At 34.6% G+C, this 144,179-nt stretch overlaps 4 protein-coding genes and 1 long non-coding RNA gene across 6 annotated transcripts in view; 2 read left to right on the top strand and 3 right to left on the bottom strand.

Moving 5' to 3' along the window:
- The first annotated feature begins 12,128 nt into the window (after positions 1-12,128).
- Positions 12,129-49,297, top strand: LOC121410290 (protein phosphatase 1H-like). Its single transcript, XM_041602282.1, has 9 exons — positions 12,129-12,332; positions 21,709-21,985; positions 26,601-26,727; positions 30,105-30,371; positions 35,351-35,463; positions 36,083-36,286; positions 40,620-40,791; positions 46,498-46,649; positions 47,130-49,297. The coding sequence occupies exons 2-9, from the start codon at positions 21,741-21,743 to the stop codon at positions 47,326-47,328; spliced, it is 1,479 nt and encodes a 492-aa protein (XP_041458216.1). The 5' UTR covers positions 12,129-12,332; positions 21,709-21,740; the 3' UTR covers positions 47,329-49,297.
- A 9,812-nt stretch (positions 49,298-59,109) lies between these two features.
- LOC121410289 (striatin-interacting protein 1 homolog) lies at positions 59,110-87,082 on the bottom strand. 2 transcript variants are annotated; one of them, XM_041602280.1, is made up of 21 exons: positions 86,937-87,082; positions 81,343-81,412; positions 80,351-80,425; positions 79,703-79,834; positions 74,767-74,887; positions 74,360-74,428; positions 73,058-73,164; positions 72,338-72,465; positions 71,690-71,872; positions 66,557-66,732; positions 65,913-65,978; positions 65,483-65,546; positions 64,437-64,508; positions 63,881-63,955; positions 63,671-63,768; positions 63,212-63,338; positions 62,997-63,097; positions 62,514-62,580; positions 61,624-61,728; positions 60,432-60,636; positions 59,110-59,441 (listed from the first exon to the last, which is right to left on the bottom strand). In XM_041602280.1, the coding sequence occupies exons 1-21, from the start codon at positions 87,030-87,032 to the stop codon at positions 59,170-59,172; spliced, it is 2,409 nt and encodes an 802-aa protein (XP_041458214.1). In that variant the 5' UTR covers positions 87,033-87,082; the 3' UTR covers positions 59,110-59,169. The 2 variants fall into 2 exon arrangements, with proteins under 2 accessions (XP_041458214.1, XP_041458215.1); XM_041602281.1 differs by having other exon boundaries at positions 66,557-66,717.
- A 14,162-nt stretch (positions 87,083-101,244) lies between these two features.
- Positions 101,245-114,921, bottom strand: LOC121410287 (proteasome subunit alpha type-2-like). Its single transcript, XM_041602277.1, has 5 exons — positions 114,801-114,921; positions 108,634-108,843; positions 107,929-108,051; positions 106,274-106,493; positions 101,245-103,297 (listed from the first exon to the last, which is right to left on the bottom strand). The coding sequence occupies exons 1-5, from the start codon at positions 114,836-114,838 to the stop codon at positions 103,181-103,183; spliced, it is 708 nt and encodes a 235-aa protein (XP_041458211.1). The 5' UTR covers positions 114,839-114,921; the 3' UTR covers positions 101,245-103,180.
- Positions 114,922-114,945: 24 nt separating this feature from the next.
- LOC121410288 (39S ribosomal protein L32, mitochondrial-like) lies at positions 114,946-134,298 on the top strand. The gene is made up of 3 exons (XM_041602279.1): positions 114,946-115,075; positions 129,513-129,759; positions 131,336-134,298. Exons 1-3 carry the CDS (start codon positions 114,964-114,966, stop codon positions 131,556-131,558), a joined length of 582 nt encoding a protein of 193 aa, XP_041458213.1. The 5' UTR covers positions 114,946-114,963; the 3' UTR covers positions 131,559-134,298.
- Positions 134,299-141,702: 7,404 nt separating this feature from the next.
- LOC121410286 overlaps positions 141,703-144,179 on the bottom strand; it is a 7,049-nt gene continuing 4,572 nt past the window's right edge. The window contains exon 2 of the long non-coding RNA XR_005969312.1: positions 141,703-144,179. This exon is cut by the window's right edge and continues 843 nt beyond it. This is a non-coding gene — a long non-coding RNA (uncharacterized LOC121410286).

The following is a 144,179-nucleotide window of genomic DNA, read 5'->3' as shown; positions in this document are numbered from 1 at the left end:
CATAACCAAGGTCAAAGGTCATTTAAAGTCAATAAACTTAGATCATGTTGGGGGAATCAATATTAAATCTTAACCTACGGTTAAGTTTTTGAAATGTCATCATAATTTTAAAAAATATATGGACTTAGTTCATGAAACATACACATAAGTGTAATGAAGTATTATTGAAATCCTTCCCGAGTTCCAGGTCACATGACCGAGGTTAAAGGTCATTTAGCGTCAATGAACTTTGGGCATGTTAGGGGTATTTGTTGAATATCCATCGTAACTTTAGATTTTAATGGACCTAGTCTAGTTCATAAAACTTGGATAGACATAAGGGTAATCCAGTATTAACATCCTGCCCAAGTTTCAGATTACATGACTAAAGTAACAGGTCATATAGGGTCAATGAACTTTGGCCATGTTTGACTGTTTGTCGATTTCTATCATAACTTGAAAAGTTATAAATCTGGTTCATTAAACTTGGACATAAGATTAATCAAGTATCACTGAACATCCTTTGTGAGTTTCAGGTCACATAAACAAGGTCAAAAGTCATTTAGGGTCATTGAACTTAGAATATGTTAGGGGAATCAAAACAAAATCTTAACCAAGGTTCAATATTTTAAATGTCATAACTCTAAAAGAATATGGATCTAGTTAATGAAGCTTGGACATAAGAGTAATCAAGTATTACTTAACATCCTACCCGAGTTTCAGGTCACATGACCAAAGTCAAAGGTCATTTAGGGTCAATAAACTTTGGCTATGTTGGGGGTATTTGTTGAATTACCATCGTAACTTTGAAAGTTTATGGATCTAATTGAAGAAACATAGACATAAGAGTAATCAAGTATAAATTATTGTTTTGCACACATCTTAGATCATGGGATCATGGTCAAAGGTCATTTTGGGTCAATGGACATAGTATTTTATTATCATATGAATGTTTTCTTTTTTGAATGACTTTTCAAGCTGTTATGAAAGTCAGCACTGCTGCTATATCGAATTGCATAATAATGCAGGCAAGACTGCCAGAGGCATTCCACTTGTTGTAGATTGAATTCTTTTTAACAAGCATCTGAATGCATAGTTTATTATTTGTCAGAATTTCATAGGGTGTAGGAAATTCAGTACCACTATGTTGAAACACAAGAAAATGTGGGATTTCTCGTAAACACAAGAATGAGTCACCAGTTCTGTCCATAATACAAGTTTGTAACTTATGAAAAGCTTTATTGAAAATATGCAGTTGAGCTGAAAAGATTATCAAGACATTATGTATGTTTGGCATTGTTTGCCAAAGAATCTGATAATCTGTTGTATGCATTACAGTGATGAATAAAAAGCAGAGGTCTTTTAAGCTCTACACTTGCACAAGATTATGTTTACATTAAATTACAAAGAAGTCCCCGAATTTCGATGCCCAAATGAATGGTTCAATAATTCATGTTGCAGGTTGTGCCACTATTGCTTGCATTATTAGTCTAAGATTGACACTTGTCTTATATCCTGCCTGCTTGATGAAATAGCAGTACTTTTACCAAAGTTTAAAGGCATAGGTGATTACATGCTATCATAGGTCCTATCAAACTTAAAAGAAGTATTTTTGATTCATGTATATAATATTGTTCATATGGATTTTTAGAAAACACTGAGGAAGAGAAAGAAAAAAATCAAATTTGTGCAGACACTTTCAAGAAATCTGTGACTGAAAAATCATTCATCATAATACTTATTCTCCCGGAATAAACAATCATCTTAATTTCATCCCATACACAACATATGTTACGTATGGGATGAAATTAAGATGGTTGTTTAGTCACTTTATATTGCATCTTTTTTAAGCTCGAAGCATTGTTTCTAGGCTTTCTTTTTCAAGTAAAATCAATTTTAACCTATGCCTTTAGCCAGTTTTGCGACTGATGGCTGAGTTTATACACATACATCATGTAAATGTCCCTTGTATTTATACATGTGTTGACATATTAATGAAGAAAATGGGTTTACTATTATTGTCTTGAGCCTCTAATAAAGTTCACCATGTATTTGTACTGTAATAAGATCTTTGAAATCTGAATTGCAATTATTTTCTTTCATATATGTTACAACTCTCTCTCATTCTTGGTTATACCCCCCCCCCTTGTCTGTCATGTTCTGTTTTTACACCCCCATAGTTCGTTAGATTATTATCATATATATATATATATCATTCTCTGTGATTAAAGTAACCCTTTTGATTATTCTATCTATCCCTGTATTAAGGTAAAGTATTTTGATGGTCATTTATTACTAAAATGGGTTACGGTGTATAAAACCTTGCACCATAAAGTACTTTGTAGTATGTGCTCTCCTGAATGCAAGGTTTTTCAGGAAAAGTGCTAAACTTTTTCTTCCATATTTTCATGCCCCCGCAGATGAAGTTCGGAGGGGGCATTAAGCATTGCCCCTGTCCGTCCTTCCGTCTCCCCACTTGGTTTCTGCGCAATTACTCGAAAAATATTAACTGGATTTTTTCAAATTTGGGTGTGTAGGTAGATGACACCAAAATACAGGCTAAGTTCAAATTTGGAGTCCACAGTTCAAAGGTCACAGCTCATTATATATGCGAGTTGGTTCAATGGTCTAAATTTGTTCATTATATGTATGCATATTGGTTTCTGCACAATATTAAGTTCAATCATATAATAAGAAATTTCTGATCGCGTTAAGGGGGGGGGGGGCATCTGTGTCCTTTGGACATGTCAAATTTCTAGTTTTATATTATTATTTAGTTTAAAAAATTACAGATGAAAAAGTCCTGTACTGGGTTCTGCAAACTCTTTAACTTATAAAGTTGCCCATGCTTGATTTTCAGAAGGGTTTTTGTCTCACCTGCGAAGCAAAGTGAGACTATAGGCGCCGCTTTTCCGACGGCGGCGGCGGCGGCGTCAACATCAAATCTTAACCTGAGGTTAAGTTTTTGAAATGACGTCATAACTTAGGTAGTATATGGACCTAGTTAATAAAACTTGGCCATAAGGTTAATCAAGTATTACTGAACATCCTATTAGAGTTTCATGTCACATGACCAAGGTCAAAGGTCATTTAGGGTCAATGAACTTAGACCATGTTGGAGGAATCAACATCGAAATCTTAACCTGAGGTTAAGTTTTTGAAATGTCATCATAACTTAGAAAATATATGGACCTAGTTCATGAAACTTGGACATTAGGTTAATCAAGTATCACTGAACATCCTACATGAGTTTCACGTCACATGACCAAGGTCAAAGGTCATTTAGGGTCAATGACCTTTGGCCGAATTGGGGATATCTGTTGAAATCCCATCATAACTTTGAAAGTTTATGGATCTGATTCATGAAACTTTGACATAATAGTAATCAAGCATCACTGAAAATTTTTGTGCAAGTTTCAGGTCTCATGATTAAGGTCAAAGGTCATTTAGGGTCAATGAACTTTTGCCGAATCGGGGATATCTGTTGAATTACCATCATAACTTTGAAAGTTTATTGGTCTAGTTCATTAAACTTGGACATTAGAGTAATCAAGTATCACTGAACATCCTGTGCGCGTTTCAGGTCACATGACTAAGGTCAAAGGTCAATGAACTTTGGCCGAATTGGGTGTATCTGTTGAATTACCATCATAACTTTGAAAGTTTATGGATCTGATTCATGAAACTTGTACATAAGAGTAATCAAGTATCACTGAATATCCTGTTCGAGTTTCAGGTCACATGATCAAGGTCAAAGGTCATGTAAGGTCAATGAACTTTGGCCATGTTGGGGTTTTTTGTTGAATAACCATCATATCTTTGTAAGTTTATTGGTCTAGTTCATAAAAAGTGGACATAAGAGTAACCATGTATCACTGAACATCTTGTGCGAGTTAGAGTAGTATTCAAAGTCAGCACTGCTGCTATATTGAACCGCGTGATGCAGGTGAGACGGCCAGAGGCATTCCACTTGTTGTAACTTAGCACTAGTATGTCATGTGTGGTTCCCCGCTTATCTGATATGGCTCTTTAAAAACACCAGCATGTCTGCCATCCATGACATCCACACCCTCTTGGTTTGCTGGTTACAAATTTGTTTAAAAAATGGAATCAAAGTATTCAAGGAAGGCTGGGAGAATGGAGAAAAAGACAAGCTAAAATAACAAACTAAGTGTTGTTAGGCATACATTTGGTGCAATTTTATTGAACAAACTGATATTAGTTCCACTCAGTAGATACAAGTGAATATTTGATATGGTTGAGTAATTGAGTTTGAAATACAAAACATATTGTAGATTGGCCTAGTGAGAAAGCTACAAAATGTCACAAGAGTGCTTTATCATTTCTTATTTGGAGACTTCATCATTGTTGCTACCAAAGATAACTAAGTAGACTAACTGATGGCTAATAGTGAAATGAAGATGAGTGAGAGTATTATAAACTTGTTGTGGTAAGAGCATCCTTAAGCAGCGCAGTGTTATTACAGACTTAAACCTATTTCACCCCATGAAGAACAGCTAAAAAGGACCACCTGATACATGCATAATAATATATTTCCCTTCCTTGCATGATCTTTACAGGCCTTTTCTAAAATTTAAATGGTGAAGCTAAATGGATAATCAATTGTTTCTCATGTTTGATTTCTTTCATTACAGTGATATACATGTACAATTTCATAGTGTATTAAAGAAAATTAAGATTTCCAAAATAATGGTCATATTATTGAACACACAGTTATTGCGCTAAGAAGGGAAATTTCTTTATCCATACACTGCTTCAGACACCATAAAGACATTGAGATTGTGCTCACATGTTTCATGAACAATAATGACTTTCTTTTGACCTTTTCTTGAAAAAAAGAGGGAGTATTTATTTGCCCCCCCCCCCCCTCTCTCTCTCTACCATATTTATTCCTGTCTCACAAGTTTTCTTTGGGCTTTGTGTCTAGAAAGAACTGCCTTGTTCAGATTACTTTCTTGTCTCAATATATATTCCACAATTAAACATATCTTCAATATTATGTAAATCATGTTTGAATTTATTTAGAAGCATGCATCCAAACAAAACAATTGACCATATATGAATAACTTCTACTTTTCAAAGGACATTTAGGAAGATGCATAATCATTAGTATTGAATAAAATGTAATTACTACAATTTGTTATTATCACACTACATGATGCCAAACTCTACAACCTCACAAAATCATATGATATTATAGTATAATATATGTTGGAATCATATGCTGATTACAAAGAGGAAAGTGATAATCAGGACTCTTTTTTTCTTGAACTATCGTCAGTAGTAGAGACTGATCACTCTAATTCAATGTGAGTGTGTTGAAAATGTGATTGAAAATCCAGACGATCAGAATCAGTTGTTTCTTCTGACCCTGAATCTGATCCTGACCCTGATATAGAACCGCCATCACCAGATCCAGAGAAGACATCTGCTGACCTCAAGATGGGTAATATTCTGCTACCTTGATTCATGTATGTAGTATGATCATGACCAACATGGGGAAGATAACCAGCCAGCCGTGTGAAAGGCATAGCAGACCCTAGAAGAAGAGTACAATGAAATATTAATATTTATTATTAGTTTATATCCAGATACAGATGTACAATTGCAAGAGGCAACCCAAGACAGAATAGTAGGGATGTGTTCCACTTCCTTGGGGCTAAATTAGTAGGCCTAGGTTGATAACAACCGATTAATGTTTTTCAAGTTCAAATTCAACTACTAAAATAGTTGTAAATCATTTTATCACCGGATTGTGACTTTATATAGACCTATATTGTAAAATTCTCTTCAATTTCATTCATTTGATTAATTTAGTAAACCATGCACTGAACACGATACTAGAATCCCTTAAAGGGGAATGAAACCTTTGGAACAAATAGGCTTGTGTAGAAACAGAAAAATCAAAGAATAAGAATAAAGAAAGTTTGAGAAAATCGGACAAATAGTGAGAAAGTTATGAGCATTTGAATATTGTAATCACTAATGCTATGGAGATCCTCACATTGGCAATGCGACAAGGATGTGTGATGTCACTGATGAACAACTTTCCCTTTGGTGGACTATAAAATACCCTCAAAATGTCTCTTTTTGCTTTTTGTTATGATGATACAAACTTTAACCATGATGTATTCTTAAAAATATGTATTACATGCCCTCATGTAGACAAAACACATGATTTATGGATAGATGTGACAAAAGAGGCAATTCTAGTGAAATATATACTATAGTAATGGGGAGAGTTGTTCACAAGTGACATCACACATCTTTGTCGCATTGCCAATTCGCTATCTCCATAGCATTAGTTATCGCAATATTCAAATGCTCATAACTTTCTCATTATTTGTCTGATTTTATTCAAACTTTCGTTGATCTGTTTCTTTGATTTTTCTGTTTTCACACAAGCGATCTTGTTCCAAAGGTTTCATTCTCCTTTAAATAAAAGAGAACGCAAATAGATGTATAGAATAACGATGAAGTTATATTAAAAAAAACCCACTTACCTTCATGCAGAGAAAGGGAGAAAATAATCATCAATAAACCGAAGTGATATTTCATGATGATTCCTTGTATAAAGAATGCAAACTAGGGCAAAGATGGGTTACCTGCTAACTGCCTATTTTGATCATAAATGACCTACCTATAATGGCAATTACCAACTTTATATTATTTCTCTTCTTGGTATAACAAACAAAAATGAGGAAAAGATCAACACCGGAATTGCGTGGTTTATCATGAAAACGAATTTTTCTTTTTCACCATTTCCTACATTTTCAGTACAGGAAATTTAGGAGACTGGCTATGCATCCAAAACATTGAATCTCCCCCACTTTTCTTTGTCTCTATCACTTGCTTATATGGCAGTTCAATGGACCCACCCCCCCCCCCCCCCCCCAAAAAAAAAAATAAAATAAAATGATGATGATAATAAATAAATGAATAAATAAATAAAAAGATGAATAGATAAAGATTTTGAAAAATCACGACCTAAAAGGAGAAAAGATGACATGGGTAGAATATGAAATCATTTTCTGAATGTAAGGATCGACAATATCTATCACAAAATTAGATTTATGTAGACCTACTAAAATCGTGTAAAATCCTGCTAGCTCGCTCCGCTTACATGCGCTCCTTTTTAGAAATCTTGCCCCAATGTGCATAGACCAAAGGCATGAAAGCGTCGTGGTGTAAAGGTTTGGACTCTCTCCTGGCAATCAGAGGGTCGTGTGTTCGAATGTGCACCCCGGCCTATTTGGCATTTAGGCGTCAATCCAAACTGTGCCACTCCCCACCCGGATGTTAGGCCTAATACAGGTAGGATACGAAAGCAGATATGTAGTATGCCTATAGCAATATTGACTCTTGGGACTGTTGGAATGCTCCCAAGAAAATGGAGAAAGTTTACAGAGACGTCGATCCTGGGGGGGGGGGGGGCGATCGCCCCACCAATGAAAATATTGAGGGCAAACATATCGTTTTGCCCCCCCCCCCCCAATAATTCCGCATGTGCAAAAATGAAATAAGATTATAATGTTAAACAGAAATCAGCAAGCGAGATTGAGATACAAAACTCGTTCTTTATTTAAAATCGTGCTCAAAATGTCCGCTTTTCAGATTGGAATACAAAATTTTCAGCTCGCGCTTCGCGCTCGCATCATTTCGGTGGCAAAACCCCATACTTTTCATGATTAAATAGGTAAATAGAATGTCCCGTTTTCAGTTCTGAACATCAAAAGAACTCCCGCTTCGATTTGCAATAATCTTTTGTTGGATATATATATCTTGTTCTTGATCAAAAACTTCCATTTAACTCAATTTTTTTCAGATCGAAATATCTAAATTTTCGCTTCGCGCTCGCATTAATTTGTTGATGTCTTTGTTGATGAGATATGTGTCTCTTTCTCATGAGTCACACACACTCACACAATCTGAAAAATGAATAGCCCCCCCCCCCCCGCTCAATCTGAAAAATGGATCGACGCCCGCTGAGCGGGCATGTCAGGATCTAATGACCGGGTGATAATAATTGCAATATGTAAAGCGCTTAGAAACAAAGTGTAATAAGCGCTATATAAATAACTATTATTGTTATGCCAAGTCTTGCCCCTCAATGTTCTGGCTCGACTGGTCTCGGACTCTTAATTGATCTGTCTGCATGCCCGCTTCCCCCCCCCCTCTCTGATCTCTCCTTTCTTTCTTTCTTTCTTTCTTTCTTTCTTTCTTTCTTTCTTTCTCTCTCTCCTCCTCTCTTTCTCTTACAAATCATTATTGATTTTATGTCTCCTTACTTGTAATATACCAATTATTAGTTGCGACGATCTACTTATATTCTGAATGTTCACATTGGTTAGTGTGGAATGTTCTTTTGAATTGAATTGATAACTTTCATCAGTCATTATTATAGGGCCTACCCAAATCTTGGTATTGAGGTTGGGAGAAATAAGAAAAAATGTAACATGACGGTGAAAATTTAAAAGAAATAGAAGAAAGTCACGAATGTTTGAAAAACATGAGACAACCAAATAGTTTTAATTTGCAACCTTGCAAGAAAATTGTGACAAAATAAGAAAAGCTTTCCCCGTTTGTGATGTCGATATAAATACTCGGGGAAATATAGTTGTCTCTTAAGCACCATTTTTGTAGTCACTATTCTGTAGTCCTCGTTGAAAAATACGATTCTTACTAAGAGTTTTGACGGTTAAGTTTGAAATGGATTAAATTTTAATCATTTTTTTGTAAATAGTTGTTCCCCAACCCTTCGATGCATCTAGGTCTATATATTTCTTTGTTTGATTTTGTTTCTAAACTATCCTTTAATTATCTTCTCAACCAAATCTGCTCTTTCTTTTCTTTTTTCTTTTTTTCTTGTCAAATTTTCATCGGGGAAATGTTCACCGGCCCTCCATTGAAAAAAATCCTGGATACGCCCATCTGGTCATGATGCAATGAATGTCGTGTGTCGGCCGGCAGCTTTCTTCAAAGTTGCAGACTAGATTGATTATTATACAGCGCCCTTTAAACTTCTGACGCATTTTTTTATAAAGAAAATAATTCTAGCTCGCATGCATGCACGCCTCCGTATTTTATCAAAACAAAATAAATGAATTGCAAACTTAGCATCGAAGCGGGATGTCAAGTTTATCTTGACAAAAAGTTGATTCAGCAAATTTTTAAAAATAAAAATCTAAGAGATTTTAAAGTTATCATAATTTTTTGTCAGACGTCATTATGCAAGCAGCTTTCCCATTTATCGCGTAAAATAAAGTTGATCACGGAAACGTCATTTTCTAAGTATATACCTATATCAACAGACAAACCACTCGTGAAAGATCTATATCATGAAATATTCTAAAATTAAATATTTCATTACATAGGCCTTTGGGACAGCTGCTCGTGTACGTACAATAATGATAATAAAAAATCTAAAAAGTCTAATAAATTTCTTAATCTTTCATAGATTTTCCTGAAAATTCACCAGCATTTTGTAATATCCTTTCCTGGAATTTTAACAACAAACTTTTCTTTATCTTTCATTGGATTTTCCTCAACCTTCACCAATATTTTTTTTTATCAAACAAGATTTTCGTCTTACTATTCCACTCAACAGTTTTAGGGTGGGTGACGGCCCGAGGGCTAGTCTGCTGGGCAAACCCTTCACTCGAGTTTAAGGGTCTGAATGTGCAGCCTACTCATGTCTTGTGTACTGAAGGAGCCCTCTCGCTCTTTTGTACGTGCTAGTCTTTGCGTGGAGGCACACTTGTTGATCAAAGTTCCAATCAGGATCTGTGCCTGCTGACTATACTTCCGACCCTCATAGAATTGCGCTTGCAAATTACACCCCCCCCCTTTTTTTGAGCAGCCGATCGGCCCGCCATCCCCATCCGTTACTATAGTAATGAGTACCTGCATCCGCACCCCACACTGTAAAAACTGCGGTGTTAAAACTGACACCAATTGGTGTTAATAGAGGACCACACCCTGATGTGTTAAAATTACACCCTAGAGATTAAACATAACACCAAAGAGTGTAAATGTAACAACAAAAGGTGTTGTAATAGCACCTCTAGGTGTTAAACTAACACTAACTGGTGTGGTCCTATGATGTACATCGGTTAACACCGCAGTTGCTGCTGTGCACAAAACATGCATCCTCAGGGGGGCATGTCTGCCCAGTCATTGCTTTACTCGTGCATGCACCACGCCAGATCCAATATTACCCCCTTAGCTAAACGAGTTTTTCTCTCATGTGAAAAACAATCAACCCTCTAAACAAGTTTTTTTTTTCGCAGGCTTCATTAACACCGATAATTGGCCCCTATAAAAGGTTGTCACCTTTTATAAAACAAGTTTTGTCTACTTACTATAACAATTAGCTTAAATAGATATGATTGTATATGCTCCCCCCACTTTGCAGTTGAGTTTGGCAAACACTTTTCGGAAACGAGGAGGAAAAAGCCCCTGGGAAAAGCTATGAAAAGAAATTATAGTAATATATATCTCAAGGACGTTTGGTTTGTCTTTGAAATTAAAAAAAACTTTGAAAAAAAAAATATCCCATACGTTTGACCCCACGATAAGACCATTGACCAGTCTTTCAAAACCACTTTTTTGTGGGGGAATCGTGTTTTTGATACCCGTAACGAGTGCACCCGCGGCCCACTTTTGAGTTCCAGCGAGCTTTATAAGCTCTCAGCTCGCGTTCTTAAACCCCCATCATCAAGATCGACCGCTGAAAGACCTTTGAATTTGGTTGATCTTTCAGAGGTCTCTCAATAATGAACCTATGGTCTCGGGAATGGTCCTGGTGAGTCCTGACCAATCTTTCAGTGGTCTTCGCGGGAGTCTTCGTGGTCTCTAGGCTCCAATTAAAACTTTTTTGAAACGCCACAACAGTCTTACAACGTCTTTACAACGGTCTTTACAGTCTTTGAGGTCTTGAGTCCTGACCAATCTTTCAGTGGTCTTCGCGGGAGTCTTCGTGGTCTTCATAGGCTCCAAAACTTTTTTGAAAGGGTTCAAAACAGTCTTACAACGGTCTTTACAGGAAAATGGTCTCAGTGGTCTTTCAGAAGTATTTCGATGGGCTTTCAAAGGTCTTAATAGTCTTTCAGTTATCTTTCGACAGTCTCTCAAGATTTTTGCGGAGATCATGACTGTAAGACTCATGAGAGATCATTGAAAGATCATTCAAAGATCACTGAAAGACCATGCAGGCAAACTCCATGGAAAGAACTCTGAAAGATCACTTGTTGTATTGTAGATCGAGACTAAATAAAGTCTTGCTACTTCAGAAAAAAGTAATGAGAATAATATGCAATATGTCCTTTAAAGCTCATCATACGGATGAATTGTTTCGTCAGAAACGTATCCTTAAAGTCAATGACCTGTACCGCTTGCAACTATTCCAATTCATGTATCAGCTAGATAGAAATAGTGTACCTAATGTCCTACAAAAGAAATTTATGAGAAACAATACTTTACATTCATATAATACGAGACAATCAAATGACCATCACTTACCTAAAAGTAGATCAGTATTTTCTAGCAAAACTGTATTTTTCACAGGACCAAAACTCTGATTCTCTGGACAGAGAAATGAAAGAGGCAGCTAATCTTAACCGATTTAAATTACTCATCAGAAAATTTCTACGGTAGTATTGATTATTTTAAAGTCAATATTTAATTTCGTATATAGTGTATATACATTTGTGTTACAGTGTTTATATATAATTGTATAAAATTTTGCTGATTATTTTACTCTATCTGTATCATATTACCCTTGTATAAAGTTTTGATAGGGGGTCTACATACAAGCACTGCTTTTTAGTAGGCCCCTCCACTTTTTTTAATTTCATTGCTACGTTTCAGTCCTGCATGTGTTATGCATTTTTTTTTCATTGTAAACATGATTTATTACGAAATGTACTTTGGTGATTGTGGAATATAAATATATCAATAAATAAATCTCTGAAAGACCATGTCTATACTTATCGGACTAGTCTAATAGACCAGTGAGACAAGAAATATCCATCAGTCTTTCAGAGTTCTTTGAGGGGTCTATTATGAGCCATTATAAAGAGATGACATATTTCAGTGAGTCTTGAAGACCGCTGTATTAAAGGGTACAAGACTTTACAAATTGGGCAATTCGCAAATTTTTAATCTTTTAGTTTCAGTGGTGGCCTTTCAACAACGGCTTCCGCATGGGACCGGGGGACTACGATCTCTCGCTCTCTTAATTCGGCCACTGGTTTGGAGATGCTGAATGAAAAGGACACAAGTCAGCCAATATTAGAAAATGACTACATAGGAGTAGAAACAGTTTGTTGACAGTAAGTATTAGTCTAAATGTAGTTTATATCAGAATTCAGATTCGAATTGTTATTTACTGTAGTCTGTACAGCATATGGCATATTTGGTTGCATTTTCTATCAAATAGTGACTATTCAAGAAACGGACGACGCCAAAATCCACGGGCAAAATCCGTCGCGCAATGAGATGTTTATCATTTTCTTGCACGACCACCATGACCACACGTTAGAGCGCTGGGAATTCGGCTCATGTGCAATTCGAATTACTGTATCACAGAAATATGACATCCCCATTGAAAATGTGTACATAAGACATTGCACACGCCGGTGATAGGAATGGTTTTTCGTGCGCGCCACCTTCTGAGTCGAAGCTCTTAAGACTTTAGACGTGGGTTCGAATCCCAGCCATGGCGTAATTTCCGTCAGCAAGAAATTCATCCATGTTGTGCTGCACTCAACCCAGGTTATGTGAATGGGTACCTGGCAGGAATTTATTCCTTGAGGCTTGAAATGCCACCGCGCTCAGGCAGGCTGCGGGGTAGACCAAAAGCTTCAGTCTCTGTATTTTGGTTGTTCCGCTGAACTGCGTTGGCTCACTCACCAAATGGGGATTGTAGTAAAATGTCAGAAATTGTTGAATAAATCCCCAGAAACGACGGTTATTCCTGTCTAGCTGCGGGGCTATTAAGCCGGGGGCGGGGTATATCAAGTCCTTTAAAAGTGCTTATTAGGGACGTTATGCACTATACAAGAACTGTGTTATAATCATTTATTGTATTATTATTAATATTATTAGTTTAAGTTAAGTTTGTCTGTATTTATCCATATTGGAAATTTGTTTTGTTCACAATTGCACAATTTCAAATCAATAAACCAGGCCAGGCCAGGGGCGGTATTCTGAAAATCATGTTAACTTTCGTGTTAAATATTGTGTTACCTATCTGATTGTGTTTCCTATCTGATTTAACACGCCACTAACATACTCCAAATTCGTATTCTGAAAACTGTGTTATCTCATTTCATGTTGACTTCAGCTGATCAGCTCCTCCCACTCTGCATCTTTTTGATCCAACCAAATGGGCTGTTAAAAACAAATCACACAAAATTTTAAAGGAAAAGGGGAGTGCGCAAACGGTGACACAAAGCCTGCATTGTGATAGCCTTGAGGACATTGTGATGATATTTTTTGATATTTTGATGTAGATCTATACTGGTACTTCATCACAAATAGGGACAGTGATTTTCCGCGATCGCGGAAAACGGACGGAATTCACGGAAAAGGCCTTTTGAAACGGAAAGTGGCATTTCAAACGGAAATTCACAGAAAACGTATTTTCCCTCAAAATACACAGAAAAGCAACAGAAATTACTCCAAAATAACAAAATGAGAGTATTAAATGGCCACAAAACCCCAGAAAACACGATCTCACTTCGCTACAATAATGACAATTCACACATCGTGACTGCTCTCGACATCATCACACGCGATAGTACCCCGCGCTTGTACCCGGCCTGCCCGAGTTGAGCTTCATATCGCTCAACTGCATGGTCGTGTGTTGCTGCCCTCTACGTTTGAAGATGTAACAGCACGATATCGTGGTCTTAAAATCCAAGATGGCGGATTGGCGAAAGCCGTTGTCAGATGATAACGACGTCCAAAAAACCCCAAAAATTATCGATGAAATTAAATTTCACTGCAAAATAATGCTACTTTTGTGAAAGGTGAGGATGTATGCATGCTAAATGTGATTGAAAAATTCTTAAATGCACCCGCATAGATCCGATTAGAACGGATTTTATTGTGTTGTTGGTCCAGTAAGTAACAGATACAAATTTTGGCTAGTGCGAGTGTACGCACTGTGATTTTGCTATTCAATGTGTAAACGGAATTGTCACTTTTCCTTGTGTACAAAGTGTATGGGGAAACGGAATTTCCGTTTTCTGACATGCTGAAACGGAATTTGAGATTTTCTGAAACGGAAAAGGCCATTTTTTGAAACGGAAAATCACTGTCCCTACACAAAGCTTTGAAACCCCTGTCATAGGCATATAAGAGAGGCATGTAAAGATGGATTTCCCAAGGAAATCCATAAGAAATCTGTAAATTTGTTTCATTCTATTTATCTATACGCCTTATGCGTATGAAGGTGCAAAAAATCTGTTAATAAAAAGGGGGAAAATGAGAGGTTTCATACCAGACCGATCTCGTGTAGATCCCTCGATCCATTTGTCAACAAAGCAAATACAATACTCAATAGGCTTGACCCTTGAACCACTTCGTTATGACGTATCTTCGATTAGCGATGTTAAAGAACTATTTATAGATGAAAATTATTGAACAAATGAAATTTGATAATGATAATAATTATGTATAATCACATATTAGATTTTATTATTTGTTAAATAATAATCTATAAATTGTACTTCAAGCTTTTGGTCTAGGTATGACTATGAACACTCAAGGGTCAGTAGACATTACATGCCACCGCGCATAGAGAAATCAAGCTTTAGAAGTCATGTGTTCATGATGCCAGAAGTGGCGTCGCAGCACGCGTGACCCACTGGCTAGAAATACACTGCCAAACGCTGTTCTCGGTGCGAGGTTTAACCTCACATTTGTGTGAGTGGACTATGAACAGGATTTGTTATGATTGAGCCCAAGCATTGCGGTGAAGCAGCTCAATGGTGATAAGTTAAAAAAAGATTGGAAACAGCATGGCTTGCGCAGCAAAAAGTTGATGATAAAGTATAAGTCCAGAGCGAGTGCAGCGAGAGAGAAAAATAATAAGTCATGTCTTCATGAATATTCAATGAGCAAACTGATGTCATATCCCCACTTGTTCTTTGGTATTTTATTAGGTGGTCTGTCTATGACAGATCACCTCTTAATTTCGTCAGAATTTTCTTTATTTATTTATTTTTACGGATTTTTCTTGTCGCCAAGTTATCTCAAAATGGACTTGCTCAATTTCATTGAATTTCATGTCATCTATAGGATCTGTCATGGACACGTGCAGTGAAGCTTTTCAAGGTCATCAGGTCATCATGACGTCATCTAGGCGCCATTTTGTAAAATCACATTATCAATCACATCTCCATTATCAATTATCAAAAATCAATCAAATTTACATCACATCAACTTCAGGTCAAGGGTCATCAGGTCATGTCATCAAAGGTCACCTGGAGGTCACGACGCGCGCGTCAAAATTTAAAAATGCTCAAAATCACTTTTTGACCAAACGAGAGTACGTTTTAGGTCATTCTAAGCATTTCAAGAATTTGCGCGCGCGCACGCATGCGTGCGCGTTTCCGCGCGTAACACCTTAACGCAACGCAGAAACACCGTTTTTTTTACATCATTGCATTGATAATAAAATTCTGAACAATTCGATACCTTGATCAACCTACGACCATTAATGACGAAATTAACACCCGTTAAAGTCTGCAGCACGTTTGCGCGCGAGCTCTCACTATAGGCCATATATGGGCAAAAACATGCCTATTGAAAATTCACTGTAGCTCTTTAAATAGTCCGTTGACCCCCAATTTTTTTTTCATATATCGATAGAGTATGAGTTGTAGATTTGATTTCATGTCACCATTGTCCCTAAATTATATCGTGACGTCATCAAAATGGCGCCTAAACTAAAAATTTCATTTTTTCAAAAATGACGTCATCAAATTTATGCAAATTTGGTTGTAACTTCTCAAATATAGATCATTTTTCGCCCAGATTTCGATATGTTGTAGTTTAGAATGTACTTTTTCTCATTAGTGTCATGAATTTTCATTTTGAGAAACGCATCATTGCGTAAAACAGCGATGAAAAGAGGCATGTCATTTTTCCTCATTTTGCGTGTAATCTCTATGGGACCTGACTTTTTATCAAAACTAGATTCGACATTCCGCTATTTCGTGAGCCATATCTCCATTTTTTCTCGTCAGTTTTCTTTAAGCTTTTAGTATGTTGTAGCTGAGATTCTAAGCTTCCGCAAGTGTGCCCTTCATTTTTTGATTAGATGCCGGGATCATGCCCGTATTTCACTTGCAAAATTGGACTTGTAATTCTCAAAATTGCTTGCGTGTATTCTCTATGGGGAATATCGTGGCTTTGACTGCTTTCTAAAGGGCGCGGGTTCGAGTCCTGGGGTGAACAAGATGATTTTTTTTTCAGTTTTTTTTTTCTTTTTGCAACATCTTACATGATCCTTTATGATATTTAAAAGGTATAAAAGTTAAAATTTAGCAAGATAAAACAGATTATAATTGCTTTTTTCATATCACATGTGTTTTGCGTGTAATCTCTATGGGACATGACTTTTTCTCAAAACTAGATTCGACATTCCTCTATTTCGTGAGCCATATCTCCATTTTTTCTTGTCAGTTTTCTTTAGGCTTTTAGTATGTTGTAGCTGAGATTCTAAGCTTTCGCAGGTGTGCCCTTCATTTTTTGATCAGATGCCGGGATCATGCCCGTATTTCACTTGCAAAATTGGACTTGTAATTCTCAAAATTGCTTGCGTGTATTCTCTATGGGGAATATCGTGGCTTTGACTGCTTTCTAAAGGGCGCGGGTTCGAGTCCTGGGGTGAACAAGATGATTTTTTTTTTCAGTTTTTTTTTTCTTTTTGCAACATCTTACATGATCCTTTATGATATTTAAAAGGTATAAAAGTTAAAATTTAGCAAGATAAAACAGATTATAATTGCTTTTTTCATATCACATGTGTTTTGCGTGTAATCTCTATGGGACATGACTTTTTCTCAAAACTAGATTCGACATTCCTCTATTTCGTGAGCCATATCTCCATTTTTTCTTGTCAGTTTTCTTTAGGCTTTTAGTATGTTGTAGCTGAGATTCTAAGCTTTCGCAGGTGTGCCCTTCATTTTTTGATCAGATGCCGGGATCATGCCCGTATTTCACTTGCAAAATTGGACTTGTAATTCTCAAAATTGCTTACGTGTATTCTCTATTGGGAATATCGTGGCTTTGACTGCTTTCTAAACGGCGCGGGTTCGAGTCCTGGGGTGAACAAGATGATTTTTTTTTTCAGTTTTTTTTTCTTTTTGCCACTTCTTACATGATCCTTTATGATATTTAAAAGGTATAAATGTTTAAATTTAGCAAGATAAAACAGATTATAATTGATTTTTTTCATATCACATGTGTTTTGCGTGTAATCTGTATGGGACATGACTTTTTCTCAAAACTAGATTCGACATTCCTCCATTTCGTGAGCCATATCTCCATTGTTTCTTGTCAGTTTTCCCTGAGCTTTTAGTATGTTGTAGCCGAGATTCTAAGCTTTCGAAAATGTGCTCTTCATTTTTGATCAGATGCCGGGATCATGCTCGTATTTCGCTTGCAAAATTGGAATTCTCAAAATTGCTTACTTCTCTATGGGGAATATCGTGGCTCAATGGATAACGCATTTGAATCGCTTTCACAGGGGCGCAGGTTCGAGTCCTGTGGTAAACAAGATTTTTTTTCATTTTTTTTCTTTTTACCACCTCGTCCATGATCCTTCGTGATAATTTAATGGTATAAAATTTAAAATTCGCAAGATAAAACAGATTATAATTACTTTGTTTCATATCACATGTATTGTCATACATGAAAGAGACCCTTTTAACAGTGCTTTATCATCTCCCGTCTTTCACAAGTATTCCATCCATAATGAATATTCCGTCGTCATCATGAAGATCATATTGATCTGCATGAATATATGTCTGTCTATCTACCTACTCTGTATATGTATCTGTCTATCTCTCTGTCTAATATAACATATTTATCTGTTTAGATATGTATATCTATCTATCGTTCTATATATCCATCAATCTATCTGCCTGTCTCTATCTATCTTTCCATATGTATGTCTGTCTGGCTATCTATCTATATCAATTTATTTGTCTCTATCTATTTATCTATCTATATGTCTGTCTGTCTATCTATGTTTTATTAATATAACCACCTATCATTTATCTCTCAATCGATCACTTGATCCATCCATCGCTCCATCCACCACTCCATCCATCTATATATATAATCATCTATCTTGTATGTATCTGATTGAAGCTGTATGTTTGACGATTGTCATCATCACATCAATAATCACATTTAGCAATGGTCAAAACTTATTCTTAGGATGTCTACGATCAAGATTATCAATGATATCTATATGATTTATTTCATACATCAGCCGACACGGAATGACAAATCATGACAGACCACCTAATTCGTCCGCATGACGAATTAAATTCTAGTTGAAATTAGGTTTATTCAATTTTTTCCTTCAAGAGCCAAAAATATTGGAATAACAACTGATACATCAGATATTCATTGCTGCAACTTATTTTATTACAAGCGAGTCATATTTTTCACACATACATGCAAAACTGGAAAAATTGTGATTTCACATAAGAATAATGAAAGTGGGGATGTGATATCATCAGCCCGTCTAATTAATATTCATGACGGTGTGCACAAATGTTTTAACAACAAACTCAAATCAATAACTTCGCTGTTTGTTATCGGATTTTGATGAAGAATTTTGCTCTGTGAATTTTACTCTATTTATTTAGTTATAAATATTTTCATCCCGCAGCGTCCCTTTAAAGGGATACTCCGGGCTGAAAATAATTATACATAGAGTAAAATTCACCAAGCAAAATGCTGATAATTCCATCAAAATCTGAAATTTAATTTTAGAATTTAGCAATGATTTGTGAAAACAGTACTGTGCACGTCATCATAATATTCATTGGATGGGCTGAATAAGTCATGTCCCCACTTTCCTTTTTCTTATATGTTATTACATGAAATCATAAATAAATATTTCATATTTGGTTTGTCTACCTTATTAGTGCATGCTAAAGAGTTCAATATACCATAATATGAGTGTCCGTAGTCATACGCACAAGAGAAATTTAAAATTTATGCTTACAAATGATATTTTATATTGAACGACAATTAGCATGTACTACATGTATGTCTTATATAAGACGGGAACACTTCTGACCTGAAATTGTTTCAAAATATATCTGAACTTACCTGAACTATGTTCAAAATGTTTCGTGGATGGCTTTAGGAGGTGACGTCACAATATGATTCAATTAATTGCGCTAAGTTAAAAAAATGAAGGTGTATACGCTTGTGGCCTGCTGGCAAGCTGCGCACTGTAACTTCCCTAGAAATGCACACTTGTGGGATTTTGCTTTTCGCTTTCAATATTTTTTGCTCTTTTTTCATAGATTAATGCTGGAAAATACTCAGTGTTTTTTCATATTTTCGCTGAATTCCGAAGTGTTGTAAAACACAAATAGCGAATATTTATTTATTGTAATGAAATAATATCGCAGAATAATTGTTTTCTTCAAGGTATCAATCGATACATCACCCTATGAGGTTTTGTACACAAGCTACTGTGCAGAAATTGCTGGTATATGTATGCCACGATCATAGCCATATTCTGGATTACGTAAAATAAAAAGAGGGCAATTGACGAATCAGAAGCCTTCTCTCATCCATTCCATAAAGTTGCATTAATGAATATCTTATGCATAAATCAGTTGTCAATCCATATTTTTTTGTCTCGTCTGCATAGCAGAGCAAGACTATCATAGGCGCCGCTTTTTCAACGACAGCGTCATCGACATGAAATCTTAACCAAGTTTTTGAAATGTCATAATTTAGAAAGTATGGAACTAATTCATGAAACTTGGATAGGGTAATCAAGTATTACTGAACATCCTGCCTGACTGTCAGGTCATTTGAGGTCAATGGACTTAGACCATGTTAGGGGGATCAACATCAAAATCTCTATCAAGGTTAAGTTTTTGAAGTTTCGTCATAACTTCAAAAGTTTATAGATCTACACATGTAGTTCATGAAACTTGGATATTCTGCCTTAGTTTCAAGTCACATGACCAAGATCAAAGGTCATTTAGGATCAACAAACTTTGGTCATGTTTGGGTAATTGTTGAATCCCCATCATAACTTTGAAAATTTATGGATCTAGTTCATGAAACTTTCTCATAAGAGCTGTCGAGTACAGTATCACTGAATATCATGTGCAAGTTTTAAGTCATATGACCAAGGTCACAGGTCATATACACTGTATGGTCAACAAAATTTGGCCATGTTGGGAATATTTGTAGAATTGCTATCATAACCTTGAAAGTTTATGGATCTAGACATACGAGTAATCAAGTATCATTTGGATTTACATGAAGTTCATAAAACTTTGTCATAAGAACAATCAAGTATCACTAAATATCCTGTGTAGGTTTCAAGTTACATGACCAAGAACAAAGTTCATATAGGGTCAACAAACTTTGGCCATGTTGCACTTGTTATCATAACCTTGAAAGTTTGTGGATCTAGTTCATAAAACTTTAGACATAAGAGTAATCAAGTATTTGAACATTCTTGGTGAGTTTCAGGTCACATGACCAAGATCAAAGGTCAATGAACATTGGCATGTTGGGAGTATAGTTGAATTGCCATCATAACATTGAAAGTTTATGTATCTAGTTCATGAAACAAGGATTAAAGGTAATCAAGTATCCCTTATTGTTTTGCACGAAGTCTAAGGTCACATGATAAAGGTCTATTCAAGAAAAGATCATTTATGGTACATGTAGTGTTTTGCTATCATTTTGAATGAAGTTTTTTTTAAATAATTCAACATTTTTTTTGAAAGTCAGCACTGCTGCTATACTGAATCACGTATTGCAGGCAAGACTGCCAGAGGCATTCTACTTGTTTAATTTATAGAGCAAAAAATGTGAATAAAATAAATACAAAAGAACAAGTGGGGGTATGACATCAGATTGCTTATTAAATATTCATGAAGAAGTGCATAGAACTGTTACACCAAAATAATGCAAATCTTTAAAATTTCATACAGCACTGAGCAGCGCTTCCAGCACATGTTTGTTTATCACTATATTGCACTTAATATAGCAACATCATTGAAAACTTGTTGCAGCGAAACAGTGATTTCATGTGAAAGTCTTTAAAATTAAGGTCAATTGCACTATTGCAGGTCTCATCACTTGATATATTTTTTATTTACTACTTTTCCATGGACTTTTCGTTTATATTTTTTAAATTATTGCAAACAGTACACTGTATGTCAAATTTTTGTCTCCTTGTTTCTACCTTTAAAGTTTTATGGAGATCATATTTAGTCAAGAAATGCTCATTCTGCACTTATGTGCAAGGGTAAATTGAATGTTGTAGGTTTTGGGAATTGTTTTAAAATATATTTCATCTCTGTTCTCCGATCAAGCTTTTGAAATAGCTTCACCGGATCTTGCAATGGCAAAGTGAGACAATGTTATACTTGAATTACATGTAGCTAACTTTGGGTTTCTATCAATATTTTTCTGCAGCCAATCTATGAAAGGAAGCGCTTTGACGGAGGATGCATCGTTTTAGACAGGCCGTGAGTAATGTCATGGCTAATGTAGCCACTATACAACACTCTGGCATTAATAGAGAGAAGACTACAGAAGGAGACCCAGAGAAGGAAGAAAAATATGAATATTCTAGAGCAGAATTCCTCCAGCTCAGTAGTGAAGAGGTTGCCATAGCAACAGACATTATCATTCGACCTATAATGGTTCCTAGAGATCTATCTAAACTACCATGGTACAGTGGTTATGCAGAGTAAGTATGTCAATGTGCGTTAATTTGGGAGAGGGGGAGACGAAGGGGATAAGACAAATAATACACACTCTTTTGTATCTACATGTATATAGAGTTGACAGAACAAACCTGTGTATGCATCAAAAAGCATATATGACTGGGGACAAATGCATTATGTCTATATGAAAGTTCTTAAAAATGTGGAAATTCCCTATCAAACTCCTAAGTTAATAAATTATTGTATTGTCTGGCATATAACCTGTCCAGACATGCAACATGTTTGCCAAATACAATAGTATGAAAGATACAAAAGGTTGATTTTTTTTCAACATTGAAAATTTTATGGCATTTAAGTTTGCTTAAATCATTTGATGACAATTTCCATTTGAAGTTAATCCTTAAACCCATTTGGTATAATTATGGTGGTGGTATAAATTTAAAAATTCTTGTACAAAACCCTCTTACCACATACATGTACATGTAGGGCCTACATGTCCTCTACATAAACCATGTAGCCCCTGTACTCACCAGATGACAGTTCATGTGCATGTAGGCCTACCTCTAATTCATTGTTCACTTGTGTGTGAAATTTATGTGTGTATTTTCTTATAATATGCTTTTCATATATATACAAAATCACAAATTCTGCCAAAGACATCATAAAGCTGCTGTTCCCTTCATGAGGTGATCTGTCAGTCAACAAATCAACTATTATGCCATGGTCACATTTGTTCTACGGCGAGTCGAAAACAGCCGTTTAAATTTTTTTGTCCAACTACATATAGGTGGTTTGAATCAAAATTGATAAAACGGCTGCTTTCGACTAGCCGTACGGCCGCCGTAGAACAAATGTGACCATGGCATTAGTTTAGTACAAATTTTCTTTTTTATTTTTTGTTTATTATTTTTATTTTTCTGTCCTTTTCTTGTTAGCACAAAATCTCCAAATCTACATCATCAATTTTCCTTAAAATATCATCAGTTATGGGAACTTCTCATGTCACGTGTAAATCATAATTGATTATTATGTCATTAGCATGGAACCAGTTAATAATCTTAGTTAACACTTCATTTCTATTATTAACAAGTAAAACTTACAATTGAAAGCAACTAAATTTGTACCGTCAGCAAAAATGATAAAAATTTATGAAAGGATTGAGAAACATTAGACTCCACACTGGACCCTTTCATGTTGAGAAACAATATCATAAACAACGTAGTGAAAACAGTCAGATAATTAATCCTTAAATCATACAAGGGCAATGCCAGATTTACCAAAAGGAGCGAGTTTACTAAGTAAAATACTGTGGTTGATAACATCAAAGGCTTTGCTTAATTCGAGAAATATACCAAGTGAATTTAGATTGTTAGTTATTAAGGATGTGGTCATTTTAAAGGTCATTAAGTGCAAGCTCGCATGAAAATTTGAAAGAGTATTTTCATCATTGTGCTCTAAATGAGCATGATGTGATAATCATAAAATCATATTGTATACTTATAATCGTAAAGCGAGCATTAATTTCATACAAATATGTCTTAAATTTGAAACAATATGGTTCATTGAACTTGGAGATATAAGCTTTCTTTCAGCGCTCATCAGATTACATCTCAATCTATGTTTAGATTATGTTGAAAAAAGTATGTAGTCCAATAACAGCTTCATCAATTTCCTTTCTTTAGATTTTGGGATGGCAACTTGCGGGGCCCATACTTTCATTAAAAAGATGAAGGTTTAAGAAAATTAGCTTGATATGTTTATCATTTATATCTTTAGTCAAACATACAAATTATTCTAATAAAAGGGAAATTAATCAAAGCATTTGTTTAAATCCATGATCTCATCTTGAAAGTTCTGTATTTCCATATTATTCTTTTCATATAAAGAAAAAATAAATTGTGTAAAAGAAAACATGTTAGAAAATACAAAAACTCTTGAGCTTCATCCATGCTCTCTTTGATTTGAATAGATAACAAATCTTATTTGCTGAACCTGACTACACATACTAGTATAAAAAAAAATGGATGGAGAGGTTTCCTGATGTGTACATGTAAATGAACAAATGCTTGTATATTTGTGATTATTATTATCTGACCCATCATGTTGTATACAATGTGCTATATAACATAACATTTGAAGAGTACCATGTAACTGTTCAAAAAAAGTTCAAAGAAGATTTTCTTACTTTTTTAATATTTGAACATTCAATTTCATGAATGTTGAGGATAGTCTTAAAGGAGAATGAAACCTTTGAAATAAGTAGGGTTTTGTCGAAACAGGAAAATCAAAGAACAAGATCAAAGAAAGTTTGAGAAAAATCGGACAAATAACAAGAAAGTTATGAGCATTTGAATATTGCAATCACTAATGCTGTGGAGATCCTCCCATTGGCAATACGACAAGGATGTGTGATGTCACATGTGAACAACTTTCCCTTTGATGGACTATAAAATACCCTCAAAATGTCTCTTTCTGCTTTATCTTGTGGTGATACAAACTCTTTATCCATGATGTATTCTTTAAAAATCTGTATTACATGCCCTCCTATAGAAAGAACACATGATCTACTGATAGATGTGATAAAAGAGGCAATTTAAGTGAAATATGTACTAAAGTAATGGGGAGAGTTGTTCATCAGTGACATCACACATCTTTGTCTAATTGCCAATTTGAGGATCTCCATAGCATTAGTGATCGCAAAAGGCACTGCTCATAACTTTCTCATTATTTGTCCGATTTTTCTCTAACTTTCGTTGATCTGTTTCTTTGATTTTTCAATTTTGAAATAAGCTATCTTGTTTCAAAGGTTTCATTTTCCTTTAACTCTACTTCTCAGTTCATTTACTAAATTGGATAATTCAATGAATAAATAATAAGCTACCTTTTTTTTACCCATGTTGTATTGTAATGCCGATTATTATCCATAATAAATAGGATTGAAGACAAAGGACATACATCATACATGTATCTTTCAATCAAAATTTAATTCTATACTTTTCTAGTCTTGAATTGAACAGTATGTGACGGGTTTATATGCAATATGCACTACATAGATGAGTGTTGCTTTGCTATAAAGATTCATGAAAAAAAGCAAAGGGCTATAAAGTTGACAAGAAACTGATATCTATTTTAATGAAGTCAACGATATACCAATTTTGTCTCGCCTGCATAGCAGAACAAGACTACATGTTCAAGCGCCACTTTCCGACGGCTGCGGCGACGGTGTCAACATCAAATCTTAACTGAAGGTTAAGTTTTTTAAATGACAGCATAAAGTATATAGACTAGTTCATGAAACTTGGACATAAGGTTAGTCAAGTATTACTGAACAGGTCACATGACTGAGGTCAAAGGTCATTTAGGGGCAATGGACTTAGACCATGTTGGAGGAATCAATATCAAAATCTTAACCAAAGGTTAAGTTTTGGAATGCCATCATAACTTATAAAAGTATATGGACCTAGTTCATGAAACTTGTGCATTACGATAATGAAGTATTACTGAATATTCTGCCCAAGTTTAAGGTCACATGACCAAGGTCAAAGGTCATTTAAGGTCAATGAACTTTGGCCATTTTTGGGAGTATTTGTTGAATTACCATCATACATGTAACTATAAAAGTGTATGAATCTAGTTCATACGTAAATCTTGGACAGTAATCTTAATCTTACTCTAAATCTTAAGAGTAATCAGGTATTGTAGAACATCCTGTGCGAAAGTGTATTAATATAGTGTGTGGACATGAGGGTAATATCAAGTATCACAGACAAGTCTTAGGTCACATGATCAAGGTCAAATGTCATTTAGGGTCAATGAACATAGTATTATATTATATGAATCATGTTTTTGTGAATGATTACTTTTTATTAGTTTTCAAAGTCAGCACTAATGCAGGTGAGACTGCCAGAGGCGCTCCACTTATATAAATGTAAGACTTCCTAATAACAGACATCTGTCTGATCTGTAGATCATGTTTTTTAGTGAAATTAAGAAGATAATTGAAATCATCACATAGCAGCTATGCCATGTCACTGATGCATGGGATGCAGCTCTTAACACACCTGTGCACAGCACTTTACATAGGCCTACAATAAATGAAAATATTTTTGGTTCTGAATACATGTGAGTAGCTTTTCAAATTGTATGATTTACACATGCAAGAGACTCATTGCACCACTTTTACAAAAGTCAATGAGGCAACAATATGGTTCGTCCAAAATTATTTGTAAAAATTTGCATTACTGGTTGAAATCCTCACTATATTGCATATTAAATGAAAGCGTATTTTCTCATCTCTCAGAAAAATGGGAAGTAAGTCATGGTCATTGAAACAGTAATTGCTACATGTATGCTTCAATGATCACAGTAATATCTGGAAATATGCATTATTGCACATTATTATTCATAATCATTCATGTGTGACCGATCACAATTTGCGACTAGATTCAAAACAAAGGCTGTCCTTTCTTTCATATGATCATAATTCATTTTATTTCATGTTGACTAAGTTAGGAATATTGGGGTTTCAACATAGTTCATCTTCTCATTTTGCATTGCCGTATGTAGTATACAAATAATTGTTGTAGACACTTTACATCAATTTCATGTTGTGCTAAGTGAAATGTTCTTGTCTTTCAGAGTTGTGAATGCTGGGAAGAGTAAACTAAATGAAGACCAAGCAGCTGCCAGACATATGTTTATCAATAATAAACACAGTCTAGAGAAAACACTTGATACAAGCCCTGGTAATGGTCTTTTAATCAAGGTAGGCAATTTGCACTAATGGCCATTGTACAATATTAATAATAAATTTGACATGATGTAGGTTTAGTATACAAGTATGCTGTCATCGTGTCATAATTCATGAGGTCATTGTAATGCTTTATGAACGATTTGGATAATAATTGTTGTTTTGTTATTATTGATGTTATCAATGTCAGAAAAAAAGTGGTAGTAATAGTACCACTACTAGTAGTAAAAGTAGTGGTAGTGGTAGAATTAGTATTAGTAGTAGTAGACAGCTGGCAGCCGTCTGTTTCGAGGAGTTTTTTAACATTTTTTTTTTACTTCTCGTACACAGACGGCTCGCTATCGTGCAGCCACCATTAGGGGACTTGCAATGCAAAATCCCCCGTCGGGGCTCTTCAATTTTTGTCTTTAATGAATAAAAATTTTGAAAATTAACGCGACCAAAATGCAACTTTATATTCCCTCTTGGCATTAATTGCCAAAAAACGGAGAAAAATGAAGTTAAAAGGAACAAAAACAGTGACTTACCTTGGCTGTCGCGCAAATTCACTTCCCCGTTTTATCCAATCTTAAGTACATAAACATATGGCCATTGAGTCCCCTGTACAGATCGCGCTAGAACTTCGGTCTCTGTATTTGGTGAGTGAAGCCAACGGAGTTCAGCTGAACAACAAAACAGAAACCGAAGCTTTTGGTCTATAGTAGTAGTAGTACTATTACTTGTACTACTAGTAGTGGTAGTGGTGGTATTGTTATTTTCAAATATACATGTACTGTATGGTTACAGATGGAATGTTTCATGATTGAGTGAATATTTGAAGAAAAATTAACCGCTTTTTGAAATGGTAGTAGGTTTTTTTTACATTACTTATTTAGTGTCTATTTACATTTCTTCATTTTAACACCTGGTTGTATGAATAAAATGACAGGAGTTGCACATCTACATGTAAGTATCTTTTCGATACTGTGAAAAAAAATAGAATTGTGAATCGATTTTATAGGAAACTGGGCTCGATCAATATTTCTTCAAAATTTTATAAGGCTGTTTTGACTTACATGCATTACATGAACAACACAGTGAAAAAAATTGAAGTATTGTGTTATTGCCTTTGCTGCAAGTAATATGTACAGTATGTGTTTCTACATCAAATATTTTTTTTCATTGTAGTTGTATGTAGACATGAAATCTCATTTAGATTATATTGAATGATATGAATCACAGTTCCAAACACTTCACACCTTCTTAGTCATTGGGTCAACAAACTATTCTTGTCCTAATAATCTACATGTATAGTGCAAGTAACTCTTGTGTCATCATTGCTATAAACATACCTGTACAGAAAACTTAGTATAGGTGCAGCACCAGGATATTTTTTCTTTTTCGTGGGGGAGGTGGGGAGGGCAAGATGCCCACAGGTGACATATTTTTTTCCCAATTGCATAATATAGGTAATGCACAGCCAAGAGACCACTCTTTTTTCTCTTTGTTCCATTTCTTTACTTTTTTTTGGGGGGGGGGGGTATGGGGACATTTCTTATATGCCTTTTCTTATATCATTTTATTTTCTCAGTGTTTGGAAATATACACAGTAGTCTGTCTGTGTGTTTATGCTTCCATTGCAGAGACAGAATCAGCGTTTTCAAATGTTTCAGAACGCCGATCGCAAACGTGGTTCTTTCAGTGTTGTTTATGCTTACTTAAATCGTGATGTGCAGAAAGTTAGGTCAAATTGGGCGCGCCTTTTTTAAATTTTTTTTATGGTTGACTAATATCATTTATACTTCTACTTAACATAGACATAGATTATCCTCCATGGTGAGGCTAGTAGTAAGACAAAATAATGAATATTAAAGTATACTGTAAATAAGAAAATAATGAGACATCTACATGTATAATTTGTTAATGCTACTTGGGCTACTGCTACTGGGCCTCATCATGTTCCATGTTCCATTTTTTTGCATATCCCTCAACATTAATCTTGATGGCAAGTAGTAATAGTGATAGTAATTAACTTCATAATTACACATGCAAATGTACATTGGTCATTATGAGAACCAGAGAGATAAGAGTAATTCCGTGGAGAACCGTGTGGCTATATTTGCCTGCGGATTTTCATCTCACCGGAAACATGTACCAAATGACGTCATTTAGATACTTTTATGATTGTGGTTCTGTTTTTAATACCCAGAAACCCTGATTCTGGTCAAACAACATTTAGAAACGTACCTTTTATGTTTCGCCCACCAGAGGTGAAGGCAAGACTTAGGAATCCAAATGTCGTCCGTCCATCTTAAACATTATGACACATAACTCCGCAACCTTTAGTTAATTTTCAGCCAAACTTGGTTGGTAGATGTACTGAGGGGACCTGCATGTAATGCTGCAGTTGGAGGTCACATGGTAAGGTCAAAGGTCATTTTCAGGTCAATGTTCAAGTTTACGTGCAAGACTCATTTTCCACCAAACATGGATGGTGGATGTACTAAGTGGACCTGCATGTTATGCTGCAGTTGGAGGTCACTTGGTAGGTCAAAAGGCATTTTCAGGTCAACGTTAAAGTTTACCAACAAGACTCTCTTATGCATGTACATGTAACTCCTCAACCGTAAGTCAATTTCAACCAAGCTTAGATGGTAGATGCACTTAGGGAACCTGCATGTTATGCTGTAGTGAGGTCACATGATAAGGTCAGAGGTTATTTTCAGGTCAACGTTAAAGTTTACATGCAAGATGACTAACGTTATTCGATCCCAATTCTTTTACAGTGAACTTGTGATACAATTCTGTTGCGTGCCCTCGCAAATCCTGATATTTCCTGGTTACTTTCACAAATGGGCGAGACACAACATCGCTTATGCCTTGTTGTAAGTTTACGATTGGCATTCTGAAACATTGTTTAAATGAAAGTAAGCGTGGACGCAACCGTGTTTTGTACTATTACCCCGTATAAAAACGCTGATTTTGGCCTGAAAAGTGGAAGCATGAACACGCCCTTTAACAACATGGCCTATATGCATTAACCAAGTAAATAATGAAAGAAATATTTGTGGGTAACTTGTTATTTGTATGAGGTGCATCATTATCAAAGTTATATAATTTGTGGTTATCATGCATTACATATTCCATGAGGAATGAGACCAGAGGTTTAGATACTGGCATATGAAATGCAATTCAACCTATTTATGCACTCATGTCTGGGAAGAATTCACATAAAATTGGATGGTACATCAATAGCATACTACATGTAGGCCTACCTTAATGTACTTTATACTCAATATTATTCATCATTATATTTATTGTTCTTTTATAATATTTTGATAAAGATATAGTTTCCTGCTCATGAACGAATAATGAACCTAGTTTGTCACTTTGTCTCTTTTCTTCTCGCTCAGGATTCTGATCAGATTCCGCTGACATATTTTGCAATCTTTGATGGTCATGCTGGATCAGGAGTATCAGTAATGGCATCTCGTGTTCTTCATACACGTATCTTAGCTAAACTAGAGTCAGTATATGATCTTCTTGCTAATAGCTCAATAGAACAGAGACAGTTTACAAGGTCAGGTGATCAGAGACCCAATAAATGGCCATTTACAGAGAAGGAAATGTCTGTAGAAAGCTTAGTGGTTGGAGCCTTGGAGTCTGCTTTTGTTGAAATGGTGAGTAAACAACTAATGAGGGATGAATGATCTTGCTTGTATTTTTGGAGTGTGTTCTGTCATTGAACTTGTGTGCTCTTTCAAAGAACAATTTCTTTTTTAAGCCTTCAATGAAAACATAATGTAGCATTTGTGTTCATGAAATCTGAATAACTTCAGAATCAATTTTAATATTCTCACTCAACATCACTTGAAAAATAATAATTTCACTTATTTTCTAACCTTTCATTGCAGTTCATGATGTTTACTTTTGAATAAATGTCTGTGGACTAATCAGGGAAGAGTATATTAGATTAATTGCACATGAAGAATTATGCTGCTATAATATGTAATGGAAGTATGGAACAAAGTACTAGTAGCGCAGGACAAGCATTCACTTTTTGCAAATACTTGTATGTTATACAGTATTACAGTATGCTGATGTGATCAACTTTTACTTTTTTTTAATTGATAAGATTGTATGTTTGTGTGTGGAGGATAGAGGGAATATTAGACTATCTAGTTTAATAGAGATTAAACCTGTGTATGGTACTATAAAGAGAGTTTTGTTATTTTATATAAAATATGGAGCAGAATTTATGATGCTATCTCATGAGTCAACCCAGTTGTAAGAAAGATGGTGCACCTGTCTCTGGGAAAAGAAATGCATTATTTGAAAATCAATTATCACAATTTACAAATAATTGGATTTTAGGAATATTGTGAACTCTTCAAGTTCAAAGTTGGTAATTATGATCGCTTTAAATCATAATCTTTGCATTTTGATCTCTTATCTTTCTGGTTCTGTAAAGTGCGAACCCCATGTCATTTAGAAATATTTGTATCTATCATCGGCTGTTTTCCTATGTGTAGTTCGGATGTTTTATGGGCTCTAAAAGCTGTTAAGTTACGCCATTAATTTTTTTCCCTTGTATCATTGTGAACATATCAATTGATTTGAGATTTGATTTGATTGAAATAATTGTTATTTAATGTTAAAGGGATGGTCTGGGCTGAAAGTATAGCTTAATAAATAGAGTAGAATTCACTCAGCAAAATGTTGAAAATTTCATCAAAATCGGATAACAAATAACAAAGATATGGAATTTCAAAGTTTAGCAATATTTTGTGAAAACAGTTGTCATGAATATTCATTAGGTGGGCTGATGATGTCACATCTCCACTTGTTCTTTTGTATTTTATTATATGAAATTAAGTTTATTAAAAAATTTTCCTCCAAGAACTAGAAAAATTGGATTGACAACTGATGTAGTGCATTAGATATTTATTGCTGCAACTTATTTCATTATAAGGGAGACATATCATTTACACAAGTATGAAATAATGAAAAAATTATCATTTTATGTTAGTAACGTACGAAAACGGAAAGTGGAGATGTGACATCATCAGCCCACCTAATGAATATTCATGATGACTGTTTTCACAAAATATTGCTAAACTTTAAACTTCAATAACTTTATTATTTGTTATCCGATTTTGATGAAATTTTCGGCATTTTGCACAGTGAATTCTACTCTATGTATGAAGATATAAATTTTCCGCCCGGACCATCCCCTTAAACAAAATAAACATATTATCCATCTGAACTTAATACTGATATAAAATATATTTTGACTAAGAAATGCAGTATGAAATATAAACTTTAAAAAGCATCCATGTAGGTTGTAAAACAGAGGTTTCTAGCAGTTTGAAGTGACTGTGTGTGAATGTGCTGTGATTTTTTTACTGTTGAGTTAGATTTATAAGCCTACATGTAAGTACTGTCATGTCTTTCGCTTCAATACATACAATGCAAGAAAGTGTAGTAACCACAGAAGATTGGGTATTGAGTATCTAGGGAATAGTGGTTTGTTTGGTTTGGGTCATGTTACTATGCATAATGCATGTACTGCTACACTGCATGCTATTCTTCATCCAATGCTCTACGTTGCCTACATGTACATCAGTTTAAGAGGTATTTTGACATCCTAAATTAAGTTACAGTTATCTTGAGATAACTCCTTTTCAACTTAAGAATTTATTATCAGATGAAATGAAGGCTTATAAATAGCTCTATGATTAAACACAAGTAAATAAAGTGGTGGACTTCATCCAGGATTTTGAAATAGAGGGAGTGCAAAGAGCCAGTTTTGAAATAGAATCATGGAGCTAACAGATAATAGCTCTATGATAGAATGGACATACATGTAAATATGACATTTAAAGAGAAAGTCTGTAAAACAAGGCTTACATGTAATTGTCAGTATAGGCCTATCATTGAGGATCTAGATCTGGTACAGTTACATAAACTAAACTTTGTGAAATATTGAAATCTACGCTGAAGAAATGTTCAGACTGAAGATCCCCAACACAGATAAGCACACATGGGACAGTGTAAATTATTGCTTTGAACGTCGGGCCCGACGCTTTACCCGAATCCTGTGCTTATTTGCTGATTTCTCAGCAAAAACACAATTTCTTCCAGAATCCTTTGGCACATAGGCCTACATTTTATTTATACAAACAGACACTTTGGTGGTTATTCCATTGGATTCTGTACGAACTCATTTTGATATCGTTACTTAAACTAGCATTTACCTTTAATCTAGATAATACAATGTAGCTGTACTGTCTTCAATGAGGGATTCTCAAAATATAGAGGGGGTTTATAAGGGAAGGTGGGGGTAAGTTTAGCAATTTTTTTTCATGTTAGAACTTATATGACTCATAATCTTGTAGAAATAAGTACCAGGGGCGGTATTCTGAGGTCATTTCATCTTTAAAATATTTTATTTTATCTCTTAAAATGAAATTGGTATTCTGAGATGACATTTTATTTATAAGATAAAACTTTCAATTTTATCTTTCGTATAAATTTTATCTTGCGTAACAATAGATGAAACACAACAGAACAGTGCTTGCGTAGACATAAGCATCGCGTATCTTGGTATTGCAACGCGGATGATGTGCTTGCGCTCTTGTTACTTTGAGGAAAAAAAATGAAATGAATTTAAAAGAGGGTAGGGGCTATTTTATCTCCGCGACGTTGATTTCACCAATATTTCTAGGTGAATTAACCCCAAATTTTGACATGAAAACGAAGAAAAATATACATTTATTGAGAATAACACCTTAACGTTATTCCTATACAATCAGAAAGTATTCCATAGGATATATTTTGACTAATGTTGTCTTTGAAATGATGCTTGAAAAGAAGCGATGGAGACTTCGAAAAAAGATGAGAGTATTGTCCTTTTTGTTAAAAAGAAATCTCTGTAAAGACGCGCAAGCGTATAGTGCAAGCATATTTCAAGTCAATAAATTGACGCAATTTGTCTTCTTTGACACACCTCCTGGCGGAATGGATTTCAATTGGTTGAGTGACACGAGAGAGCTATAAAAGCACGTTTCTAATTGGATATTGATTAAAAAGTAGGTGTGTCTTACAGAGATAAAATGAAGAAAAAATTGTTTTCAGAATACCAATTCGGAGAGATTTTAAGGGTATTTTATCTCACTGATTTTAACGGAGATAAAATATTTTATTTTATCTGAGATAAAATGAATCTCAGAATACCACCCCTTGCCTTTAATTTCTATTCATGGGAAACAATTATTGTCTCACCCGTAGGCACCGCTTTTCCGATGGCGGCAGCGGCGATGGCAGCGCTATCAACATTGCAATCTTAAACCAAGTTAAGTTTTTGAAATGTCATCATAACTTAGAAAGTATATAGACCTAGTTCATGAAACTTGGGACATAAGGGTAATCAAGTATTACTGACCATTCTGCCTTAGTTCCAGGTCACATGACCAAGGTCAAATGTCATTTACATGTAGGGTCAATGATCTTAGACCTCGTCGGGGGACTCATATCGAAATCTTAACTAAGGCTAAGTTTGTGAAATGTCATAACTTAAAAAGTATATGGACCTAGTTCATAAAACTTAGACATAAGGGTAATAGTGTTTCACTGAAGATCCTGCCTGAGTTACAGATCACATGATTAAGGTCAAAGGTATTTTATGGTCAACGGACTTTAGCCATGTTGGGGCTATTTGAGGAAGTATCATCATAAAAATTTTGAAATTTTGAAAATTGAAATTTTATGAATCTAGTTTATGAAACTTGGACGTAAGAGCAATCAATTATCCCTGAATACCCTGTGCGCGTTTCAGGAACATGGCGAAGATCAAAGGTCATTTAAAGGCCACTGAACTCTGGCCGTGTTGGGAGTTAATGTTGAATTGGCATCATAACTTAAAAAGTTTATGGATCTAGCTCATAAAACATCGAGGTACATGTAAGGGCAATCAAGTATGAATGGTTGTTTTGCACATGTCTTAGGTCACATGATCATGGTCAAAGGTAATTTTTGGTCAGTGAACATAATATTTTAGTCAGAACTTGATGTGATATTTTCACATTGATCAACACATTTCCTTTCACATCTATCATGTATAAGACTGACAAGAATGAAGATTCATACCTGGACTAACAATATTGTTCTTATGCCTTGTTATATGTAATGATGCATGTGGCTAAACATTTTCAAAAAAATGTCACTTTTTTTTAAATACTTTTTTGACTGGAATTTGTGTTTTCCCTCTAAAAAATCATTTTTTGTTTCAACGTTGAAAACAATGTGGTGGGGTTACTAGGGGTTATGCAATGGGTCATCAATATGACTCATTCATTATAATCCTGGGGGTGATGGCTCAACTTACCCCTATGCTCAACTGACCCCACTTGTTTTTACGTGTAGGCCTACATACGTCTATACAATCATGTGGTTTGTTTTCAATTGAACTTCATTATTGAAAATATTCCAAGCATGTTCTTTAAGTAGCGTGTGTTGATAATATAGCACAAATCATAGTCATACATGTATGTCTCTAGCATCATCTTCCAAAATATCTGTACTCGTTGGCTAACAGGATTAGTGCTACAAGATACAATGTAATTTTACTTAATAATTAAGTTTCTGTTGTTTATTACAGGATGAGCAAGTAAGGAAAGAGAAGTTAGACTATCACATACCAGGTGGTTGTACTGTTCTAGTAGCTATCTTTCTCTTGGGGAAGCTCTATGTAGCTAATGCAGGAGACTCAAGGTAAACATTGACAGGATATCAGTCACATATTTATTCAGATCTCTCTATTATGGTTACACAAAGAAACATTAAAGTTTGTTCACTGTCTGTTAACTGCAGATAGCAATTTTTTTCATATCTTTTAAAGTATTTCTTTGAAAGAGACCAAACATGCATGGCCACTACTATAAAGTTGGTCTCAGATTTCACATGTAACTCTTTAGACAGGTTTGATTTAACACTGTATTTCAATTTTTCAACACGTATTACTATTTGAAAATCATACTATTTTTATAAAATGGGAGTTTTTCAAATATCATTGCATATAAACATGACATTCACTGAATGATAAAGTAACATTAGAGTCCAATTATTATGGATTTAACCCCTCTGAAGTCTCAAGTATATGAATTCATAATGTGATATTATCAAAATGATAAAAAAAGGTTAGAAAATTTTATGAATGTACAACTTTATGAATGCAGATAGAGACCTAATTTCTTGTAGCTACATTTAGTAGCAACATGTACATATGTCTATTTGTTAATGCAATATGAAAATTAATGAATTTATTTTAAGAATTCTGAATCTTTTGTAACCTTTATCCGTTTATTTATTATTAATTCCTGATCATACCTAGAGCTATCATCTGTCGTGAAAATGAAGTACTACCAATGTCAACAGACTTCACACCTCTTAGTGAAAGACAGAGATTACAGATGGTAGCAAGTACCAACCCACAGCTTCTTGGTTCAGAGTTCTGTTGTCTGGAGTTTCAAAAACGGGTCCAGAGGAAAGACCTTGGCAAGAAACTCATGTATAGAGATCAAAACATGACTGGATGGTGAGTATCATATTCCATTATCACTTGCTGTCAAACTTAGTCTAAATCTGCTTTCATTAATTCACCCTCAAAATCTATTAATCAGAATATTGTGGACTCAGCAATTAAAATTGTTTCAAATGTTTTCCAAAATCGCTTGCACTCATTTACATTGTAGGTGCAGCAAGGAAATAGTCTGGATTATCATCATGATAACAGCAAGTGATAAAACCTGCAAGATTTGATTAGCGATGAAATTGTTTGCTTGCATTGCAGTGCTTTTGTGCACAAGAAACAATACCACAAATTCTGTATCATTTGAGAATCTGGTTTATTAATTCAAATTCAAGTGCACCTACAGTGTGGACTAAATTCTTTTGATAGCAGCACTGAAAATTCTGGAATATTCTGGTCCTTGACCGATCATTAACTGAAATAGAATGTATAATCAAGTCCTACTCCATTACTTTATTCAGCTCAGCACTGAAAAAAAATTCAGGATTCTCCATCATTCCAGAGAAGAGCTTGTAAATCATATTTCCTTGTCACATAACTGATAGGTTATACACTTTCTTGTCAGTCATGCATAGTGCATGTAGATTAGTCACTAATAAGGGCCATTAAAATCTGATGTCTTTGAAATCATTAAATTTGGGCTTGAACTCAATTGCTTATAATTATTTGTCACAAAATCTGATTTTCAGAGAATTGTATAAGTACCATTCTTAGCTTATGTTGTATTATTAGTTTGATATACATTACCTGTCTGCAAAGCAGAATGACAATGTACTTATTTTTAATACCGTTCACAAATTGATAATAAACCTAAGTGAAGATGATATTTTTCACTGACAATAAGTATCAAAAATTATATGGGGATATTTCATAATTTCTTCAATCAAATATGTGATGTTTGTTTGGATGTATATTTGTTAATTACTGGAATATATATTTGACAGTGTTACTGTAATGAATGAGATGTACTCTGGCATGCTCATTATAACCTTGCCTGGAGGGTGCTTATTATTAGCTGGCTAATTGGGTAACCTTGTTGTGTCTAGTATTATGAGTCAAGAATGAATTATGTTTGATCCATCAAGCCTCATGCCCTTTACCCCATGTCAAGATCATTTAATCTCTCAATTGATACTTGAGCACTCTACATTTTGTGCTTCAGTGTGAGAGAGATTGTTAAGGGAAATCCTCCCTTAGATTCATGAATAAAGCTCTCAAATTTCTTTTTTTTTTAGTTATTGATAAAAGTAAAACACTGAATCGTGCATGTTTTACATTGGTATAAAATAAATTAATAACATTGTCATAAATTAGAGATTGCACATAGCATCATTGATAAATGAAATAAACATTAAAATATGCATTAATTGATGAAATTACCAGACTAATGAAAAAATTTCCTCTTAGAAATGTGATAGGTCTAAGATAGTTAAATTACACAATTTGCCAAGAATATAAATTTAACATTGTAGAATTTTCATCTAACTTGATGAAGTCTATTTCCAAAAGTCTGAATTTCTACTATTTTTTTACATATACAAAAGTATAAGACATTATCTATTCTATCACTTTTCAGTTAATCAATTTATTGTTTGTTTTTTCTCTGTGTGACTTCAAATCACAAGCATTCTGTTTTTATTTGCATCAAACTTTCCTTTAAATAACTACGACATTACAAACATTTATTGTGTAATGGCTAAATATATTTTGATATTTTATGTTTGTATTTTATTTTGTATATTTTTATGGTAATAACTGTGAATTCAATATGATATAAGTAGGCCTATTTATCATTAATCAGGGTGTTTCTTAAAGCTTTTAAAGTTCTGTCTGACTTTAAACATGACTGGTGACCATTTAAAAAAAACTTAATCAGATTCACGATAGCTGGTATTATCTAAGGTAAATTCTGATCTGTTTAGATTCAGATTCTTTTTGTTTAATTCTATTTTGTCAAAAATATACTCCTATTTTAAAATGGATAAAAATAGGGTTATTTCACTTATAAAAGGAATGATCACTTGTCACTCTTAAACTTATGTAGAGCTGATGAATAGCTTTAATAGACATGCCCTTTAATAGAAATCCTAAGCAAGAAAGAAAGTAATATTAGTCCAGGATAGGCCCCACAGAAAATTGACAACATGATTGATAGCAAGACGTATCATTTCTTTTGTCATGCATGAGATAAATACTGTATTATGAAATTCAAAATGGCCCCTATAGACCCTAACAGTTTTATCTACAATGTGAATTGGGACATACAATTTTGTAAGAATTTGGATTTGCTTGACTATGACATCTATATTATCCTGTTGTATGAGTAAAATGTTATTTGAAAACATTTTTTTTAGTCATCGCATTTCTTCTTCCATAATAGGTGATAAATACTGTATTTTTACATTAAAAATAACCTCCCTAACTAAATGTAACATACGAACAGGGAAACTAATATTCACAAGAGTGAGAATCATAAAATGCATATAACCATGATAACTGTGATGTACGAGTAAAGATATTGTCTTAAACATTATTTCTAACTAAATACATCACATGTTGGTCGTGGGCATGGTGGAGGTAATAAATGCTGTACTTTGAAATCCAAAATGGCTGCCACAGGTCCTAAAAGTATTGTGTACATTGTAACATGGGACATATAATTTTGACAGAATTTGGCTTTTCTTGACTCGAAATATTGCATATAATTGTGAATTGTGATGTAAGGGTGAATTATTGTCTAAAACCACGGTTTCTAATGAGATATATCATAATGTTGTATGATTAAGATGATAAATGCTGCATTTTTAAATTGAAAATGGCCACCATAGGCACTTATCGTACAATATACAATTTGGATGGAGACAAATAATGTTCACAAAAAGGGCATATGACAGCCATTTTGAATGTTGAAATACAGTATTTATCACCTAAATTACATAAGATATGATATATTTTGTTATAAATCATGTTTTCAGACATCATTTTACTAATACATCACCACTTGACCAAGCAAAGCGAAATTCTGTTGAAATGATTTGTTCCCATTCATATTGTTCATAATACCGTAAGGGACTGTAGCAGCCATTTTGACTTTAAAATAACCGTATTTATCACCTAAATGGCAGAATAAATGATCTTAATAGAAATTATGCTTTCAGACGATATTTTACTCATAGATCACTATTACGTGCAAATATGGTGCTCACTCCTGTGAATATTGGTTTCCCACTTTGCATTATACATAATACAGTTAATGTCGATGGCGGCCATTTTAAAAGTCAAAATACAGTATTTAACACAAACTTGAAACATGAATGATATATTTCGTTAGAAAATACGTTTTTAGACAGTATTCAATTAATTTATCACAATATATATGCATTTTAGCGCTCACTCTTGTGATTTCTTTTCTCCCATTTCTCATTGTGCATAATACTTTTAGGGCCTTTGGCAGCCATTTTGAATATAAAAATACATCATTCACCACATACATGGCATATTAATAATATATTTCGTTAATAATTATGTTTATAGTCAGTATTCCAGCTGTTTAATCTTCATAATAAGCATTTTAGTGATCACTCTTGTGAATTTTTGGGCCCCCATTGCCATTGTATTGGGCTAGTGGCGGCTATTTTAGATATAAAAATACAGCAATGTTTCCACATAATATATCTCATTAGTAATGATAATTTGCATATATTACTTCATTCATATATCGCGATTCTTGCAGTTTAGTGCTCATTTTTGTGAAAATTAGTTTTACCTATTCGTATTGTACATGATAGTGTATACAATGGCCTATGGCGGCCATTTTGAATATCAGGAAAATATTTTTTTTGTCAAAAATTATTTTTTAAGATTGTATTTCACTCCTGCCATACAATTTCATGCATTTCACAGCCAACTGGCGGACAATTTTATGAGTTTCATGGGTAATTTGCATATTTTGGCAGCCATATTGGATTTTGCCAATTTGCGGAAAATGCTCAAGGTTACACGAGTGGCATCATTCAGATTCGTAATCAGCACCCTTGAATTGACAAGAAACCATCAAAAAATATTGTATATATAAAAAACAAGGTTATGCCTCTTCTATCCTGGACTAATATCCACTCAAAAGTGAGAATTGTGGGTGCAGTTTATTTTGTTTCTCCAATTACCCACTTGTGATTTTATTGCTGTAGTAGTAATAGTAGTAGTACTTGATGATGATGATGATTTAGCACGTCCTTCCTTTCTTTTTTCATCAATATGTTTAAAATGTCAAAATTGCCACTATATTGTTGAATTGCATATCATTTTTGTTTGGTTGATATCTTGTGTGTATTCCTGGCAGGGCATATAAGGAAGTGACAGAAGAAGACATCAAGTTTCCACTCATTTATGGTGAAGGAAAGAAAGCCAGAGTACTAGCAACCATAGGTGTAACAAGAGGGTTTGGTGATCATGAATTGAAAGTTCATGGTACAGATGTATATATCAAACCATTCCTATCACCGGTACCAGAGGTAAGCTATTTATAATTGATACAGCACATTCCATTCATTTGTATTGATATGAATTGATAATCAAGTTCACAGTTAGCTCATAATAAAATTTCTTCAATGACCTATCCCATTTTTCATCACAATGATCATTAACACTTTCAAATGCAAATATTGCATAAGCTTTCCTGACATACCATCCTGTGGTAGTCAAATTCTTTGAAAGAAAGTTGTGGTTCCTGTGACACATTAATGGCAATTGAAAAATAAACCAGCACATCAATGATATGCTGATCATCCGGCATCTCGAAGTTTCACACTACAGTCCGACCTCTCTTATCCGGCCTCCCCTTATCCGGATCTCTCTATTATCCGGACGCACACTTGCCAAGATTTTTTCTTTTAAATCTAGTACAGGTACGTGAGGAAATGAGATTTCAATCTAAACTCAATCCTATACATAAACTCATTCTGATTACATATATTTCCCAACATAGTCACCCTGCACCAAACATATTTTTCATGAAAATATCTCACCCAAATCACCAAAAGAACTTTAGAAATGATAATTTCCAGTAAATCAGGGTGCAGCGCAAACATTTCATCACGTTTCTCTTTTTGCTTCGCGGGAAAAACAACACATGACTTGCTAGCTAACTTTAGGCCTCAATACGGACAGCGCCATCTATCATGTTTCAGCCTACAGTCAGTGGAACAATGGCTGACATTGCGAAGCTGCGATACCTGCCGCGATGATCTAATTTTAAAACTTGGTTTCATCGAGTCATTCACTTTCTTTCGAAGTATGCTCGATGTATACCTCAGTCATTTTAGCAGGTAAATTATCCAAGAGTTTTGGCCATCGATCGATTTCATTTCAATAAAAAACACTGCCTATAATTTGCACTGACTCTGCAGTGAATGTTGTCTTTACCATACATCGTACGCCCACTACAATAGTGCAGTGTAGCTACCGCCGGTGGCCTGCATGGGGAGGCAGCCGGCAGCGCAGCTGCGTGTATTTAATATTGGGTCTTCCAGATCCGGATAAATCCCTTATCCGGATTGGTGCTGGTCCCAACGTGTCTGGATAAGAGAGGTCGGACTGTATATTCAATTTTTGCCCAGTTGACACTGTAGTGAATTATATTGGTGACATAAATTGAGGAAGTGTGTATTAAAAATCTGATTAAATGTTTTGTTGAAATTAGACACTTGTACATATGAATAAAAGTAAGACAATTCAATTGCATTGCACAACTCAAGTTCAAAGATTTTGTGCCATGAAATTAATAGGATTTCAAGTGTGGCTTCAGCGGTATTACTCTCACCCTTTGAAGTGTATATAAATATATTTTTAGGAAGAAATATTTAATTCAATGATTCTTGTTTTTATTAGTACTGTTCTGGCAGCGCATATAGGGTGAATGCCTTTTTTATCATGTTGACTTTTTAAAAAATGCACTGTATAAATGATGATACAGGGCCAGTAGAGCTTGGAGGAAGGTTTTTGTCTCACTTTGAACTTTGGTCGATTTGGGGGTATCTATTGAATTGCAATCAAAACTTTAAAAGTTTTTGGATCTGATTCATGAAACTTGGACATAATAGTAGTCAAGTATCACTGAACATCTTGTGCAAGTTTCAGGTCACATGATCAAGGTCAAAGGTCATTTAGGGTCAATGAACTTTGGCCATAATGGGGGTATCTGTTGAATTACCACATAACTTGGCAAGTTTATTGATCTGACTTTTGAAACTTGGACATAAGAGTAATAAAGTATCACTGAATATCCTGTGCAAGTTTCAGGTCACATGATCAAGGTCAAAGGTCATGTGAGGTCAATGAAAAAAAAATCTCATGTCATACAATTTGCATTACAGGACGGAGTTTTACGACCATGACGGCGGGCCCAAAAGTCTCTCCAAAAATGAACTACCGTTCTAAATAAGCGTACACGTCCTCAAACGAAAGGTCGGGAATGTAAAGCCGACGACCAATCGAAGGACCCGTATAACAATAAAACATTCCTGTACTTGTTTAGGGGTTTATTTCAGGGAATATTTGCCAAGAGTATCGTTTTGTTTCCAATACTTGTTAAGGGTAGGGTTTCACACGCCAATACTTAAGGGGTGCATTTTCAGAATATGGAAATTACGTGTTTAGGGTGCTTTTCAAGACCCCATGGTCGCGCATGGTATCCACTCGTGAATGGAAGTGGCCCCCTCGGGATGAAGAGTCATGTTCAACAGATCTTTTTTTGGTTGTTGCATTTATTATCTATTTGAATTTTCCTTGAGGCTGGGTACACCTGAGCACAATGTGCCTAATTGGCCTTTTGAAATCAGGGTTCCCACGGTCATGGAAAATCCTGGAAAAATTTGTGGTCCTGGAAAGTCAGGGAATTTGGAAAATTTGTGAAAAGTCATGGAAGTCATGGAATTACATTTACCTCATGGCTATGGCAGGTTTCCGTTTTGTCATGTCTCGCAAAGTTCTCTCATACTTAATTATCATACTCTGCTATTATAATTGGTGTTCATAATTTCAATTTTTCCCAGTTTCTTGACATCCCAAATTATACAAAACTCCTGGGACATAGTTTGCCAATCAGTCAATGTATTTTTAATATGTCACATTTTGTAACCAGTTTTGTGTTCTTAGTTGCTTTTAGAGAATTTAAATTTCAAGTTTTTTTACAATTTTACTCGTCATAGCAATTAGTTGGCATATTAAGTCACAACTGATCAAGCACTACCAGCATGGCTATCAGAACACAATACATTTAAGGGTCTGAATCTCTTAGTTACACAAGATGTTTCAATTGCTATTTTAGCGTCAAATAATGTGTCCTCTCTGGAAAAGTTACTTGAAAATCAAATGAAGTGAAGTTTAATGAAATACCAAAATATGCATCAAACGTCCAATTTTCAAGATATCCTCATTATTTTTGGAGCATATAGAGAAATACACTTGTTAATTTAGCTGGTGTCCTCAAGTTGTATCACAAATGGCCTCATTTTTGTCTCACCTGCATAGCAGAGTGAGACTATAGGCGCCGCTTTTCCGACGGCGGCGGTGTCAACATCAAATCTTAACCTGAGGTTAAGTTTTTGAAATGACATCATAACTTAGACAGTATATGGACCTAGTTCATGAAACTTGGCCATAAGGTTAATCAAGTATTACTGAACATCCTGTATGAGTTTCACGTCACATGACCAAGGTCAAAGGTCATTTAGGGTCAATGAACTTTGGCCACTTTGGGGGTGTCTGTTGAATTACAATCAAAACTTAAAAGTTTTTGGATCTGATTCATGAAACTTGGACATAATAGTAATCAAGTATCACTGAACATCCTGTGCAACTTTCAGGTCACATGATCAAGGTCAAAGGTCATTTAGGGTCAATGAACTTTGGCCAAATTGGGGGTATTTGTTGAATTACCATCCTAACTTTAAAAGTATGTTGGTCTAGTTCATAAAACTTGGACATAAGAGTAATCAAGTATCACTGAACATCCTGTGCGCATTTTAGGTCACATGACCAAGGTCAAAGGTCAATGAACTTTGGCATAATGGGGGTATCTGTTGAATTACCATCACAACTTCGCAAGTTTATTGATCTGACTTTTGAAACTTGGACATAAGAGTAATCAAGTATCACTGAATATCCTGTGCAAGTTTCAGGTCACATGATCAAGGTCAAAGGTCATGTGAGGTCAATGAACTTTGGCCACATTGGGGGTATTTGTTGAATTACCATCCTACATGTATCTCTGGAAAGTGTATTGGTCTAGTTCATAAAACATGGAAATATGAGTAACCAAGTACATGTATCACTGAACATCTTGTGCGAGTTATAGTAGTTTTCAAAGTCAGCACTGCTGCTATGTTGAATCGCGTGATGCAGGTGAGACGGTCAGAGGCATTCCACTTGTTTGTAATATAGAGTGAAATGCAGCACTATGTTGAGAATTTCAGGATGAGGATGTCTTTGATAGCCTTTTTTTCATGTCACCTTATTGTAAAACTTAAATGTCACTCTTTTGTAATAATTCGCTTATGTGTAACATATATGTTATATGTTTCATCTTCTTATAATTCAGGGTTCCCCCCGAAATTTGAAAACAGAATTCCATGACTCTTATGTGGAAGTTTTGTAGTAAAGGTGAATTCAGGATCCTAATTTCAATATGCCTGGAAAATTTGACATTTACATCTATTGTATAGTTCACTTTTGTGACAAGATCTGCATGCTATGCTCTGAAAATTTGGAAATAGTTCATGGAAATCTGTCAGTTCAAGAAATTACATGAGTTTGTGTTCAAGACAATTTTGAATCTTGATGTATCATGTTGGTGAAACGAAAATGGTACTGTACCCTGGTCAGAAACAGACCATATACCAATGATAATACTGTGAGGGGAGGTTATGGAGGCCATCATAATGTGTCTGATTTTGGAAACCGTGCCAGAAAGCAAGTCATGGAAAGCAGCAATTTAGTCATGGAATTCTGTTTTCAAATTTCTGTGGGGACCCTGGAAATAGAAATAAACAGCATGAAAGACAGTGGCTAAATGTTAACCTGTGAAAATTAAAGTGAACAATAAGATAGAGATGCTTAAAAGCAGCAATTAATAGAAGGACACATGTATGAGTAATTCTTCTTTTAATAATGTGCAGCAATAAAATACAGTTTTGGTTGTGGTTCAGATGAGGGCTGGTAGATGATTTTGATAAATCACAATTAGCCAGTAGTTCTATTAAAAAAGCATGTTCATGAAAACAAAAGATTTAACATGCTAATGTAAATATAGTAATAAGTCATGCACATTAACAGAACAAAGGATAATCTTTCTGATGATATGATAACCGGTCAAGGGTAAAGTGATTTATAAGGAATATAGAGGTGAAAAGCAGCAAGTATATTAACAGTAATTTGAAATATGTAAAAAATGATGAAAACACAATATGCGAACCATATTTATATTTTGTACATTGACTTATTTGAGCTATTGTCCAATACCAATGATTGAGAATACTACTCTTCAGAGGAAGCAATAAAAAGAATGTTTTAAAAGGAATGTATGAAAAATAATCAAATCATGAATTGTGTCTATGAATTTGAAAATCACCTTGATGGTTTATCTCAAGTTACCTTTTACTGTTCATGCGCAGTTTACAACTATGAATCGGCTTATCCAGCTTAAATGTCATATGAAATGAGCAGTGAGAGTGAAATTAAGCAAGAAAACCTCAAACCGAATTGTAGAAAATGGATTGAAAATAATGATAAATTTTCAATACATGTAACTTTTTCATTATTTTTGGTTAAACAGTTGTATGCATATTATCACAAATATTCGAGTGAATCTATGTTGTCACCCCGATTTTTCTTTTGCATATTATTATTTGGAATTACCGGTAGTATCATATAATTTTCTGCATTTGAATATTAAAACAATATTTTACTCCTCATCTAGATATCTTCATTGCTGTAACGTATTTTGTTATAAGGGGATATCTTCATATATATGTATTGGAAGCATATAATAAAGGAATAAATGAAGAAACAAAATAAGGACTTGACGTCAGTCTCTTGTTGCTGCATATATATGTATGATACATCCAACTGTTTCACCAAAGTATAAACCAATAACCATCACCAATATACCCAACTTTTGTTGTTTAAATTGATGATATTGTCTACAAATGATAATTTTTCAGGTGAAAGTGTACAACCTTTTTGACCGAGATAATTCTGAAGATGATGTACTCATTATGGCTTCAGATGGATTGTGGGATGTGTTGTCTAATGACAGAGTAGCAGAGGTTGTGTCAGAAGTTCTCAAAAGCTTTCCTCCTAATGATTATAAGAAGTAAGTTGTTTATTCATGTGACAGATTTTTAGTTTCAATATTTTTTTTAAGTATTTCTATAAATATTGAAGTACATGAGAAATACATAAGTATTTGTGGAGTGATTATATATGTTCAGTTTTCTTTGTTTTTCTTTATTTTTCTTTATTTAGCAAGTTCCTGATGAAATCAGCCCTTTATTTTCATGTACAGTGTATTTATTTTTTCAAACACATTCATTCATGGCAAAATCTTTTGTCAAGATGATACATTCACCATTTCATCTTTTACCTTGGTCAGACCATCTGATAAATTGCAATGAAGTGAAGTGTTGTAGTTGACTTGTTAAATTAATAAAAATATACAATCTTCATTACTTCCCAGACACAAAAGTACTTGACTTCTGGGTTATAAATGAACTCCTTCAATAATATAATTTGTAGAAGTTTGTAAGCTTGCTAAAAAGTACGGTATTCACAATTATTTGTTTATTTATGTCAGGTATGCATCAGCAGCTCAAGAGCTTATCATGGCAGCAAGAGGAGTATTAAGATTAAATGGATGGAGGACATTAAAAGAAAATAAATCAGGCTCAGGTGATGACATCACAGTATTTGTGATTCCACTCAATAAGCATACTAGTATGGACAGACAAAGCAGTATGACAGAATCACATGATGCCAGCCCTATGAGCAGTTAACATTATCAGCAATATAAAGACTATTATTAGCTGGCTGTGTATGTTTATATGGAGAGAATGATATTGATGGTGCTATGAAGAGATACCACAAAGGAGAACCAATGAAACATCACCATTTACTTGTAGATGTGGAAGAATTCTTTGATATATGGATATGCCAGCCTTGGTTATGACAGGGATACGATCATTCTCAAATAATTTTCTTTCATGAAGAGATAGTTTGAGTCAAGTCGAATTATGATAATCCCAAACTAAATGGTAAGGTAATTTTTACTTACAAATAGAAAGAAGAAAATGCAGAACTGAAATTCTGTCATTCACAATAGTTTTCTTGCCATTTGCATGTAGAAGCTTTCATTGAAGTATTTAGGATATATTCCCTCAATAGTATTTTGTTTTATATAGTATTTATTCAGATTTGGGCTGGTTTGCATTGCAACATAATTCCTTGATGTTTGGTTAGCAGCTTGGTGGAGAATAGCAATGTGATGCTAAATGATGTCAGTACTGCAGTGGAATCGATCCCTAGACCTTTTGGTTCAGTCTTGAACATGTCGTCCTAAAACTGTCACAAATCTGAAAGATATGCAATTGTTACATACAAAGGTTTAGGTAAAAGAATAAGAATTTTTAATGATTTGTAATATATATACAATTTAATTTATTGTGTTGATTGACAAAAGGGGTGATGCACAAACATTTTGCAATCAATTCAATTTAATTGATAGATCACTTTTTACTTAAGAAAATCATCTTTTGTTGTAAAAAGCCAACTAAAAGTCAATTGAAAATAAATCACAAGACTTTTGGGGACCTAGGGTTGACTTGAAATTTATTGAATGTCTTTCGCAATGCTCCCTTATCGGGTTTCTTACTTGATGTATCAATCTGTCATTTTGATGGCTACATGTATATATCTCAAACAACCCTGATGAAGCAGTATGTTGACACAAGTTAGATAAAGGATGTCTTAGCTGATGGATGCCCTATCAGTATGGAATAGTTTGAAGCATTGCTGAAGAATTAAATGAATGATGTAAGTAGACCTTCCTTCAGTTGTTATCTAATCCATTTGATGATAAATGCTTAGGATGACAGTATTGAATGGATTGCATAGTAAGCATTGGTAGAAGTGATTCAGTATGCATTATGTTCCATGTGTATAGACTTTTGAGATATTGTATTATTTGTAGAAATGTGTGTTTTATATGATTATGTACATGAAATTCAAGCCAAAAGAGATCTATTTAATCTGTAAGAGGTACTTCTTCAATTGTACTGATCATGTTTTAATTGTGGTATAAAAATGCTATGAATATTTTTATTGAATCAGTACTTTAAAAAATGAAATATAATTTTATCAAATCGATAAAAGAATCATCTTCCATTGCAATTGATCAGATGTTTTACAGGCAGTCATGTATATAATAATAGCATGTTTGAAAAAAAAATTCTACCGAATAATTATGGTTGTTCACTGTGATATTTGGTGAAATGTATCCTTGCCTGTTTTTTTTTGTGGAAATTTATTTGTTAATTGTAATTTACATGTAACTTATAGTGTGTGGGAGAACTGTGTGATACGACTTAACTTCAGTACACCAATATTACAATGTCATAGATGTATGTATGTAAACTATTTATTCACTGGATAGTGAATGGCTTTAAAGTGTTTGTATGTTTCAATAGAAAATGATGTGATTGTACATTGTGTAGCATCACTGATGGTACTCAGCACATGTAATTCATAGTGAAAGGAACCAAAAGTGAAAATGAAATTGAGTGAAATTTACAACCAAATTTGAATTATGTATTATTTTCACAGGCATCACATGTTTATTTTGTGGTCTAGAAAAGGTTTATATAAGGGAAATTACAAACTACTAGTATAACTCTCTTTAATGATGCACAATAACATAATTTCTTTGCCATTCACTATTGTCTCGCCCACCAGAGGTGAAGGCGAGACTCAAGGATCCAAATGTCGTCCGTCCGTCACAAACATTATGACACATAACTCCGTAAGTCACTTTTTAATCCAACATGGTTGGTAGATGGACTTGGGGGACCTGCATGTTATGCTACAGTCGGAGGTCACATGTTAAGGTCAAAAATCATTTTCAGGTCAACATTAAAGTTTACATGCATAACTCTGCAACCGTAAGTCACTTTTCAAAAAAACTAAGGTGGTAGATGTACTTTGGGGACCTGCATGTTATACTACAGTTGGAGGTCACATGGCAAGGTCAAAGGTCATTTTGAGGTCAATATTAAAGTTTACATGCAAGACTTATACGAGAAATGTTATTCCATCCCAGTTATTTCACAGTGAACTTTTGATACAGTTCTGTTGCGTGCCCTTGCAAATCACAATATTTCTGGTCATTTTCACAAGTGGGCAAGACACAACATCGCTTATGCCTTGTTTGTAACTTTGATGTTTCTATTTGATTTCAACTTGCTCTCATGGAAGTAACATTTTGAATTTTAAATTCTGGATTTGAGGTTTTTTTTTTGTACATGGAATGACATGAAGTGAACTTCATTCATTTTAGTTGCATTCTATGTGGTGCATTGAATTAGACATCTGTGATAGTATGAATATATGTAATGTATCTTTCTATTGCCAACTCTTTTTATAACCTGCCAACTATTATTCTTCCTTCAGTGTATGTATCATTCGGATGTAGGAATTTAATATTTGATGTGTGTATAGTGTTATGTGTTTATCATGAGAATGTGTTCAAACCAGATTAACAAACAAATCTATAATGAAGTCACTTCAGATGGAGTATTCTTATTTCCCTAGAATTTATATCATTCAGATCTCACTATAAAACATAACGAGAGGAATATTTTTAATAAGCAAAAGTAATTTGTATGAATAAGTTTTTCCCTTGAATTGAAATTGCTGCATGTTTATGTTGTTTACATGTATGTAAATTGAACATAGCTTTATAGCAATATAACCAGAGATTGAACTGTTTTTAGATTAAATATTTGTGAATATGTCAACCCAGTATCTAAGTTTATTATTGTGAAATTATTCATCTTATGACTGTTATCACCTTACCTGTAATTCTTTGAAATAACATAAAGAAATACATTATCATCATTCAATTTTATTGAGTCTGATAATTTCCTGATCATGCAGAGACGAATGTGATAAAATTATAACTGTATTTCTCATTTAGTTATTCAGATCATTATTGTAAATCTATTATTTGATTTCACCTTGTAATTCATTAGTCAAAGCCTTGAAAAGGGAATGTCACGAGTCAATAAATATTTCAAAATTTTCACAAGGATTAATAAAATTGAAACAAATTGAATTATTACTTTAGCCTTTGAGATGTGAATGTAATTACAATCAGCTGATACAAGATGCGACTCTTTATGGTTCATTTACTTGAATTGGTAACAGGTTGATATTTCAATGTAATGTATGAGAATGTGCATAAGGAATATAGTATGCAATACATATTTAATAGTGTGGTCTTGTAACTGCACAGTGGGGTCAGTGACACTATCCCATAACTATAAATGTGAAAAAAGATATATTGTTAGATATTAGATTCCATTCCAATTAATCACTGCAAGAAATGAAGGAAAACAGATGAGATCATGAAGTTGATAATTGTTCAGAACATGTGCAAGTCCATCATAATCTTATGAATGCTTTCTTTTGTTCCTAAAAGTTTATTTTTATCAGCATACAATTTGGTCTTTGTCTGCAAGGGGCGTACAGGCTGCTCTAATTGTTGAGTGCAGTATGACATGGAGTCTGAGGAGCATTCTTGATAGAAATATTGATAATAATGATGAATTTTTTTTTCTTTACAGTGCATATGATGTAATGTACATTTTACTGAGTTTACTTCGTCAAATTGGGGTACACTTATCAATTAGTTAGTTTTTTAATTTATCTTATGTATCAGTTACTTTAAGTGAATGAGGATGATTATTTCTTTTTATGCTTTGTAGATTATGTTCATGATTTAACATAGTTGATGTTGACTTTTGGATTAAGTTTTACAAATTGATATGCTATTATTCTTTCACTTCATGATTCCACTTCAGAGCAGCCAACCAGTATGTTTTTGGCTTATAAAGTACATTCTTACAACCAAATTATGAAAATGTTTTTCTTTGAAAAATACAATAAAAAGAGAAAAGTTTACAAAATCATAATCTATTGAGAAAAATTATCTCTATATGCCTCTATTTCATATAACTTACACAAATATGGTTATTGGATGAATAAAATTTCAGGTAACTTTCAATCATTTTGTTAAAACCAAGGTGTGATATACACATGTTTCAGTGTTGTTGTTTTTTTTTTCATCTTTTTTATTTTCAAATGTTGGCAGGCCTGCTATCTGCTTAGCAGTGTGCATTTTATTATGAACTACAATTTTTTTTATTTTTTTTTTTTGGGGGGGCGGGGGAATACATTTTTTTTTATCACAGAGTACAATTGGCAATTGGCAGGTCTGTATGTGATGCAGAAACATGTCTATTATATTAATATTTTTTTCAGTAATTGGCAAGTGGGTTTCTTTTCATACTGCCAGATCTTTCCATGGGATTCAGTGAGGGATTTGCTGGAAAGGTTTCTTTAAAGGTTTCTCTAAAATTGTGAATGAGTGAAGTAATGAATCATAATTTAGTAAAGAGTGAAGTTTAAAGTATGAAACAATTTCAAAAGGATTTAGAGACAAGTCTCATAGATTGGGATTTCACTTTTGTTGAAGGTCGAGTCCACCTCAGAAAATGGTGATTTGAATCAATATAGGAAAATCAAACAAGCATAAAGCTGAACATTTCATCAAAACTGGATGTAAAATAAGACATCTATGGTATTTTGAACTTTTTTTTTTCCACAGAACAGTTATATGCAAAACTTACTGATATATACAAGTGTCGATGATGTCCTTCACTATTTCTTGTTTTTAGTTTGAATTATAAAATATTTCAATTTTTACAAAATTGACAATAATGAACAGCTTGACTGAACCACAAAATGTCAAAACAGTGGTAATTTCATATGTGCAGGGAGGAATGACACTTTGTTTCATATATCAAGGAGGACAAAATCAAAATACCAGTATTTCATATATTATAATGAAATACAAAAGAAATAGTGACTGGGTGATGTTGTCAGTCACCCCATTTTCATATTGACCAGGATGTACATATAACTGTTATGTGAAATTAAGCAAACTTCAAAATGTCATTGCTTCATGGACACTGGATTTTTAATTGCAGTTATAACTTATTTTGGCACAAATTGAATTTTAAGTCAATTTGAAGATTAGCTTATTGTCTAATGGTATATTATTTGGGAGAAAATATTCTTCATGACATTAATGTGTTAACAAGGACTTTTGTTGAATTTTCAATTTGTCAGGTGTAACTTTTTTTTTTACTTTCTGGGTATATAGTTCTTAGCAGTAATTTTATTCAGAACCACATTTTCAACTCTGAAAATTAGGAGGAAGCCCTCATTAAAGGACAAGTCCACCCCAACAAAAAGTGGATTTGAATAAAAAGAGAAAAATTCAACAAGCATAACACTGAAAATTTCATCAAAATCGGATGTAAAATAAGAAAGTTATGACATTTTAAAGTTTCACAAAACAGTTATATGCACATCTTGGTTGGTATGCAAATGAGGGAACTGATGACATCACTCACTATTTCTTTTGTATTTTAATATATGAAATATTAGATATTTTGATTTTCTCGTCATTGTCATGTGAAATGAAGTTTCATTCCTCCCTGAACACGTGGAATTCCATTATTTTAACATTTTCTGCTTCAAGCAAGGTCCTAATCATCAAATTCGTAAAAATTGAAATATTGTATAATTCAAACAATAAAAAACAAAAGAAATAGTGAGTGAGTGACATCATCGACTCTTTCATTTGGATGTAACTGGCTCGTTCATATAACTATTTTGTTAAAAATAAGCGAAACTTTGAAAATGTCATAACTTTCTTAATTTACATCCGATTTTGATGAAATTTTCAGCATTGTGCTTGTCTGATTTTTCTCTATTGATTCAAATCAACATTTTTCTGAGGTGGACTTGACCTTTAATTAAAGAAAGAAAAAGTCATAACAGATGTCATCAGTAAAGAAAGTATGATTTCATTATGAATGGACACCTGTCACTGAGTCTATGAATAATACTAAAAATTATCCAGTATCATGTGTTAGCATGTATATCAATGTTGGCCAGTAAGTGACCATCACTGCTTTGTAAGAGAGTATTCTGATTTATGTTGAATAAAAATCAACCTTTGTTGTTTCCCCAAAGTTCTGTTGAAAAAAATGTATTAATCAAGATGAATGTGATATCTTTAATTGAATAAAAATATCATAAATGACATAAGTGTTCTCTTTTTCTTTGCTGGTGTTATGATATGAAAGATGAAGTACAAAAGTCATCAGAAAGCAATCTGATTTTAATCCTTACCCTAAATTATTTCTGATTTTTATCTTGACCATACGTATCATACAAATAAATATGGGTTATTTCTGGGAGAAAATGTAATTAAACAGGAAAAGTGTTAAATATTTAACCAAAATTGACACTTATTGTCTTGAAGACATTAATAAGTTGCACATGACTCTCTACACACTGATGACCCTTTTTATGATAAATCAGATTCTCAATCATTCTCATCAGCTTAAGTTGAAATTTGATCTTTGTAGATTAAATTATTCTTGTATCACACATTTGAAAGCGTTTTAATAGCCAAGATTTGATGAGTATTATAGAAAGTTCACTAATATGATATTAAATTAGAAAATTTTGGCTATCTCATAAAAAAGGATCACTAGTTGTGCTTACAGTCATGCATAACTTCAAACCAGCTTTTTGAAACTGCCCCCCTGATCGATTTGGGGTTGGTAATAAATCAAAGTGAAGGCAGAGATCAATTGGCATGACAAACATGAGTATGGTATGTATACATATAGATCACATGAGGCATGATCTCTTTTATTTTAAATTACATCAAACTATGTACAATTACAAACATACATACATAAGCTATACATTAAAATATTAAAGTACATATTACATGTAAAGAGCGAATCCAACCACTTGTCAAAATCTACAGAAAATAGTCGTCATTGTGACGAGTCGGTATTACTACATTGAATTTCATTTTACCAAGGAAGGAATTTAAAGAGCCTGACTACATGTAGTATATAATCTTTAATATTTTTTTCCTCCAGGGAAAAAGGCGGCACATAGGATTCTTGATGAAATAAAAGTAGTTGATTTTATGAGTGATTTTTGCCTATAGATTGTCAGTTGTCCATAAGATTTTGCAATATACCATACTAAAACACAATTGTACATGTGCTGAAAAAAAATGTTGACATAAATATAAAAGAGCCCTTTCATACACTCAATTGAACCAATTAATTCAATATAACAATGTTAATGGAATATGAAGGAAATGAATGATATTCACAAATTACATAAAGATCAGGTGGATAAATCTTCTCTGTACGTAACAAATTTTGAAGACTTTCCAAAAAGGAATTTACCATGAATGAATCACTCAACTTCATGTTAGTCTAAATACCTTGCATGAGCTGACCTTCCAAATGTCAAATATTTATCAAAGTCAGAGTAACTTCGGGGGAGGGGGGGGGGGGCATTTCATTAAGCTGTTCATAAGTTAAGAGTAAATTTAAGAACGACTGGTGATCCTATCTAATATGGTAAAGGATATTCACCATTAAATATTTATTGGTGATTATTTAGCATGTAAGAAAAGTTCACCAGTCGTTTTTAAAGTCACTCTTAACTTACTAAAAACTTTAAGAAACACCCACCAGACAATGCCAGACAAATATTTCTCCGACGTCAAACAAAAAATACTCCCAAGAGATCTCTGATATTCAGATACAGTATACTAACAAAAGAACATCTTGACTTTACCAAATATCAAACATATGAGGCTTTTCAAAGAGAATATGTTTATACATTGTACAATGCATTTGAATTTAACAAATTTAGCTGTGAAATCAAAATTGTGCATGAGTTTGATGAACATGTATCACACTCAAATCCTTAGAGCTGAAAAGAAGCTTTGCTTAATACTTTGCTTTAAAGCATGTGAGAATGAGGTAAACCTCATGGTTCCTTTTCAGGATTTTCTCCTTGTGAAACTGCAAAAGGAATACAATTTTGGGTTAAGACAAGTACAATTCCTACGTTTTTGTGGGTTATCTAGAAACAAATTCAAACAGAATTCAGATTATGAACTAAATGATGAAGTAAAGATTTAATGTTACCTCCTAAACAAAAAGTCAAATAATGTATTTATTGTTATTTTTTTATTGTTTCATTGACTAAATCTATGGTATAGTGGTTCCATAAGTTCAATCATATCTATGAAAAAATAACGGATACATGGAGCATGGCTGTGGTAAACAAAAAATCATAAAAATTATATAAAAATACAAATATATATAATGAACAATGTTTTGTAATGCTGCAAAATGCAAAACACCAGTATTCAGCAACATTCTTTTGAAATTAACAATGAGTTTCAATAAAAAAAAAATCGATCAACGGCACATATCCACAAATCCAAAAGTTTAAATTTCAGAGTAATTACATATATCTGACATCTAATATCAAAATTGAATTCTACCATAGTCTAGACTTGGTACATTTTGATTTTGTTGCCATATTCTCAACCCATAATACAATTCAAATATCATATACAGTGCATCCCAGAAAAAACGAAACCGAGATTATGCGATGATTTATCATAACTTAATCACAAATACAATAAACAAATGACCTACCAATGTAAAGCTTAGAATCTCTTCTTTCATCTGATATTACTTAGATTATTCCTCATTCACGCATGAGTGAGCAAAAACAATTTGAAGAAAGGATACCAAAAACTCATTTGGCGGGGGGGGTATCTGAATTTCAAAATGAAAATCACATGCCTAAAAAGTTCAATATCTGCTCTTTTATTTGATACCTTAATCACAAAAATGGTCAAGAAGTAAACAATCTTATGTTCCCTTGAAACAATGCTTGTATTTCCATAATTTCATTAAATAAACGTGTTTTCACTGGTTTCCCACAGAAGCTATCGCATGGTTAACATGGCTGATCGTCAACAAAACGGAGTGTCAAGTGAGTTTGAACAGAGTCTGCAGAACCTCTTCATTTTATGAACTTATTGGAATTCAAGTTTTATTTCGTGACCATTTTCTGTAATTGAGGTATCAAATTAAAGAGCAGATATTGAACTTTTAAAAATGTGGTTTTCTTTTTGAAACCCAGATAGAGCCCGCAAAATGACTTTTTGGTATCCCCTCTTCAAATTGTTTTTGCTCATTCATGCGTCAATGAGAAAGAATCTAAGTTATTTCAGATGAAAGAGGAGATTCTAAGCTTTATAATGGTAGGTCATTTGTATATTGTATTTGTGATTAAGTTATGATAAATCACCGATAAATCTCGGTTTTGTTTTTTGTGGGACGCACTGTATAACAAGTTCTCAATGATATTCTTTAAATCTATATTAGATTATTATATTGCAAGGGGCACTTCTGTATTATGTTCATTCATGAAAAAGAAAAAGGTGTAATGCTATCAAATCATCACGGCTTGCATCGTTCATGAAGAGAAGTAATATGGGCACAGATGTACAAAATATTTGATTATTTTATGGCATGACCAAAGGTTTTCTACCATGGATGAGAGCAGTTTCACTGAATTTAAATAATACTGTGTTAGCCAGTGGATTGTGAACAGATGATACTCTTAGTTTGTGCTAGATTCAAGATAAATGAAGATTTTCTTATGAGTAGGAAATGCAACTTTTATTTTGTGTGTGTACCCCTCTTTTCCACTCTCCTTATCTGAATATAGAGGTCAATATAGAGACAGGGTGACCTATGTTTTCACTTTATATCACCCCTGATCACAAGTATTGCACAGATGATCCTTAGATAGGGAATCTCCAGAGTGTTTCATCATGACAGTGATTTTCACTGACAAATTTGCATTGAACCAATCAGATGCAAGGATTTCAGTAGCTTATAACAGTTGTCAGTGAAAATATCTGGCTATTCATTTTATGAAATGCTCCTCTGGTGTCCAGCCACACTCTGTTCCCAAATAACAGAGCATGTCCAAAGGACTGTTTCATTTAACAGTTTGTAAAGTTAAGCATGACTTCATAACAATTGGAATATATCAGATTCTCAATCACTTCAATTTGCCTCATCTAAAGTTGAAATAAATCTTGGTACTTCAGAATTCTTGTTATTAACAACCAATTTAATGTGAAGTCTATTACTTGTCAAAATCTGATTAGGTTTATAGGGCATTCAGTCCCACTTTGTTAATACAATATTGTAAATTTGGCACAAGAACCAGTTGTTCTCAAAGTTATGCTTCATTTAAAGAAAGAAATCTGTAAGAACCCTTAGGTCTAGAAAGACAGAGATGCCAACTTTTGGAAATCAGAATTAGGGAGGATTTGCAACCGCCACCAAATTATGTGCGCGTAGCGTACATCTCGAGCGCGGAGCGCTCGACCCTTGCAGCTGGGGTCCAGGGCCCGCCTTAGGGCCCTGGAAGCTCTGGGTTTCTAGATGCTCTCTGGTGCAATCTGACCCTTATTTTGGGGCATTTCACATCTTTTGAAATAAACATTGTTCTCACTTTTTTAACATTAAAAATATCAAATATGCATTTTCACATGTAAATAAAAAATGAGGGGATCGACAAAAGAAGTACCTGTTCAACAACAATAATAAGGAGGAATTATCACTATCGGCTAAAGGCAGGTAATGTTCCACTATAAATCCAGTAAAGAAAAGCTCAGCGCTGGTCCCTTGCTTGGTGAAATAAAGACAACAGGGTACTAGTGGAGCTCGAAGATCTTGTCATCGCAATGTCCGGGTCCGTAGGCCTATGCCGTTTGCAACCGAACTGTGCTTCCGAATTATCATCACGACCTCCCTGCTAAACTGAAATGTCCACGCTGCAAATTGCGCAAAATGCATGGTAAATTCCTCTTTCCGACTTCCGAACACACAGGTACTGGAGACTGTATTCAGTCTTATACTTCTGAGACCATTTCTTGGTCTTCTTTTGTCGATTTCCCGCCATTTCGTGTCAATATCAACCCATCAATACACCGAAATCACACACCGATATTCCATCGCACGACTCGACAAATCCAGTGGCCGTGAGCGCACACGCCTCGCGAAGCTAGCCGGGCCTACCAGCCTGGTGCACAGTGGATTCCCGTTGGGCATATCACATGCACCAGCTTTTCGCTGCTCCTTATTTGTCTACTTTTCACACAGAATTTAGTAGCAGCGAACGTAATGGAGTTACTACATGCTAAAGTTAGCAGACGATACATGTCCTTCCAAACCAATTGGATCAATGCAAAAAAAAAAATTGAAATTTCGGGAGGATAAGGATGGTAATCGTAAGGGCGGGAGTTGGGATGAATTTTCGGGAGCCTCCCGATGAAATCGGGAGGGTTGGCATCTCTGGAAAGATGTGGTCTCTGGCCTTTTGTCATGTACCCGTTTTTTTTTTCTGTATGGACTACAAACTTTGAATCGTTGCTACATTGGTAACCACATGTTCAACAACCTATAAAACTCAGTTAAAAAATTAGGGCTAACATTGTGTCCTGATTTCTAGTCTTTGAACACAGCAAAGCAGCTCTAATCTTAAGATTCAGTCTCACTGTTTTGCCACACAAAACCTTGCCTATGGTCTAGAATTCCGGTACCTGATCTTTCTATTAGACCAGTCTTGAATCTCTATATACAGACCTGGTCTCTCAGAAGCAAGTCCCAGTTGATTTGTGTTGAGAAGACTTCTCTATCTAACCAAACTTCATAGTACCGTTGAAATTCTTCACTCAATTCCACCTTCTGACTAAGTACACTCTGTAAGTTATTATCAACAGGAGCAAGTTCTGGATGAAGACATGTTGAGTTGTTGTGTTCATATCTTCTAGAGTTGAATCTATCCACACATGCTCTTAATGCACATTCCTCTGCTTGAAAGTCCCATGGTCTAGCATCCATGTCTGTAATTCAAGAAGGGTTCAAGAAAAAAAAGCAAATAGAGAATATGAATTCAAGATATGTAAAAATAAAAAATTCAGTATGTGTACACCATACCAGATAAATCCAGTAGACAATTAGTCCATTTTCAACTTCATAATCAAATTATATTCTATTCTGTGATCAAGATATGAATAGCTTATGAAATGACTTGCATTGCACTTTGTTAATTTACTGAAAGATGAACATGAAAGCCTTTGTAATTTGTGCTGTCAATAAAATGCCATTATTTATATTTGAGTTCTTTTTGAGTCCTACCATTGCAGTAGATTCCATTGGCAAGATATGAATGTTCTTTGTTACCCCACCCCTACCTGTCCATCCAGGCGATGGACATGTACATGTACTTAAAGGTACATTGTATGTAAAATCCATGTGGTTTGCTCAATATGGCCAGAAAAACAAAAACACAGAGTACATGGAAAAAATAATACACCGGGAGTGGAGGTGACATTTGCAGATCAATGACTTGCCTTAGAACATATTGCTACTGTGAGGATTTGAAAACTGACTATGTTAGTTCACAATAGATTAATCCCCCAACCAAACATACAAGAACACATTCTTTCATTTGATTCTTTATTAAAAATCATACATATTTTTATTTATTCTATTTAAAACTGTTTATTACTACAAGGGTATCTATAGCAGCTGAAAAGCCAAACTGCATAACACTTGAAAAAAATTAACTACATAAAAATACATTCAACATCAAATCAAAAAGCTCAACTTACATGAATTCTACATCATATATATATATAAGAAACATCAAATCACTTAGGAAGCTTGTTTATCATGTTGGGGATGCATTTATTACATTAAGACGTGCATCCCCATCATGTTAAACCGAATTTGGAAAGAAAAATGCGGCCAAATAACATTTAAAAAAATTAACTTTCAAGAAAATTTGAAATGCTGTTTTATTTAACTGATAATAAAATGATATGACTTACCATTGCCATATGCCCAGTCATCATTGAGTCTATGACGAACCTTCTGATAAATAGCTGACATAGTCTTCATATTACTCTTCCTCCATTGACGACCAAGATATTTAGTCTGTACTTTCAGAAGCTTTAATACATACAGCTGCATCATTGCTTGCTTAACCTTCAGGGCACGCTTCAAAATGGGAGCTGATTTGAAGACGACCAACATCTTGAAATTGAAAGAAAAACCAAAAATAAGTAATTTGTTTGTAAAAAAAGTAAATAAAAATCTTAGTTGATTTACATCTATTTGGTTCTTTGCTTTGCCAAGTTGTCCGACAGTGTACATAGTGAGAAAGATAACTTTAAAATTAGCACTACATAATAAAATACAAGGGTCATCATTGTAATCTGAAATGAAAAACTATAATTCCACATATTCCATAATAAAGAAGAAAATATTTTGATCACCATATCTGTTACCTGGATAAACAGATAATTTCAGGACAATAGACTCAAAATTGCCATTAATAGTAATGCAAAGCAATACACGTTAGAAAAGTGTTTTTAGAACAATTCTTCCTAAATTCATCAAACACATTTTGCAATTGGTTACATCCAGATTAAGCATAATTTCCAGTCACAGTAACGATCATAAAATGACTTCAACCTGAATCCAACAAAATGAACACCCAAGTTGCACAATGTTCATAGTCTTTTAATGGTGCAATTATTCAGAGGTACAATTTTTTAGAAATAGAATGTTTTTAAGGGGGACAATGCTTTTTAAAAACATTTACATTGCCAAATAATTCTGGAAAACGAACAATTGCTGAATAATAAGCAAAATACCCAAGGCATTCTATAGACTGGACAGGGTTTTTCAAACTTAAATAATATGCATACCCAACTGTGTTAACATGTGTTGGCAATTGCAGGCATATCCAGGTCTCAGTCTAGATAGCATTTTACATATAAAATTTGGTTAATGTAAACTTTGTTTAAATTACTAAAACCATATTTATGAGGGTATGCTGATAAATAACCCTTAGATTTTAAAGACTTTCCCTTGAATTTATTGGTCACTATGACTGCATGGATTTCAAAAATTGATTGAATTGTAGAAGAAATTCCCCTGATGTTAGCATTATGCTAAAATTGGCAAAATGCTGAATTAAGCAGAATAGTGAATGCCTTAATGCTATTGCCTTCTTACCATGGTTCTTGAATGTTTCCATTTGGTGAGCTTGTTGAGTATTCTGAGCAGATTAATACATGAGAAGAGATTCCTCCAACAGTAAGGCTGGCTATCTCCTGCTTCCTATAAACACAATCAAAATACTTCAATTAACTATTGTTCAAAGATGTTTATGGCATAGCATGTTAATTTTGTTTTGTATGCACACATTAAACTGGCATCTGCAAACACTTGTTTACACCATAAAATCTCACCTTTTTTGACATTTTCAATATAGCAAAGTAATTTGATGAACAAGAGTGTCACTAAGGCGAGCACATTAATATGCCCGCCTGTAACGCAGAAAATGGAGTTATTGGTCAAGCAAGAGAAGTGGAAGGTGGCGACTTTAACTTTGACTATCTGACCTAAAAAAAATCAATAGAATTCCTGAGAGCTATGCTAGTATCATACACACCAAATTATATGAGCCTATACATGTAGGTTAATTTAAACTAAAGTTATTGCGTTTACTGCAGAAGGGTAAGATGAAAACATGTCACTGTGACCTTGACCCTTGACCTTTTGACCTAGAAATCAATAGGCTTCCTGGGATCCATACTAGTATCATACCCACCAATTTATATGAGCTTAGGTTAAGTTAAACTGAAGTTATCACGTTTACAAGGAAAAGTAAATGGATGGACGGACACCAATTATGATACAATAATACGTCCCGTCTGGACAGGCTTTTTATAAAAATCAGTTGATGTGAAAAAAACATCATTATAACAATGTAATTTACCAGCATTGTAAAAAAAAATATCATGAATCATTTACATTAGCTTTGTTCTTTTTGTCAGGATATAGCTAGGGAATGAAACTAGAGAACTATTACTATTATCATTGGTATCAAAGCTTCTACTTACTAGACTCTCTGCTGTAAGCTCAGGCTGATCACCAATAACACATGAAGGGAAGTCTATCACGTGGATACTGTCAAGCATAAAACACATCAAAATCAATCAATGACATTTTCATCTTTTTTCATGCAACAATTTGTGGATATTGATTGGGTGTGCCAAGAGGAAGTGATGAAATGTCACCTTTACCCACTAAGTAGGATTTTTTATATCCTGCAACCACAGATCATTCATTTTTTTTTCTAAACTGTTTCAGAGATCTATTGGAACTGATAAGGCTGTTTATTATTTGGTAAATTACAAACTCATAAAATATTTGAGTGAGAGGCCCATAAAAGGATATTTACATCAAAGTACCACTACACAAGTGGAAATAAAAGCAATTAGAAAAAAATAAAGAAACGCTATCTAAGCTATTAGTAGATTGAAGTTTATCATCCATCATGGACTGATTAATAAACCTGAAAACTAAAATACAATGACACTCACCTGTTCTTAGCACCCACATAGGAGAGGATGTTTTGATTGAAGAACTTGAGCACTAGAGGGATGCAGTTAGCAAATACCAGGTGTTGGCTCATGAACTCAAACTGAAACAAACAAAGAGAAAACAGTGATTGGAAAAAATATCTTGTTTAAAGCATTATGAATTTAGAAGGGGTATATTTTATCATGGATTGAGATCATTAAAGACGATTCATTACCTGATAGACATGGTTAAGCTTGAAATGCTTGAGAAGGATGAGTAAGAGAGCTGAGATAGCCTTCACGATAATCTCTTTATGTCTGTTGACATCAACTCCTAGTTTCATGCTCTGTAGAACAGTGATTCTGAAATCAGAACAGATGGAAAATACTCAATTATCAGTATCTAATTAGTCCTTATAAAAGAAAAGTAACATGTATTCCCTTTAATAACTACTGGTGTGCCTATACACAAATGTAAAGTTTGGAAATTATTAACTTACACTTATCCCTTACATGCAGTTATTGACATCAAATAAAGGACCTATAGATCCAAGAACAAAGGATAACTAGCTACCAAATAGTAATATTTCATGTCAAAACCCAATGTAGCTCATAAGGAGAATGACCTATGAATTCCCATCTCTTGGAAATTTAGATATGTTAACGTTGAAAGAATCTCAGCTATAACTACTTACGGCATTTCTTCTGGTAAAACATCAGCTAGGATATTTATAGATTCAGTTTTGGCTTTAGATGTTGGAGCAGCAGCAAGAAGAATCTTCAGGAGCGATATCTGTAATGTATTACACAAAAGAATACCAGGGGAAATCAATATTTTTTGCTTCTGTTTATTGCAAATCATATTTTTATAAAGCAATACAGGAATACAAGTAGTGGTGTCTTACCATATACTGGGGTAGATTAGGTAGCATGGATTGATAGAGGGATTCAACAGAAGATGATACATAATCTCCTTCTCCCTGCAAATATGAACAAAATAAAAATGAGATAAACAGGTATGTCCCAATTATGGATCGCCTCTGGCAGTCTCACCTGCATTACAATTTCAAGGTAAATCTACTTAACCTTCTCTTTTTTTTCATTTCAAAGTAATCTTTATTTCTCCAGCCCCTTCAGGGTTTTGTAACATGAAACTTGCAATGGCCAATCAAACTTGCATGCTGCCACAGGTCGAACAAACCCAATCAGTCATTGACTGTATTACATGGTTAAAAGTGTCTAGAAAAAACAAAAGGATACACCCAACTCATATATCATACCAATTAATTACCAATTTCATAGCTCATCTTTTTCCTTGAATTTAGTAACATGTCAGTTTTCATTATATCATAATATTTTTACGGAATAATAAACAAAACCCTTTTTTCCCTTCATCTTATAAATTTATCTGTAGCAAATATTTTGAATATATAATTACACATTAACTTAGAGCAAACTTACCTTGGAAAGTGGATTTTTGTTGATTTCTTCCTCCCTCTTGACTTGTAATTCAGACAGAGACACATATACATGCTAAAAAGAAAAAAAAATCAATCAATCAAAATAAAATTAGTCTGAAATTTGAAGTTGTTGATATTTTCAGTTGGTAAAAAATAATGTATAATTACAAAATATTATTACCTATACAAAGCATTTCAGCAGATAAATAAATATCAAAGTTCGCTCGCTACTGTTAATCCAAGACCAACGGGGTAAGCATTTGCCATATTGCTCTTCTCAGGCTTCACCCATAGGAATCTGTACAAAAACAGAGGGCAACATTGGCTATATTTCTGCTAGTGCGCTTGCGCAGTAGTAGCCGATTATGATCACTAATATCAGTATTTGAGAAATCTGGCTGGAACCATTTTGTGAACCAATGCATTGTATATAATTTGCAGCCAGTGCATACGCATTCACAGCTGATCAAACTCAAGCATGGGATTTTATGAGTATGAGTGTTTCATGCATGATGCAAGGTAATAAGTAACGTCACAATTGCTTAGCAAGGATTACTTCGTGAAGTTATTGAATAACCTGACATCAGAAGTAGTGATAAGTAAACAGTCATGTCAATTGTTTTAAATAGCAGCTTGAATAAAGTATTATCCAGCCGTATAGGTAAGAGTAATAATATTGACTGGCTCTCCTTTTGGTAAAAATCAAACATTGCCCTCAAAAGAACCATAATGCCCTTGTCTAAAGACTCGGGCCAATATGATTCTGTTGCGGGCAATATATTTTATGTTTCCCTCAAGGCCAGTCAATATTCCATAAATGTAGAGTTATTACATATCTATCAGTGAGAATATAATCAGGATATCCATGGAAAGATTAGAATACTCTTGAATCCTTATTAAATATTAAAGTTATAAACGTTTGTTGTAGCTTTATTTAAGAGTCAAATAATGTCTGAAATGATAACTAAGGAAATAATATTAAGAACTTTGCAATCAACGATACACCATGATGGCGAGTAGAGAAAGGCAATTCTTTAGATAACTTACTTTTTTAAGAATCTGAACCCCTTCATGGATGGGTTGGGGAAGACCAGCCAGGGTTGTTGTGTCACTGCAATAAGAAAACATATTTACCAATCACAAAACTTGTTTTTCAGCAACAGATAAATAAACAGAAATAAAGACAAATATATAGGTAATTTCCTCCATATATGCCATTAAATGAAAGCCAAGAAATGTTGGAGATCCATACACTATCTGCCTACAAATAGAAGCAATATAGCAGGGCATGAATCTGAGCAGAAGATTGGCCAACATTTTTAATGGAATTACTTTTTTACCGTAATTAGTCAACACAAACAATATCATTACCAATATTGGTAATAAAGTCATTGCACATGATAGAAGAATATACATTTGTACTTTTGTTTTATTTTTATATTTGCACCATGCATTTCTTTGTCAATTTGTGACTTACCTTTGAACTTGATACCCTACAAACTTGTTCCTAGTGTGATCCAAGAAATTATCAAGGTCTCTTTGCCTATCAATAAAAAGAATATGAATGGTTAAATTGAATTGTGTTCTACATACACAATTTGACAATTAGATGCATTTCTAAAAAGAAAGTTTATTGGAGTCCTCCATTAGATCAGCGACACTTTATGATTTCTTTATGTTTTTTTGCTCTTTAACTGTTGGTCTACAGAATGCCTTCTACAAATCTTTGAGGGTACATTTTTTTACTTGCTCTTTTGCAACATGGATATTACTTTTGATTTGTACATTGAATGAACAAATTGCACTTGGTTATCAAAGTAATCCTCAATATTTTTAGTAGAAATATTGAGCCTATGTGTCTGGAAAGAAAGAATACTAAATGTAGAGTCTTGTAAAAGATTCTTCAAATCTAAATGTAATGGAGGATACTGGGAAGAACTGATACAGCCCCCCCCCCCATTCTCACCCCTATAAACTTAATGTATTTTTACACTGACTTTGACACCCTATACACTAGAACCTCCCCCCCCTCCCTCCCCCATCCCCTTCCTTTAATTAAACAAATCCAGATCCACCAATATATCACTGATCTATGATTCATTCCAGTACAATTTGATTCACCTGACTTTAGGTGTCCATGGTAGAATTCTAGGTTCTCTTGGTGTATCAGGTGGTCTTCCATTCCCATCATCATCTTCTTCACTTCCATTACTACCATCTTCTTTCCCATCATCTTTATCCTGATTAGATGGATCCTCAGGCATAGGTTCATCTATTCCATTCTGCTTCACCAAACCCTGTGGAACACAAAACATCCATCTTCATCTTCATTATCAAGACGAGATATTCATATTCACCATGGTAACCAATTTTCTTAAACTAAAGACTCTCATGTGTACACCATTCTGCTTGATTTGTGAAAGTGTTCAAATTACTTTTCATCAACAATGGTATCATACAGGTCCCCCAAAACTATACGCTAAAAAGTTTTTGGTTGTTCTTTTTTCTATTAAAGTAAAGCCTATAATATACTTCTATTCAAAACCCACATTGATCAATCTTTGCGACATGATAAGAAATATCATATTCCTATCAGATTTCAAACTCAAGAGACTTTAGTATGTATTTGTAGCTTGAAATGTATTAACAAACTAAAAAAGTTGAAATATCAGCAAAGCACTCATTGAGAGCAATGTGTGATTTGAGATGAAACAATGTGTGCTTGATAGTGAGTTTATCTAGGTGTTTCTCATCCCAGTTAAACCAAAGTCATGTGAAGGTCAAATTAGCAACAACAAACACATAATTCAACAGTTTATATATTCTTTTATAAGTGAGGCTGAATAAATCAATTACATATACAAGTACATTGTCTAGCAAACTTAAATATGAAATCATTGTGATAACCAGTCATTTTAGTAAGTCAATAATGTCAAATGATGGGAAGACCTAATTAATTACTTCATAAAGCAATTAATGATACAATAATATATTGTGTTGATTTGTATATGAGATTATTTTCTCTTAAGATTTGAAGTAGAAATTGTTAAAGAATTTGAAAATGACAAATGTAAACATTTCAAATTTAATTCAAGGAGACTCCACACTTTTAAGGCTTGAAAAGGATAAGATACCCATATTATTCAAAACCATTTGTAGCCACAACTAACAAAGAGTTTTAAAATCCATAAACTAAGTTTCAGATTAGGCTTTTAGAATTAACATTCTATTATTATAAAGTAAATGTCATGCATTACATGCAATGTTAACGGGCAGAGCTGTGTTTTCTGAAGTGCATTCTAATGTTTAATACATGCACTGATAACCTCTCTTTACATATCATAACCAAGATATTGATACTGCGTTCAAATGGCCTGCAGAGAAATCTTCTAGTTTAAATGACATTAAATTTTCTTCATTCTTAGAATGCAGCTACTATAGCTTTCAAGAAAATTGAAATCCACCATATAAAAAATTTAATACTGAAATGAAAGTGCAAGAGCGAAATCCGATAATTTGATTTATTTTTTCACATTAAGGAGATGCCTGCATAAGATTCCATTTAAATTTGTTTTTGATAAAAGTGAATAATTTTTATCCCTCCACTAAGGATGAAAAAGGAATCACCATGAAATATTTCTTACTACAAAATCAAGCTCCAATGTTTCACTTGCCTGATTGGACTATAAAAACATATGAAATATACATGAAGGGGTACACATATTGAATGTTTTTTCTCTTTTTTAAAGAATTCAATAATGTTATGGTATATCTCTTCCTGCTGTTACTAGAAATGGGAATAAACGATCATGTATTCTAATGCATTCAGCTATTTAATAAAACTCACAAAGATACAAACAATCCATAGCTTCTTTCATTTGATATTGATTCCAAAAGTAATCATTAAAAATAAAAGCATGCAACAAATTTAGACTCAAATAAAATTGAGCAGGAGGCTGAACAAATACTGACATTTGACACATAAATTTACTGCCAACATAATGATGCAAATATTGGAAACAATTGAATGAATGTATACAGAAACATTACATTACTGTAGTAACTACTCAACACTCCACGTACACGAGAAGCAAATGATGTCAAGGGTGGGTCACGGTGATGGATGATGGGTAACCGGCAGCGGCAGCAGAATCAGGTCAGGTCAAGGGTGAAAGGTCAGGGCAATTAGTTGATATCCACAATAAACAAAGGTGTGTGTGTGTGGGGGTGTGTTTTTAATTTGTTGGAGAAAAAAACAGAGGAAACCATTGAGGAAAGTGAAGTGGAAAAGGATAATGGCAATATCATTCATATTGTTAAACAATAAATGTTTGCATGACTGACTGTTAAAATTTAACTTTAATCAGCTCACAGAAAAGGAGACATTGAAATTGGTTGAATAAAAGATTTATCTTGGCCAAATTTTGTTGATAAGTTTTCAATGTTGCTACTTAATATCTTTTTCACCTCATAGTTGACAATTTATGAAACAAATAACCAAAGTTAGGATTTCACTGTTGTAACAATCTAATCTAATCGGAATAGTATAGGTGTGCTTCAATTTGATAAGTGTTAATTTTCAACCCAAATGACCATGCAAGTCAGTATTACTACACCTATGGGGTAAAGAAATAGAACAAAAACAAAGAGGTTAGGCAAGAAATAAAATAAAACCCATTAAACCACAAAGATCATTTCTTTTCAGCATCTGTAAAAAGCAAGTCAAAGATAGAATTGAAGGCAAGAAAAACAAAAAGAGGCTTTTGCAGCAACACTCTGCATTCATGTTTTCTACAGCCTTCAAGTTTTCTCCTCTACCTTTGCCGTGCAATGAAAATCTGCAATTAGTTACCACATATATTGTAAGATGATAAAGCATTCATGCAATAAAGACCAAGCCCATTTGACTGGTAATAACAATGTTACAAAATTTGTTTTCAAGTGTGTCTCCTAGAGTTTTATCCCATCATTCAATGCATTATCTTCAGCACTGATAAAATAAGAAAAAGTATATAACCTAAGAACTTTCCAAACAACTTGAGAAAATGGAAATAATAAGTTCATTTTCATTGTTATATAAAGAACTCAGTCAAAATGGATTGATCATATATCCCTTGAGCACCAAGAAAGCCCACTAATACTCTATGACATGTGATGAATGCTCTAAAAGTGAAAACAGCTATATATTCCAAGTCAAACACATTCTAACTTTAAATGAATAAAAACATTTATAAGCTGTATATAAAAAAAATTATAAAATGTATGTCAACATTAACATTTTCAAGGAAAATTAATCCTTTCAAAACATTGAATAGGAATATTAACATAAAAGAATAGAATCAAAACACAGGTACAGATTAAAGGAAAAATGAGAAATCTTAATATAAAAAAAAGTTATCAAAACTCCCACATTGGAACATGGTATGAAAAAGGCAAAAGAACAGCACTTTAATAGACTGCTGCAGCTTCATTATATCTTGGCAATAATACACCAATATAAAATATGATTTAAAACAAACGACAAGATAAGAAATTCATTTGCTAAAATTTGGCAAATGTACCAAAAAAGTATACATTATATCACACACAAAACCACAATATGAGTGGTAATATGTTAAATTACAGATGTGCAGTTACTCTTTTAATCCATGCTGAATTTTACTCGAACTTTTACTCTGTTTTACATAAATCTCATGATGGTATTATTTCTGAAAAGTAACAATGCTGCAGAGTTCAAGAATTATGACTGGATTAATGCAGATAAGATGATGGGGAATATTCAAAGTGTATACAGTGACGATTTGAAAATAAATAAGAGAATCAGATGAACTGGGAATGATTAATTGGGGCAAAGTAAAAATAACACACAACAATTGTTACTGAATAAGGATAATAGATACATTGAGAAAGGGTTTATATGGGGAAAGGGGGGGGGGGGGCATCATCATACTTTATCATCAAAGGAAATCTTCCATCTTTAATTTTAAAATTTGTGTATCACATACAAGCATACATGTAAGATAATTCTCAATAATTTTAAAGGACAAGTCCACCCCAACAAAAACCTGATTTGAATAGAAAGAGAAAAATTAAACAAGCATAACACTGAAAATTTCATCAAAATCGGATGTAAAATAAGAAAGTTATGACATTTTAAAGTTTCGGTTAATTTCACAAAACAGTTTATACGTACGTCCTGGCATGCAAATGAGGAGACTGATGACGTCATCCACTCACTATTTCTTTTGTATTTTATTATATAAAATATGAAATATTTTGATTTTCTCATCATTATCATGTGAAACAAAGTTTCATTCCTCCCTGAACACATGTAATTTCATTATTTTAACATTTTGTGGTTCGAGCAAGGGGGTCCTAATTGTCGAATTCGTAAAAATTGAAATACTGTATTATTCAAACAATAAAAATCAAAATGAATATTAAGTGAGTGACATCATCAACTCTCTCATTTGCACATCACTGAGTTGAGCATAAAACTGTTTTGTAAAAAATAACCGAAACTTTAAAATGTCATAACTTTCTAATTTTACATCCAATTATGATGAAGTTTTCAGTGTAGTTCATGTTTGATTTTTCTCTATTTATTCAAATCAACTTTTTTCCTGGGTGGACTTGACCTTTAAACAATATAGTTTATCACGGTCTCTATCCCCATAAGTAATCCACTTTTGATGAAAATTGAGTGCATATTATTGATAAATATTAGACTACATGTATATGTCAGATAGTTTAACCTTAAAAGAGAGAAACTATGAGAACATACGTTCTATTTTTCCATAGAAGCCTGTAAATAAAAAATCCTGTAAACATATTTTCTCTGAAACTAAAGGAGAATGAAACCCTTGACACCAACTGAATTGTATATAAAACTACAAAATCAAAGAAATAGATAAATGAAAGTTTCAGAAAAAATCGAATGAATAATAAGAAAGTTTTAAGCATTTGAATAGTGATGCTACATAGATCCTCCCTTTGGCAATGCAGCCAAGATCTGTGAATTTACCAATGTATTCTTTGATTTGCTTTTTGTTTCTGCACAAGAAAACTTGTGTTTCATTCTATTTCAAGATGGATTTATCTCTTGTACAGGTCTTCATAAAATGGAGAGTCTTTATAAATTTATCAATATAATTGGAAACAATAAAATATCACTAGTGGTAACTCTTTGTTTTACTTTTTATTTTAATAGAGTGAATCAGGCATAAGGAAAATTGTGATCATGTATAACAATACCCTTCTTGCTTGTCTGGATGACCTCCGCTGAGGGTCAAAAACTTCAGCTGCTGCCATCGGAGGAGATGATGCCCTCATCGTCTTTGCAACACACATTGTATCTTCTCTGACAGGGGGTAGACCTGCTGCTTTTCTTGCTGTTTGTTTCATCTGTGAGTAGTCTGACAAACCACCTAGGGAAAACTGTAGACAAAAAGCCATTCACAGCAATAAAGGAGCAATGTACTTTTTGGCCCTAAAATGCCAGATATTGTCAGTGAGAAGCAAACATTAGTAATATTCTTTGCTCTTGCAGGTTGTTCTATCAGTGTCTAGTGGCTTGTCATTTTAGATAAACAAAAAAAGTACACACTTATTTAGTGTGATCCACGGAATAATTTTTACCATTGATATTCCCTTATTATAAAACAAATCAAATTGACTCAAAAGAAAGCGGAAGATTCTTATTCCTTTGATTAAATCTCATGCAGTTTCATAGGTAATTATCAGACAAACAAAAATATAATTGGCAATTTAATATCATTTACAATTTTTTGTTCCCATAGATCTATAAATTCAGGAAACATATAAGCATTTGTATGATATTTTTCTTCACATATATGAGCAATGTTGATAGAGATAAGGTTAACATAAGATACACATTCTTACCATAATAGCTTTCCAGAGCAGCAGGAGAATCTTCTTTATTGGGAAATGTGGAGCATGTCCACTGCAGAACTTAGTTACCATGTTGAAGAGGATGACACAAAGAGAGTCATCATTCTTTACTGCTTGACCTGAAAGGATTCCATAAAATGCGCATCATCATAATCATGCACATAATATTTATGTGTTGAGATCCCTCACACTATTTTTTTTTGACAGGTGTTATGGATCAGTTTTACTATTAGATAAAACTGACTAGCACTAATTGAGCAGCTGCCATTTGTACTTTGTTGGAACACCAGGAGGGTGTTTCATATAGCTGTCCATAACTAGTTATACTGACTTTACACACAACTGGAACATCTTCTTAGGTGCTACATAAATCATAGGGATATCATTTTTAGTTCAAGAAAGGGAAACCAGTCCTGTGTAAAATCATTCATAAATCACCAAAAGCTTTATAAAACACCCACCAGAAGTGAAAGAATTCACAGAATATTTACTCCTGATCAACTTTGGACAAATATCAAACTTACAATCATATGCTTGATAACAAGAATTTTAATCTATAAAGATCAGATTTCAATTTACAGTAAGTGATAAAGTTAAAAAGAATTGAGAATCTGATTAAACACCCAAGAAAAGTTCACTCTCTTTGTTCTACATACAAACAACTTCTTGAAACCACATCCATGACAGAAGACAGAAATTTAAGGCACTTACCTATTTCTATTTTGAAGATGTTTATATATGCTTTCATTTCATCTGTATCCTCAGAATGCTCTGTCCGAAGAGTTTCAACCATGATGTACAGCACACTAAGTACCACTCTATCAACAAACAAATTAATACAATGGATTTTTATTTGCTAAATGCTTCTACCGTGTGAGTAAAAAAAAACTTGACACCACACAAAGCCTGGATTTAAGAAAAAATATGTCATGAATGCATAATCATTATACACGGTTGAAAAGAGCATCTACTCCTAAATAATTTGATAAAATATTTGTTTTATGTCTTCCCGCTTGGATAGTCAGTAGGTACTCTTTGCAGTAATGTAAACTTTGACTTGCACCAAATGAATGAATCCAGATTCCTATGATGTCAAAATCCTTGAGAAGTTTGTAAACACATTTGCTAATCCATTTTCAATCAAATTAATTTGAGAATTGATACTAAAATGTTTATTAAACAATTATAATGAAAATTGCTGAAAAAATTATTTAAATATATTTCAATGCAATCATCATTATGACATCACTGACATCTAAATTCATTCATTGAAATCGTGCCTTAATTTGGCACAAATCAAAATTTACATCACTGTAAAGAATACCTTCTGGTCATCTAAGTGTTAACACATACCACATAAATATGGTATAAAATTATTTTGGAGGACATACTCTTCAGGCCATCTATAACAATTATGTGTTCATGAAGTATTTTTTTCGTCCTTTTTTTTTACTCACACAGTATAATAATCCTAGAAAAGAATACTGTATCTAATTGAGGGACATTTTCATCTGTGGATAGGGTATGGCATACAAAAATCAAGAAATAAGTATTCACAGACCCTATATCTACGTGTGTCTTATGTGATGTCATATACCAAGTCTTGAACATTTACAACATGCTTTGACACCCAACAAGTCCTTAAACATGAGGGAGGGTGTATGAGCTCTAAAAAAGGGAGGTTAACATGTTAGTTTCATGTGTTGTGCAAAACAATGATGTCTTATTGGAACCAAGTCTCTATCAAATGGGTCTTTTACAGTTAGATATGCCCCTGTTTAATTGTAATTTATAGAAACAATTTCTGCCAAAGCAGTTGAGGTACTTCATGAAATTAACCTTTTGAGAAGAATAGGTGACATCTGTATTCTTGAGAACATTTAATGTAATGTATGTATAAATCGAATCAATGAACATTACTAAAATATGCATCCTCATAGAGAAATAGTATTCTATACTATATCACAAAACTATGGAGAATGTAATAGCTAATATCAAGAAAAAAAATCTTACCTGAGATCTGTACTGTCAACTATTGATACAGCAGGTTTACGGAGAGCAGTTGACGCTGCAACAGAGTTCCTTTAAAGAGAATACAAAAATCTTTCTTAATTTTAGCCTGTTGTACATGATTTTTCCAGTTAAATAAAATTTTTTAAATGTATCTGGGAGATAAAGCTGAACAGATGCTTAAAAAAATGTAGAGTTAAATAAATTCATTATATATACTCAAACTCGACTTCCACAATACTTGGATATGCCACCATCATTTGATAAAAAATGTTATTGCTATAAACAAGTTACCATTCTCATTTACACGTCACTTGCAATGGTTTTGTATGACATTATTTATTTCCTTTGCAAATTCAAAAATCAAATTACATGTAAAATGTCTTTATTTACATATACCGTACACTTACTCTGCCTCCATGCACAATAATTCTACAAATGTGGTAAAGATGCCACATCGATAGAGAAGAAAACAATTGTGACGACACCATTTCACCTGGTCCTCCTCTGATGAACATTCACTGAACACACCTTCAACAAAAATAGAAGTAATACTTTAATGAAATATTGTATTGGTACTAGAAATTAAAACATTCACTGATACTAATACTGTATAAGCTGTTATTTTTCATGGGGGTTTTATTTCCGTGGATTTCGCGAATCGCCGATCAGCCATAAATTTAACGACACGCGAAATATTGCCACATTTATTAATCAGTGCCAATATTCCCAACAGCAAAGCTTTGCTATTAACATCCTGTGTAGTGAAAAATTCAGATGTGCACCTAAGAAAACAAGGTTTAGAAAGTACAGTTAGTGATTCAAAAAGTAAGCTAGAATTTCACTTTTTTTATTTCTCAAACAAAATCAGAGCCTAAACTATTTTCTCACATAATTCTATCGATATTTATTCACTCACTGTAATATTAAAATGTATTTTCCATGAAATCATTTTATTTTGTTGTCATCTCATTCACTATATACACATGTATTGGCAGCTATTTGCATACTCATCAAAATTCATAAGTCATATGACCAGAGCTTTTAGAGGTGTAAGATTCTGTTAACAAAGTTCAACATTTTTGCACTGAAACCAACTTTTTAAAAAGTGAATCTAACAAAACACAACTTCAAGAGATTACTCTTACAGATCAAACTGTGACATGATGAATTTTCAGATCTAAAGGTACAAAAAAGTGAAATCAAAGCCACTTTTTTCCACATTTTGTAAATGTTTTTACAGGGACAAATTTATGTACAATACACAAATCAGTATGAAGACTTTGAGGAGTATAGTTTCAAGACTATATAGAGTATCTGAAAGGGAGCCCCCTGTCTACACCGGAGAGACAGGACGATGTCTGGACGATATCGTAAGAAGGGACGGGATCATGTGGTAACATGTAAGATACGATAGTCTTTATAATACTGATAATAATAATTAGAAGACTAGAATTTAATTCGTCATGCGGACGAATTAGGTGGTCTGTCATGATTTGTCATTCAGTGTCGGCTGATGTATGAAATAAATCATTTAGATATCATTGATAATCTTGATCGTAGACATCCTAAGAATAAGTTTTGACCATTACTAAATGTGATTATTGATGTGGTGATGACAATCGTCAGACATACATCTTCAAACAGATACATACAAGATAGATGATTATACCTCACGGATCAACACGGCAATGCCGGCATGATCCGGGGAGGTCCGGGATAGTTTTGCCCCAGATGACTGTGAACACGGCATCAACACGGCAGCTTCACACGGATCTACACGGATCATGCCAGCAGAGCACGTCGTCAACACGGATCAATACGTCAGCAACACGGACCTACACGTCAGCTACACGGACCACCACGTCAGCAACACGGACCTACACGTCAGCAATACGGATGAACACGTCAAATGCGTTATCCATTGTGCTAGCATATTTCCCATAGAGATTACACGTAAGCAAATTTGAGAATTACAATTCCAATTTTGCAAGCGAAATACGGGCATGATCCCGGCATCTGATCAAAAAATGGAGGGCATATTTTCGAAAGCTTAGAATCTCGGCTACAACATACTAAAAATTCAGGGAAAACTGACAAGAAACAATGGAGATATAGCTCACGAAATAGAGGAATGTCGAATCTAGTTTTGAGAAAAGGTCATGTCCCATAGAGATTACACGCAAAATACATGTGATATGAAAAAAGTAATTATAATCTGTTTTATCTTGCTAAATTTAAACTTTTATACCTTTAAATTATCATAAAGGATCATGTAAGAAGTGGCAAAAAGAAAAAAAAGTGAAAAAAAAAATTCATCTTGTTCACCCCAGGACTCGAACCCGCGCCCTTTAGAAAGCAGTCAAAGCCACGATATTCCCCATAGAGAATACACGTAAGCAATTTTGAGAATTACAAGTCCAATTTTGCAAGCGAAATACAGGCATGATCCTGGCATCTGATAAAAAAATGGTGGGCACACTTGCGAAAGCTTAGAATCTCAGCTACAACATACTAAAAGCTTAAAGAAAACTGACAAGAAAAAATGGAGATATGGCTCACGAAATAGAGGAATGTCGAATCTAGTTTTGAGAAAAGGTCATGTCCCATAGAGATTACACGCAAAATACATGTGATATGAAAAAAAGTAATTATAATCTGTTTTATCTTGCTAAATTTAAACTTTTATACCTTTAAATTATCATAAAGGATCATGTAAGAAGTGGCAAAAAGAAAAAAAGTGAAAAAAAATTCATCTTGTTCACCCCAGGACTCGAACCCGCGCCCTTTAAGAAGCAGTCAAAGCCACGATATTCCCCATAGAGAATACACGTAAGCAATTTTGAGAATTACAAGTCCAATTTTGCAAGTGAAATACGGGCATGATCTCGGCATCTGATCAAAAAATGAAGGGCACACTTGCGAAAGCTTAGAATCTCAGCTACAACATACTAAAAGCTTAAAGAAAACTGACAAGAAAAAATGGAGATATGGCTCACGAAATAGAGGAATGTCGAATCTGGTTTTGAGAAAAAGTCATGTCCCATAGAGATTACACGCAAAATTAGGAAAAATGACATGCCTCTTTTCATCGCTGTTTTACGCAATGATGCGTTTCTCAAAACGAATATTCATGTTGACTGAGGAGAAAGAGTACATTCTAAACTACAACATATCGAAATCTGGGCGAAAAACGATCTATATTCGAGAAGTTACAACCAAATTTGCATAAATTTGATGACGTCATTTTTGAAAAAATGAAATTTTTAGTTTAGGCGCCATTTTGATGACGTCACAATATAATTTAGGGACAATGGTGACATGAAATTAAATCTACAACTCATACTCTATCGATATATGAAAAAAAAATTGGGGGTCAACGGATTATTTAAAGAGCTACAGTGAATTTTCAATAGGCATGTTTTTGCCCATATATGGCCTATAGTGAGAGCTCGCGCGCACACGTGCTGCAAACTTTAACGGGTGTTAATTTCGTTATTAATGGTCGTAGAAGGTTGATCAAGGTATCAAATTGTTCAGAATTTTATTATCAATGAAATGATGTAAAAAAAAACGGTGTTTCTGCTTTGCGTTAAGGCGTTACGCGCGGAAACGCATGTGTGCGCGCGTGCAAAATTTTTGAAATGCTTAAAATGACCTGAAACGTACTCTCGTTCGGTCAAAAAGTGATTTTGAGCATTTTGAAATTTTGACGCGCGCGTACGCGCGCGTCGTGACCTCCAGGTGACCTTTGATGACATGACCTAATGACCTTTGACCTGAAGTTGATGTGATGTTAATTTGACTGATTTTTGATAATTGATAATGGAGATATGATTGATAATGTGATTTTACAAAATGGCGCCTAGATGACGTCATCATGACCTGATGACCTTGAAAAGCTTATTTTGACGTGTCCATGACAGATCCTATAGATGACATGAAATTCAATGAAATTGACCAAGTCCATTTTGAGATAACTTGGCGACAAGAAAATCCGTAAAAATAAAGAAAGAAAGAAAGAAATAAAAAGAAAATTCTGACGAAATTAAGAGGTGATCTGTCAAAGACAGACCACCTAAAAAAAAAAAAAACTACAAATAAAATAAAATTAAAATATAAGGAGAAAAAAAAAGAAAAAAAAGAAAAGAAGGAGTGGAACGATTTTAAAGGACATGTCGAAGAAAAGAAAGAAAATAATAGTAGGCCTAAAGAGTTGGCAGTAATAGTCAAATATGACTGGTCGCAATAAATATCCAACAAACAACACCAAAGTTTTGCACTAGTTTTGCTTCTTTGAAATGCTGTGGAAGTGTTTCATACATCTTCCGATCACAAATATAACAACCTGCGAATATGTTGGGACCCCCTCAATTCGCACAAAAAATTCTGTACGCGAAAATAACAGCTTGTACAGTAAACAATCCTCCCTTGCTCTTATTTTAAGTCATAATCAATTCTTACATGTTTGAAAGTAAACATACATGCACACATTTGATAAAACTTTAATCAAGAGTATCAAAAGTACTGTCACAGTTTGGAGTTAACATTTGGAATCCTAATACCCTCTTTATTTTAACACCATATCCTTTTAAATTTGTAGACGACCTTTCACCAACCAATGCATATGTTACAAAGATAGTTTGGGAAATAATCATTAGATCACTTTCCTACTACTGTAAGTGCCTATATACAGTTGAGGCCAGACGTTTTAACATACACCCAGGAAATTCAAAGCAAAGCTGACACTTGCCAAACATCATAAAATTTACTGTAACTTACTCTTACTATATGAGATATTTGTGCTATCATGACGAATTTGATATCAAACAAATGAGTATGTCATGCCCTTCTTCACATTGCTTTTTCACCAGGAGCTGAAAAATATTTAGGTGTCATTTTTTCCCCAAAACTCTTCATATTTTAGACAAATCAAAAATAAAAACTTGACAAAACCATTTCATATTCGTGCTAGTTACTTCTCAACACAAACATTTCAGATTACACTTTTTTGTTCAGTGATGACCTATCATGATAGAAAATGTAATATAAATAAATCATAGCTTTGACATTTTAAAATGTTAGGCAAGTGAACAAATTTCACCGAATTCCATAAGTGTAAATGTACAAAATGTACTGTATGTAAACTTTTGGCCTCAATTGTATATAGTACATGTATTGATTTCCCTAGCTGTAAATAACCAACCTTTGTTACCATCATTCAGAGTGGAAATTCCCAGTACAACAAATATATTTCTTTGGCTTTGGTTTGTTTCTCCAGAGTAACTATTAATATCCTTTATACCATCTCTTTTGATGCAGAAATGTGATAGCGTAGAATATTACCTTGAGCAAGATAAAGAACAGCTCTGGCTGTTTTCATCCTCTGTTCTCTCTTGGCACATTCTAAGCTATTCTGTAGCCGTAATATGTGCATCACATGACGACTCTCGTCTAGCTGACTCCACTTCTCATCAACTAAACATACACACAAAATCAATCAGAAAAAAAGAAAAATCTATGAGGATTCTTATCTATTATTAATTTATATGTCTTGTGAAGTATCACTGGATATGAAATTAAATGTTTAACTACATGGCTTGCTGATTTATTGATGTTATTTTATTGCCCTTACTGTATAAATGATGATGAACTACCATCTACCTCATGCCAAATCTTTTTACAGGTGAGAAAAAAAACACTTTGGAGAAATTGAAATAAAACAGTTATAATAATCCAAACCCTTTTTCTGAACACAAAGCAATAGGTATCCAATGAAAACAAAATATCTAGAGTGGGTCATTATTAGCTGTGATATATCTACTTATATGTGACAGGGCCTTTTATTATTAACTTTTACTAAGATGTGACTGCACAACAGGTCTGATTCACCCAAAATTGGGCAGATCTGGTTTCCAAAATTAAAAAGCAGAAAAAATATGGGTCTTATTTTCAATTCTGAGGAAAACACAGAGGAAAATACAATAAACCTACCATAAGAGTGGAAATCCTCTTCAAAACATTTCTGTCCCAAAGAAAACTCTGGTTCTTCAGTGTAACTGTATAATTCTGTAGGAGGCAAATTAGATACATGCAGTCAAATTCTAAAAGCAGTATTTGTGCTAAATTTGGTACTTTCAAAAGTGGAAAACTTTGAAATGCCCTTTATAAATGGATACAAAATCATTTATCCATGAACAAATTATTCCATTGAATACATTGTCATTTTCAGATCTTTGTTTAATAAATGAATTGTAATGCAAAATGCTTAAATGATTATGTTTGTTAATTTTATATATTCAAGAACTGATATGCCACTCATTGAATTTTTCTTTTGTATTTCAAACAATTCTCAAATTTTGCATCATGTTAGATGAATAAGATGAGAACCTTTCCTTCATTAAGTTTCCTGAATTTCTGCTTTCATTGAATTTATCAACTGGCAGAGATGCTATGTATTATACATTGATAAAACATCAATATCTCAACTTTCTCAACTGGACCGTTACTACATTGGTATATCACACTGACCACAATTACTAACCATCAATAATTATAGTTTTAATTTGGTATACAATTCAATAGGATATGTCATACAATAACAAGTGTATCATCAATTGTTTTATACTTTTATTAGGAATATGAAGATAGTCATAAGAAGTTCTATCTTAGTTCCAAGCAAAATAGTGCAATCTAAATTGCACAAACCTCAACAGAATTTCCCTGATATTGTTGGTTTTAAAACAATTAGTATCATGAACAATCTTTTGATGTGTAATATTCCTATAAAATGTATAAAAGATACTTTTTTTTGAAAAAGTATTTTTGAAAATGTTTCCTATATGTAGTTTATACATGCTAATATTCAGTAAAGTCAGGTAAAAAAATAACCCTACATAAATCCAAGGTCCAAGTATTCTGGTTGACCTACATGTATACTATAATACTCAAGCAACTGCAAATAAATCTGACGATGTATTATTTACCTGCGATTTCTGAGGTATATTTATGGGCATCATTATACTCAAAATCCAAGTCAGGTGTATCATTTTGGCCCTGAAATTATAAGATAAAAATAAAACATGAATGTGACCTCATCTGTGTACATTAAATTTAAAATAAAATAGACAAGGAAGAATGCAGTACGTGGAGGATCCACTCCAGGGAAGGGGGTGGGACAAACTTTTTCTTCAAAATGTTCTCACAAGAAAAAAGAGGTCAAAGTTCACCACATTTTTTTTTACTTCTCCCAAAAATATATTTTGGCAAGTAAAAAAACAGGTGGAATGCCTCTGGCCGTCTCACCTGCATCACGCGATTCAACATAGCAGTGCACAGTGCTGACTTTGAAAACTACTATAACTCGCACAAGATGTTCAGTGATACTTGGTTACTCTTATTTCCACCTTTTATGAACTAGACCAATACACTTACAGAGATAGGATGGTAATTCAACAAATACCCCCAATGTGGCCAAAGTTCATTGACCTCACATGACCTTCAACCTTGATCATGTGACCTGAAACTTGCACAGGATATTCAGTATAACTTGATTACTCTTATGTCCAAGTTTCAAAAGTCAGATCAATAAACTTGCAAAGTTATGATGGTAATTGAACAGATACCCCCATTATGTCAAAAGTTCATTGACCTTTGACCTTGGTCATGTGACCTAAAATGCGCACAAGATGTTCAGTGATACCTCATTACTCTTATGTCCAAACTTTATGAACTGGACAACATACTTTCAAAGTTATGATGGTAATTCAAAAAATATCCCCAATTCGGCCAAAGTTCATTGACCCTAAATGACCTTTGACCGTGATCATGTGACCTGAAACTTGTACAGGATGTTCAGTGATACTTGATTACTATTATGTCCAAGTTTCATGAATCAGATCCAAAAACTTTTAAAGTTTTGATTGTAATTCAACAGATACCCCCAAATCGGCCAAAGTTCATTGACCCTAAATGACCTTTGACTTTGATCATGTGACATGAAACTCATGCAGGATGTTTGGTGACACTTGATTAAATTTATGTCCAAGTATAATGAACTAGGTCCATATATTTTCTAACTTATGATGACATTTCAAAAACTTACCCTCAGGTTAAGACTTTGATGTTGATTCCCCCAACATGGTCTAAGTTCATTGACCCTAAATGACCTTTGACCTTGGTCATGTGATATGAAACTCTAGTAGGATATTCAGTAATACTTGATTAACCTTATGGCCAAGTTTCATGAACTAGCTCCATATACTTTTTAAGTTATGATGTCATTTCAAAAACTTAACCTCAGGTTAAGATTTGATGTTGACGCCGCCGCCGCCGTCGGAAAAGCAGCGCCCATAGTCTCACTCTGCTATGCAGGTGAGACAGAGATGCTAACTGATAGCTCAAAAAAATCCTGAAAACCCAGGCCGGGGGTCCAGGGGCCCGCCCAGGGCCCCTGGCGGGGTCAAGGGCGAAGCCCCCTGAAGCTGGAACGTTTTCTTATTCTTTAGAGGGCTGAAATCATTAATCTACAGTAGTACATAACAAATAATTAATGACATAATAAACTTCATATCATAGGCAAGAAAGGTGCTCAAAAAAAAAAATCATGTAACCCGTACTCATTACGGTACGGGTTAACCTGCTGCGGGTTAATATGCTGCGGCCAATGGGTGCGACTCGGGACAGGTGTATGTAGCAGCTGGGGTGCCCTTTTTCACTCACTGTACTCATCAACAAGACAATCCTATACTATTGAAAATCCATAAATCACAATTTCTATCAAAATGATGGATAGTTCACACATATGAATTGATGAATACGCACCAGAGAACACATGGGAAATCAGGGTCGAAATGCAGTCCACGCCGATTAGCTGAAATCCCGCGGCAGACAACCAATCACTCACGCAGCAGCAGGCAATTGCAGCCACACCGGGCCGTGCTTCGAGCGGTTCTACCGGGCGATCGCCCGACTGGGATAGCGCTGACACCCGTATCCCTGCAGGGTATAGGGCGGCGTTTGCAACTGCTACAATGTATTGCTCGCGCGTACCGTGCAAGTACAGTACCAGCTAAACTTCATGCTGCGCACAACGCTAATAATTTTCCGTCTGCGCAAATTGGCCATCCAAAATTGAAAATGTGCTCTCCGTAGCGAACTCCGTGACAAGATTTGGAGGGGAAATTTTTACGGATTTCACTTTGACAATCGATTTTTTTTCCGGAATATTTTTCAGCAAAGGAAAAAATCCGGAAAATTAGCAACTCTGTATGCAGGTGAGACAAAAATGGTAATCAATTGAATTGCAATCATATTTGATGAGGGGTGGGGGCCAAAAATTAGACAAATTTTGATTTCCTTTTCAAAATTTATCATATTTTTCCTCCACTACATCACTGTGACAAAGTGCACGTATGTGCAATAAAATCGTGAAGCTTCATTAAGTTACATATAGAGGTGATTTGATTGAGTGGATATGTCTCTGGACAATAAACCACAAGATCCAGGGCTCAAATCCTTTTTCACTTGCAACTCTCCACCTCGTTGTAGTCAATTGGTACCTGGTAGGAAAAAATCCCAAGTGCCTGAGTGCCTAGGCAGCCCAGCTAAAGCAGGGCTCTCACTTAACTCTTTTCTTTGGTTGCCAGCTGGGCAACCTATACCAATTTTTAGGTTGCCTAATGGCATTCTAGGTTGCCATAATGAAGTTCAGGTAATAACTGATGATTGTACACAGAATGTGTGAACCATCGATAGCACAACCCTTAAAAATGTTGCACGTTTTATAAGACCTATATAGTCCTAATGTTTTTATTTCAATGTAATAACTGAAATTCAGAAAAATCATACTAGACCTTGTAAAACCCTTTGTTTTTTTACCAGCCACTCTTTGATATAGATAAGCTCATGTCAAAGGGAGCATTCAAATTTTTACAAAATCCATGAGCGAGGTAGCGAAGCAAATTTTGTTTTCTTTCAGACTAATTACCACTAGACAGGAAGGTATTTCAAGCTATTTTACTCCTGTGTTTATTAAAGTCAACCTATGAAAAGTAATCATTATAATATGATAACATTAAATTTGAATATACATGTTAAGGGACAGTGATTTTCCGTTTCAAAACATTGCCTTTTCCGTTTTAGAAAATCTTAAATTCTGTTCCAGCATGTCAAAAAACGGAAATTCCATTTCCCTATAGACTTTGTGTACACGGAAAATCGACAATTCTGTTTACCCATTCAGTTGCAATATTACATCACTCGCGCTGGTCAAAATTTGTATCTGCCACTGTACCAACAACGCAGTAGAATCCGCTCTAATCGAATCAATGCGGGTACACAAAATATTTTGACAAACACATTTAACATGATTACATCCTCACCTTTCACATTATTAGCATTTATTTACGGCTGAATGAAATTTTATCAATAATATGGGGTTTTTTGGGGTCATCGTTTTGAGCAGTTAACGACTTCAGCCTATCCGCCATTTTGGATTTCAAGACCGGAATATACATCTTCAAACATAGAGGGCAGCAATACACGACCATTTGTTAAATCAAACGATGTGTGCATGTGAATGTTTTTGATACGGCCGACCCCGCCGCCGGCCAAGAGCCGTGACGCGGGCAAGGGGTACGATCAAGTGTGATGGAGTCAAGAGCAGTCACGATGTATGGATTGTCATACTTCGTAGTAAAGTGAGATTGTGTTTTGTGAGGTTTAGTGGCCATTTAATATTTGCATTTTGTTGAGAATTTGGAGTAATTTCTGTTGCTGTTCTGTGTATTCTGAGGAAAAATATGTTTTCCGTGATTTTCCGTATTTTTATTAATTTTATTATCTTTGAGAAAAGAAATATCCAGAATTTTCTTGGTTGTCATCCGGGCAACCATGGTGGGACTTTTAGGTTGCCCGCCAGTAGTTTTGTTTGCCAATAGCAAACGGGCAACAGCTAATTTTGAGCCCTGTAAAGTCAGGGGCGGTATTCTTAACATTGTCTTTCTTGATATTTAGTCTTTTCTCAGAGATATGACAGCATAGGTAAAATCAATAGGCTTCCTGGGATCTATGCTAGAATCATACATCCCAAAATTATAGGAGCCTAAGTTAAGTTAAACTAAACTTATCACATTTACAAGGACTCAGAACCTGGGTAAGATGAAAACATGTCGGTGTGACCTTGACCTTTGACCTTTTGATATCAAAATCAATAGGCTTTCTGGGATGATGGGATCCATGCTAGTATCATAAACACCAATTTATATCATATATGAGCCTAGGTTTAGTCAAACTGATTCTCGGCATATTTTCCCAAACTCTTAGAATATTTCTGGTATTTTCTGAGCCATCCAATTATAATATAAATATTTATGCTGTTTGGCCTGCAACCGATTGCATGCAATGTTTTGAAATCGGCCGTGAATCATACGTGTGAGGAATTTGATACTGGTCCAAAATCATCAATTTTGAGGATAACCGGAGGATGGACACGGAGTGAAATAAGGGTGAAGAGTAAGAAATTTAGCTATTTTTCTTTCTCCTCATATTCTTTTTCTTTAATTTTTACAATAAACCAAATCCCACCTTCGATCACTCGGAATATACGATCGAGTTCACCATCACGAAGCGTAGTGTAGCAGTAGTGAAGTGGAGTGGAGCCTGCACAAACTTCGCCCGAGGTAGGGTTGGTGGAGCATAAGTAGAGCGAGCCGTAGTGAAGTGGAGTGGAGCCGCACAAACATCACTTGAGGTACAGTTAATCATGATCAAGTTTATAAGAAAATCACAAGGCTCTCAGACTTAAGCATAAAAAGTCATGATTATAAGTAAAGCAAAGACAGTGAAATATACACGATTCGATGGCAAGACTTCCATATGTCCCCTCCACTAAAGTTGAAAAAAAAAATATGGAGAAGGTTTATCAAGAATTATCTAACATATATCTAAGAGATTTAAGAAGGAAAAGTCGGATACATACCAAAATATGGCTTTATTCCGTCAAAAATTCGAGCGTGTGTAATTCCCGATGGCATCGGTTTATTTAGTCAGAAAAATAAATACCCAATACTCTTGGAGAGTAGACTAGTCGTAATATCGTTTGATAAGAAATGTGAAACCCATGGCTCTCAACAATTCCTGCTAGCTCAGTGAGCTGAGACTGAGTAAGGCGACAGAGACTGGAGACGCTTCATTCTGCAGCGAGAGGTTCGAATCCAAGTTCCCATCGGAAGAAGAAAAAAAGAAGAAAAAAGAGAAAGACAGAAGGGGTTTTGGGGAACTATTTTTTAAAATTAGTGGAGGGGACATGTGGAAGTCTTTCCGATTCGATTACCCTTACCGGCACGAGCGAATCTTACGCACGCACATTGCGTAGGAATATCACATTTCCGTGATTCTCTATTCAAATTGCACAAGATCTACATCGCCAGATAAAGATACAGCACCGGCATTGGTGTTTTTCCATGCATTGGCAATTACAGTTACAGCTGCTTTCCCGACTTAAAAATAATAGTATTTACTGGACTTAGATTGATCGAATTTCATACAAAACAATTGATAAATATCGCACACTACTTACGTCTGAATCCCGTCTTTGCCGTCTAAGAAGTTCTCGTAATTTTGGCAAACCACCACCCCTCTTTGCGGCTAGACCGCCAGCCATTGGGACGTCCATGATCTCCACCAGCGTCTTTTCTCGATCTCCGGTATTTTTTCCGTAGTATATAGTATGATACTTAAAGGATCATTACCGTCTGGAGGATGATTTTCACCGCGGGATTTTCAATAGTCTTTCAATGATGAAAACGAAAAAAAAAAAATGAAGAGAAAAGGCAAAGGTATAACCATGGCAATTTAGATTCCAACACATTCAGAAACTCTTTTTGAAAATGTATGTCTTTTACCCAGGTTGACGGTGTCAACTTTTGATTAGTTCCATCCGACCTCTTCAGGAATTCCAACGAACAAAATCATAACTTTTTATCTCTAGCTACGTTATTGCATTTATATATATATATATATATATATATATATATAGATAGATAGATAGATAGATATAGATAGATAGATTGATAGATAGATAGATGCTCTCCCATACTTCAGTTAAAAAAAATTGCCTAAAGAAGGAATATTTAATGCTAAAAAAGAACATATTAAAAAGGAACAACAGAACAATGCAAGCAAATAAGTAGATTTGGAAATGAATTTTGACCACATAATTCGAAAAAAAAATGGCAAAGATAATGAAAAGGTTAAGAGGAAGTCTGCTGATTAGCAAGAAGTCCAACCATATCATCTTATGCCATTTTGAAGCGAAGCGTGCGAGCTAAAAAGTTTGATATTTCGATCTGAAAGTAATTGACAGTTTAATGGACGTTTTTTTAATTTATTAAAGAACAAGATATTATCCAATAAACGATTCTTGCAAATTTAAGCGGGAGTTCTTTTGAGGTTTAGAACTGAAACTGTTCACCTATTTATTCATGAAAAGTATGGGTTTTCGCTAAAGAAATTAGGCGAACGCGAAGCGCGAGCTGAAAATTTTTATATACCAGTCTGAAAAGCGGATATTTTGAATAAAGAGCGAGTTCTGTATTTCAATCTCCCTTTCCGATTTCTGTGTAACATTGCAATCTTATTTTATTTTTGCACATCCAGAATTATGGAGGGGGAGGGGCAAACAATATGTTTGCCCACCAAATATTTTCATTGGTGGGGCGATCGCCCCCCCTCTGCCCCCCCATGATCGACGCCTCTGTTCGCGTTCACATTACGCCGATGAGATACGTGTCATTTTCATGAATTCATATATAAATCCTTTAAAATTTTCCCTATACCAACATGACCAAGTACTTAGTAGATATGTATTAAAAAAAAAATCAGCTTAACCCTCGTGCTGGCGTATTGGGGGCGATTTTAGCACTTGCCCCGGGCACCATATAGTCTGCTATGCAGACTCTGAATGGCTCGTGAGGTGGGATCTGCTACTGGTTTGCGAAGCAAACCAGGCTGAAAGGGGAGCGTAGCGAGCCATTTCAGACTCTGAATGGCATTTCATACATTTCATACATTTCATACATTTCATATCAGACTCTGAATGGCTCGTGAGGTGGGATCTGCTACTGGTTTGCGAAGCAAACCAGGCTGAAAGGGGAGCGTAGCGAGCCATTTCAGAGTCTGCTTCTTCTTTGGAAATCTTGTTCCCACGGTCAAAATAAGTACCACCCACTCAAAATGTCAGAGAGCTTTCATTGGATAACTTCATCTGTCTATCAACCAAATTTTAGGACCCCTGAAGAGTATAGATAATCCCCTACTTTAACCACAGAGCCATGAGCAGGGTTATTATATAATACCCTGGCTCAGGCCATCAGACAGTGTTTACATATGACATTCCACTGAGCAACTGCATGTATGGCTCCATGGCCCAAACCGATACATTTCATATTATTATTGTGTATGCATGGTAGTGGATAGCTCTATGGTATTATCAAACACTTTTCATCATATCAAACTCATTCAATTCAATTCAATCTTTATTTCACAAATAGGATAAAAATACAAGGAAACATCAAATAATGCGATTAGATAATAAAAATAAATTGCGTGGCTTCCCATGAAGGTAATATAACCTGTGAGGCTGGATCACCAGAACATAGTAAAAACACAATTAATACAAAACAAAATCTCATATCATTATAATAATTAGTGCAGAAAAAAGGAGAAAAAAAACAACAACACATTACAAAGAATATGAGTTGAGGGGTCTATACAGTACAAGTATGCATTGATATCAACTGTGAGAATTACTGATAATCATTTCCTAGAAAATTTGTATACTGTTTTCTAAAGGGAGATAAAAAATTGTGAATTAGTTATTATTTGGGGAATCTCATTCCATTGTTTGGGACCTACATAACCCAGCTTCGTGACTAGACCTGATAGACCATAAATGAAATTTATTGGAAGAACGGGCATTATGGTTATGAACTTGATTACTGTATTGAAAAAAATCTGAAAACTACATGGGTAGCAACCTCTGCTTGTACTTATACATAAATATTGTGAGTTCTTGCTTATTAATATCATAAGGACAGTTTCTTAAAGTTCAAGACCACCCCAGGAAAATGGGAAAATGCTGACTTGTACTGAAAAATCAAACTAGCATATAGTGCTGAAAATTTCATCAAAATCGAATGTAAAATAAGAAAGTTATGACATTTCAAAGTTTCGCTTATTTTTAACAAAATAGTTATATGAACGAGCCAGTTACATCCAAATGAGAGAGTCAATGATGTCACTCATTCGCTATTTCTTTTGTTTTTTATTGTTTGAATTATATAATATTTCACTTTTTACGAATTTGACGATTATGACCTCCTTGCCTGAAGCACAAAATGTTAAAATAATGGAATTCCACGTGTTCAGGGAGGAATGAAACTTCATTTCACATGACAATGACAAGAAAATAAATATATTTCGTATTTCATATTATAAAATACAAAAGAAATAGTGAGTGAGTGATGTCATCGGTTCCTCATTTGCATACCCACCGAGATGTGCATATAACTGTTTTGTAAAATGAAGCGAAACTTTAAAATGCCATATTACTTTCTTATCTTACATCCAATTTTGATGAAATTTTCAGTGTTATGGTTGTTGAAATTTTCTCATTTTGTTCAAATCAAGTTATTCTTGAGGTGGACTTGTCCTTTAAATAAATGCACGGATAGTGCTAGGTAATGGAAAGTGGTAATTATTCTAAGTTTCTTATGAATTTTGAATATTGAGTCCAAATTCATATGAGGTTACATTGGTATTGCAATAAGAGCAAATCATGGAATGGTATAAAGTTATCAGATTTTTATGAAGCAAACTACGCTTAAGTTTGTAAATTAAACCAGTATTCCTTAAAACATGTATCATAATGGTACTTAAACTCGAAATATTATCCAACTCAAAAACACCATTCTCATAGAGTTCAGAACTTGAATAATAGATCCGATTAAATCGGATTTATTTGATTTAAATCAGATTTTTAAAATTTTAATATGATTTTTTCTAACAGATTTTTTTTTTTAAACAAAGCGCAAACACCCAAAAGTTAACCCTTTACACTGACATCAATTTTAAGATCAAACATTTCACCACTAAGAATATTCTTAACTATTTCATAATCAAATCCAGTCAAAATATAATTTACAGAAAATATTAAAGCCATGAATAGGCTGACATTTTCTGCTGTGTCTAAAGTGAATGTAGAGAGCTTCTACTGATTGGTTCAAAGGAACTGTCATTGTACAGCTAATGCTGCAAAGTTGGTGTTCATTTTAAAACTCTGAACATTTAATGAGAATCAGTTTATTTGGAAGAATTCCATGACTCAGAGATTCAAATTCTCCAAAGAGAAACATTTTTTAATTCTTATTTTCAAGCCAATGATTGAAGATCATAATGTTAAAGAAAACTGCACTTATCTTTTGTTTGTTTCAACCCCAAGTTGTTCTTTGAGCCACAGTTGGAACAACTGTTTCAAAGCATTGGCTTGCAAAACTTTGACCGACTGCATTCAACCTTAAAGAAATGGACCGGGCTGAAAATATTCACATCTAAATATATAGAGTAAAGTGATGAAAGTTTCACCAAAATTTGATGATAAATAATGAAGTTATTGTATTTTTAAATTTATCAGTATTTTGTGAAAAACAGTTATATTTACATCGTCATGAATATTCATTTGATGTCACATCCCATCTTTCCTTTTTCTTATAACACGAAATCATAATTATTTCAATTTTTCATACATGTGTAAATAATGTGTCTCCATTATGATGAAATAAGTTGCGGCAATAAATAACTAATGTACTTAATTAGTTCTCAAATCAATTTTTTTTAGTTCTTGGTTAATTCTTTTTTTAATAAACCTAATATCATATAATTATAATGAAAAGAACAAGTGGAGATATGCCACCATCAGCCCAACTAATGGATATTCATGAAGACAGCCTAGAAATGTTTCACCGGAAAGATGGAAAAGAAATCTTTAAAATTCAATAACTTTGTTATTTGTTATGCGATTTTGATCACATTTTCAGCATTTTGAATTTTACTCCTTAATCAGTGAGATATAAATTTCTCCAGCCTGGACAATTCCTTTAAGTTCTTCTTTGAGCCATAGTTGGAACTATTGGACTATTTCAAAGCATTTGCTTGCAAATTTTTGACAAACCTGCAAGTTGATTTAAATGATTTCTTTCATAAACTTGAATACCAGTATTTGGCAGTTGTTAGAAGTTTCGCAAAAATAAGAAACGGGTTTCCTTATACTACTGTGTCGGCCTATTTATTTGGATAAGACATATAAAAGAATAAAATGATAAACTATGGGTGTCATGGGCGTAATGGGTCACCAGGGACATTGCAGAATTTTACTTTTATTGTACTCCATTAAAAACATTCACTTAAAAATGTACAAACATAAATCCTTTTGACAAAGGGCACTAAAATGTATAGTTGCTATGATTTAGTCATGTTAGTGCCCTTTGCCAAGAACATTCATACATTTTAAAAATAAAAATGTACATTTTACTGAATCTTTTTCAGTGAACTGGCTGAATGAAGCACAATCTCACTCAGAATGTCTGAACAGGCTTTTTCTAGTAGGATCCAAGGTTATAACCCATCCTGGCAAAATTTATGTTGAGATTCAGCCTAATAAGTTCAGAGTTCCTGTACTTTTCTTTCTTGAAAACTGTCCTCTAAAACACTTCTGAAGTTTGACAAAAAGAAATAAGAACTTTGTTTTACTATCTACAAAGTCCACTCATACATATACAACATGTACAAGTCGAGTAGGTGTCCCATATAGGCTACATGTACATCTTTGGTTTTGCAAGACTGACTTGATTTTGATTTCAATTGTTATGAGTAGATATAAAGGGTTTATTCCTCTTCTCATGATATAAAGTTGGTAAAATCTTACTCTTTTGAATTTAAAAAGTAAAACTGCCACAAACAATAAAAAATCCCAAATTTGTAGATGTTCGAATGGAAGTGATTTAAAGGACAAATCATGCACCCCAACAAAAAGCTGCTTTGAACATGTTGAATAGTAAGAGAAAATCAGACAAGCATAACACTGAAAATTTCATCAAAATCCAATCTAAAAGAAGAAAGTAGTTTTAAAATTTTTCTTAATTAAAAAAAAATAGTTGTGGTTATATGCAAATCCTTGTCGGTATGCAAATGAGGGGACCGATGACATCACTCACTTACTATTTATTTTGTATTTTATTATGTGAAATATGAAATATTTTTATGAACAAAAAAAAATCATCCCCCCTGAACATGTGGGATTACATTGTTTTAACATTTTGTCGTTCAAACAAGAGGGTCCTATTTTCTAAATTCGTAAAAATTGAAATGTTGTATAATTCAAAAAGTGAAAATACAAAAGAAATAGTGAGTGACACCATCGACTCTCTAATTTTCACATCACTGAATTGTCCATAATAACTAAGGGCCTTTTCATAAAGCTGTTCACAAGTTCTTACGCCATAAATCATCGCCAATATATATACTGTTTACCACAAGAAAGGATCACCAATCGTTCTTAAAGTCGCTCTTACGAACAGCTTTATTAAACACCCACCGGTTTGTGAAAAATAAGCGAAACTTTAAGATGTTATATTACTATTCTATTTTACAGCCAATTTTGATGTAGTTTCCAGCGTTATTCTTGTTTGATTTTTCTCTATTTTATTCAATTAAACTTTTTTTTCTTGGGTGGATATGACCTTTAAATCAATAATGATTTGAAACAAATAATCATCATAGTGATTTAAATCAGCCGATCCTGCTGAATGAACTGAATATGAAAACAATTAGCTTTGTCAACACATGCAATGTCGATGCCAAAGATGTGAAAGTTGCATATAGTTATGCCCGGGAGCTACATGTACATGCCTTGATGCTTTATTTACTAGTGCAAACTGCTTACATGGATAATTATTTTGTTTCCAAATATTAATTTGTTGGATTTGAATTGTGGAAAGTAGGTCAGATCTTTGTTGTCTGTTAAATATGTGCTTACCAGTTATATTGGCTGTATTGTATGCTATTTATATCATTTCATAGGCGGATCCAGGGTGGGCCCGAAGTGTCCGCCCCCCCCTTATATTGGCAGAACGAAAATAACAAATAACAAAAATATGTGAAATTTTCGCTCCCGCTTCGCGCTGACATTGCCTGTTCGATGAGATACATATCTTATTTCAGTTCGGACATCGAGCTTTCATTATTTTGTCTTACAAATGATTTTTTTCATAAGTGCTTTGTAAAATGTCCGTTTTATGGTGTGAATATCAACATTTTCAGCTTTCGCTGTGCGTTCGCATGATGTAATTTGTCAAGTACTGTACATATTGTCTTTGTGTATTACATTAAAGTTTCAAAATATCCCTTCTGAGGTGTCTGATTGTGAAAAAGTAGGCATAGCGCTCTGCGCTAGCATTTTTGATTGGTAGGTCCAGTATACCTGTATATTAATTCTATTACACACTACTTAAAATCCCCTTTTTATGGGATTTCATAAAACATGTAAAAACTTAGAGTCGGCTTGCGATTTGCGTTTGCATGAATTGTTAAAAATATCATCCGTGCATCCTATTCATAATACAATGTGCTTTAAAATGTCCAGTTTTCAGGCCGCAATATCAACAAGTTTCACGCTCTATATTAGATACGGAATAAAATAATAACACTTTTATGAATTCCAAATATCTAAATTGTCTGTTTTTCAGAATAGAATATCGACAAGTTTCTATGATTTTGATGTGATGAACAGTGTATATTTCAGGGGACGTGGAATGGTTTTCAAAGTGGGGGCTGATGACGAAAAAAAAATCACAATCATATATACATGTATGGTCCTTTTTACGATTATCATGATTATGTACACGGCTTTGGAACTGGGTCCCCCCCCCCTTGCTTCCGCGGCCTCTGTATTTCATGTGCAATGGCGATGTCTGAATCTCATCTCAAGAAATATGTATACAATTTATCTTTATTTGATATTAGCCATAAAACAAAACATCAACACATTCACAATAGGCTTAATGAAGACAGAAAACATTTAAGTCGAAAGAATAGAATTACATGTATAAAGAAAATGTGAAGCTAAATGTTAATGGCAGGGCAAACAAGACTTAATTTATTAAGATGTGAGAAGGAAGGAAAAGAAGAGAAAGAGACAAGGAAAGATATAAAAGAATACAGAAGAAAGAAAGAAAGAAAGGAAGGAAGGAAGGGGAAGAAATTAAGAGAGAACAAGTCATCGCTTACATAGTTTCTTATCTTAGAAAACGGTTCTGCACATTAATCAATCGGTTCCATTATAATGTAGAAATGATAAAGATACATAATTTAAACACAGGATACTTTAAGGAAGGGAAGAAGAATGAGAGAGCAAGTGAAAGAAAAACGAAAAATAAAAATAAGAAAGAAGGAAAGGAAAGAATGAAAGAGTAAAAGAGAGAGAGAAAGAGAAAAAAAATGGAAAGAGAAAGGAAGGAAAGAGTGAATGAATGAATTAATGAAAGAAAGAAATAAATAAAGAAAGAAAGAAAGAAAAAGAAAGTAAGGGGGTCACAGGAAAAGAAGAAGAGAAAAAAAGGAAAGAAAACAGAAGAGAAGAAGAGAAAAAGAAAGAAAACAGAAGAGAAGAAAGAAAGAGGAAAAGAAAAAAATCAAGAAGAATCAAAGGGAAAAAAAGAAAACGAAAAAGAAGAAAGGAAAAGAAAGAAAGGGCAATGTTTATTTTTATGTTACTTATTAGGCCCAATTACATGACGGGGGTGATCTTCTACATATTCATATTCTGTATACACGTTCCTCATAGAAGATATTTCCAAGGAGATATCACCTCTAACTCCTTGATATTTATATGTATCTACCCATGTATATATAGCCATGGACCTATATACCTGTGGAATGGCCTTATTTGTATACATTCCACAAGATAAGAAATGGTCATAACAGCTGGATCCTAATCCCTCTCTTGCCCCTACTTCCACAAATCTGCTGTCAATCATGGTATCTACTGGCAACGGAGGGTTTCAGCAAGCTCCGCCTCACATCCACGTTTCGTGGATGTGGCTCAAAGAAGTTGTAGACCCACTTCTGCAGCCTCAGTAGACCTAGTCTGCTATGCAGACTCGTTGAATCAGCTAAGGTACACACACTGCAGATGTGGGTCTACATTTGTAGACTAGGCACCATATGCCCTAGATACGCCAACGTTATAGAGTAACAGAAGATACTGCGTCCAGGACTGAACGTTATGTAACCTTATGTAAATATACCCAAGTGCGCGCCCCCAGGCTTTGAAAGTGAGGACTTTTTTTTTCACTTTTCGGATTTTCCGCTGACGAAATTGCCCTCAATTTTAGGTTAACCCCCCTTTTTTTTGCTTGTCAAATTTTCATCGGGAAGATGTGCCCTCCCCTCCTTTTGGAAATTCCTGGCTTAATTCAACTTAATCTTCAGGGGTATCTACCTTCTCATAAAATAATGTATCGTACATTTGTTAATTTCCACTTCATAAAAACAAAAACAACAATAATATTAATCAATTTAATCAAAGATTCAATACATATAGGCCTGCATGTATCAGTGGGGATCATAAAAAGCACCAATTGCTTATTGAAAATGTCCCCATACATATGCAGCAAATAAACATAAAAAGATAAAATTACACAAATTCCTGCAACCTCCAATTCGAAATAAAAAAAAGGCATAGCCAAAAAGGGGGGGGGGGAGGGAAAGAAAATAGGAAAATACACTTTAATTAAAGCTACATCAATCAGGTAAAGTAAGAAGGGGATTTTTTTTATTATATACAAATGTTTGAATTGCTTTATGTAATTACTATTCCTATAAAATGAAATGGAAGTTTGTTCCAAAAAGCATATAGAGTATAGGCCTGCGTATAGAAATAAATAAAACATAAAAATATCTAGCCCTAACTGACATTCGTGTGTGTGTTGGGGGGGGGGGTACTTTTAGACCTATTAAGAGCGATTATGGGGAATAACTAATACAGGCCTACTTTTTAGGACCGTTTGCGGTCGCGATCATTAGGATACCTCACCAATCAAAATATTACGCCAACACGAAGCGCAAGCTGGAAATTTTTGATAGGGCCTATATCCGACCTGAAAATTTCCTGACATTAATACGAAGTGCTCTTTTGTAACCATTATGAACTTCACAGATTTAGCATTATGAGATCGATGTTATCTTAAATTAAGCAATGAAATTGAGATTTATTAAACCTATAGAATACGGGACTGTCCTGTATCATTGCATGGGTATCTTTCTAAATAAATGATGGGAGCGCTCGTGCTATCTGAAAATGTTTAACATTTCATGCAGTCTAAAACCTGAAGAATTTATTAAGCATGTACGTCATAAAGAAGAAGCTTTGTATCATCCACAAAGCGAGCGCGATCGAAACGCGAAGCTTAAATATTTTTTTTTATATGCTAGCTAATAGCCCGAAATGGAACTTGGGCCACTTGGCGTATAAACACTGTTGAACATTAGAAAAATTGTAAAGAGGATATGAATCTCAATCAAATAAATGCTGCGAGCGCGAAGCGCCAGTGGGCTGAAATTCTCTGGCAATGATTAGACCTACATGTTTATAAGACCGGGAAACTCGATCTGAACACTTTTTTTGGTAATCACTTCGGAACAGGATGCGTATCTCACTGTCGGTGCAGAGAGCTCGAAAAGTCAAGTTGTTTTTAATGCATTATAAACTTGTTTAATTTTACAAAAAGGATTGGAACTCAGAGAACATGCCGAACAGGGTATCAAGCAATTGGAACAGCTCTGAGTGACCAGACAGTTTATCATTCTCAAAATATAGCATATTTCCACCGACGCATGCTTTATCCCGAAACCTATCCTAACCATTTCCCTTCTCTTTCCTTTTTTTTCTTTCCTTTTATCTACTTTTGTCTTCATTTTATTTGTTTTTGTTTTCCTCTTTCTCTTTGCTAACATACGTCAAAATAAATGTAGACATATTATAAACGGTTTTAAGAAAATCTTCTCATAATAGGTGGTTGACGTGTTTTCGTTTTAATAGCCTCCCACATTATATTTACTAAGGATTACATTTGATACCTCGACGCTGCACAAACTTGATGCTAGCTGGTAAAAGCAGATGGGCAAACACGTGCCAACCAATGCTCTTATAATGGTGTAAAGTGGCAAGTCAGTAATCGAGATTTACCGTTCACGTTTATTTCCATGATGTTCGAACCGATTATATAGTTGAACTTTATCTTCTAGAGCTCTTCTTCATTTCAAATAATGACTATTCATATTCAATCAATAGTATACAGTGCGTTTAAATAAAAAACGGGACAGATTTAAAAAGTCTATAAAATTGCCACTTCGGAATCCTTTCATATTTGTCCTGTCAAGCAAACAATTAAACTTGGTCAAGGAATCAATAACCCCTTGAAAATATGATTCAAGTTTTTAAAGGTACCATAACATAATTTGTTTCATATAATAAAATACGATTTGAATAATTACAAGTTCTCCCAATTAATAATGCAAATCTTCTTGCTTATGGGTTGACAAAAAGTCTTATTTTCTTACTTATGAAGGAAAATTCAAAGGTTAAAGAAGTTTTAATGAAAAAACTAAATAATTCAGGTTAAAAAATACATTTGTAAATGAAAGTTACAGCATAATTCGAAAAACATGACAAAGATAATGAAAAGATTAAGAGGTCTGCTGATTAGCAAGAAGTCTGACCATCAAAATTCGAATTTCTGCCATTTTGGCGCAAGCCTCTTTTTGAACCCCCGACAAAAACGTCCCGTGTTCGCTCAAGCATGAACAATTTTTTTAATGGCACTTCAAAGATAAGATTTCAGAGCATCTAGTAACATAAAAATTTCGATATCATAATTTGAAACAAATATTTTATAGACTTTTCAAAACTATCCCGTTTTTTATACGCACTGTATAGGCCTACCACTCTATCATATTTTTTAGTTTGAAACTAATGACGTCCAAATTATCATTTTGGTATCTCCATCATCATCATCATCCCCCTCCTGGGTCGGTACAATAATGTTACTGCTACCGATGATTGTGTTGCTGCTGCTAAGTAGGCCTACTCTACTATTACTCCTACTACTATTACTACTACTGCTACTACTACTACTTATACTAGGCCTATATACATGAATGATAATCACAATGATATGAAGAAAATAAAAATCATCATAGAAGATAATTTTTTTTATGGTGGTTATGACAACATTACAAATGTCATTATTTCTCACGTATGTCATTCAACATAAAAAAAAATGGTCAATGCGAATACTAATGAGCTAGTATTGCGATAATGAGCAATCCTATGGTCACACTATTGCTACAAGAAAATTGGGGTGCAGAGATGATTTTGACAGCTCAAATCTAGGAAGATTATAAACTATAGGAGATATACAAACATGAGTATGGTGGGGGTTTATTGTTAAATTTGTATTTTAGTATTCTAGTCGTTTCGAAGCAATTAAGATATGAATAAAATCAAACGAAATAAGATAAATATGACTTTCTTTCTTTTTTTCTCGAACTCCTTCTCTCCAGCTGTGTGTCACTCTCTTCCATGATATCCCACCTTACCTCTGAGAATAAATTCGCACGTCTGCATATGTGACTCAGATAGATAACTGATATATCGGACTGTATTTTGAGTAGACCTTTATTCAATTCTTGGTCGCGTTATGTATTGGTTCCCCATGCTTATAAACACGTGCTCTGAAATCCCGATAAACAGATAAAGTGAAAGTTATTGTTGAGACAACAAAGGCAGCAATATCTTTAAGATTTTATGTGGGTAGAAAAAAAAATCTTATTTGAGTTCTGATTATTGTAATCACTATGCTCATTTTGCATGATTTAGCTGTAGATCCATAAATAAATCCGCTCAGTGAATTGCTATATTTTGTTAGATATACTCCTTTTTTCAGAATCTGAACCGATGCATATAAAGAAAGATAGGTATCAATTTTTTTTCTGAAGTTTAGTTTAATAACTTCTCATGTATTTCTTTGTTTCTCAACTTGATTTTTTACAAAGCGCTTTAAAAAAATTGTAAATCAAACAAAATAATAAAAGCTCAATGTCCGAGCTGAAATATGTTTTGTATATTGAATTTAAAACTTTATATTTTAAGCTTCATAGCAGCCTATTGAGCAAGATATGTATCTCCGGGTGTATCTCATCGAACCGGCTATGCGAGCGTGAAGCGCGAGTGAAAATTGGATAAAGTGACATGAAATATATATTTTAAAATCATTTTCCAAGTCTTCCCCTGACCTTATTTTATTCACTCGTCCCCCTCCTCTTATTCTTTTTCCTCCTTTCTTTCCCCTTCTTTTTATTTTCTTCCCCCTTTTTTTTCTTTTTTTGCTCTGCCAATGGGGGTAGGGGGCTCCCCCCCGGATACGCCTATGTAGAATAATCATGTTAAACTATTTGTAATATCCTAAAGCATTTTCCAAATGTAAACATTGGTACAGATCTCGTCAAGCAAATGGCGATATAACCGTCAAAAAATCTTTCCACTCACTTGACTTTTGAAAATCATGAAAAATGATTAGCGCACAACTTGGAAATAAATGTACATGAACATGTATGTGGTTATTTTTGAGCGTATTTACTATCATTTCACAGACAACGCGATACGCAAATGCGAGGTAAACATCTTGGGCCTCGAGCCGAGGTCGTATCGTAGGTCCATGCTTGAGTGAGTCAAAGAAATCCCGGGAAGAAATCGTGTACGAAATAATCGACAAGTTTATTTTAGGATCTGAAAAGCAAATTGTTTTTTTTTAATATATTCTTTTTTTGTGTGTAGATCTAGGCCTGTTTTACAGTTGTCGGCCACGGTTGTCGGATTTGCTCTGAAAATTTTCAGGGTTGTCGGCGGCCGACAAGCGTGACGCGTGGGAGCGAGAACGTTGGATAAAGGTAGATGTTAATCATCATGAACACATGGGCTTTAGCTAGAAACATTGATTTGCAGATATCCTTTATCTCTTCAACTTTGTTTCCTTGCCCAACACACTTCAAAGAGCACCACTGCACCCCCCCCCTCACACACTAAGGCCATTGTGATGATACATGTATCTGCTTTAATATATGGAGCTGTGATTGACATTAAAAAGAACTTTAAAGAATGGCATATGCTTAATTTTCATTTTGTCAATCATTGTCAAACTTGGGAAAAGTGTTGAGAAACAATCAAATATGAAATCTAAACCTACTTTAAATGATAAAAATTAATGAAAAAATACTGGAGATGTCTGAAATAGACTTTTGTTTACATTCAGATCCAGCTGGCATGAAAAAGGTAAAGGCTGTGCTTACCTGTGGTTAAAATGTTAATTTGGGTGGCAAAGTTATTACAAAATGTTTAAATGCATGTTTTATTTCAGTTGGCTAAAAAATGTAAAAGACATGTATGAGAAATGTACTGAACGGTCAGTTTGTTTTCGCCTTTTTCCTTTGACACAGTGTCTGTGAAAATGATAATTTCTGTGCAAATTTATTTCTGCAAGCTTTACAAAAATGGATAGTGCTCACTCAAGTGTAACATTCTGTCAAAATATATACTTTCATTTGATAGATGAGACCTAAACCCAAGAATATATATTTCTTGTATATTCTTCAATTTCCAGGAATTGACTCTAAACTTTTCATTGATATGCACTGTATTAACACACATTCTGTGGACTACAAACTAAACAAAAATTGTCCTTTATTTACAGAAGATTTCAATTATACACAAAAACTTGTTGAACAAAACGTTTAATGTATGCCATCCATACGACTTCTAATCTCATGAAGAGTTGGATAATTTACAGAGGATTACAAGCTCATAAGGTACAATGTTTAAATAACGAACTGGGAATTTTCTGAGAGCACCATTGCCCTTCTTTCAATAAAAAAAAAATTAGGTACTATACATGTAATGCACAATTTCCTGTAAAAGAGAACAATGCATAAACTATGCATGGTTAATCAGCCACATCTCATAGTATCATCAGTATCTTTATTTGAATATTTGCTTAGAAAAGGAATCAATTAATAAAATCTAAACACAATAAAACATAATATTAGTTCATATGTCAGCTACTTCTCTCTTTTACAAAGAAAGAAAAGATTTACAACTGCAAGAAATGAAATAAAATTGTTAAACCACTTGGTGTTTTGATCCTGAGGTAAAAATATACGTTATGAAGTTGTGGAGATGTGGAAATTGACAAGGAATTGCATGTATATCCATTAAGAAAGGATTTTTTTTTACATTTAAACAATTACATGTATGCTGGTGATTTCTGATGCAATGTGTAACTGTGTATATTTTTTTCATTGAATTTTGTTATGTATTTTAATCAAATTACTGGGAGCTACAACTCACAAGTTTTCATTAACCTTTTCTGTAGTTTCCTTTTTTCTCTCATAGATGTCATCTTAATTCTTGTACATATTGTATATTGTTTTTTATGCTGAGAAAACGAATAAATTGAACTGACCTGATCTCTTTTTATATATAATTAACTTCACTTATATGCATGTATTCACGGCTTGTTAACAACTTTGACAAGAGATGATGCATCATAATTTCCAAATTACATGTATATGCAACAGTAATGGGAAATCACTGGTCACAGATTTTATGGGAAACTGCTATGTGTATGTCCTTTTTTCTAAGCATCTTTTTAAAAGCAACCGATGGATACTTCAACATCCCCAATCTTCATGGTGATCTCCTATTTGGATTCCCTTAGTTCAAACACATTCCAGATCTCCATGGTGCTTGTGTGTGATAGCAACATCAAATCAGGATAAATAATGCTGCTAATATTAATCCAGGATAACATTGTGGTAGTATATCAATACCCCAAACTGAATGGTTCAGACTGATATCAGACTGCACCAAGATTCACAGAAGTGACTGCTAAACAAATAAACATAATATTGTGGCTGAAAAAAAGGAAAAAATATCATTTCACAACTCTTGTGGAACAAGACAAAGATATTTCCAGGAATCACAAATTAGCCATTATCATACATTAGAACCGACAATATACAATAAGAAAGGGTAATCTTTCTTTTTAATTACATTTTATGCAAATACAATGTACAACTTATCATATCTTGCTACCTAACCACTGCCTATCTTTTTGAGATACCTCGGTATACACATGTCTGTCTATCATATCATCAGGGGAGGGGGAGGGGGGGGGGGGCTCAAGGCAATCAAGTTTCATGTTTGACATAAAAAACAAGAAATTTCCCATTCTAATTCATATACAATGAGTATCTGGCATCACAGTGACTGATAAAAGATTTTTTTTAAGAGCTAAGGTTTGAGAAAAATCTGTACTGATACTGACTGTTGCACACTAACTTAACTTGCTCCTGTATCATAATAATGGCACTCTGATTTAATTTTGCTATATCTTTATGATCATTTGATTAATCCCATTTTTATGGTTGCAATCAATATATGACTCTAAAAAAATAATTAAAAAAATGAATCAGTTCCCCAGCGTTGTTTTTTTTTTAAAGGTAGGGCACAAAGTGAAAATGATCACTCATAAGTCATATTCATTATTCAATCATTCCATACATGAAATATAAAACAAAGAGTTCCATGAAAAGGTATCCAAATAGAAAGGGCACATGTGGCAGGTAGGAAGATATGAAAATATTGATGAAATGTTATGCTATTGATGCAAGATAATCCTTTACTTCTGCAGGAGCAAGCCTTCTGAATCCTGTCTCATTACATATTCCTATGTCGATGTTGTCCTCGTTCATTTGACCTTCAAAGCTTTCCTATAGAAGATAACAAGAAAAGGATGATGGGCATTAAAGCTTAGCTGCTGTAGAGTACCGAACTGTGATATCACCAATTTTCACTTTATGCATTTCAGCATTTTTTATACCATAGTTTTGGTAGAGCATGATGAAAAACCCCCACAACCAAAATATGATGGGAATTGGTCCGTGGCCCCCCCCAAGATATGACCTCATGAATACATAATTCGCCCCATTGAAGTCAATCAGTCAGTCGGCAAGCCCCTGTGTTAATGAGCAAATGGGCAAGATTTATCCAAGTCCTCTCGTGGCTGAATTCATGTCCCTGCAAAATCTCGTGAATTGTGAGACTTTCTTTCTCAAAGAATTTAACCACTTTCTCCTGGAGTAAAATTGATTATTTTTGTACCATTGAGAAGAGTAAATGTTACTTTTTCATATTGGTTATTTCTTTTGAATAAAATATTTTGATAAATAAGTGAATTTTTACCAGAAAAGATGCATCAAACAGAATTTTCTTCCTCTGTTTTCACTTGCAAATTGTGCAACATTTTGTGTTTCAGGTACCAACATTATTTATATCATCAGAAAGCTCAAACTCTATACTTTCTTACAATGTCACTCTTGATATGTGGCATCTTTTAGATGGGTCAGCAGCCAGCTTTTTCCATCAAGATGCAAGACGAGATTTCTAAAATTTCTGAGTAACATAAAATCCAGAGTTCTGATTGGCTGAATAATGTTTTCACAACAGGCGCGGGTTATTTGAAGAGATTACCACATGGTGAGTGTGACCTTGCAGAGGCCCAGTGTGGGGAACATTGGAATTAGCGTGGGTGTGTGGTCTCTGTGACCAATCAGAGTGCAGTATTCTTGTTTTTGAGCTGCTAAATGTACTTGGCCTATGAAAAGCTGGCTGCTGACCCATCTAAGATACATCTTCTTATACAAATTATATCATATTAAAGCGTAGATCTTCAGCTTTATTATGATCTAAAAATCATTTGTGCTCAAACAGAAATCAAGTGTGAAAACAACATTTGTTGCATGAAAAAAATCATTTTGTTTCATGTTTTATATCAAAAGTTTTCTCTATATTACAATATTTTTTGAAAATTCTAAACACATGACCTGAAAGAATGATTCTTCTTCTTTACAAAGATACCAAAAACATGAAATTTGGTTAATATTTAGAGCAGCAATGGCAGAATAAAAAGAGGTGTTTTGCTTCGCACCAAGCTCATTAATAATGCAAAAACCCTATAGTCATGAATATCACTTGGATAAAAGAAGCTACTTTTTCAGGGCTTGCCGACTGACTGCAATGTATATATTATCAGCCTGGTTCTAAATGTAAGGAACCAGGCCAATAATACATTGACTTCAATGGCTTCCCAGGCCCCCCCCCCCTTGAGATCTCGACTGCCGACCATGTGATCGAGCCGAAAATTGGCACGCAGGTTGTCTGGGACATAATCTACAAAATTGTGTAGTAATTAATTTAATGCAAATTGCTATTAAGTGATTATGCTAATTCTTGTGTAATTAGTAGGCCTATGTAAAATCATACTTTTTTCCTTAAAGGGGAATGAAACCTTTGGAACAAATAGGCTTGTGTAGAAACAGAAATATCAAAGAATAAGAATAAAGAAAGTTTGAGAAAAATCAGGCAAATAATGAGAAAGTTATGAGCATTTTAATATTGCAATCACTAATGCTATGGAGATCCTCCCATTGGCAATGCAACAAGGATGTGTGATGTCACTGATGAACAACTTTCCCTTTGGTGGACTATAAAATACCCTCAAAATGTCTCTTTTTGCTTTTTCTTATGATGATACAAACTCTCTATCCATGATGTATTCTTAAAAAATATGTATTACATGCCCTCATGTAGAAAGAACACATGATCTATGGATAGATGTGATAAAAGAGGCAATTCAAGTGAAATATATACTAAAGTAATGGGGAGAGTTGTTCACAAGTGACATCACACATCTTTGTCGCATTGCCAATTTGCTATCTCCATAGCATTAGTGATCGCAATATTCAAATGCTCATAACTTTCTCGTTATTTGTCCGATTTTTCTCAAACTTTTGTTGATCTGTTTCTTTGATTTTTCTGTTTTCACACAAGCTATCTTTTTCCAATGGTTTCATTCTCCTTTAACTTCCTAAATAAATCTCTAAATGTTCTAATATTTGGTAAAGAAACTCTTTGTAGTGTCCTTAGCAAGTGTATATGACAAAAAATTGCTACATCAGATCAATTTCTTATGTATTTCTTTGGGTTTTTTTTTTTTTATCTCTTGTTCTTCATTGTTTTTTCAATGAAATTTGTTGAGGACTCTTCTAAGATCATAAACAGCAAAAAATAAAACATTTAGTCCAGCAAAACTAAAAATAATCATACATTTAAGATTTTTGGTTGAAAACACAATTTGCAATGACTTTGTACACAAAATCATATTCTTGAGCAATTTTTGGTCTGACATGCACTTACATAATGTTGCATAATTTTGGAACCGTGTACCCGGGTGACGCAAAATTGGTCTCAAAATTTGCGCAAGATTTAAAAGTAAAAATTAAGCGAGCGGCACAGTAATAAAAAACATTTGCGCAACAAAACTATTGCACATATTGTTGAGGGTAGCCTCCGAGGCCCCCCCCCCCATGGCCTGGATAGGGCTAAAAAAGTGAGATAGAAATGAAGGAACAATGTATAGCCATCCATATCAAAAAAGTATTGCAACTAGAAAAACATGTTAAATTGATCAATGCATCAGGTATTTTGTCTCTCAACTACATGTAAGAATATTCATAACTATTTATAACCAAGCTTGATAAATTACTCTCCCTGATGGGCACAAAATCTCGCTTTACGAACTCATTTTCAATTGCACAGCAAAAATTTTTATTTTTCCAGTTTGAAAGACCATATCAATATGTTGAACACCTGTTTCAAGCCTAAATAATTATTTATTAATAAACTACCTTAAGTGTGAGAATGGCTGTGTGGACTGCATCTTCAAGCTCCATGTCTTCATTGTAACGCTTCTCTAGAAATGTCTTTCCACTGACATGATTCTTGCCCATGGCTGTAGCCTTCCAAGGGAAGTATGCCCCTGAGGGATCACACTGGAATAGGTATGGTCTGGCTTCATCAGCATCCCAACCAGCAACAAGTAAAGAAACACCAAAAGGACGTACACCACTGTAAGAGGAATAAAAGACATCATATCATGACAAACCTGATCTGATGTGCTGGAAAGGAATGCATGTAAGTCCTATTTTGTCATTAAATGTTGACATATATTTCATATAAAGATATACATGTATATGTGTATATATTCATTTCTTGTTGTTGAATCTGCAAATTTCCACCCTTACAGACAGACCAAATACATCGTTTCATATGGGATGTCATATGGGTAGTTGTCATTCAATGACAATTTCGGTTGAATCTTTGGTTTTAATTAGTCGAGAGGCCCTCATCATTCTACAGTAACTGCATATAAAGACAACTTTTCAGTGCTGATGCCTTCATGAAACAATGCCGAAACTCATTCCTACAATGTATAATGACATCACCACATCATCATAACAAGCTAGAAGGGGTTAAACAGAATTAAGTTGTACATGTACACCAGTTAAACATGTGTGTAGTCTTTCATGAGCTGGTCATCTTCTAACAAAGCCAACATAGTAAAAGCATTGTCAAACTTATGGGAACAGATAGTATTTATAAGTGAAAGTATACCTATATGAAAATGTCATTTTATTGACAGAATGTGCTGCTGAACAATATATTACATCTGTAGTTAGAATACCACTTCTCTCTTGTATTATACTAGTATTCTTTGGAGGATCAAATATGCATGGAATTGGAAAAAACATACAGATACAGGTCAGATAGAAATATAGATATATACATATTCTGGTAATGACTACATTTAAAGCTTGTGTATAGTTTTGGTAAATCCACCAAAATGCACCTTTCACTATTCCAATTCATTGCTAGCTAATATAAATGGATATGCCCTATAACAGTTATGATGTGGAGGATATGAAATGAAAATGTGTTTTACAGGATAAATTTTGCGATTTTACATGAAAATCTAACTTGATCGGGTCACCCGATCAAATTAGAATATCTGTATGTTTTTGTCTTTCAATTAAATCCTATTCCAAATCATGGAATGGGCTGAAACTTTCAAGATATTTCTTTGTCTGTAACCTTTGGATATCTAATCACTAAATTTATAAGATAAGTGCTTGAATGCCCATTTTTTAATTTAAAACAAGCATCGCCGAGAGAGGGCGCTATATATCCAAGATTTGAATATTTGAAAATTTCTCAGAGAAGTGCATTTGGAAAAATATCTAACGGTCTCTACGCTTTAGTAAGACTGTCACATTAGATGATATTCGATTATCAATCACATAATTGACCCTTTACCAAAGCTATACACAGGCTTTAAACAATTTCAAGAGGTCTCACAATTCCAAATGATGTATGTACATATATGCATGTATATATAATTATGCAGGTTCATTTAGTGAAATAATTTCAGATGTCTACCTTTTCAAGAATAATAAATATTAGTGGAGTGTTCAGTGTTGCAACCACTCTCTTTGAGCATCCTTACCCTTTCTGAGTGTATTCCTGCATGACAGATGCTACTCTTTGGACGAGCTGACATGTAGGGATTTGCTCTTGATACTGTAAGAAATAATTCTGAGCTAGTTTTCTTGCTTGTCTCACCATCAGCCTGTTTCATTTTAAACAAAAGATGAACAAATACATTATTCCTTACCACATAAATAACTATCATATTTCCATCAAATACATAAGTCCAGCAATTAAAAGGGTTATCAGAGTTTGGCATTCTTTATCTGTTAAAATGATGTGAAAAAACCCCCACTAAACAGGAAGAATAAGACTCCCTGTGCAATAAATCTATTAATATGTATTAATGAGATAACAATGACTATGTAGTAAATCATGTGTGAATAAAAGTATGTTTCTTCATGACAAAAGAACTAACCAGCAATGTAGATCTTTTCTAAAATTGTAAATCTCATGATATAAAATGAAGAAAAAAGAAAAGTCACTGCCAGAGATTTATATTGGATGACATTCAAATCTTCACTCCCCATTAGACTACCCTCTACACAGTGGAAAAAGATATGAGATCTAAACTTAAATAAGTGTGTTTTCATATGAATGTATTGATGTTATGAATACATTCCATACAGTATGATGTTTATCTCTAACAGGTATTATGGAGAGCATGTTTTTTTCCTTCTATATAACGTTACAAGTAGATCACATCAGTACTTGACAAACTTACCTGTAGTCTGGTCCCATGCCGCTGTATACCATACCAAGGTTCTTTGTGATGACTTCTACCTTATGAACACTCTGTTCCTCATAAAGGACAGATTTGTGCTTCTTCTCTGTTGCTATGACAACACCATTTGATGCTTTGATACCAACAGATGGAGCACCAGCAGCAACAGCATTTAGTGCATATTCAATCTGAACCAGTTTGCCTGAAGGGCTGAATAATCAACAGAAAGTTGAGGGAGGGGGAAGGAAAACAATAACAAGTTTCAGTTTTAATTCATTTGGCCCTAACCTTTTTGACAATTGTTTATGTGCTTTGTATTTAATGCAGAGCTGCCAACCTGAACAAGAACATTTTAGTATTTCTAAAGCTGAAAATCAGTATTTTGGCGAGGAAATCAGTATTTTCAAAGAAATACCATAGGACAACACATAAAACTGAAACTTGAGAAATCAGTATTTTGCATGAAACCATCAGTATTTTTCTCATTTTTCAGTACTAAATACTGAAAATCCGTACTACTTTGCAGCTCTGCTAATGTCAGCTCCAACTCTTAAGGTGGATGTATATAAGTATGTAGATTTTGACAGGCTTATTTGAAACTAGTCATTTATTGATATCTCAACAGATAGAATTAAATAGAGCACTCTAGGGGCATAGGGATCTCAATAAGTTTGAGAAAAATTAGTAAGAATTTAAAGCACCATTGTACAAAATCCATATAAAAAACTTCATATACATGTATAATATCTAAACTGCAACAAGTAGAGCGCTTCTGGCAGTCTCACCTGCACCAAGCGATTCAATATAGCAGCAGTGCTGACTTTGAAAACTATTATAAAATAATTATTTACAAAAAACACCATTCATATAATGACATAATACTATGTTCCTTGACAATAAATGACATTCGACCTTGATCATGTGACCTAAGACTTGACAGTGATGTACTTGAGTACCCCTATATCCATATTTTATACACTACATGTATATCTATAAACTTTGAAAGTTATGACAGCAATCTAATAATTACCTCCAAAATGGCCACAGTTCAATAACCTTAAATGATCTTTGAATTTAGTGATGTGACTTGAAACCATGGTTGTAATAATTTTTTTTTTTTTTTTTTTTTTTTGTTTAAAACATTTTAAAACAGTTTTAAATCGTTTAATTTTTTTTCCCCAAGGAATGATGAAATTTTCTGTATATTAATGAAACAGCAGTGCACACTTAATACAGTACAATTTAAGCTATTGATGTTTTAAATAAATTTTTGGAGTAAGTAAGATATATCTACAATTTTTGTAACTGAATTTCCAATTGGAATTGAATGCAAACTAGAATTTTAATTCGTCATGAGGACGAATTAGGTGATCTGTTTCTGATTTTATGAACACGAAGATAATCAGCATGTTTATTGAGATAAATATGATCATCAGCATGAAAACTGAACTTTTCTTATGAAAAGAATATGTTGAATACTCTTGAAAAAGAGGGAAATGAGAATATGTGAAATACATGTAGGTGTAGGCGATACACATTGTACATGTTATAGGCTTATTAAAAACGATTTTAATCTACTTAATTGTGCGATATTTGAACTTATATACCTTGTACTGGTGATTAAGGAACATTTGCAAAATGTTGAAAAGAAAAAAAAAGAAAAACAATTTATGTCCACTTTTGGGTTCGAACCGGGGACCCTAAGGACGCAAGTCTGATGTCTTACCCATTGAGCTACACGCTTCCCATAGACTTAACACATAAGCAAAACGAGAAGATCTGAAATCCAATTTTGCAAGTGAAATACGGGCATGATCCAGGCATCTGATCGGAAAATGGAGACCACACATGCGATAGCTTACAATCTCAGCTACAACATACTCAAAGCTCAGAGAAAACCAATAAACAGAAAAGGAGATATGGCTCGCGAAATAGAGGAATGTAAAATCCAGTTTTGAGAAAAAGTCATTTCCCATAGAGATTGCACATAAAATGAGCGAAAATGACATGCCTCTATAACTTGCCATTTTTCAGGATGATCCATTCCTTTAAAAGTGAATGAAGCCATCAAATTAAGAAGAGCATGTTCTCAGCTACAACATATTGAAAACTGAACGAAAATTGACAAATATTTACAGAGTTAGAGTCAAATTTGCATAATTATGATGACGTCATAAGTAGCAAAATGGGAATTTTGAGTTCCGATGCCATTTTGATGACGTCATGATAAAATTTCGGGTCAAATGTGACATGAAATCACATCTCCCATCCATACTCTATTCGAATATGAAAAAAAAAATGGGGGTCAACGGACTACCTTAAGAGCTATAATGAATTTTGTAAAGGCATGTTTTTGCACATATATTGTCTATGGTTAGTGCGCGCGCGCCCGCGTGCTGTAAACTTTGATGGAGGCTAATTCCTTTATTACTTGTCGTAGAAGGTTGATCAAGGTATCAAATTGTTCAGAATTATATTATCGGTGCATTGATATGAAAAAAAAGGCGATCCTATGTTTTATAGTGCCGTTACGCGCGCGTAACCGTGCGCACGCGCACATTTTTGAAATGCTTAAAATCACATGAAACATACTCTACTTTGGTCAAAAAGCGATTTTGATCATTTTGAAATTTTTGACGCGTGCGTATGCGCACGTCGTGACCTTTACATGACCTTTGATGACATGGACAGTTGACCCTTGACCTGAAGTTTATGTGATGTAAATATGGTTAATTTTTGATAATTGATAATGAAGATACGATTTATAATGTGATTTTACAAAATGGCGTCTAGATGACGTCATGATGACCTTTTGACCTTGAACTTGTTTCGTTCACATGACATAATAAGTCCCCATATCTGATGATATTTTGAAGATAATTGATGATGTAGATTTGGAGATTTTATGGTAACAAGAAAAGGGTGGAAAAATAAAAATTAAGAAATAAAATACTAATTTCCATACAGTTTTAATTTATTTATCGTTAGTAATGTGGGAATAATTTTTGTATTCACCAGAGCGCTCAAAAACTTGAATTTTGGGCATATTTTTGTGTACGACCTCTATTGGTGGAAAGTAATATGGCAAGAAAATTTTCATTTTTTGATCTCTATTTTTAATTAAGAAAAAATGATATAAAGAATCAAATTTAAATAAGAGCCAAGCAGTATGAATTAACAGGTCTAATGGAAACTGTCAGTGTAAAAAAATCAAGCATTTGCCCCAAAGAAAAAGAGAAAATAAGCCAAACATTGCCACCCTTATTTTGTCACACATGGAGATATAACTGAGAACAAGGTTATATTATAACCTTGTTCATTGAATGAGTGGGGGTGAGAAGGATTCACACAATCTAAGAAAATGACATAAGCTACAGACTATGGGCTTTCAAAGCTTAATTTTCATTTCATCAATATGCTTTATTTCATTTTAATCAACTATAACAATTTTATTACATGAAATACTAGTTTGAGTTTGAATCTATAAATAAAGCCCTTGACCTGGTTATCCCTTTAACTGAGGAATTCTGATCAAAATGTTTTTTTATGTTTGCTTTAACTTTTTTTAAATACTTCTTATGTACAATTTTCTGGTTAGTTTTTGTTTTGTTTTTTTAATGGAAATTATTGTTAATAATTTTCTAATCATGTACAAATATTGATAAAGACACAAATAATGGCGAAAAAAAATACATGTAATCACATTATTGAGCAATTTGGGGTCTGACATGCACATGTGTAATATCATTATTAAGCCTGGGTTGAAATTTATTTTAGAATCGGTTTTTGATCGATGTCATCGAAAGTTGCAGATTTTACAAATTCAATACATCCAGGCCTGGTACATCGAAAAAATAAAACTCTAGATCAAATACGCTGGCCGGCCGTTTCTTTTGGATCACACAATCACCAAAATAAACAGTAACATCTAATTTAACTACTACTTACTTGATTAATATTCCCCCCAAATGAAACCGATTGTATAATTATGATGCCTATTCACCATTCATTTGAAGTTTATTTTGATCAGTTCGAGTCTTACTCATCTGCTCGTACTGATATAATTTATGCACGATGAATTCATGAATGGAATTCATCGCCATCGATCGCAAATGCGCAGTACTGCGCTTTAATCGAATCAGAAAACTGACGCGATCAACGTAACCTTGCCTTGGTACATGTAGACAACAATCGTAATATTTTAACAATAATTTGCGTATGACTATGATAATCATTAATAAGAATTCAGAGCTTGATGTGAAACATGTGTATTTCATTTCGATTTTTTATGACGGACCCCGCATGTGAAAATCAAAACATGTGCAAAAAAAAAATTGGCCACCAGTCACCACTCAATATCGGCGGGTTTCCGACACATCCTGGCGAAAATGCTGGTGAACACAGCTCAGACACGAGAAGAGAGGTGACTTTAATATTTCCCAATAAGGCCCAGTTAAGCCTAAAATATTTCTGATTACCAATCAATTCAACGAAAGAAGAAAATTCAACAAAATCGAGCACGTTTCATGTTTGTCATCATCCCAGCTTTGTATGGTAGGGGGTCCTAAAGCTACGCACCACTCATCGCGCATGCAGTTTTTAATTGCAAATGCGCACTTTGTGTGGAATTGTGACTGCAGAGTGCAGTGACGAACGATTCCTATTCAATTTTTTCTACAGAGGCTGCAATAAATCTCTAAATGCAGAGAACACCTAGTCTTGAGGACGCAATGATGATGATTTTTTTAAATATGTCATTATTTCTTCATCATTGACGTCTTGACACTCTCTCCATAGTGCCTTCAGCGAACGACCAAAACAAAGATGGATTCCCCCCCAAAATCCATCCTTTTAAACCGAATTAAAGAGCAATCATTTAATTTTATTAATTCTTACACCTTCCTACGCCTAATGCGTAGGAAGGTTTTAAATATTACTATTTAAAAATGTAAAAAAATGAAGATTTCTTACCTAACTGATGCCGCGTAGACCTCTCGTTCCACATGTAAACAACGGAAATACAATAGCGTCGACCCTTGAACCGCTTATGTATGACGTACTTCCGGAAAGCAATGCCGTCTTAACGAACAATTTAGAGATAAAAAATCTTATTTAACAAATATTAAAATTTATTTTGTGATCATAAATAATTCATATCAATATATATAAATTATTTATGATCACAAAATAAATTTTAATATTTGTTATATAAGATTTTTTATCTCTAAATTGTTCGTTAAGACGGCATTGCTTTCCGGAAGTACGTCATACATAAGCGGTTCAAGGGTCAACGCTATTGTATTTCCGTTGTTTACATGTGGAACGAGAGGTCTACGCGGCATCAGTTAGGTAAGAAATCTTCATTTTTTTACATTTTTAAATAGTAATATTTAAAACCTTCCTACGCATTAGGCGTAGGAAGGTGTAAGAATTAATAAAATTAAATGATTGCTCTTTAATTCGGTTTAAAAGGATGGATTTTTTGGGGGAATCCATCTTTGTTTTGGTCGTTCGCTGAAGGCACTATGGAGAGAGTGTCAAGACGTCAATGATGAAGAAATAATGACATATTTAAAAAAATCATCATCATTGCGTCCTCAAGACTAGAGAACACCCACAACTGTTTTGAATTTTTGAGCTATATTCTCTTTAATTTCATATTATCCTATAATAGTATGAACATATTTTAGAAATTGAGGCACAGGAAATTCTATTTTTCTGCATGATAAATCGAGTGCCTAGCTTTAGGACCCCTTAGAAGTTCTAACATCGGGCGGCGAATTCAAGAGGTGTTCGGAAAACACGGCGGGATTTTCGTATTACTCAGTAATAGTATTAGTGAGTTTTGTGATATTTTGTTCTTGCTTAATGATCTTTAGCATATTTGCCACAAGTTAGCGACAGATAATTTGTTCAAATATTAAAATTGGCATAGTTTCTATCGTTTGTAAACAAAGTGCGTAGCTTTACTATCCCCCCATCATAAATTACAAGTTGTGTGGCCATTACTAACACATTTCTAAGCATGTGGGACAGAAAAGAAAAAAGGACGACCGGCATGACTTGCATTCTAGTACATTAATTTCATTCACGTCTCTTAAACGCATCAGACACCAAAATTGTTTCACCAAAAGACTTGAACTTCAAAATATCAGATATATCATTACCTAAACGTAGTCAGTGAAAAACTATACTGCTCTGTCATTTTCAAGGAGAAATTTACCGAAATGCTTTACCAAAATGTTCAGTCCATCCGTCCTCAAAACATAAACTGTTTGAAACTATGAGGGCGCTAAACACAAGTAAAAAAAAAACAAGTGGAAATTATAAATGGCGATATCAACAGGCATGCTGAGACACGTGAACATCTCGATTCAGAATTTTCTGAAAAGATTCAATGCTGGTGTAGCGAAACTTTTTTCAAAAGATGGATTGGTGTTCGGTAAATTGCCTGTTTTTGTTCTTTTACCTGACATGAACTTCTTTTTATTTCACAAAATATTTTAGTCAATGATCGATGTTCATTCCGTGTTCATATGGCAGTGTATCCTAATCCTATTGCCGGACACTTTCATTTCAGTGCTTTAAAAATGACAACTAGGCCTAGAGGAAATACAATTAAGAAAAATTATCACTTGCTATTCCAAATATTCTTAAAATCATGAATATGATGAAATTATTTTATATTTTCCAACCATTTTCTTTGCACCGCACTTGCCGCATACCCCTACGCGAAAAACAGTTATTTTCGTGCGTGACAAATTATATTGTAATTCCGGACGCGCGCCGGACGGGTAAAAATATTCTTGATTATAATGATGTAAGAAAGAATTGGTGTGATTTTTTCGAGATTAATCATCTCATGAGTAAATTCTAAGTTTTTGTTTGCTTTCTTATAACGATTCTGATCAGATCTTTGTTATAAATTTGCGTTTGCTAACTAATTTCCTTTTGGAGTACCTTTAGAATCCAATGTCATGAATCGATTACAAGAGCAACCTCCTATTCCTAATTGTTGCTGCCGTTGTGCAATGATAGCAATTTTGTCGCCCTCTACGTTCGTGAACGAATTAATAGGGAGATGGATAAAGGATAGGGGGGGGGGGGGAATAGCCCCGTAAGGAGTACGGGTACACGACTTGTCCAATATGGTTGATGCCCGGGGGTTGATGTATAAGAGAGAGTGGCAGCAATATTAGATGTATAATGAGAGGACTTATAAAGGGAAGATTTATGAAGGGATCAATGAGGGGGCGCGTGATGGAGGACATGTGCAAAGGTATATAATCATGTTGATGATGTTTATGTTTTGGTTAAGGAATGATATACGTTGATATGTATACAGGGATACTGGGAGATTTTTATGTTATGGATATGAATACTTATACTTGGATACTATTGGATACATGGATACTTGGATACGTGGATACTTGGATACTATTGGATACATGGATACTTGGATACGTGGATACTTGGATACTATTGGATACATGGATACTTGGATACGTGGATACTTGGATACTATTGGATACATGGATACGTGGATACGTGGATACGTGGATACGCGGATACGTGGATACTTGGATACTATTGGATACATGGATACTTGGATACGTGGATACGCGGATACGTGGATACTTGGATACTATTGGATACATGGATACTTGGATACGTGGATACGCGGATACGTGGATACTTGGATACTATTGGATACATGGATACTTGGATACGTGGATACGCGGATACGTGGATACGTGGATACTTGGATACTACTGGATACATGGATACTTGGATACGTGGATACTTGGATACTATTGGATACATGGATACTTGGATACGTGGATACGCGGATACGTGGATACGTGGATACTTGGATACTATTGGATACATGGATACTTGGATACGTGGATACGCGGATACGTGGATACTTGGATACTATTGGATACATGGATACTTGGATACGTGGATACGCGGATACGTGGATACGTGGATACTTGGATACTATTGGATACATGGATACTTGGATACGTGGATACGTGGATACGCGGATACGTGGATACGTGGATACTTGGATACTATTGGATACATGGATACGTGGATACTTGGATACTATTGGATACATGGATACTTGGATACGTGGATACGCGGATACGTGGATACTTGGATACTATTGGATACATGGATACTTGGATACGTGGATACGCGGATACGTGGATAATTGGATACTATTGGATACATGGATACTATTGGATACATGGATACTTGGATACGTGGATACGCGGATACGTGGATACTTTAATTGGTACTATGAAGGAACATCAAGGAGTTCCTGATACTCTAGAACATGGAAGGCACATAAAGAAGTACATGATACTAAAAGAACTTTTAGAACGAAGCATCACACACCCTAATTACCCTTTCTGCCAGATAATTTACATCGTTTTTAATTTGTATTTTTCTCGGAAAGATAGAAAAGGGTACTTCAGTGAATTGTTCCAAATTGGCTGCTCTCTTTATAGCGAAACATGTATCAATTGCCTAAGCCCATATTATTACAATTTGACCTATAAATTTTAATCCTTTTTAGAATTGATTTTATTTAATTAAGTTGATTTCAGTAAACAAAACATAAATAAACTATTTGGATTATTATAGATTTTTCAGTAAAGGCTAATATAATAACATATACGAATATGCAGCTTATAAAAGGTGAAGTCTATACCCAAAAAATTATTGATTTGAATAAGTAGAAAAATAAGTAACAAGCCAATTTCATCAAAAAAATATGTAAAATAAGAAAGTTATGCCTTTTGAAGTTTTTGCATATATTACGCAAACCAATTACAATCATGTACAGCTCAGTGATAAGTAATAAGACACGAGCAACAGATAACAACAAAATAGTAAGAAAGGGGATATTAAGAACGATACCACACTGAGACGTTTTGGTTATATTGAAATAACCAATCAATTTCAAAACATGTCGCATAGAGACATATTTGACATGGTTACAATTCGACGATTAATTTCACCCCGTCCTGCTTGTGATTGCAACGAGACACATCGTATAAGGCCTACATCACAATCCCTTTTTTAAACAAATTAATTTCATTCAGGGCTATGTCTTGTTGCGCTTTTATCTCGTTGATTAAAAAGCGCTAAAGAACCAATTTTACTTAAACACTTACAGATTCGGTCATCGGATTTAAGCAGTCATTCCTACTCCCTGGGTGTATCTTAGCCATTCGTCAATGTGAATGTCTCGTTCTGATTATGAATTATCTAATATGAGTCGTTCTATTTATCATTTTTAACTTAAAACTAGAGATTTAATAGTTCAAAATTGACCTGATAATTAATTTTTTTGTCCGATTTTTTAAGAAAGATGTGAATATAAAGTTTTGTGAATGAGTTATTGCATGAATGGCATACATTGTATAATTTATTTTTTTTCAAAAATTATAGAAAGAATGAACTTGATGAAGAGAAAAGGAAAAGAGGGAGAAGAGAATGAAGAAAAATAGGGATAAGAAGTAAGGGAGTGCAATAAACTTTTTGTGAATGAGATACTGCATCATTGGCATATAAGTTACTTATTTAAAAAAAAAATTATCTTCCTACTTATACATCCAGAAGACTTTCAAAAGAGCATGGAGTACTAGAACTGCATTTGTAACAGAACATCGGCATGCAATGACGCCTTTGATATAATATTTCGTTTTGAGCACAAATTGGATTTGACTTTCATTGGTTGGTTATTATGTGAATGTCTCGTTCTGATTATAAATACGAATAAGTATTAGTCCTATATGACTCGTTTTATTCTTAATTCTTCATTATTAAATGTAATTTCTAATATTTCATGAATTTATACCTAGATAAAAATTGAGTAAAGTGACCGGTTTATGAAAAGACATGACTTTCTTAGCGCTATTTGAAGTGGTGAAGAGGAATGTTATCTGACTAAACTTAGTGATTCGAGTGCAAAGCGCGAATAAAAATATGTTATAGGGCCTATTGCGATCAGAAATGTCATATTTTAATCACGTTTTGTATATACACAATCAGTCCGAAGCGCGTTTTTTGTGTGGAAATCGTATTTTGCTCCTGTGTCCCGGCGTCCCGACAAATAACCCTTCCCGGGACGCCTATTTGTCCCGTATTTCAGAATATTGAACAAAATGTAGTTAATACATTTAAAAGTGGCGAATTTTCATTAAATAACCAACAGCTGACGAAGCAGGGACAACAATTAAATCGATAACTGTAAACTTTTGCAAGTTCTGCGGTGATTTCTTGCTAACCTAATACATTGCAAACGAACTGGCCTCCTGCCTGTGGCAGGCTACTAGCTAGGCATGGAGGATCGAAGCAAATTCTCAATGGTGCAAACATCTCACATGACAGTTTTTCCACCAAAATAATCACAAAATCAGCGGGAAATTCTTATAATTATACTATGGATTCTCAGATTAATGATTTGGAGATGTAATCGGAGGAACATGTTATTGATTTTTCATAGATCTAGTTAATTGTTTCAGCTTTCGTTTTGAGTCTTGGTGTGCACGATGCCGCGATGTTTCATCTAATTTTTAAGTTTGACAATATTTTTCACTTTGAAATTTTATTCATTTCTAAAACATTTTATGTTTAAAATTTTGAAAATACATTAAAAAACACCAAATAAAATTATAATTTTTATGAGATGATTGGATTTTTTTGTTTACTTGAAGTTTGAACTTTCCCTTTTTCTTTATTTTATGTATACCCTATCCTTTCTGCTTGCCTTTTTTGTTCCATCTATCTTTCTTTCCTAGACATTTTCTTTTCTCTCTCTCTGCCTGTTCATTTTTCTTTCTTTCCTTCTTTATCAAATATACTTTTTTATTTCCTTCATTCTTTCTTTCCTTATAATTACCTTGGCATCCTTCTCTCTTCGTCTCCTGTTTCTTTTCGTTCTTTCTCTCCTTCCATTATTTTCTCTTTTTTCGTTCTCTCCTCCTAGCTTCATTCTTCCCTTCCACTCTTTATTCCTTTCTTTATTTTCCCTTCTTATTCTTTTCCCTTATTTTTTACTTTCTTTCTTTTCTTTCTTTCTTTCAAAGAATGAAGGAAACATGTTTATTTCCTTCATTCTTTCTTTCCTCCTTCTTTTTCTCACCTTTCCCCCTTTAATTCCCTCCTTTATTTTGTCTTTCAGACATTAAGTAATCTTCCCTTCCTTCCTTTCTTTCTTTCTTTCTACATTCATTTCAAAGAATGACGGAAACCTTTTTTTATCTCTTTTATTATTTTTTTTCATCATTATGAAAGATTTCTGCCTAAATGAGACAGAAAATCGTGTACAACTCTTGAACGCACACACAGGTCACGGAGTGACCCTGAGTGCAAACAGCTGACTGTGTTACAACTTAGGGGTGATACATTTTCACAATAGGGGTGAGGCAAACTCACTGGGACTTTAATTCACTTATAACAAAGAAATGTGTACTACAGTACTCCTGTTGAATGCTCTGATGGAAATTATATGAGTTTCACATTCATTTGAACGGGAGGACAAGATTATTGTATATATCGAGTGCATTATGCATAAATCATATACCATTGCGACCCCTGCCTGGCCGATGGTCCAGGCATGACGATCCTGAGTGACGTCACCGATAGAGACCTCAAATGCCAGGAGAGCCTATTCGATAACTGACTTCATCTAAAACACACGTATTGAAGATAACATCCAATGGGGAAATGGCTTTCATTTTCATGAAATATACATTCCATTCTTCAATAAATCTTTAACCCCGTCGTTAACTGCCCATTCATTCTCGAGCAATGGGGGAATGAATATAGTGTCTCAAAGTTTGTGTGAAAAAAGGTGCATTTTCCATAGAACTTCTGCCAAAAAGCAATGCGTAAGGGAAAGATTAGCCACAAAACACGAATAGATGAGTTAATCAAATGGGATGAATCATAAAAATCAGTGAAATATAGTTTCTCCTGTACTCATTACTGAATACCCCGACTTGATACGATTAATTTTTCCCCTCTCCATCAACTTTTAAGAAAAAAGGTGCATATTTTCATAAAAATATTATGTGTTATATCGACGGACGCCCGTGCGTACGAGCAGGAGGAAGTCAAATGTCTCGTATTTTTCATAATGCTTCTTTTATTCTAATTTTCTGTTATTTTTTCTGTTTTCCTTTACTTTCTTTCCTTCCCAATCATCTCTTTTGTTTCTCTCCTTCATTCTTTCGTTCACCTTCCCTTCTAATCTTTATATTTTTTTTTCAAAAGTCTTATAATTATACTATGGATTCTCAGAAGCCCACACTTTGTGTGGGCTTCTTTGTTGATCTTCGTTTGTCAATTGTCCCGTATTTCATTTTGTGAAATCTGGTCACCCTGGACTCTCCCTTCCTTTCCCCCTTTTCCACAAATATCCCAGATGCCCGGCCGTATCCTCGTATCCGCGTATCCTCGTATCCGCGTATCCTCGTATCCACGTATCCGCGTATCCTCGTATCCATGTATCCACTTATCCTACGTATCCACGTACGTATCCCAGTAGTATCCACGTATCCTCGTATCCATGTGTATCCATGTATCCACTTCTGTCTCAAAGACTTATTAAGAATAAAGTTCTGAAAAAGTACGTCGTATCCATTGTTTTTCTCGTTTTAAAATCTAGAGATTTTTGTAATCGATTCATGACATTGGATTCTAAAGGTAAGCCCGTAGCCTTCCTTTTTTTTAATTGCGCGTTCTATATTGCACTTCCAAGTGTTAATGATGCTCGTTCATATCGTAAGACTAAGTCATCAAGTTAAGTTCTATCGATGCGCTGTCGATCATTGACGGCTCTCCAAGACTCCAACACGGTAAACCTCGCGCACGGCCGGGGTACCGGGAACATTGAGAACTAGCCGTCGACGATTTAATCGATGGAGCGTACGAGATTGAAATTCGGCAAATCAGGTCCGTATTTCAATCAGAAAATAGATCAGTTGGGATCAATTGTTAATGCCAAAACTGTGTTATACGGTATGTTATTTCAAGCATTTTCTGTCATTTTTAGAGAAAAATAAGGTAAAAGTTATATTTTCGCCTTGTTTTTGCAATCTCGTTCTTTGAATTGATCTGTGATATTGAACTGCGGAAGGCTTACGGTACGAAATTGATTTCCTACGCAGTTATATGCGCGTCCGGAAATATGATAGTGTCCGGTAATACAATACGTCACTATACATGTATGTTCATTATCGGACAAGTCTTAGACCATGTAGACATATTGCTAGAATTGCTTTTTGCCAGGGTACATACATGTATGCATGATATGTCATACCATCCCGCCTGTGGGGAATCTACCGGTACTATGTCTATGCCAATGCTGTACACAGCACACAATTTAAAAATAATGAAAATATCAATTTTGTGACCTAAAATACCACTTTCCACACAGTTACAATTTTTATTTTTCATAGTAACTTGGGGGTAATTTTTGTATTCACCAGAGCGCTTGAAAACTAGAATTTTGGGCATATTTTTGTGTACGCCCTCTTTTGGTGGGAAGCAAATATGGTACAACAATTGTAGTTTTTCAATCTCTAATTTTAATTAAGAAAAAATAATTAAAAGAATCAAATTTACTTAAGAGCCAAATTATAACGAATAGCTCTTAGCTGTAATCAGTAGAGGCGCACGGCCAATATTGGAGACTGTCTCAAATGTGGGAGATTATCTCCAATATCAGAGACTCAATGTAAAGAATTAGGGTATCCAATTTCAGAGACAGTCTCCAGTTTTGGAGACTAATTTTCTTGGTTTATATTTGCGGCAAAAAAAAGGATTACCTTGGCGGCAAAGAAAAATGTGATAAGCAGATTCCTCATGAAAATTTACACCTTTTCACCGTCTACTTTTGTTTTGATAAGGATTTTTGTTGTCATCCACACACAAAACAAATGGGCTTCTGACCTCAGCGAGACAAAATTTTGGGTGGAAAAACTTGTTTTTGTTGGTGTTGTCTCTTTTGTCCTTTTGCAAAGCAAGTCTCCAATGTGGGAGATTGTCTCCCCTATTGGAGAGTCGCCCATATTGGCCGTTCGCCTCTACTGGTAACGGCACCTGACAGTGTCAAAAAATCAGGCATTTGTCCCAAAGAAAAAGAGAAAATAAGCCAAACATTGCCAACCTTATTTCACCACACAGGGAGGAGTAACAGAGAATTCGAGAACAAGGTTACATCATTCATAGCCTTGTTCATAGAATGAGTGTACCTTACCATACCGGTACTGGTACGCCTTATTCCTTGGGCCGTAGCTTCGCTCCGGAAGCCGGTTGGAGCCCAGGCCTCGTCCATGTAATAGCAGAGGGTACTCTCCAAAATGGGGTAGGCCTAGAGCTAGAGTGGGGTCGCAGTAGCACCCCAAATTAAAAGGGGGGGGGGAATAAATTATGCACTTACCTAGATTATGAATATAATGGATGAAGGTCTATATTTTGACACAGAATCCTGAAGTGATGTGGCACAAACTGGACCCTCAGACAGTCTCAGAAAAAGGAAAAGTTCAGTTTTGTTCGTCCTCCTTTCAAAAGTGAAAACAAAATGGCCGAATGTGACATAGTCGAGTCTAACTTTTCCCTTTTTTTGAGGGTCTAGTTTGTGCCTCAATATTACTGATGCTAGGATGTGTCACAAGAATAATGAATAGACCATCCATTATAATCGAGGACGAGGTAAGTGCGATAGTGCATAATATACATGTATTTTTCCCTTTTAGTTTTATTTGGAGTACTAACCACATTCTACCCCATTTTGGAGTGTCTGCCTAAATATTACTCAGACGAGTCCATTAGAGCTCCGAACTGCTTTGCTTGCTGGAGCTCCCTGGGTTACCTGTCCCTGGCCTTATATTATTTACCGGTAGACTCTAGTTAGTCTTCTATTAGTAAACAAACTTGTTTATTGAATGAGTGGCCTTACAAGGGTTCGAGTAGGAAGTGTCTGCATTTGTATTTTTGACTGAAACTAGTGATCTCCGACCTTAATGGAGGAAGGATACAAGAGAGAGCATGATCATGATGGGATGTCCAAACTTCGCGGACATTTAAAAAGTATTCATTAAAGTAGTAAAATTTGATAAAAATTATTTACATTTTAATCAAAAATCAAGATTATAAATTGTAAAATTATTGATGAAAATGTGAACTAGGTCAACATGGTCAAGTGGTTTCGCCGGTAATTGCCATCTAAAAATTCAATTCTGATCGACAAATGCACGTTGTGCTGGAAATCTGTTCTGAGTTCTAACTTCATGGACCAAAGTATTTGTGGAGATTAAAACAAAAACTAAAGTTTAAAGGATGAGATATTTATAGTCTATTATTAGCTTGACGGCAAATGCTATAGATCTAGAATCAGTCAGTACCACATTAAACTCACATTTTTTATGTTACCTGCTTGCAAAATGATGATATTGTGATGCTTGTTGAGAATTTCAGATTCAGAACCGGTGCTAACGGTGACAAATTTGCTGATCATTTGTCAGTATTTTCATTAATACTGAACTCATCCTAAAGAAACTAACGTCAAATGGTAATTAGGTTGCTTTACTCGTTGCTGATTTCAGATTTAAAGGACAAGTCCACCTCAACAAAAAGATGATTTGAATAGCAAGATAAAAATCAAACAAGGATAACACTGAAAAGTTATATGTGGATCTGCACTAGGCCTGGGAGGAATGTCATTTTTACCATTCAATTATTTCCTGAAAGAAAAAAACAATTGAATGATTTGATCTTTGGTCAGGAATCACGTCTTTGAAGTCACAATAGTTGACCTACTTTATGGTGACCTAGCTCCTGAAAGAAGCAATCTCCATCAAAGTCACATGTTTATCATAAATGAAAGTAGGCCCTTTTCCCCTTCTCCATGATTTTTATATCAAAAGAAACTACATGAAATGAGATTAAATCTTTCATTTTATTGTTCCAATGAAAATCTTTTCTAAATGAATGCTGGTACCCTGGTATTAATATGCATGCATCCCTCCAAGTGCCACACCCCTGCATATTAATAAATCAGCCCAGATCAGCCGAGTTCAAAGCCCAAAGTAGTCTTAGTAAACAACTCATTCATAAAGTATTCCTTGAGACTGACACACAGGTGGTGCATTTCACTTCTTGAAAAATGTCATCCCTTGCCCACACCATGTCCCCACCCCCACTTGTGGCATTGCCCATGATGCTACACATGTATTAAAAAAAAAATATTTTGCAAAATATTTTTCATTTGAAATACATGTACATGGACCTTTCAAAATTACAAATTTTTATCATTTGAACCTACATGTATAACTGGGTCTATTTTAGGAGACTAGTCGAGAAAGTAGGTGACAGCGGTGTGTGTGTTGGAATGTTGTTTTGATTGTGTGAGGGGGATATAAAAAGAGTTGCATTGTTTTGAAACATGAAAGGAATTCTCTGACTCTCACCCCTTATCTTTCTCCCTCACACACAGATGGGGAGGGGTCAATTTATTTCTGAAGTCATTTCCTTTCCTGATAAGGGAAGCATATTGCTTCTTCTTCTTTGTTTCCCAAAAAGTTTCATTGGCTATCGAAGGTCCAATCAGCTTAAGTGAGCTGGTTGTGTGTAAACTTTCTGTTTTGAGCACGCAGACAATGTATTGTGTATCGAGGGCAAGGGCCAAGCCGGGTGGGATTAACATTCTTGGAGCTCTTTCAGGTCGGTGTTTACCTGTGAAAGTAATACAATCATTGATCATTTTTGACAAATTACCTCGGTAACATCACTTTCAAACTTGTATCAAGTACAATTTATTAAAAAACTGTTGTCATCATTGTTTTCTTGTCATTTTGTTATCATTACTTGGGTAATCGAGTTATCCCAACGTCATAATCGGGATCTGCCGAACATTCCATTGGTGTAAATTTTGCTAATCGATTGGCGATCGGCGGCAAGCCATTCGAACCATTTGATCAATCGATGTTTACTCCTAGGCCTAATATGCATATCTTAATCAGTATGCAAATGAGGGGACTGATGACATCACCCACTTACTATTTCTTTTGTATTTTATTGTATGAAATATTTGAATTTTCTCCTCATTGTCATGCGGAACATTTTTTATTCCTCCCTAAACATGTGGAATTCTATTTTAACATTTTATGGTTCAAACAAATGGTCATAATTTTAAAATCTGTAAGGTTGAGTTAATATGATGAATATGTCCTTATGATGAAATGTGATGAGAGCAGTAAACCCCAACAATTCAGTTCTTCAAAGCCAGTAAATAGTAATAAAACTGTTTCCAAACCCTGATCGCCTGTTAATGAAGTATAGGCCTGTAAGAACTCATTTATTGGAAATCATTGTCTGATCCCCAATCTCTGACAGAGTTTTACCTATCATACAGATTAACACACTTGTCCTTCTGAAGTTTGCTTTCCCATTTTTTTGTCAATGGGTACAAAGCTAGGAGGATGATGTAATGTGCCAGTAAATGTGCCACTCTTACTCTTCTTCTTCCCCTTGCCTTTCTTGCTTCGGCCATGTGATAATAATAATAATAATAGCTGGATTTATAAAGCGCTTTTTGCCAGAGGATACAAAGTGCTGGTATTATTACCTGGCTTTAGCTCAAGCTACCATCACCGGCGCTCAGTGCATGCAAGGAATTACTCCTGCCAGGTACCCACTCACCTTACCTGGGTAGAGTGCAGCACAGTGTAGAAAAATATCTTGCTGAAGGAAAACACACCATGGCTATGTTTCGAGCCAACGACCCTCTGTTTCAAAGGCAAGAGTCAGAACCAGTAGACCATGACGCACCCACGATGGCGATGTCACACAAAGCATACTGGAGATGCTAGAATTCGGCAAGGAGAGGACACACTTGACTTGACGACGGCAGTCGAGGGTATCAAAGGCACGGATGATTTGGCTTTTGGAGGGATGCCTAATGGTCTTGGAACGTCTCTGGGAGACGACTGGGGCGAATAGTGAAGATCCTCTTGGAGGAGAATCCATCCTTGCAGGGGCTGGGCTCGTTAATTTCTCTCTCATGAGCTTGTCCTCCTTGTTGGCGTGCTATGTGTCAAAGAGAGCAACTTTGATGCTTAGATTGGGTTTCCCTGTAAGATTATAATGATCCCTAATTAAATCCATGAATGCAGGTATCAGTGGGTGTTTCTCCATATTTCACAGAGATGGGATTCATTCTTTGAAGTGGTCTTTTTCAATCTTTGAGGCACTTGGTATTGTATTGGAAGGAACAGTTGTTGCCTCTTCTCTTGTCATATCTTAATATTTTTGCACAAAGGTGTCAAGAGTGCACAATGGTGAAATGATGATACCCAAGCTCGTTCAACCTGAAATAGGCACCCCACCCATCAGAGTAGATTGTTGATCCCTTTTCCATATGCCGTTCAATTAATGGCAGCAGATTGTTCCCGTCTCATTCTCAAGTGCGTAAAGTATAACCTCCTTTGACCATCCAAAGACTTGTATCATCAGTCTGTGAATATCTGTAAAAAAGGTAAACTTTTGGCCCAAATAGCTCTTGTCATGAGGCCATCTTACAGTTCCTTGGCACCTGCAGATTCTGCCGCCTTTCCTCCTCACTTTCTTAAATGCTTTGAAGGGTCTCTTAGGCTCTTACAAACTCCACAAAATATCTGTGATTCAATTGAACGATTGTCCTCCAACCATTTGTACATGACATCATCACTCTGGGTCTGGGATAAAAGCAGGTGAAAAGAAAATGGGTTGTGAAAATGAAGTAATCCAATTTTGGATGAGTCTTGCTAAAAACATGTTGATGATTCCGTATCAACGACTTTGTTTAAAAGGAATCAAATTGGCAGGAGCTGTAATCAGTATCACTAACTCAGGCAAAGACCTACATAATTTGATAACGCCTACCTGTACCAAAAACTCAATGGGGCTGATGAATATTCACATAAATGGATGAAATAGATTTGCAGAATAAAACTTACCTTTATTTATATTAGGTTGAACATTGAGGTATTCATACCGTTATGTAAAAGTATTCCATGCATAGATCCGATAATTTCTTCCTCCATCCAAAAGGTGAAATAGAGCTTCAAAGTGTGAAACAGCTGCTTTATCATGGCATAAACCATACAGATTACCAGTAGCCTATTGCATAAATACTTTGGGATTCAGGCCATTAACATAAACAAAAGCTGAAACTAAACACCTTTCCCAATTTCTTAGATAATGTTAGATTCTTTGTCCAAAAATATCTTCTGATTATTCTTGGCCATAAATTTGCTCATCCGATGATATCCTTAATATCTTTCCAAAGCAAAGATATTTGTCAATTCCTTTAAATATTTTGGCAGTTGAAAGATAACAGCCAAGGGTGAGTCGAGATTCTTATGAGTAATTATCAGTGAAGCATGATTCAGTTTAACATCATCACAATATTACAGATTTTCATTGGTCAACTGGAGTTACTGAATGCACTTGCATGTAATAGGGGAATCAATGTGCAGTATTTTCTGATTTCTAATCAGACGCAGAATGGACCAATCAAATAGCTTATTTATTTCCCTCAACTGAAAATGAATGTGACACACACACTTACACGACCCAGTGATGTAATATACACAAATCTTTATGAATGAAATATTCCTGCATTCACGCACCTGTGAGTTGTTCTTGCTTCCAGCAAATTTTGCCAGCAACTGACCCCCCCCTGCAAGACGTTTACATCCAACTCACAACTTCTTCAAATTATATTCTTTCTCTTCATTTACACACCTTTGTTCAAATAAATCATTTTTAGTATTGCAAAGTGAACTGCCAATGCTTGTGATTAATTTATAAACATTTTAAGTTCTAGAAACAACAGTAAGACATTTGATTTCTTTTTTTTACATCTAAACAAAGGGAGGATTTTATGAGGCTTATACAATATTTTCCATATCTAACATCCTTTCCAAACCATGTGGGCAATCATTGCAAGAGTGACATGCGCTTGCCACAAAACAAATAGCAGCATTCTGTCAGTCAAGAGGCTTGAAATTCATAAGCATGGCATGTGGCATGCACATCTCGATTGATAAAAACTTTAATTTATTCTGTCTGTCATCCTAAATAACCTTCAAATTTACATCTTCATTGAATTGACATACCTGCACAAATGTCATTTTAAAGAAAAAAATAGCGCACATACTCTTCATGAGAGTTGTGACTGGCTCTTATATACATGTATGACGTCAGGAGCAGCAGAACATTGAAAGCATCAAACTTGAGCAACTTGGGCTATTTATCGAGTCAGTACCAGTGGTCAATTGAAGGTGATAATAAATGATGATGATATTAGAGACATCATCATACGCATTGTAACACCCTCTTTAGTGTTACGTTCTGTTCTGATTTTCTATAGCTGAGATTGAGCCAACATTTCACCCAGCAATAATTCATAAAGCTCTTAATTTGTCATAAATAATACATCAAAAAAATCCTCAACACCCAAAACATAATGAAAATTATGATATATTCCCAATTTATTGTGGGCAGTAATAGAAAAGCTAGACCAGATATAGAGATCTACTTAACAAAGTACAAGATGATTTCCAATGCACAAGTTTTGAAAGTTGCATTGTGCAAGCATGGTCATCAAAATCTGAAGCTTGTTTGATGTACACACCATCTACTTCAGGGTTTAGGGGCCAAGGGTCCACCCCAACCCTCCCTGTATCTGCCACTGAAATACACTAGTTGTTTCTTTTGTATAAGTATAGAAAAAAATAAAAATGAATTTTGAGATTTTCATGAACTTTAGTTATTTTCGTAACATTAAACTCCTTGACTTTTTTCAATTACAGAACCAGTCCTTGCGATTCCAGCCCTGAGAGGTTTAGAGTCCCAGAATGAAGGAAGAGACCCTAGAAATGATCCCAATTCAATACAAGAGCTGTTTGATGGATTCTTGTGGGCCGTTCCAAAACACAGACGCAGCATTCAACGCAACAGAGGTAGAAGGAGAGCTCTGGATAAGAGAGTTTCATACAATACGTCTTTGGTACCTTGTGAAACATGTGGAAATCTTAGACAGTTTGGCTACCTTTGTGGGTAAGGGAAATGTCAGTATTTGTTACCGTATATGGTTCTTATGTAGAAATGATATTTTTCTCCAATGTATATTTCTAATACCAGAAGGTTTAGTCAAGAATGGTAGTGTACACACTAGTAAAGATATTAAATTGCTTACAATTAGGTAAATGGGAACCTTGCAGGAATCTGTTTCATTAAACTATTCCAGGAAACTTAACCCTAAATAGACTGGGCTATTTCGACGCCTAAGAAGACGGGGGGGGGGGTGATCTCGGCCGTCGATCGCGCGATCGCGACGAAAATTGGCACACGCGTTACCCATGGCATTATCTACAAAACTATAACATCAAATTCTGCAAAAAATCTCATGTCTCATTAATTATGCTAATTTATGCGTAAAATCATAAGTTTGCTCTAATTAATAAAATAATTCCCCTGAAATGCTAATTTTTGTTTCACATACTCTAGATTGATTTAAAAAAAAATTAAAATCACATTTATTTTTTTATGTATTCTATTGTTTTCTAAATTTCTTATGTATTTCTTTGTTTTTCGACTTTTTGTTTTTTATTGTTTTTTCAATGGAAATTGTCGGGGACTTTATTTTGACCATAAACAAGATAAAATTAATTGATTTTAAGCAGTAAAAGGAAAAATAATGATACATTTATGAATTTTGGCTAAGAACACTATTAGCAATGGATTTGTACACAAATTCACGTTTTTGAGTAATTTTGGGTCTGCATGCACTTACGAAATGTTGCGTAATTTTGGAACCGTGTACCCGGGGGTCACAATTGTGGTCTCAAAAGTTGCGTGAGACTTGAAAGTAAAATGTCAGCGAGCGACGCGGTCAAAAAATTTTGCGCGGCAGATTTATCACGAAAAATGTCGAGGGTTAAGGCCTGGTCACACCGCCCGAGCGTTGTTGGAGCAGTTGTGGAGCGGTAGGGAGAGAGGGTCGAATTTCGCTCACAAAATTGGGGGAAAAATTGAAAATAAAAATCGAAAGCAAAAAACAAACGAAAGTGAAAATGGTGAACGGTAGCGAGCGGTGATGATTTTTCTCTCCGCTCCACGACCGCTACAACAACGCTCGGGCGATGTGACCAGGCCTTTACATGTAGAAGCATCTAATGGCTGCTCTGCCAAAGTCAGGTTAATAAAGCTGCATAATTGTAGAGAGCTTGGAGATTACCAATAAAGTAAATGACACTTGAGCTACATAAGCAAATATTAACCTTGTTATCATTATCATCCAAGCATGAATAGTAAAGAACCTGAAAATGAAAACTGGAAAGAGTTTGATTTTGATGAATTCTTCAACAGTAGAGAAATACTTTAAATAACTGGTTGATATAATAAAAATGAAAACATTTCTAGAACAAGTATTGTCATGTAAAGTCTTTTAGAAAACAAAGTTTTTTTTTTGAATAAAAATCAGAAAGCGTGAACAGGTAATAGTGATAAGTAATATAATCAAAAATATATACATCAATTCAATAGAAATCTTACATGTATGCTCTTAATTTTAATTCTTCTTTATTTACTTTGATTTGAAAATCTTTTTTTTTATGTTTGTGTTCATGTGTAGGCATTGTCTGGTGAAGATCAGGGAAGAAACGAAGCAGATTCAAGAGGAGATGTTTGGAGAACTAGACAAGGATGGAGTGCTTCCGGACAAAGAGAATGTTGTTATATATGAAGGAGAGACTCTTAGTGAGGATGATGTAAGGGACAAACACCCAATAGAACTCAGAAAAAAGAGGCCAGCATGGTTTAGTAAAGACCTTATCCAAGATTGGAAGAAATGGTAGCCTCGTATCATCAACTGTTTACGACATATATTGCCATATTATTGGATTATGCAGAGGTCTCTATGGCAGTCTGGACAAAGGAATCTGATCAGTAACGCAACCAGAAAGACAGAACAATTATGGAATAGTAAGATGTGTCTCTGATATTGACTAGTGAACATTTGGTGAGACAGAGAACAATCAAGATGAGAATGGTTTAGGTGAAGAAATAGTTATTCAACAATGGCAAGTTGGGCAATATCATTTTAATTGCTATCAAAAGAGAAGTCAGATAGAGTAAGTTTGTATGTCATCCAGGACTACACCTTCATGTTGACAAATTTCTTGAGATATATCATGTAAACTTAACAAAACATACTTGCTAAATTATCCCTACACAAACTGTCTTGTTATAACATTTGACGGTAAGACTGTCAATAAAAATATGCAATAACTTGAATTATGTAATTTTTCCCTATTTGCTTTGTACATTATGTCTACAGTCCCCATCAACTGATATACATGCAAAGTGATGCAATGATAAAAAATTGTGTCACTTAATTTGATACCTCATTCTAAGAAAATGGTCAAGAAATAAGGCTCTGGTTATTAAAAGTACATGGGATGCTTGAATCCCAATAAGTTTTTTGGGGTAAAATAAGGTGGATTTACAGGTAAGCTGTAAGGCTTAAGCCTTATTCAGCACTCATTGTTGTCGATCAGCCATGCATTGAGTCTTTTGTTAGCCATGAGATATATTGAGATATACAGTACAGTGGGAAATCTGTGAAAAAATGGTTAATGAAGCATTAATTCAACAAAACAAAACTTTGCCATTTCGTCATCTTTTTATGTGAAGAACATATTTTGAACATTTAGATGTGATTTTTCTTTTGAAATTCAGAATCCACCTGCTAAGTTACTTTTGATATCCTTACTTCTTGTAGTTTTTACGCACTAGTGCATGAATGAGGAAACATGTAAGATACACCAGATGAAAGGGAGCCTAAGCTTTAAAATCATAGGTTTTTGTCTATTGTATTTGTACGGAGCCTTTAAGTGCCATCGACTTGGCGAGATACTTTATCTTGCCATGTCGACATAATAACCTTATTATGTTGACATGGCGAGAGATGTTATCTCTGCCAATTTGACTTATAAAAAACTTATATGTCGACATGGCGAGATGTTATCTCGCCAAGTCGACTTATAAAAAGTTATATGTCAACATGGCGAGATACGGTATCTTGCCAAGTTGACTTATAAAACGTTATCTGTCAACATAGTGAGATATTTTATCTTGCCAAGTCGACTTATAGCACATTATATGTCGACATGGCAAGATATGAAGTGTCCAAGGCCCGGCGAGAGTCCAAATATCTCACCAAGTTTACATATATATATTTATCAGTCGACTTGGCAAGATAAAATATCTCGCCATGTTGACATATATAACTTTTTATAAGTCAACTTGGTAAGATAACGTATCTCGACAAGTCGATGGCACTGTAAAGGCTCCATTATTTGTAATTAATTTATGACAAAATATCAAATTTCATTTTTGTTTCTCTTTTTGGTGACATGCACTTTATTCAGATTGTGTCAGAAATAAATGTCCCATCAGTTTTAAGTAATCTTGTCTGAAGTATGAACATTTAATCATTGATTTAGTATGTCCTGGTAGTTATTCTCCCTGCATATTTTGGTATCATTGTCACATGGATCTTTGCATGCGTGACTGACTATGAGACGATCTTCAGGTGGTCGTAAAACTCCTGACCCATGTTTCATGATGTCAATTTCACATTAGATTTCAGTAATGTTATTACTGTCCATGTAAAAAGTGATATCTTGCTATAAAAAGTTACTGAATGAGAATGTTTTTTAGTGGAGTAAGTGTACTGTTCTGGTCTGAAAATGTTAAGTTACTTGATAATTGACTTGCTTTATATTAGTGGAAAGGGGAATAACATCAGTATTCAGGTAGTACTTCTTGAATTGAGTGAAACCAAAATAAAACCTATAAACTTTTCTTCTTGAAATCTTGATGATGTGATTATACTGGTCAGTAGCATGGTACACTGATAACTTAACAGTACAGTGTATACTATATGAAGACAATACTGTGAAACTTTTATATTCAAATTTGTGCTAAAATTATTTTCAACAGTGAGCTTCCTTGAGCTACATCAGCCTCACCAAATAGTTTTTTATTTGATCCAAGAAAGAAAGATAGCACTGGGGTTGTTCATATGAGTGCATCCCAAATGAAATTGGAAATGTTTACATGTTGCTTGAGTTGGCCCAGGCATCCTGTTACAATTGTAATTCATATAAATATTCAATTATTATGAGTGCGATCATTCTAAATTCTACATGAGCGTGCAAGTTAAAAGAGTCTATTCAAGCAAGTGAATTGGAGTCGACTGCTTCCTTTTCCATTGAATGTAGTATTTGAATGGCCGCACAAATGACAAAACATTGAATGTTTGTTTTATACAACATTTTAAGATGTATGCAGAGCAGTAATGCGGGTACCGTATGCAGGTAGGTTGGAACCATGGTGTATAGGTATGCGATCTGCCTGCTCCCTTGCTAGACAATGCAATAGTCAACTATTGCACTGGTGTTGAGTGTTGCCGTGCTATAGCTGATTCCTCTGAATATCATGTGACACACATCCAATCAGCTGGCAAGGATCTATGTATGTTTAAAAATTGATATTTCATACAATAAAATTCATTTGTAGAATTTCACTTAATTCAAATATTGTTTTTTCTGAATTCATCCCTTGTACTCAGTCTTGTGAATACATGCAGTGTCTATGGATGAAGTGAATATATTCACAGAATGGATAGAGGTATATCAGTCAAAAGTAAGAGAGGGGTAATAGTTGTAATACATGTAATAATAATAAACTCTGGAATGGGAAGTTTTAAAGCTAAATACAACCATTATGATCTTTCTTAGCCAGGGGAGGGGGTGGGGTAATATGATAGACCACTGTAAACCAATTATCTTCTATGACCTACCCTAGTGTATTGAAATGTTTGAGCCAAATATTTGTGTGGTAGAAGATCTTTGAACGTTTATTATAGGGGTACTCCAGGCTGAATATAATTACATCTGAATAAAGATGTAGACGTGGAGCGTTGTGGCCCAGTGGATGAGTCTCCGGACTTTGAAACAGAGGGTCATGAATTCGAATCCCAGCCATGGTGTAATTTCCTTCAGCAAGAAATTTATCCACATTTTGCTGCACTCGACCCAGGTGAGGTGAATGGGTACCCATTAGGATGTATTGGTTAATATTATACCAAGTATCAAAGCGCAGTTGAGTATATCCACATAGTACCTGCGCTACATGTATATGAATGGACATATTATTATTATTATTATAATAAATAGAGTAAAATTCACCAAGCGAAGTGCTAAAATTTCATCAAAATCAGATAACTTTGGAAGTTGAGCAATATTTTGTAAAAACAGTTATATGCACGTATTCATTAATATTAGGTGGACTAATGATGCCACATCCCCACTCTCCTTTTCGTTATGTTATTACATGAAATAATAATTATTTAATAATAATTAATATTTCAATGATATGTCTCCCTTATAATAAAATAAGTTGCCACAATGATTGTCTACTTTGATTAAATCAATTGTCATCCAATTTTTTTTTAGTTCTTGGAGAAAAAAACTTGAATAAACAACATTATTTCATGTAAAAAAATACGAAAGAATAAGCGGGGATACGACATCATCGGTTTGCTCATTGAATATTCATTAAGACATACAGAGGACTGTTTCACCGAAATAACGCAAATCTTTAAAATGTCAAATTGTCGGCCTTGTTATTCTTTTTCCGATTTTAGTCTAATTTTCGGCCTCGAGTATACCGCTTTAAGATGCCATAGACGTGGGATGGGTTTACCATTCACCTGTGGTTAGTCCTGAAAAGGACAGTTGAGTGGTAGAGAGATGAAATTAAAGATGAAAAGAAGAAAGATGAGATTGAGAGGTATCGTTCATGGTATAAGATGTAGTTATGTAAGGACTTTAAACCATATGAGATCAAGGACTTAGATGAGATAAGTTCTGGCAGAGAGTTGAGGCAGAGTCTCATCACTTCTCCATTCCTTACTTTACTTACTCTACTTTTACTCTACTACTTACTAATTACTTATCTTGACTTTTATAAACAATAAGTAAATTTTACTATAGAAAGAGAAAATAATAGGGCCTGTTTTGTTTTGTGACTTCGGTTTGTTTATTAAAAATATGTCTAGATATATTAATCGTTTTGTAGAAGTAAAGATGGGTTTCGTTCTATGATAGCAAAGAAAATCTCTCTAAAGTATAAACATTTGTTTGTTACTTTTTTTCCACCTTTTATGATTGATCTGAAGAGGCCTTTCAGGAATGAAGCAAGATAGGCTAGCTGGAATGATGGGTACTGCATGCAGGTGGATGTGTCTAGCAAACGATAACTAATCTGCTCATGTCACACGAAATATTCTATCTTCAGAGCGACCATTGATGTCCTTTTGAAAATAATATATAAATTTGAACGTTCCATTCAGATTTTATTGCTAAGACCACGGCATTTTCCAGGTCAGAATGAATATCGGGTCAGAAGAGCAAATCGATAGTGCTTCAATCTGAATACAGTGCGAAAGATTAATCCTCTTTCTCGCTCTCTCACGCCCACGCATTTACATATCTGTAAAGCGGGATTGTACTGAGATGGATTTATCATAGGATCAATGCCTTGAAATGCTCGGAGGGAGGGAATGAGATGGAGGGATAGCGGAGGAAAGAAAGGGCATACTTCCAGGACTAGCGTGTTGGCCTCATGACTGTAAAATAAAAAAAATGAATCAGGAAATTATCCATGGAGAACAATGGCGGTTTGTGTATAATTGCGAAAAGTATGACGTCATCCAAATACGGGCTTGAATTGACACAGTTAAATCCAGTTTGTATCTACTATCTTCAACCCTCATCTTCTGAAGACGGTTTCCATGGTAGTGACGTCACATTTTAGTGATCTCGGACGCTTTTCTAGCCGTTTTTGCTCGTGTTCGATGATCTGGAGTAATGTCCCTCGATGATGTCATGCATTGATGCGGTAAAGAGGGCATACATTTAAGAATAATAATCTTTTAATAATAAAAAATGACGATACTACTTGATGGGGATGTAAGGTGCCACCGGTCTATCTATGTGACGTATCAAAAGCGGCAGTTTTTCGGGGAAAAAAACTAAAACTTCGTTATCTCGCTTGTCGACAAAGCTTGCAGCTAATAATATTCAAATAGTTAATCCAGTCTATGTGACTTGATGCAGCACCTCTCTTCATGCTCTTATAGCAGCATTCATCTATTCTTCTATCCAGTGGCGTAACTATGGGGGGGCACGTGCCCCCCCCCCAATCGGCTAGCCAAAAAAAAAAAAACGGGGAAAAGGAGAAAAGAGGGAGAAAGGAAGAGAGACGTAGTGGCCCAAGAAGAAATTATTGTTCATTAAAGTGATATATTATATCATGTTTTGTTATATTACATAAGAAGCATTTTTTCTTAACGTTTTGAAACATTATTTGCTCAGGGCCTATGTCTTCATTGTTCCTGGTGCTCGCATAGACTGTTTAACAGGATATATGATCCTGTTGTACTAAAACCTCCCGTTTTCAAATCAATATACACCAAATATATTTCCTCGCAATTCGAGTTATTATTGTTTTATGGAGTGACATTTGCTTCTTTTTCATGACTACTTAAAGTGATTGCCCTATTTTAAGGTCTTAATATACATTGTAAAACATTTCTTGTCCGTGATAACGTTCGCATAAGTTGATTGGTGAGATGTCTGCTCTTCATGAATTCCTAAAATCTGTCCTTAAAATTTAGATTTTTCTGATCTGAATATAAAAAATTTTCAGCTCGCGCTTCGCGCTCGCATCATTTGGTTAGTGAAATATGTAAGGTCTTAGTGAATTCCTACAAACAAGCCTTAGAATGTCCCTCTTCAAGTATGAATTTCAAAAATTTGATTAGTGAGATGCGTATGATAATCATGATTACAATGACTACAAAAAGTGCTTCATGTGTTAGATGTAATTCTAACAAAATCAGCAAAGGATGGCACTAGCATTAGATGACTATGCTGAGATATTTATACTCTAAATGGATTCCTAAAATATAGTCCTTAAAATGTCCCTGTTTAGGTCAAGATATACAAAAATTTCAGCTCGCGCTTCGCGCTCGCATTGTTTGTTTATAATGTCCTTTTTAGGTCTGAATGTCAAAATTTTTCAGCTCGTGCTTCGCGCTCGCATTATCTAATCAGTGAGATACATATCTGTTTAATTGCACGGCATGTCCTTAAAATGTCTGTATTAGGTCAGTATACCTGGCACCTGAGCGCGCTTCGCGCGCTTCCTTAAGTGACTCGATTTTTTTTTGCTGGTGCCCCCCAAAGCCGTGACCCACGGTACGCCACTGCCTCTATCATGAGAAGACATTGATTAGATTCAAACCAAAGATGAAATATATTTGATAAATTAAAGATATTTTTTTTAAACAAGTGCACACCTAGTTAACAATAACGCATATAGCATTTCCATTTATTTGAAATCAGGATAAAAGAACATTATAGATTATATGCCTTGCTCACGGGCATAGGTGCCGCGGCCGGGAATCGAACCCCGGACTTTCCATGCATACCCAGGCACCTTAAACCACTCGGCCCCGATCTTGGTACTATAGACCGTATGTTCGCTCGCTCGCAACTTTAATTTTTCCCCCGATACGCTATCTGTCTCATTTCGCCACCGGGGGGGGGGGGTGCAGGCAGCATTCGCCCTCTCCAAAATTTCCAAAGCTAACTTTACATTGTAATATCTAAAAAAATAAAATAAAGACAATTCAATGTATATTCGCTACCTCAAAAAAAATCGTCTTTTTAATCATGACATTTATTGGTTTTGCAATACCAAACATTATCACAAAATTAACATTTCTTTCGTTTTCCTTTCCTGAAAATGGGTTCTAAAACGCTTTGCTGTCGTCATTGTATATCAAATTTTATTTAACATAGTAGGTTGATCAGTCAATGCATATCCCCTGGGTTATTGTGTACACATACAGAATGCATCATCTCCTTCAGGGTTTGTTTACCCAGAAAAGGAGCCTAGATTATTGAAATTGGCAAGGAAAAACGTGAATGTGAGAAAAGATGCAGGTTAATATAGGGAAAGAAAGACAGGTGGAATAATGATCAAAAAGAGAATAGAGATGAACTTATTTCATTATAAGGGAGACATATCATTCACACAAGTATGAAACCATGAAAAAAATATTTTTTTTGTAATAACATAAGAAAACGAAAAGTGGGGATGTGACATCATCAGCCCACTAATGAATATTCATGCCGACTGTTTTTAAAAAATATTGCTAAACTTTAGACTTCAATAACTTTATTATTTGTTATCCGATTTTGAAGAAATTTTCGGCATTTTGCTCAGTGAATTCTATTCTATGTACTAAGATATAAAGGGCAAGTCCACCCCAACAAAAACTTGATTTGAATAAAGACAAATTCAACAAGCATAACACTGAAAATTTCATCAAAATCGGATGTAAAATAAGAAAGTTATGACATTTTAAAGCTTTGCTTCATTTCACAAAACAGTTACATGCACATCTCGGTCGGTATGCAAATGAGGGAACTGATGACATCACTCGCTCACTATTTCTTTTGTATTTTAATATATGAAATGTGAAATATTTTGATTTTCCCGTCATTGTCATGTGAAATGAAGTTTCATTCCTCCCTGAACACGTGGAATTCCATTATTTTAACATTTTGTGCTTCAGGCAAGGAGGTCCTAATCATCAAATTCGTAAAAATTGAAATATTGTACAATTCAAACAATAAAAAACAAAAGAAATAGTGAGTGAGTGATATCATCGACTCTCTCATTTGGATGTAACTGGCTCGTTCATGTAACTATTTTGTTCAAAATAAGCGAAACTTTGAAATGTCATAACTTTCTTGTTCTACATCCGATTTTGATGAAATTTTCAGCATTGTGCTTGTCTGATTTTTCTCTATTGATTCAAATCAACATTTTTCTGAGGTGGACTTGACCTTAAATATTTTCAGCCCGGACCATCCCTTTAAAGGATCCGTGTTCTTGATATTTAGCGTTGAACCTAAATCAAGGCGGTTTTTAGGAAAAATTCATGTTACATTTCTAGACATTATTTTTTTTATCTCCCTGTCCCTGCAAATTCTGTTCCTAATTACAAAATAAATATAACCAGTTATAAGGACTATAAGAACGTCATGGAAATGTAAATAAGGCACACAAAACTATACTAGTAGCTCGAAGCGTGAAGTCCCTCGCGATCGAGGTCCGAGTGGTGTCTGAGGTGGGCGGGGGAGGGAATGGGGTGGGGGTACGTTTGCCGGTAAAACCGATATATTCAGTAGTGCAGACAATAGGCCTATACTTTGATACATTATATTCTTTGATACCAGGGGCGTCGATCCATTTTTCAGATTGGAAGGGGGGGGGGGCAAAATCATTAACGTTCCAAAGGCGCTCGATCGTACAAGACACCCATCCACACACCCTCAAACACCCCCCCACATATATATATATATTTGACTCATAAGACACAGACACGTATCTCACCAACAAATTAATGCGAGGGCGAAGCGCGAGCTGATTTTTTTAGTATACTGACAGGAAAAGCATGCCTGTTTAGGAATGTTTGTACATCATGAGGAGGATACATATCTCACTACACAGATAGTACGAGTGCCGAGAGTGAGCTAAAATTTCTTTATATTCTGACCTGAAAGCTTGATATTCTAAGCATTTTTGGTACTAATGATTAAGATCGGTATCTAAAAGAAGAATAGATGCGAGCGCGAAGCGCGAGCTGAAAATTTTGATATTTCGATCTGAAAAAATGACAGTTTAATGGAAGTTTTTGATAAAGATCAAGATATATATCCAAGAAAAGATGATTGCAAATCGAAGCAGGAGTTCTCTTGAAGCTTAAAACTGAAAATTTGACATTTACATTCACCTTTTTAATCATGAAAAGTATTGGTTTTTGCTACAGAAATGATGCGAGCGCGAAGCGCGAGCTGAACATTTTTATATTCCAATCTGAAAAGCGGACATTTTGAGCACGATTTTAAATAAAGAACGAGTTGTGTTTCTCAATCTTGCTTGCTGAACATTACAATCATTTTTGTGTGGGTATATCCGGAATTATTGGGGGGGGGGGCAAAATGATATGTTTGCCCCCAATATTTTCATTGGTGGGGCGATCGCCCCCCTGCCCCCCCCCCCAGGATCGACGCCTCTGTTTGATACACATCTACCAATAAATGAACTTAGTGCGATCCTGTAAACAATGGAGTTTTAAGAAAACAGACGGGCAAAGTTTGGTGCAGTTTTAAATTATGTTTATCATGTTACTTTCACAGACGCCATAGTATTTTCAAATTCAAATATGCAAAATTTACACTTTAGAATTGTATTTTTAGAGTAAACTGTTCAATTAAATGCCGCGGTCGATCGGACCCCGGACTTTCCATGCATAGCCAGGCACCTTTGACCACTCGGTCACGACATAATATCTTATTTAATATTTATTTCGATATTAGAGTATATTATCTACTTTGAAATGTTGAACAGTTCGATAATACTGTCAATTACTTTTTGTTCTGTTTTTCACAATATTGTTTTATTTGGGTAGATCATGAAGACAAAATTAATATGCGAGATGTGTATAAAGACAAAATTTATCTTAAAAAATATATAAATTTGCGTGATTGATTTATCGACTGTATAGACGACATGCCGACATAAAAGTCGACATCGCTTTGAGAACGTTGTGTAAGCTGTACATCATTAACTTTCTATAATATGCAATGATTGCAGCCACTGATTCGCGCGCTTTGCATGCAGGAACCGCAGTTAGACAGAAGTCAGATTCGTTTCACTTTCCGCGGCAGCGGGATGAAGCCACGGCAATGACGCTTAATCATACGTTGATGGACATCAACCAATGGATGCGTGTGTTTTCATGTGGTCTGTCAAAGACACGCTTTTCACCACCCGTCTTTTGTTGCTATCGAGGCATAAAAGGATTTAAGTATATACACTTGATCAGTTAAGGAGCACTTTGACAACGATGCGACTCAGCACGAAATTGAAGTGGATCCGAACAGACCACAGTTTTACAAGTGGTTTATCCAAACCTGTCTGGATACTACCTGTTGCCAGTCTTACTTGAACTTTGATATTCGTCGATTAACAACTAATGTTCTTCCAAACAAAAAGTACTCAACATACTGCCTAGCAAACAGGTCTGCATCATCATGACCAACAGTTCAACCTGGTCTTTGATGGCCTTGACACAACCTTCCATCATACCGCGTACCTCTTCGTCTTCGCCATCAATGATATCGCCGACCACCATGGAAGAAGGTTTGACAGGCACGCTGACACCATCTGCCATTGTTCAGGTCGCTTTCATGTCTATCATCCTCGCCATCGCTCTGCTAGGCAACATCTGTCTCATTCTCATCATCATCACCGACGTTCGTCTTCGGACGGTCCACAATAAGATGGTCATCAACCTGGCGGCCTGTGGTCTCTTTACAGTGGTTGCCAATGGTCCTTTTATCATCTCGACCCTCGCTAAAGAAAAATGGATATATGGTGATGTCTGGTGTCAGTTCAATGGCTTCACCACGTCTGTTTATGGCCTTGCTGTGGTCCTAACATTGGCAATGATATCCATTAATCGATATCAGATAATTGGACCTGTCACACCACGACGTACACCATGGATCACTGAGAAAAGAATTATTTTCGCTATAACAGGTAAATCATTAATTCATTGTCACTAATTGCACTTCAAGTTAATGGGAGTTAATAATGAAATAAAGGTGAATTATAAATTATCATGCGCTTATATTTTTATGAGCTTGTTACGGATTTTCTTTTTCTTCTTCTTTTGGTCACAGTTATTTGACGAAATACGTATCTCTTTTTTTTTTCTTTCAAAATAATTACCCCTGAATTTTATGAGGACAAGTGTTTTTTTTTCACCATCCGTGTTTATTTTATTGAATGCATTCCTTGCATTTCATCATTTCAGGTTGTTTTCGCAATTCATGGCAATGATTGCTGTAATATGTACGGAGGCAGCACATATAAGAAAGGGAAATTTAAAGAAAAATATAATACAATGTTTCATCTCCATCTGAAGTAGAATTAGCATATTTGTTGTAGTTGAAGAGTGACGTCTAATGAGATCTGAGATTGTCGAAGGGCAATGGTAGGGTTTGAAATAAAAGTAGGTCGAATAACTTTAGGTCTTGTCCCCGGGGTCTTGTCAACTGCTGAACAGATAATTTGGATAAAATTCCATATTTTTGAAATAATGACTCTGAATAGAAATGAGCGGAGAACCAATACCAACACAATTTTGTATGGTTAAATGATAGCCGGAGGGTGTGATATTGAAATGAGAGCAGGATCAGAGAAAGTCTGTCGGGATTGATAGATGAGATGAAGAGACTATGAATGACATAATAAGCAAAAAGGTAAAATAATTTAGGTCGAATTTTAGCAGCATCTTTAATATACCAAACCATGTAACTTAATGGTTCACCTGCAATGTAATTTCATTTGGATCTGGATTATGATCCTAGGTATGACACGTTTTCCCTCTTTTCTATTGCAGCATGTATATATAAGGCCTCCTATCCCGGTGAGATTATTCTTAATCTCACTTTGTGACTTGACCGTCGTTTTGACCTTTCATGATTCTTTGAAAATGAAGTCTTGTCTTGTCAAAGGCCAAGCCCATACAAACTACAAACTGAGTTGAATAAAAGGGGGAAAATAAATAGAATAACCATAAGAATGTAATCAAAATCGGACATACATAAAAAAGAAGATGATTACATTTTGAAATTAGTCTTGATTTCATAATGCAGGTATTACATGCAGAATGTGCAAACGAGAGAGCCGATGGCGTCACACACGCACTGTATAGTATATTGTATTTTTTATCAGTTGAAATACGCACACACACCCCAACACACACATACACAAATCTTCCTTTTCTAAATGTATAACATATCATGATTTATCTTCTTCATGAGCGCGTGAAACTGCAATAATTGCAATTTATTATCATATACGTGTCTAATGAAATGAAATCTAAAATAATAATGGATATATACAAAAAAGTATTGTGTCATCATCATCAACTCTATTATTTTTGGAATTGTATGCATCTTAAAATACCCGAATCTTACATCTGATCTTAATGACGCTTTTCCAAAGTGTAATGCTGGTTTGATTTTCTCTATTAAAATCAACTGTTGTGATGGATTTGTTTTTTAATGTTTTTTGTTCTTGAACAGGATTAAATTACAAATGAAATTACACCTAACAATATTCCATCTATTAGCCGCCAGCATGTATGATTCTAAAACTCTTTCTATCATACAAGCCTTATCAAAGACTAAATTCATTGGGATAGATTAAATGAACTAATATCGGCACCGTGTCTATTAATTCTATTTGCTGAAAACAAT

Source organism: Lytechinus variegatus, chromosome 3 (assembly GCF_018143015.1).
Source record: "Lytechinus variegatus isolate NC3 chromosome 3, Lvar_3.0, whole genome shotgun sequence".
Classification (NCBI taxonomy): Eukaryota; Metazoa; Echinodermata; class Echinoidea; order Temnopleuroida; family Toxopneustidae; genus Lytechinus; species Lytechinus variegatus.
Note: the sequence above shows the minus strand (reverse complement) of the source record. Positions and strands in the feature narration are given on the sequence as shown.

Bases quoted from the DNA above. Each gene is read 5' to 3' on its own strand.
- LOC121410290 (XM_041602282.1), top strand. From the start codon at position 21,741: ATGCATCGTTTTAGACAGGCCGTGAGTAATGTCATGGCTAATGTAGCC. The intron at 21,986-26,600 runs GTAAGTATGTCA...CTTGTCTTTCAG, and splicing joins TGGTACAGTGGTTATGCAGA to AGTTGTGAATGCTGGGAAGA. The intron at 26,728-30,104 runs GTAGGCAATTTG...CTTCTCGCTCAG, and splicing joins GTAATGGTCTTTTAATCAAG to GATTCTGATCAGATTCCGCT.
- LOC121410289 (XM_041602280.1), bottom strand. From the start codon at position 87,032: ATGGACGTCCCAATGGCTGGCGGTCTAGCCGCAAAGAGGGGTGGTGGT. The intron at 65,547-65,912 runs GTAAGTCACAAA...TTCTTATTGCAG, and splicing joins GTAGGGTATCAAGTTCAAAG to TGACACAACAACCCTGGCTG. The intron at 61,729-62,513 runs GTAAGTAGAAGC...TTGTGTTTATAG, and splicing joins AGCTTACAGCAGAGAGTCTA to GAAGCAGGAGATAGCCAGCC.
- LOC121410287 (XM_041602277.1), bottom strand. From the start codon at position 114,838: ATGACAGAGCAGTATAGTTTTTCACTGACTACGTTTAG. The intron at 108,052-108,633 runs GTAAGTTTGTCA...AAAATGAAACAG, and splicing joins GGCATGGGACCAGACTACAG to GCTGATGGTGAGACAAGCAA. The intron at 103,298-106,273 runs GTAGTTTATTAA...TATCTTCTATAG, and splicing joins CAGCCATTCTCACACTTAAG to GAAAGCTTTGAAGGTCAAAT.
- LOC121410288 (XM_041602279.1), top strand. From the start codon at position 114,964: ATGGCGATATCAACAGGCATGCTGAGACACGTGAACATCTCGATTCAG. The intron at 115,076-129,512 runs GTAAATTGCCTG...TTTCAATTACAG, and splicing joins AAAAGATGGATTGGTGTTCG to AACCAGTCCTTGCGATTCCA. The intron at 129,760-131,335 runs GTAAGGGAAATG...GTTCATGTGTAG, and splicing joins CAGTTTGGCTACCTTTGTGG to GCATTGTCTGGTGAAGATCA.